This window comes from Eleutherodactylus coqui, chromosome 6, assembly GCF_035609145.1.
Source record: "Eleutherodactylus coqui strain aEleCoq1 chromosome 6, aEleCoq1.hap1, whole genome shotgun sequence".
Taxonomy (NCBI): domain Eukaryota; kingdom Metazoa; phylum Chordata; class Amphibia; order Anura; family Eleutherodactylidae; genus Eleutherodactylus; species Eleutherodactylus coqui.
The window spans coordinates 242,082,986-242,199,091 of record NC_089842.1 but is presented as its reverse complement, the minus strand read 5'-3'; the positions used below and the strand labels follow the sequence as shown (position 1 = coordinate 242,199,091).

The following is a 116,106-nucleotide window of genomic DNA, read 5'->3' as shown; positions in this document are numbered from 1 at the left end:
AAACAAATCTTAGCACGCTGCATTTCAGTGCGGATTCCATGCGGACGGCTCCATAGAAGTCAATGGCTGCAGACTATTTGCAGTCCATCCGCAAATACAATTGCGGATACACTGCAGATTAAAAGATTACAATCAGTTAGGTAGGGGGGGGGGGGGGGGGGTTGCAGTAAATTTACGCGGAAGAATCAATACATCCGCCATCTCCTGCAAATTGTTTCTGTAGGTCTCCCATTGCTTAAATCCAAATGCGGAAACTTAACTTATCCAAGCAAACAGAAGACATTGTGACATTTGTACTTACCAGATCCACAAAAACCAATAGCTTTGCTTCTAATTATGGTGGAGCGTTCATCTTGGGCTTATTTTAAAGCTGATGACGCACACCTCTTATGATTATCCATTTCAAGGTCACATGATATAAACTTTGACTTTGTTTTGTGGCGAGCTGCAGTTTACAAACAAGCCCTCAGCTTGGTCAATGGAAAAATAAAAAAGGGATGGATTTTTGAAAAATGGAAATAAAAATCCCCTAAAATCATTGTGTCCTTAAGTAGCAAACTAGACTGCCTCCTTAAAGGGGTATTCCTATCTTGCCTTTTCGTAGCTGAGAAGGGAAACCGCTGCTATAGTTAGTCACTCGGCCGGAGCCTACGGAAACAGTCAAGCACTTCACCCCAGCGCTGCTGCCGTAGCTCATATTCACTTCCAAAACAGTTCCGGAAGCGGTGCTGGGCTGAAGCGTTCGGCGGTTTCTGATACGTAGTTGGAAACGGGGCTGGGTTTTCCCATCTTGGCCATGAAAACCCCAAATGGGAATACCCCTTTCAGGCTGGGTTTATTGACAACCTTGCTGCAGGGCTCCACCGACAACCAGCATACCTCTTTGGTCTATAACACATATAATGTTGGTAATGTAAGGGCAACGTAGTATGTTAGGCTGAAGGGAGACAATGTCCATCTGGTTCAGTCTGTTTCCACCCCCACCCCCCCCTTGTTGATCCAGAGGAAGGCAAAAAAAAAAACAATGAGGCAGACGCCAAATAGCCCCCTTCGGGGGGAAGAAATTCCTCCCCGACTCCATAATGGCAGTCAGAATAATCCCTGGATCAACCTCTCCTTTTTGGAGCTTGTGGCTGTAAATCTCACAGAATTCTCAGGCTTTCGAAATAAGGAATTTTAGTCGCCCCGAGTCGCTGCGAATTGTGATTTGTACTTGTAAATATGTTATGGAAGTCGTTGACTCCATGTAGAGCGACATTCTTTGTAAAGGAAGATATCACTACCGCCCATGGACTTTGGCCAAGGGTCCAACTCTGCCTGCTATAAGAGGGTTAAAAATATCTCCTAGTTCATTTATTGTTTTTGTCTGCGGGAAAGTTTATACGCTGGGACTTGTAGTGCTGCAGTTAGAGCTTATTCCTAAACATCACTCTTAATCCTTACAGCAATGTGCTTTTATTTAAAGGGGTATCCCATGTCTCAGAATCGTTTCACAGTCACTCTGTCCTTCCTGGTAACTGCTGACCGGGACATGTGACTTGCTGCAGCCAATCACTGGCTATAGAAGGTCCCTGCTGTGACCAGTGATTGGCTGCTGCAGTCACATGTCCTAGTCAGCAGTAACCATGGTTGTAAAGCTGTCAGTCGCCGGCAGGCAGCCGATGAGTGAGGACGTGTAAGTGACAAAATGACAGAAAAACGTAAACAACGCTGCGGCATTAAATCCTGAGTAAAGCTTAGTGATTCCCAAGTGGAAACGATCCGCAAGATTCAAAAGGCCTTTGGGGATGAAGTAATGGGCACCACGCAGATCAAGGAGTGGTCCAACCGCTGCAGAGATGGACGCACATCAGTGGAGTCAGGCTCCCCCTCTCCGGGGGACTTCTGGTTTTCCCCCAAGCTGACAATACCCTGAAATGAACCAGATTTCAGTCCAGAGACGACATCATGCAGAATGCGAGGGCCCAGCAACACCTCATCGCGAGAGGCATTCCAGCACTGCTTCCGGCAGAAGCCTTGGGAGAAGAATGTGGCTGCCCGAGGGGACGAAAGGAGATCAGTGGAAGATCGTTGGATCTGAATGCAAATATTTTTTATGAATTAAGGTCGGATACTTTTTTGAACATCCCTCGTAATACAATAGGCCCAAGGAAAAGGCTGGGGTGCCAGCCAAGGCGCTGAGGCCTCTTCATCCAGGAGGGGTGCCGGTAGGCAGAACCCTACAGATCTGAAACTGATGACTCAAGTCCCTTTTATGATTTTGTGAGCAGAGAGAAGCAAGGTGTAGCGGGTAGTTAATGGTGACTTAATGAGTCATTTACATGTTTCAAGCTATAACTTGTCAATCAAATAGCTTAAAATGTGTAAGAGTGCCTTTACCTCTCTCTGGAGTTGGTGGAGGCCCTAGAGTTAGTTGAGAGAGGGGCCCTGATAAGTTAGAGGTTGGCTGAGACTTTTACTATTGATGAGCTATCCTCAGGATAGGTCATCAATAGCTGATCGTCGGGGGGTCTATTGCTCAGAATCCCCACTGATCAGCTGTTCCCCGGGCCCGTGGTCAGTGTAGACGGCGCTGGAAGCGGAGAGCGCTGTCAGCATTGCAGTGACCCAGTTTGGTACTACAGGCACCGCTACTATGGAGTTCAATACCAAGCCGGGCCACTGCAATCCCGACAGCGCTGTCTGCCTCCAGCACTGTCTACACTGACAGCAGGACTGAGGATCAGCCGATCGACAGCGATCCCGACCAGTGGACCCTCTCTGATCATCTATTGATGTCCTGTCCTGAGTTGGACAAAGCCTTTAAAGGGCCCCATTAACACCTTTAATTTGGCCTTGTACATTACAGGCGTATCATGATCAGTGCTTGTGTCCATTTAGGTGATTTCGGGCTCAGAGCGATGAAGACTGGAAGTTTCTGAATATTCAACCCACTAGACGATATCTGGCTCCTTGAAGATGGTTATCTCTGTATGGAATGACTCTTCTTGATGAGAGTCTCTTATGTAAAGAATGTAAGAGCCTCTTAGTATGAAGCTGGCAGACATGTTGATTTCTTCGTTTGGCCTTGTGTGACCCGATAGATCCTCAAAACAGTTAAAACGAGAAAAACACAATATCGCAAAATTCTACATATTTCAGTATGAATAACGTGGACCCTTTATTAGTGGACAGGTAACCCTGATTTTGAGGTTGTGATGGCATAAGAATACTTGGGTCTCCACTGCTCCATTGGAGACCCAACAGCCACAACTACTGGACAACCAGCATTACCAATATGGACCTGCAGTTGCCCGTCCGAGGCCACATTCACCCCCGCGTTCAGCTTCTGGGATAGTTTCCGTTGTTCAGTAGCTCCGTTATAGGAACGGGACAAAGAAAATACCAGAATCGCCGGATACAAGCCGCATCGGACAGACCTCATTCGCTATAATGGAGTCTGTCCAGCTTCTGGCATGCCAAGCGGCATTTTCTTGGCCAACAGTATGCTGCGCTACTTCACCGGTGAGTCTGTGCTGGAGGATTCGTCGGCGGGTTCTTCAGGAATAACCCTCCATAGCATGGAATGGAAGAATGATTCTTCATTCACATGAGTGGAAACCAATTGCCGTTTCCAGTCGCTGCTGAAAAAATCGCAGTATGCTCCATTTTTCTGCACTTTCCTCACAAACGGAAACCATCCGACCCGCCGCCCATCCGCAATTCACATTACGGACGAGCCACGAATTCTGCTAGAAAAGGAGGAATTAAAAATATATATATCTGTACTGTGCATGACTGACAGCGAGCCGTGCGGACCATCCGCAGCGCTGAAAGAAGAAAAAGAAGGCCGGTACGCACGGACGCCGCTGGTGCCAGGGCTGGATTCTGCATGCGTCATGCGGCTGCCGGGTGCATGCGGCCGAAGAGTTAACGGTAGAGCTTAATGCTACACGGTGCATTCCTGTTGGGTTGAATAATAAGCATGAGGCTTCATTCATACGAATTTATATATACGGCTATGTAGCCATGCTTTCACGCCCGGCTGATATACACGACCATCTTAGGGAGTGGATTTGAATGCATCCGTTCACACGGGCGAATTTGCGTCGTGTAAAAACGCTGGACCGCAAAAAATAGAACATACACAACCGAAATCAGCGGGCACTTTTGCGCTTGTCCAGAAAAGATAGTTCTGGTTCTATCTTTCAACCAATATACACCGGCGGCTCCCATAGACTCCTATGGGAGTTGGAGAAATAGGGAGGGGCAGGGAGTTTAGCAGATTATAGGCACCTGTATGTAGGCTTTTGAAGTCATTCTGACGATTTATGCCGAGCGAGGGATTTCCGGGCTGCGACTTTTTTTCTCGCTAATACTTCGCACCCGGCCTTGTGAATGGACGAGCAAACTATAATTATGCTCAGGACTTGATCGCGTGATTTCTTCATTCACGCGTATTAACGCCGCGGCTGGGCGCTCATAACTCGTCTGAAGGAGGCCCGATAGGAACAGGTAGTGGCATTAGGCTTCGCCATGCCCCCTCCAATGTAGGCATGCAATTACCAAGCTTCTCGCAGGCTCTGCGGATGGTAGACATCTTGTTGAATGCTGAACAACCTCTTTAAATGGATGCTACACTCTGAACAAACTTGTGTTTATGTGATAGCACTTTATTTACCTAATATGCTGTATTTGTGTTCAAAAATCCCTCTAAAAGACTGAACACTAGGGGTCTCCCTCCCTTCCAATTTGCTTGCCATGGCCTGAAGTCCATCTCATGTAATTACAGGAAGTGTGGGGGTGGGGTTGGCTCATTCTGCACCTAGAAGTCTATGGAGAAGGTGACAATCACAAAAGCTCACGCCGATGATACTGCCACTAATGGTGTTTGCTGTGTCACAGCTACTGCAATCACAACTACTCTGCTTAATACTGCTGTACAATGTTCTCCATGATGCTATTACTTATAAAGGGGTGCTACAAGGAGATAGATAAGAAGTACAGTGTATGGAGACATCATAGAAGCAGTCTGCACCCTCCAGCTCACAGATAGAGAAGAGATCCTGCTCTCCTATGTGTGTAGTGTATGGAGACATCATAGCAGCAGTCTAGACCCACCAGCTCAGAGATAGAGAAGACATCCCGCTCTCCTATGTGTGCACTGTATGGAGACATCATAGCAGCAGTCTACACCCACCAGCTCAGAGATAGAGAAGAGATCCTGCTCTCCTATGTGTGCACTGTATGGGGACATCATAGCAGCAGTCTACACCCACCAGCTCAGAGAGAGAGAAGAGATCCTGCTCTCCTATGTGTGCAGTGTATGGGGACATCATAGCAGCAGTCTACACCCACTGGATCAGAGACAGAGAAGAGATCCTGTTATGTGTGTGCAGTATATGGATATATCATAGCAGCAGTCTACACCCTCCAGCTCACAGATAGAGAAGAGATCCTGCTCTCCTATGTGTGTAGTGTATGGAGACATCATAGCAGCAGTCTAGACCCACCAGCTCAGAGATAGAGAAGACATCCCGCTCTCCTATGTGTGCAGTGTATGGAGACATCATAGCAGCAGTCTACACCCACCAGCTCAGAGATAGAGAAGAGTTCCTGCTCCCCTATGTGTGCACTGTATGGGGACATCATAGCAGCAGTCTACACCCACCAGCTCAGAGATAGAGAAGAGATCCTGCTCTCCTATGTGTACAGTGTATGGAGACATCATAGCAGCAGTCTACACCCACCAGCTCAGAGATAGAGAAGAGATCCTGCTCTCCTATGTGTGCAGTGTATGGAGACATCATAGCAGCAGTCTACACCCACCAGCTCAGAGACAGAGAAGAGATCCTGCTCTCCTATGTGTACAGTGTATGGAGACATCATAGCAGCAGTCTACACCCACCAGCTCAGAGATAGAGAAGAGATCCTGCTCTCCTGTGTGTACAGTGTATGGAGACATCATAGCAGCAGTCTACACCCATCAGCTCAGAGATAGAGAAGAGATCCTGCTTTCCTACGTGTACAGTGACATTGTATTACAAGTTGGCACCCAGAGATATAGCAGAGATCCTGCTCTCCTACTTGTGTAGAGCGTGTGAGACTACTTAGCAGCAGTATCCACCCAAAAGCTCAGAGAGAAAGATTGATCCTGCTATCCTAGATGTGAAGTGTATGAAGATATCCGAGCAGCAGTCTACACCCACCAGCTCAGAGATGGAAAAGAGATCCTGCTCCCTTTTGTGTGCACTGTATGGTGACATCATAGCAGCAGTCTACACCCACCAGCTCACAGATAGAGAAGAGATCCTGCTCTCCTATGTGTACAGTGTATAGAGACATCATAGCAGCAGTCTACACCCACCAGCTCAGAGAGAAGAGATCCTGCTCTCCTATGTGTACAGTGTATAGAGACATCATAGCAGCAGTCTACACCCACCAGCTCAGAGATAGAGAAGAGATCCTCTCTTCTATGTGTGCAGTGTATGGAGACCTCATAGTAGCAGTCTACACCCACCAGCCCTGCGAAGACTAAGAATTACAGATGGGTGAAAGCTGCAACGGCACAGCCATCAGATACTGCCAAGATGGAGGAACTGATAAAGCAGCTGGCACAAATGAACGTGCAGCAACAGCAAACGTTGGCGACCCAGCAAAAGATCCATGAGGAGGCCATGAGAGCTCAGGCCGAGACTAATGCTCTCCTGGCGCAAAGTGTGCAGAGGTCGTCTAGTTCGCTCTCCACCACCCGTACCGCGGTACAGACGGCCTTACAAAAGATGACGGCCACCGATGACATCGAGGCCTATCTCGCGGTCTTTGAGAGAGTGGCCGAGAGGGAGAAGTTACCGGCGCCTCAGTGGGCTGAGGTAGTAGCGCCTTTCCTGACGGGAGAACCCCAAAAGGCCTACTTTGACCTCGGTGAGCAGGATGCCAAGGACTATAATAAGCTCAAAGGTGAGATCCTGGCACGCTTGGGCGTGGACACCCATGTGCGGGCCCGACGCGTACACGCCTGGACTTTCACGGACGACCTACCAGCTCGCTCCCAGATGTACGACCTGTTCCACCTGGTGAGAAAGTGGCTGCAGCCGGAGGAGTCGTCCCCGGCAGAGATCATACAGAAAGTGGTTCTGGATAAGTTTATACGCTCGTTGCCCCCCGCAATCCAGCGCTGGGTGGGACAAGGAGGTCCCCAGGACGTGGACCAACTCGTGAGCCTCGTCGAGAGGTATAAAGCCACGGAGGACTTACTGCAAGCCGTGCCTCCTGGACGTTCCAACCCCGGAAACAGCAAGTCGGCCGGAGCCCCTGGTAAGATTGTTCCATATGTAAGGGGTGTCAAAAGTGTCCCAAGGGGAGGCGGCTCAGAGGGGGATCGTTTGGGGCAGAGGAGGAGCCCCAAATGGACATTCAGGTCCCGGGTAGAACCCCAAGGAGACCGGGCCTCCATACGATGTTGGCGCTGTTATGAGCCCGGGCATCTTGCTGCCAACTGTCCACTTACCGTGGAACCAATGGACTGTGACTCTGCCTGGCGGAGGTCGATGTTCGCACGGCCAGTGTGTTCTGCAGAGACTGCGTCAGAGACTGATCGACCGTTATGTCACCTAAAGGTGAATGACTTTGCAGTGACAGCTCTGCTGGACTCAGGGAGCTTGGTTACGCTGGTGCACTCCAGCCTGGTCGATCCCACAACCTTCACCAGCCGTCGCATGGGGGTTGTTTGTGTGCATGGGGACAGCAAGGAGTATCCTATTGCCCTTGTACGACTTGATACTCCGTGTGGACTTGCCACCCATGAGGTGGGCGCCGTCAAATCCTTAATGCACACCGTGATCCTCGGGAGAGACTTTCCCCTATTTTGGGACTTGTGGCGACACCGAGGGTCGTCTGCGAATAAGGTTCATGATAATGCAAATGTGTATGATGTGTGTCCAGAACCGTTTGACCCTGAGGGTACGGTTCCGGCAGTAGGGGTGACCCAAGAGGATGGGGATAACTTTCCCTTAACAGTACTAGCGGGTGAGACAGAGGTACAGGACGAAGTGGTTGCTATGCCTGACTTAGAGGTCTCACGTGCCAATTTCGGAACTGAGCAGCTCCGAGACCCCACCTTAGTAAAAGCCAGGGTAAATGTTAAAGTGATAAATGGGGAGCCTCAATTCCCAGGGGCTGATACTGTGTTTCCACACCTGGCAGTCAACCAAGAATTGTTGTATCAGGTTGACAAGGTCCGTGGGGAGGTTGTGGAACAGCTGGTGGTACCTCAGTCCTATCGTAGGATGGTCTTAGACCTGGCGCACCAGCATGTGCTGGGAGGTCATCTCGGGAGCGAAAAGACTAAGGAACGCATCCTTCAGCGTTTTTTCTGGCTGGGGTACATGGTGATGTAAAACGTTACTGTGAGTCGTGCCCGGAGTGTCAAATAGCAGCTCCTATGCCCCATTACCGGAGCCCCTTAGTGCCCTTGCCCATCATAGAGGTGCCGTTTGAGCGGATCGCTATGGACCTAGTTGGGACCTTGGTAAAGTCTGCCCGGGGTCACCAACATATATTAGTGGTTGTAGACTATGCCACCCGTTACCCCGAAGCCGTTCCTTTATGCAATACGTCATCCAAGGGTATTGCAAAGGAACTACTTCACACGTTCTCCCGCACGTGCATACCAAAAGAGATCCTGACGGACCAAGGAACCCCCTTTATGTCAAAGGTCATGAAGGAATTGTGTAAGCTGCTGAATATTAAGCACTTACGGACCTCTGTGTACCACCCACAGACGGATGGTCTGGTTGAGAGATTTAATAAGACCCTAAAAAGCATGCTAAAAAGGTAGTCAATAAGGATGGGAAGGACTGGGACTGTCTGCTGCCATATTTAATGTTCTCAATCCGTGAAGTCCCACAATCCTCCACTGGGTTCTCTCCCTTTGAATTAGTTTATGGTAGACATCCCCGGGGGCTCCTTGATGTAGCTAAGGAGACCTGGGAGCACGAGTCCACCCCCTACAGGAGTGTTATTGAACACATCTCCCTCATGCAAGATCGAATTGCGGCGGTCATGCCCATTGTTAGAGAACATTTACAGCAGGCTCAAGAAACCCAAAGCCGGGTATATAACCGGTCCGCCAAGGTGAGAACCTTCAACCCTGGGGATCGGGTACTAGTGTTGGTGCCCACCCTAGAAAGTAAATTCCTAGCAAAATGGCAAGGGCCCTATGAAATAATTGAGAAAGTCGGAGAGGTAAATTATAAGGTATACCAGCCAGGTAGGCGGAAACCGGAAAAGTTGTACCATGTAAACCTAATTAAGCCATGGAAGGACAGAGAAGCCCTGACTGCAGTGAGCACCCCCCCCATGGTGCGGTCCCAGAGGTGTGTGTATCAGGGTCCCTGTCCAAATCCCAACAACAAGAGTCGAGGGAATTTATACGATGTAATTCAGATGTGTTCTCTGATATACCAGGGCGTACTGGTGTCATAAAACACGACATTATAACTGAACCAGGGGTAAAGGTTCAGTTGAAACCGTACAGGGTTCCAGAAGCCCGCAGACGAGCCATCTCAGAGGAGGTCAAGAAAATGCTAGACCTTGGAATAATTGAGGAGTCGAAAAGCGAATGGTCCAGCTCTATCGTGCTGATACCAAAACCTGATGGCTCTCTGCGCTTCTGTAACGACTTCCGGAAGCTAAATGACGTGTCAAAATTTGACGCATACCCAATGCCGAGAGTGGACGAGTTAATTGAGAGACTGGGTCATGCCAGGTACTTTTCCACTCTCGACCTTACTAAAGGCTACTGGCAGGTTCCCCTTACAGAGAGCGCGAAAGAAAAGACTGCGTTTGCCACACCAGAAGGGTTGTTTCAGTACATCTGCCTACCCTTCGGTTTGCATGGAGCTCCAGCAACCTTCCAAAGATTGATGGATGTCATACTCAAACCCCATCGGCAATATGCGTCAGCATATTTAGATGATATCATCATCTTTAGCGAAGACTGGGACAGCCATGTACCCAAGGTACAGGCAGTACTGAACTCCCTTAGAAAAGCAGGGCTCACAGCAAACCCAAAGAAGTGCGCCATAGGCCTCGAAGAAGCACGATACCTGGGGTATATAATAGGTAGGGGTATTATAAAACCCCAGGTCAATAAAGTTGAAGCCATTCAGGACTGGCCACAACCCACTACTAAAAAGCAGGTGAGAGCCTTTTTAGGCATTGTAGGGTACTATAGGCGGTTCGTGCAGAACTTTGCTAGCATAGCAGCACCCCTAACAGACTTGACCAAGAACAGTAAGTCAGTCATGGTCAAGTGGAACCCTGACGCAGAAAAGGCGTTCCAAGAGTTAAAACGGGCCCTCTGTAGACGTCCAGTGTTGGTCACACCCAATTTTAAAAGAGAATTTATTGTCCAAACAGACGCGTCCGACGTTGGACTGGGAGCAGTTCTGTCCCAAGAAGTAGAGGGAGAGGAACATCCCGTAATTTATCTGAGCAGGAAGCTCACGCCACCGGAAAAAAATTACAGTATCGTTGAGCGAGAGTGCCTAGCCATCAAGTGGGCCCTGGAATCCCTAAAATACTACCTGCTAGGTCGGCACTTCAGGCTGATCACAGACCACTCTCCCTTAACCTGGATGTCACAGGCAAAAGAAAGAAATGCCAGAGTCACTAGATGGTTCCTGACCCTTCAAAACTTTAGTTTTTCGGTAGAGCACAGGGCCGGAAAGCTACAGGGCAATGCCGATGCCTTATCAAGGACGCATTGCATGACGGCAAAAGGTGTCCGACCACACAGGCTCGAACAGTGGGGGAGGGTATGTGAGACGGTGACCGGCAAGGTGCTGGAGGGCAGGTATGTGTCGCCTAGGATGCTCTCCTATGCTGCCTTGGGGAGCGCTTGGGCAGATACGTGCCACCGAGCAGCCTGGGCTCGGTGGAGGAAGCCGGCAGTATAGTGTTAGTAGCATTAAGCTACTAACACGTTGTAGTAAGTGGCTCCAAGCCGCATAATCCGGGCTGGCTTTTCCTGGAGTGACCAAAGTGAAGGGTGGGATGGTCACTCCCACGTACCAGGTGGGGCTGGTACCAGGCCTTATAAAGCCTGGGCCTACAGGGCCTAGAGGAAGAGCTGAGACCTTTGCAGGTCTGAGAGTCCTGGCTGGCTGTGTGCAGGAGCCATTTGTTTACCAGTACGTAGACAGGGACGCTCCATGTATAGTAAGTGCTCGGACGAGCAGGATTTCCTTTATGTTTGCCTGATGTAAAGGCCTGTATTTTGCTTTGTTGGCTTAGAAATAAACCCAGGCAACGCCTGGACTAAAGACTTTATCCTATGTGTCACTGTCTCTGACTGCTTATGCCCAGGTTGCAACCGATCCTAAACACTAATCCCTCACAATGGGTATGCAATTTCAGTCTGTGAAAAATGCAGCATTTTCGCTGTGTGTATATACACGTATTTGGTGTGTAAGCATATTCAATGCATCTTTTCAGGGGCACCAAAAAAACTCAACAAACCACAATTAATGTCACGATTTTTTAATCACTACCAACATGCGTAAAAATGCAGTGAATACTCATACAACTGCATATCTGCTGCATTGTTACCTGATCCTATAGACTTTAATGGGCAATTTCAGTCTGTGATACAGACCCAAATGGGACATGCTGGGATTTATTTATGTGTGTCTGAATATCCCGCTGCAAATCAATGGGGTTTATGCTGTCCGTTTTATACTCTTAATACGGACTGAAAATACACCCATGTGAGTGAGCCCGGTCCATTTACACGGGACGACTGTCGGGCAAGTGTCCTCCTTCATGTTACACCCACGGCAGTTTATTCTGGAAGTCGAAAAAATAACCTATAACAAACACAGATATCAATCTTTATTAGTAGCAAGCATGAAATATATTTGTATCCCTCACAATATCTTAAGGCCCATTTAGACACAACGATTATCGCTCAAAAGATGTCTTTAGAGCAAGAATAGTTCTGTCATTTACAGCGCAAGGTGATCGCTCAAACGTTGAGGGATCACCTTGCACTCTTAGCGGAGGATGCAGAAGACAAGCGGGGCTGCTTGTCTTCTGCATCATCCAGCTGTTACCCGCTCGGAGTGCCCGGCTGTTATACAGAGGATGCAGAAGACACCACCACTATGAAGTGTATGGCGCTATACCTGGTATGCAGGGAAGAGGATGCAGGACTTACCTGACCACTGCAGCTTCTTCAAAAAGCTGATCAGTGAGGGTCCAGGATGAGGGACCCCCTATTAATCACATATTGATGACCTATCCTGAGGACAACTCATCAACTCATCAACTCAACACATCTGAGGCCTGGAAAACCCCTTTACACAAACAAGAAAATTATTCTGGTATTCGCCTCAATGTTATAGGCACAACTACATAGTGTAGGGTCTAAGCACCCCCACCCCACACTTCATTACCTGGCTCCACTTTGAAACTGAAATGGGAACTATCTGAAGTGTTGTGTCTAGATGATTGTCTTCAAGATTTCAGCAAGTAGGAAGCTTCTCTCTTATTCTTGGCATTGATGTAGAGTTTCAGGATAGATAAGGTAGAAGAAGGTTCTTCAAGCTCGCCAACCTTTCCAACATATAAAAAAGCGGGTTTAGCTTCTGAGGACATGAACAGTACCAACCTCTGTCAGCCACCACTCACATTGAGCAGGTAGGTCGGTCTTCACATCTATCTTCCAGATTAGCAACATATGAATTCCCTCCATTCTTCTGTTTCCATATCAATGTCCTACCTGATTTTTTGCAAAAAATGCTCCTTTGCTTTGTTCCTTGTGTGGCATTATACCTGATGATGCTAATTTTTGCTTCCTTTACGTGTTTGTGCACATGATTTACTCTTCCCCGTATAGATGTGTTTGTACATTTTTGACTGTAGAAAGCCATGCACTTCCGTGCGGTCCACCTTCTGGGCCTGGTGGCCATCATGATGCCTGTTGACTGCAGTCCCGACCCCAGTCTTGACAGCCACTGGTACCTCTGGGCTAAGACACATGAGAAAATGTACAACAACAAAGTAGGTCTTGTCTTATTTAATCTCAACTTGAAAAGATGGCGGTATTTCTGGCTGTGATGCCAACCTTGTGGCAAATGTTTCAGGTAGATGAGCTGAGAAGGCGTGTTATCTGGGAGGACAATCTGAAGTTCATCATGGTCCACAACCTGGAACACTCGTTAGGTCTTCACTCCTATGAGCTTGGGATGAACCATCTTGGAGACATGGTAAGAGTATTAGAGGAATGTGGAGTATAGAGGAGTACTGTTGAGCCTAGAACAAAGAATAGGACCTTCATAGGTGGATACAAGCTGCACATGAAATTATGATGACACTTAACTAGTTCATTATAGATGATTGCATCCCTGTGTTGCTCTGTACGTTGAAGATAAACATTGGCATGTAGTGGGGGCAATACACCAATGATCAGCCCTATTTCCATCCTTCAGTGCTACCTTCTGTGAGGATTTATCAAGCACTTTAAAAAAACTTTGCCCAATTTGTCTTACAGACTAGTGAGGAGGTGTTGGCGGCAATGACTGGGCTCAGACATGTAGATATTTCCATGTCTAATGACACAGACTTGTCAGAGAATGTATTAAAGTCAAAGGTACCCGAGTCCATAGACTGGAGGAAACAGAACTGTGTGACAGATGTGAAAGATCAGGTATGTACAGGTTATATTCTCCATGGTTATGACCACTAGGTTAACTTAAATCCCGAGCTTTAGGAACTGTGGCACATTGATACAAGTTGGCTCACCTATAATTGGGACACTTTCGGGCTTTAAAAAAGTTATACATTGACACTTGGGTTCCCCAGATAGGGAGACTTGGGTTCTCAGATAAGTGACCTACAAATACTTGGGTTCTAAGGTTTATAAAGCACAGACACTTGGATTCCCAGATCAGTGACGCACAGATGCTGAGATTCCCAGATAGGTATACTTGGGTTCCCAGGTAAGTGATCCACAAATACTTCAGTTCCCAGATCAGTGATGCACAAATACTTGGGTTCTCAGATCAGTGATGCACAGTTGCTGGAATTCCAAGATTGGTGAAGCACACACATTTGTGTTCTCAGATCAGTGATGCACAGACACTTGGGTTTCCAGATAGAGACACTTGGGTTCCTAAATAAGTGACTCCCAGATACTTGGGTTCCCAGGTTTATGAAGCACAGACACTTTGGTTCCCAGATCAGTATCACACCAAACCGTGTTTTCCAGAACATGTCCTACTGCTTCTGTATTGAGGATTGTAATTCTATCTTTGGTTGTCTTCTATCTTCAGTCCAACACAACGACAGCATTGACTTTCCCGTTTGTTGACTTGTGGCCACTTTACTTGACCTGTGTTCTTCTATCCCAGGGTATGTGCAGTTGTAGTTGGGCTTTCAGCAGTGTGGGCTCCCTGGAGTGCCAGTTGAAAATACGAAGTGGTAAGTTGGTTTCCCTGAGTGCCCAGAACCTGGTGGACTGCTCAAGCTCGTATGGGAACAGCGGATGTGCTGGAGGCTTCCTTGTGGCAGCGTACAGATACATCATCGACAATGGCATAGAATCAGATAGTACCTACCCGTATGAAGGACAGGTAATCCAAAGATGGAGTAGTGACGTCATCAGTGATGCTCAGAATGATACGACTTACTACTGTATAATCTTATTACTAGGATCAGACGTGCCACTTCAGTGCCACAAAGAAGGCTACGAGTGTTACCAGCTACAAGCAAGTGCCATTCGGAGATGAGAATGAGATGAAACAAGTCGTGAGCAAAGTGGGTCCTGTGTCTGCTGCCATTGATGCCAGCCGCAGATCTTTTTACCTATACAAAAAAGGTATCCAATTCCCACTATACATATGTGTGACCCATTATGAATATGGCTAAGACCCCCAAACCGGCGGCTGAGGGCATGCGGTAAACCACCGAGTGTAAGCTTGGGCCAGAGACTCCTCTGAACACAGTTTTTGTGCTTAGTGTGGTCTTGTTTTGGCAAATAGACTACAGACAAGACAGAGCTCATGAGGATCTACCTGTCCATCATGCCCCACAAACTCATGTCCCGAGGCTTGCTGCTTAACCCCTTCCTACAGAGGCCCTTTCTGGGTCTTTTTTTCTCAATTTTTTTCTCCTAACTTTCAAAAAAGTCATAACTTTTTTCCATTTTTCGGTGACATCGCTACTTCAGGGACTGCTTTTTGCGGGACGAGTTGTATTTTTCAAAGGTACAATTTAATGTACCATATATTGTGTTGGAAGACTAACAAACTTGTAAGTGGGGCAAAATGGAAGAAAAAGTGTGAAAATGAACCATTTTTGGGGTGTTTTGACCTTACAGCATTCACAGTGCAGTAAAAATGACGTAATCATTATTATAGTATTCATCATTATACCATTATGGTGTTTTCGAATTTATATAGTTTTTTTTATGTAGTACTGCTTAAAAAAAATTAAATACTTGAAAAAAATTGCTTTCTGTCACCAATTTTTGACCCCTCTAAATGTATTGTTCTATTATGTATAACGTTATTATTTTCCCGTTGGCGCAGCTGAGTGCGGCTCATTTTGTTTGTTTTTTATTCAGTTTTACATTCACTTTGTGGGATTAATAAGGTGATATTTTAGTACATCGGACTTTTGCAGCTGCTACACCATTTTTACTGGGAAAAGGAAAGTTTTTATGCTTTTTTTCTAATAATTAAAAAAATCTTAAACTATTTTTTAAACCATAATTTTTATAGTCTGCATAGAGGACTTGAACTTGCGATCATTGAATTGCTTATAAAGTATAATGCAGTACCATAGTATTGCATTATATTGAATGTTTACTAGCATTCTACTAAGACGTGCCTTAGACACGTCTTAATAGGCAATCAGCCATGGCAGCCCTGGAGGCCTTCAGAATGCCCCCGGCTGCCTTTACACCTGGAAGGCATCTCATGACCTCATTACAGGGCGACTGTTCTAGACATCTCAGTCCCAATCAGGACTTTTACATGCCGCTGTCAGTGTTTAAGGGGTTAACAGCTGTGATCGGAGGTATCTCTGGCTATTGCGGGTGCCTGTCAGTTGTCCATGATGGCTGATACCAGCCACATATGGAAGAGCGCAAGCCCGCTCCATATATGCCATATACTATGGACGTCTATATACGAGACTGCACAGGGCATATGTAGTTAGGACACATTCAGGTGGCTGTAAGGGGCCTTTCACGTAGGTAAATTTTACCACAAGTCACAGTATATTCCGCTACCGAGCCCACTTTTGTACTGTACATGTATGGAAGGGCTTAAAGGGATTTTTTTTTACAGAAAGTGCACCTCTCTAGTCTACAGGCATTCTCTGGTATTGCAGGTACCCAACAAGGATGAGCTGCAACAGCAGACCTAACGTTAGAGTGACCGGAAGGTATGTCTTGTACACCTACCTCTAATTTGTATAACAGCCCTCCCCTCTATTACTAGGTGTGTACTACGACCCACTATGCTCCAGCTCGCAGCCAAACCATGCCGTACTTGTCGTTGGATATGGCGCTGAAGATGGAGTAGAGTATTGGCTTGTTAAAAACAGGTAACAGTCGTATTTGTTGGGTTGATCTACCCTGTTTCCCTGAAAATAAGACATAGCAGGATTTTCCAGAATTTTTGAGGATGCAAAATTATTTTTCAGGCTTTTTGAGGATGCTTGAAATATAAGCCCTACTCCAAAATTAAGCCCTGCTAACAGTTAATTAAAAAAGTCAATTTAAATAGTGTCCAGGCAGCTACACATGTAAAAAAGTTAAACCTGTTTGAACAAAACCTAATATAAGACACTGTCTTATTTTCGGGGAAACACGGTATATCTTACTGTATGATACACGGTGGCCGCGGAATACTATCCTGGCACCACACTCGTATGAAAGCTGTCTGATAGAAAACCCTTTTTGTTGCCCATACCAATAAATCAGAGCACTGGGCTAATTTTCTGTGGCCCACCCTGTACTACAGAATCAATAATCGGGTCTTCAAGGGCCTATAGAAAGGATGGCCTAAGTCAACACGGTGACTTGTAGGGTGATGGTAGCTTCTCGTAAATGTAAGTCACTATAGAAGGATCTCTGTAGGCATCATCATTCTTTTATGCCCTGAAGTCGTCTACTGAGAGGGCCGGTGGGTGGAATAAGGATCACCGCGGGGGCCTATAGAGGGCCTTGAGTAGCAGCAATAATGCCGTTCTTTTCCTTCCAGCTGGGGCCCATCATTCGGAGATGAAGGCTACGTAAAAATGGCAAGAAACCATTACAACCACTGTGGGATTGCAAACTACGGCTCCTATCCAGTTGTCTGAAGAAATCTCCTCCTAATCTTGATTTTTTTAAAGGGGTTATATTATCTGCTCCTCCAATCTGCTGGTTCGGGGTCCTGGTTTTCAACATGCAGGACGGCCATCGCAGTCTTCCAACTTTTTTAAGCAACCCTCCAGGCCTGGAGAAACAAAGATGGCCGAACTGCTTCTCTGACTACCTGATGCACACCGTAGTCTAAGACACTACATGCTGCTCTGACTGGCCGGCACCGCTCACATGGGCAGCACTGGCCAATCAAAGCAGGGGTAGTGTCTTAGACTAATGATGTATGCTAATATACAGAGTGCATCCTGTAGTCAGAGGCTGACCATCTTTGTTTCTCCAGGACTGGAAGGTCGCTTTAATGAGTCGGAAGACTGCGGCGGCCATCCTGCATGTTGGTGGAGGGGCGGATGCACAGATGTTGTGAATGAGCGCAGGTCACTATGGCGCCCCTTAATTCCATTGTACACGCAGCCGCTTTTCTTTGCTGGTTCACATTTTTACTTGTCTTTTCCGACTTTTAGGATCTGTTAAATTTGTTATTTTGGGAGCCACTCCCTCACACGGGCGTACGTGTCCCATATATTACAAGTACAGGCGTATTTGCTGTACGTGAAAAAAACCCAGGCGTCACAAAATTCTGTTGGGGAACTGGAGGGGGGGGGGGGGAAGGTTTATTACGTGTGGTTGTTCTTCTCTGCTGTCCCTCCGATCTGCCGATCCTTTTTTTGGCCATTCAAGATGGCCGACACGATTTTAAGACTACATAATCCCCACAATGCATTGTCAGTTCTAGACTGACTAATTCACTCTACCTGCTCTATGATTGGAAAGAGCTGTTCATGTGATCACTTCCAGCCAATCAGAGAGCAGAGTACAGTTGGCATTAGGTAGTTAATAATTGCTGCAGCCATCTTGGACGGCTGGAAACAAGGCCCAAAATTGGCAGATTAGAGGGGTGGCAGAGAAGAACAACTGCAGCTATTGTACCCCTTTCCCGTCCTGTCCTGAAATCGGAGGGTTGATTTAATGAAATCTGTAAACATTCTTCAACTTCAGTGAAAAAGTGCGCATATTTACTCTTATTGTAAACCACAATAAAATATGAAATAAAACGAAGAGTTAATCCTGATTCCGTGAACATTTATTGTTATATTAACGGGTACAAATACTGCACGGAGTCTTCAGCTCCACCTGGTGGTCATCACTGGTGCTGCAATATTCTTTACTATCTGGAATCTTAAGAGCTCATTCACATTGGCGTGAGCGTATTTCGGTCCATGGATACATTGCGTATTCATGGACTGATAAATGCCTATTTACTGCATCGTATTTCGCCCCTTCTGCGTATTTACACGTGCAAAAAATATCCAGAAGGGCCCATTATTTTAGTGCGCAAAAACGCAGTGAGTACGCTGGTTCCCTACGTATTTGCACTGGCCCATTCACTTTTACATAATACGCAGCAGAACCGGCCATGCTGCGTATTTATTCACCCGACCAGAAATCTGGAAAATATGCAGATATGAAATAACCCTTTGAAACCAATAGGTTCTATTAAACTGCGTAATTATGCCGCGCAAATTCGCCCATGTGAGCAGTTTGGTATCATCCCTACCTGTAAGGCTGGGTTCACACAGGGCGTATTCCCGGCGGAAATCCCGCGGTTTGGCCGCAGCAAAAAACGCGAGATCTCCGCCGGGAGAACCGCCGCGGAAAAACCCACGGCGGCTTTGAAGCGGCCCGACTGCTCGCTTATCCACTGCGGACGGCGCCCCCATAGAGGAGAGCGCCGCCGCGGCGGAAAGAAAAGATAAATAGACATGCTGCATATTCCAGCCTGACTTACCGCAGCGGATTGGCCGTCCCGTGTGGACGAGATTTCTGAGAAATCTCGTCCACATGGCTGGCTAATCCCGAGATTAGCGGCTGCGGGCGGATTTGCCGCGGCTAAATTCCGCACGGAATTTCCACGGCAAAGCCTTTCAGTTGCATAAAAAAATAAGCAACATTCTCTATTTTCTGCATATTTGAGCAGCGCAAAAGACCACTGAAATCAATGGGCTTGCAAATGTGCCGCGAATATGCAAAAAACCTGCATATTCGCCGGAGCATATGGGCACAAAATCAATCAGATTTTGTGTCTATATATTTGCGCATGGAAAGCCGACCCCGCCGTGCCTGAAATACGTGGATGGCAGCGCATTTTGGCCGTGCGAACACGCAGCATGTCTGCAAAGCCAATTTGTGCTTGCACCCATGTGAGCCGCGGCCTAAAGCTGCGTTATAGTTCATTGGGATTATTTTCAGTGTTCCAAACATTTTTTTTAATGGCTTGGTATGCAGAAGAGAGAATAATCTGCAGATGTCGCCACGCCAAAATGACGTGTCTGTAGAATGGAGTAGCTTTAGTAAGAGCTCTGCTGCGTCAGATGCCAGTTCAGAGCTGCCTGTCTCTACTATTGACGGTCTTCGGGATGGATCATCAGGAGTTCATCTGCTTGTGGTTCCTACCACAGACAAGACTAGTGCAATGACCACTGCCTGCACCAGACAGCGCCCAATGCCAGATGTGTCTGAGAATCCAAGGCGTAACTTACACCCCCTAATGGGCTCGTAGGCTGCAGTCAGCCGTGTCACTTCACGCATCTTTTCAAAAAGCGGCGCGATGTCACAGCCGGATGTTCAGTGTATGATGATACGTAAGTTTAGCATTCCATCTGTTCTCTATGAAGGAAGTGTTGTTACGGGTTATAGTAATGTCTCCTTGTATAACACCACATACAGTGGATGTAATAAGTCCTCACACCTCTGGTTCAATGCCAGGTTTTTGCCATGTTAAAGAATCCGACAAAGGTGAATAAATCTGCATGCCCTAAAACTTAGACTTTGTTGATGAATAATACCTTTGACGGTATTATTGTATCTTGTCACCACCATGAAGAATGGGTGGAGACAAAATGAACGCCCCCAAGCGATGCCCACGATGTTATTGGCTGGCCTGGAGAATAGGTGGGCATTATCTCCCCTCCAGCCTCGTGTCTCTCTGGCGCTGTGCCTTGTGCCCTGTAACCGGCTTGTGCACTGTGTATGCCTGCGCACCTGTTCCCCGCTGACAGCTGTCTGTGCCGCTGTCCCATCTGTGCTCTCGCTGACAGGTGTATATGGCTGCGCTCCCGCCCCACGGCGATGCCGGAGATGCTGTCTGCCTCCATGCCAACCTTGTGTCCGGTGATGCCGTCCCCCAATGCCAACTGTGTCTGGCTGCGCTCCTGTCCAGGAGCCGTGCGGCCGTGTCATTGCCAGAGCCACATCCAGGGGCTGTCCTTGCACTAGCAAGAGCTGGAGTGGACTGCTGGAGCAGCTTCCAGGAGCCGTCCGCATCCAGGAAGAGGAGCTGCGGCAGCGGTCTTTCTGGAGCCGCTTTCAAGAGCTGGCCGGCCAGGAGCTGCAACGCTCGCAGCAGCAGTGCCTGCGCCGGTTCCAGGAGCTGCCCGTCCAGGAGCAGCCGCAGGGGCCCTGCCGGAGGCACTTCCAGGAGCTTGCCAGGCTACCGGCGTGGGGGGAGTGCTGGAGAACACAGGAGGGCACGTCTGTGGGAAGTCCACAGTGCAGAAGCCGGTTACAGGGCACAAGACACAGCGTCGGAGGGCTGAGTGACAGGAGGCTAGAGGTGAGATAATGCCCACCTATTCTCCAAGCCAGCCAATAACATTATGGGCGTCGCTTGGGGTTGTTCATCTTTTCTCCATTCATTCTTCATGGTGGTGACAAGATACAATAACACCCCCTTTGACTTAGACCCCGACCCAAAAAGACTGAATGCGGTCTACCAGCATGGCACATCTTGACTTGTCGATCTTTGCCCACTCTTCCTTGCAAAAGCGCCCCAAATCTGTCAGACTGGACGGCATCTTGTAAGTAGCGCCCTCTTAAGGTCACCCACAGATCTTCAATGGGATTCAGGTCTGGGCTCTGGCTGGGCCATCCAAAATCTCTGCTCTTCGTCTGGTTTTGCCATTCTCTTGGTGATTTGCACTGGACAGTGGTAATACTGATGGTCTTCCCAGCATTCTTTGCAGGGGTCTTATGAAAACTCACACGAGAACCCCTTTTTTTATTGCGTGTCCGGCATCAGGAACCCATGGAGATTCATGGTTATCGGGAAGAGAGGCTTCAGGTAGCCTCACAGTTCCCCTTCAGCGCCCACTGCTGATGAAAAGTAGTATAACATGTTGGCTATTCAAATGAATGTCCGTCTGTATAATACATGGAGGGGCCATGAAAAGCATCATGTAAGTGCAATATATATAACCCTCCATGATACTGATGACATCACACATACGATAAGCAGTAAGTACTTGTATCCGGGGAGCGATGACATCACACATACAATAAGCAGTAAGTACTTGTATCTGGGGAGCGATGACATCACACATACGATAAGCAGTAAGTACTTGTATCCGGGGAGCGATGACATCACATTCCAAATGTTCCATAGACCGAGTCTGTAGCAACAGCACCGCACGAGACTGATAAATCGAGTGCGCACATTTCCAGGTCGTACTTGCTCCCTATTAGTAGCTGACGGTGAAGATGAATGTTAAAAGGGGTCGTATTAAGATTTTAAGTTATCCCCTATCCACAGTGAATGATAATTGTTCGGGCTAAGTGCGAGCCAACAAAAAACGGGAATCGTTCGCTTTTCGTCTGTCATTCATTTTCTGCAGGCATAACAATCATCGTTGGCTCATTCACTTATCGCGCTCGCTCAGTCCTTCTCATTCACTTATGTAAGGGATGAACGGTTCCAACAACGCAGTTCCCTGCCTAAACAGTCTGCACGAGTGCGAAGGAGGTAGAGATGGCGTCACTCACTCGTTCAAACGAGAATCAGCTCATCTGTAAGGACCCTAAGGTAGTGCCGGTCACGCCGATTACAGTGATATGTCTGCGGTGTGGATCTGTGCAGTAGTTTGGGAGAAACTTGTATTTTATTAGGAGCAGACAGACACAGAACTAGTCATGGATATTCACAAGCTGCAGCCTAGCCACGCCCACCCTGCCTCCCAACCAATGATTGTCAGCTCCCTCGCTGTATGCACAGTAATAGGCAGATAGATGTCAATCATTGGCTGGAGGGTTGGGTGGGTGTGGCTAGCCTGCAGCTCATGAATACCCAAGACTACTTTTAGTAGTCCTCTATGCATGTGCAGCTACTAATAAAATAAAAGGCATACATATCAGTGTAGTCAGTAAGGCACTACCGTATGCCGCTCTCAGAGAGGGGTGTAAAAAGATGGTGACCGTCTTATAAAGCTATAACTTTCCTAAGTAAATTCAATAAGGGTTTGGAGGGGCTACAGAGATAATCCTGGGGAGTAGGAGACTTCAGACATGACTGGTGTGTGATGAAGGAGCTGTAGATTCTTCATATACCTCATGATTGTCTTCTCTTACCGCCCTTCACAGACTACTTCTAGGTCTACCTTGGGCTGAGGCCCACAACAATGGTAAAGGACAAGCAGCCAGCTGTGGGGTCCTTACATGGTGCCGAAAGTGTCCTGTTTCCTCTTTTTCCCATCACCTCTCCCAGACGCATCTCGGACCAGGGGCCTACAGTGGCCATATGCAACTGTCCTTAGGCTGTCTTCACATTTGCGTGAAAATCGTGCGATGTTTGCTTTTCCTTTAATCGCATCACAACGCACGGACTTGTGATTTTCGTGTGATGCGTTTTTAACATTAGAGACTCCTATTGTCTATCTCGTGGAAAAATCGTAAGCAGCAATGCAAGAAAAAGCATCGCCGACGCTCAGACATCGCATGAGCACATGTGTGATTTTGCCGCAATATTCTCGCGGCGATATCACGACTGCCAGTGCGAAGGAGCCCTCATTCTTACGTCTTTCACTTATCGAACTGGACTAAAACTGAAAGCAATGGCTTGTAATAGTGCCAGCTGAGAAGTGTAGCTGAACACCAAGGGAAACGGACAGGAGTGGTGAGGAGAGCGCTGCATCAGAAGAGTGTCCCCCACCCCTTCCCCCGGGGATCGTCAAATCAGATCACTTGGACTGAAGACACCTAGTAACGGGAAGGAAAAGTGCCTCCTAGAAGGACATGTGAGATTGTGTTTAACAGAGATAAGTCAGAAAGAAGTGTTGTGTCTGAACTGTCATCTTGCTGTATTCTTGGAAAATCAAGGTTGGATTCTGTGACTAAAGAAAACTGTGTACCACCGGTTTTGAAACTTTGTGTGTGGGCTCTATTATTTGCCGACGAGTATCTATCTATGGGGAAAGAGGTACTGGCGTCACGTGATAACACTGTGGAGATTTATTGCCACCATCTACTTTTTGCCTGCTCTATCTTCGTACCTGTACATCACCGAGCTAGGCCCTTGCTGTCATTGCCAGGGGGAGATCATAGAGCCACCTGTGACAACCATCTGGAGAACATCCCCATGGTCTCCTCCGCAATGGCACGGCTCAAGCTCTAATGCCACACTTGTTGCCCCAAAGGGGTCTGGTGCCAGTTGGCACATCAACACCAAGAGGGCTCAGAGCAGAACCACCAACTAATGAGTCAACAGCCAATAACTCCACAGACTATAGTCAGACTCTGTCCATGTCTTCATAACCGGGGTTCCCAGAGCCTTCTCAGATCCTTCCCCAAACACCGTAGCCACAAAATCCTCACCAACTCCAAACCCCGCCATGGCCAAACACAACCATCCCTAAGTTCTGTACAGACGGATTGAGCTTCCTCTAAGCCATCTAACATGCCTATTTTATTCAGCATGGTCACCGTTTTTCTTGCAGCGTTAATCATGCAGCATAAATGACATGATACTTTTTTCTCTTCTGGCCAGTACCATTACGACAATACCAAAATAAGTTTCCACTTTTGCACAATAAAACCCCAAGTTGCGCTGCGATGCGATAAAACAAAAACTTCATAGGGAATATGCGCGATAAAAAACACTAAACGCAGAAAACTAGGGCATGCAGCGATCTACAGATCTCGTAACATCACAGGTGGGAATAAAACTGTAGGAAGGCATGGGGGTCATCATTTTGTATTCTCACTCGCTGTATCCCTGTGGTAACACTGCTATGTAGCGCCGCTGATCTCTGTTTATATGCCAGACTGTTTACTGTACATAATTCTGCTCCATCTGTACATTTACACAGAGGACGCAATTGTTCAGGATTAGTTCCTATCCTTTGTAATGCCCCCCCCCCCCCACATCCTGTCATTGTCAGCTGACAGATCAGCATTTGATTTTTCCATAATGGAAAACAGATGTTACAAGTCAGCCAGTGTCGGGTAATGTGCTGGTTCCATACTCATGTCCTGTGGTCGCTGACTTTGGCTTAATCTTCCCATTACTGACTTGAAGCATTTTCCCTATACTCAAAATCTCTCCGGCAAATATAAAGAACGCTGGGTGACAACTTACCTGCCATTGCCCACCCCGTAGAAGTTGTCAGTAAACTTTTCGAGACTCCTGAAAGACATTAGTATTACCTCCCAACTTTTTACAAATGAAAAGGGCAATGATTGCAGCATACCATGGCAATATATATATATTTACTTTAGGCAATGCCCCATTCACACTAAGCCACAACATTTGTATCAGCTCATAGTAATAGTGCCCATTAGTATGCCTCTTACAGTAATGCTGTCCTTCAATGACCCCCTCACTGTAATACTGTCCTAAGTGCCCTTCTCACAGTAATACTTTCCCTCTCACTGTAATAGTGCCCTTCAGTGACCCTCTCACAGTAATACTGTCCTTATTGTCCCTCTCACACTGCCCCTCTGTGACCCACATATAGTTAGCGTGTCCCTAAGTGACCCCTCACAGTAATAGTGCCCCTTAGTGTTCTTCATACAGTTTTAGTGCATCTTCTCTACTCTCTCAGTAATAGTGCCCATCGGTGATCCCCTCTCAGTCATACTGCCCTAAATGACCCTCTTATAGTAATGCTCATGGAAATAGTGCCCCTTAGTGTCCCTCTTATAGTAATAGTGCCCCTCAGTGATGTCCTCACAGTAATAGTGTCAAAGTGACCATCACACAGTAATACTGTCCTTAACGTCCTTCCCACAGTGGCCCTCAGTGACCCTCTCAAATTGATAGTGCTCCTTAGTCACCCTCTCAAAGTTATAGTGCCCCTCATTGACCCCCTCACAGTAACAATGCCACCTTAATTGACCCTCTCACAGTATCAGTGCTTCTTAGTGTCCCTTGTTGTATTAATAATAATATAAATGTGTTTCTTAAAGCGGCCCATGCAAATGTATGTAAATATATATTCATATATCCACCGTCATAGTAAATAGCAGGCAGTGAAATGGTTAACTGGTTCATTCTTATGCTGGTATCCTGAAATACACTCCTACACAAGTTCTCAAGACAACAAGGTCCTGAGATGTGTTTCTCATGAGAAAGACCTGCGATGCCCACCCCTGAAAAGAGGGGGGGGCTGCTCCTTATCTCCTCCCTTGGATTCCTTAGTCCAGGCATAGTCTATTGATAGTCTAGTCTAGTTGCGTTTCCTAGAAATTGCGTGTTCACATAGCAACATACACCTGGGGCGTAAACATATGTTAATCATCAGCATGAGTTGTTATGATGTTGGGAGGGGTATGCATGTAATTGGTGCGTCATATTCAGTATAACTGTATTGTACTTCCTTACAATAAACCAGAAGGGTATGGGGGCTCACGGGGAGTAACCGTGAGTTCAAATACATATATTCATGCATAAAGCTTCTCATTATAACCAATCTGGAGCAAACCAGTGAAATCTTCTGGAATATGATTTAGTCCCATAACACCCTTGTTCATTAATAGAGCTCCTTAGTGCCCTTCTTACAGTAAGGGTGCCCATCGGTGACCCCTTCACAGTAATAGTGCCCCTTAGCAACCCTCTTACAATAGTAGTTACCATCGGTGACCCCCTCACAGTAATAGTGTCCCATTCACAGTAATAGTGCCTTTCAGTGATTCTCTCACAGTAATAGTGCCCCTTATTGATCCCTTCACAGTAATAGTGCCCTGCCCATGGTAATACTATCCTCACCCCCTCAGTAATAATGCCCCATATGGCTCCCTTAGTAATAATACCCATGCATACTCTCCCTCAGTAATAATGCCCCCTTCGATGTGCACGGCTTAGCGGGGCATCGGCCGTTGGGGAGAAAGTATCGGGGGAAACAAGATGGATGTCAATGGTGGCTCCGTGGTTTCTCTCACCCCGTAAATGGCTGAATTAGACCTAGCTCGGTTGCACACAGTGGCAAGGTTAAATCAATAACGAGTTTGTTCGTGGATGAAGTGTCACGTGACACCAGTACCTTTGAGAGGTGAACTCTGATTTACAATGAAGAAATAATTGAGGCGAGTCAATGGGGGTTGGTGGTAAACCGAAGGTACACAGTTTACTCAACACTGAGGAAAACAAACGAGTAGTTACAATTCACAGTTCGCAGACTTTGGATAACACAATTATGTTCACAGGTATTCCAAGAGTAAGAATAGCACATTTCATTATCTACAACGCTCTCTCTCTTTCAAATTATCAAGGATGAACCCGCCAGTCTACGTTATCTGGGGTTTCTCTAAAAGGTTGCGTTGTGAAACTAGGGAGCGACTAAGACCGGACCGCCTATACTTTCACTGACTTAGAGTTTCCCAGGTACAAGTCACACTCACTGTTGTGAAGACTGAAATCTGGTCTTTTCCTCCATCCTGTGCTGATTCCGGTTGCTGTTTTCCTCCCATTCCACACTCCGGTGGCGTTGCTACAGACTGCAGCGGTGTGCCGCACCTCCACACTCATTCACCTCCTGACGACCACCACTTCTCCCGTCTAACTCCTTCTTCACTTCCTGTGTCACTTCCACACTTTCTCACTCATTTCCTGCTACCCTACTCACTTTCCTGGGTTTGCTTCGATTCCTCCTCCACAATCAATCAATAAAGTATGAGCAAGCAGCCAATCCGAAGCAAGCTGTTGTCGGGCAGTATAGCTTTAAACCTGGGAATTAGGGGAAAGACAAGGTTTCTCTCCCATACAATACCCTCTATGTCTCCGCAGGACCTCATAGACAGGTATTAAGGACTTATGACTATCCTGTAGTACCCTCCATGTAGTATCCTGTATCTACTGCCTCCCGGGATTCCGTCATTTTAGGCAGGAGATTTTGCCCATATATAACAGGCGTTCCCCGCAGTAGCCCCAATGTGAAGGCATACAACATGTAGTACAGGATACAGTTATAGTATATAGTAATACCAGATACTGTGTCTTTCAAATGCGGTCAGCAACAAAGCAGCACCAATACAATCGTTCTAGTCAGATAGCAGAACCCATAGATTAGACTCAAAGCCAGTGCTGTATTAGGTCCCCTTTACATGGAATGGCCTGTTGGGCGCTGATGCCCAACAAGCCGTACTAGCAATAATCGTTCCTGTTCTTTTACAGGATCGCTCCGGCCACCCACCTCCATTCATAGCAAACAGGCGGTCGCTCATAGATGAAGAACTGCCTGTTTACACGGCCGATCCGTCGTTCAGTTTTCTGTACGCAGAAACTGAACAACAAACGAGAAAAGAACACATTCTCATTCATCGTTCAGTCGGGGCGCGCATTTATACTGAAAGATAATCGTTCAGATTCCCACTGGATGCAGAAATCTGAATGATTTAACGGCCCGTATAAAAGGACCCTTACACAGATCACCCATTAATTTGAATAGACATTGTGTAATGCTTAATTTCTCCTGCGGAGGCGCTGTAGGAAAACTGAACACTTACTAACAGGTTTCCCCACAGATTACTGGGGTTCCCAGCAGGGAACATGTTGAGATCAGCTAATTCTTAAAGGACCCCTCTAAAAAATGGAGATTATCCAAAGCAGAGAACCTCTTTTTTTAAGGAACGTTTATTTAGCCAGAATAATTAAACAAAGAGAGGCAGCTGGCACCGCCGGTGCCCATGTCGGTGGTACATCACAGTGCATAAATACAGAAACAGAACAGCCATCATTACTTATGTATGTGTGTATATTCCCCCTGACACATAGTAGTTGGCTATAAAACTTTATTTTAACTTTATCAACTTTTGCTAATTAAAAAAACTGGAAAAAAAGAGGGACTTTTAAGTTCGGAGACCAAATGCAACAGGAAGAAAAAGAACCAAAGAAAAAAGGGAAACAACAAGAACACACCTCCCCCCCCCCCACCACCACTGCTACCGCCCCACCACCACCGCTACAGCCACCGCCACCACCACCACCTTCCCTTATAGCTTCCCCCAACAACATAACACAACTCTTAAAAGGAAAGCTTTTTCTTAAAAGACCGGTCAAGCGGGTGTCCTCTGACTTATTCCCCCTTAATACCTAGACAGGCGCTCCCATTGCCGTCGCAAGGCAGTTCACCCAGTCCCCCCAAATCTTGTCTAATTTCTCCAGTCATCCCCTGGCCATGTACGTTAGGTTGTACGTTGGCATTGTAGAATTTACCACCTGGACCCATGCATTCCTGCTCGGCCTCCCAGGGTGTTTCCAGTTTAGTAAAATTACTTTTTTAGCATAAAAAAGCAGTAATTTATATAATATGCGAGTTGCCGCTGGTAGGTCTCCAACAAGCCGCAGAGAACCTCTCTAACTCTATGTCTATGCAGTAGATTTGAAGCTCTCTATCAGAAAAATGGCGCTCCGGCCGCTATATAGATATATTAAGAAATGAAAGCTCAGGAAATTTGGGCCATACATCCATTATACAGTTTACTATCCCAATTCTAGCTTTCATTAGTTAGTACCCTAGCCCCAGCGTCTAATGAGCGGCTGCCAATCCTCCGCTCTCTAGTCTACAGTGGTCTATGGTACAATTCCTTAGTGTCTAAAGCCCTATTTACACGCAAAGATGGTCGCTCAAAATTCGATCAAATGATAGGACGATTGACAGTTTGAGCGATCATTTTGCATTAACTACTAATGGGCACTAATGCCCATTAGCTTACTAGCTTCATTTGCATGTAAATGAGCCTCCCGTCGCTGTATGCGGATAACAGCGGGTGGTCTGTTATCTGCATACAGCCCCTTTGTTCTGCCCCGGGACTGCAGCTGAATACAATATTATCAGTGCTCCCGTGGAGAATCACAGCCTGCGGTCCCTGCCACCAGATGCTTGGTGGAACGATGGATTTTAAACTCAACTTAAAATCATCGTTTGGCCAAAAAGCTAATGATGTTAGCATTTACACGCAACAATTTTCACTCAAAAGACATAGTTTGAGTGAATTTGGAGCGATTATCGTCCCGTGTAAATGGGGCTTTATGCTTTTATTACCCCAGTCCTATAATAATTAGCATTTCATGCTAGAAGAGACGGTGTCTCATTAGGCTGAGTCAGCAAACTTGAGTTCTCCTGTATCAATGTTTTCCACTAAAACTTCCCCATACAGGACTATATAAAAGGCTGGACAGCAGGCACAAATAGTCCTCGAGCCTGAAAGCAAGCCATCCAACAAGACGTCCAAAGCGTAAGTAACAATAATGACTCACCCGAGGCTGTTCATATCTGTATTGTAGTTTTACATTTATAATGGAAGCCACTGGCGTAACTATAGGGGATGCGGGGGCACACGGGCTCAGGAGCCTTAGGGGGCCCCCATCAGGCCTCTCTTCTCCATATAGGAAGCCTAAAGTGTTATAGTTGGGGACCCTGCTACAGGTATTGCATTGGGGCCCAGAAGCTTCAAGTCACACCTTTGATAGAAGCCGTAACACTGTGATGGGTCCGTCACACAACGTACACCAGGGGCGCCCAACAACGGCACTGCCAATAATGATCTTTATTTATATAGCACAAATATATTCAGAGAGTACATGAACGGACAGAATGAGATACTCTATACGGTATTGAACTAATAATAAGAGTGAGGGTAGGACACCCCCATCATGAGGCGACCAGAGTCTGCTGCCTCAGGCGGCAGTCTACAGGACATCACAGGTGGCTGCGCTAGGGTTCACACCCGGCTGGTGATTGTCTTCAGCATCCAGCTGTTCCCCCATGGAGTGCCCAGCTGTTATACAGCCGAGCGCTCCGAGCGGGGTATGGAGAACGCAGCTGGACCGCTCTGCTCCTCATACCAGCCTGTCATCAGGGAGCGGGATGAAACAATGTATCAGCTGTACCCGCTGTGAATCCCTGATAAGGCTCATCAGCACGCTGAAAGACAACGATGAGCGACGGCTTAACGAAACCTGCAGGATGTCAGCGCAGCCAGACACAATGATTATCGCTCAAACTCATTGTGTCTAAAAGGAGCCACTCTGACTACTGGGACTACTAACAGTCACTATTATTAGTGGGGCCATTAAGGGAGTCTCTGTTACTATTGGGGCTAATAGTGGGGGCACTATTATTGCTTGGGTCACTAACAGGACCACTATAACTAAACAGGCAATTATGGGAGTCACTACTGGTGGCATTATTACTACTTGGACCACTAACCGAGTCATTATTATCCCTGCATCCATTAAAGGCGTCACTAGTACTATTGGAGTCAGTAACGGGGGCACTATTACTATTGGAGCCAGTAACGGGGGCACTATTACTATTGGAGCCAGTAATGGGGGCACTATTACTATTGGAGCCAGTAATGGGGGCACTATTACTATTGGAGTCAGTAACGGGGGCACTATTACTATTGGAGTCAGTAACGGGGGCACTATTACTATTGGAGTCAGTAACGGGGGCACTATTACTATTGGAGCCAGTAACGGGGGCACTATTACTATTGGAGTCAGTAACGGGGGCACTATTACTATTGGAGCCAGTAACGGGGGCACTATTACTATTGGAGTCAGTAACGGGGGCACTATTACTATTGGAGTCAGTAACGGGGGCACTATTACTATTGGAGTCAGTAACGGGGGCACTATTACTATTGGAGCCAGTAACGGGGGCACTATTACTATTGGAGCCAGTAACGGGGGCACTATTACTATTGGAGTCAGTAACGGGGGCACTATTACTATTGGAGTCAGTAACGGGGGCACTATTACTATTGGAGCCAGTAACGGGGGCACTATTACTCTGTCGCTCCCGACACGTCTCAATGGTTCATATGTGTTGGTTATCTTGTATATTGGTGTTTTCAATGCTTATATAATGACACCTTTGACAGCCTCCGACGTAGATGTGAACAGAGCCTTCCACACTTGGATTCCCCCTTATATGTTATTATTGCTTCCTTCAGCTCCCGCAATGTTCTGGTTGGGTCTTCTAGCTGTGGTGCTGCCATTAGTGAGGTCCAGTCTTTATGGAGATGAGATCCTGGACTCAGAGTGGGAGCTGTGGAAGAAGACCCACAGCAAGCAGTATAATGGACAGGTAAGTGCCCCTCTGTGCTGCCATGTAGGGTGAGGTTCTGCAGGTCTGAGAGGAGATGCGGGAGGACCGCTGCCAGACTGCTCACCCATTCTCAGCAGATTTTGATGCAGAATTTCAGGCAGGTTTTAACCCTTTCCAATCCACTGTCTGACGTCTCAAGACATTCTGATTTAAGGCTGTACAGCTTCGATGTCAGAAGACGTCCGGCAGGGTATTCTTACTGTAAATTACTGGCCGCTCTGTTATTAGGGGCCTCTCCAGCATGTCCCATACTGCAGTACTGGCTCTAGCCAGCAGATGGCGCCATTGTTTATTGGCAGAAAGAGAAAGCACCCTAGGAAACCCTGAATCCAAAATTGGATTGCAAAGGATTAAACCCATTTCAATTCCGCATCAAATTCCGCAGGCATCTTGTAAATTTTGGGCCGTATGAAAGGTTCCATATATGTGGATTTCTGCAGCATTTGAGTGAAGTTCTGGAAGCCTCGTTCAGATAAATCGGATGGTTGTAGAAATTTCTGTAAGAAATCCGCCACATGTGAATCTACACATTCAAGATGGCTGCAGCAATTTTCTAACTATCTACTGCACACTGCTCTTTGATTGGCCAGTACTTGTCACGTGAGTCCCTCTGGCCAATCAGGTATAGTGTATTAGTAATCTAACACTACCAATGCACAGTAGCCAGTAGGTAGTCTAAAAATTGTGTCATCTTGGAAGGCCAATAATGGAACCCGTAACTGGGGGATAGGAAAGATGGCAGAGAAGAACAAGTGCAGTTATTGTACACCGCCCCCTCCAGTCTAGGGACAGAATTGTTTTCATGAATCCAGAGGGTCACTTTAAGGGGTTGTCCAGAATTAGAAAATATGGCTGCTTCCTTCTACAAACTAGGACACCCCTGTCCACACACAGTATCACATGGCAGTCGTATTCGCTTTAATGGCTGCAATTTCAGGTAAAACTCGTGGACAGGTGTCGCACTATTTCTGGAAGAAAGCCGCCATGTTTTACGAATTCTGGACAATCCCTTTAACCACAGTTTTCTCTTTTCTTATTGCTCAAGTTGGGGATCCCTTCTCCAAGTTGGCTGATGTGATGAATACTTTAAAGGAGTTTTCCAGGCAGCAAGTGCTGTCAGTGCCGGAGTACAGCGGGGTTGAAGGGGAAGGCCGGCTGCACATGGGAATATTTGCACTGCGGAATCCGAAATGGGCATCCGCTTCCGGATTCCACAGCAAATACCCCTCATAGCATGCACACGAGCGGAAACCAATTGCAATTTTCCGCGAGCGGCATTTTCTATGTTCAAGCGGATTCTGCGCGGACAGCTTACATTGTAGTCATTGGAAGCTGTCTGACCCACGGCTCTTCCCCAATTGACATTGCAGAAAGGTTGCAGATTCCACATCATCGCATAGCGACAACGTAGGAAAAATCGGTACTGTGCAGGTCCGATGGCTCGCCGCACAGACCATTCGCAGTACAGAAAACGAGGAAGAATGACAGGTACACGGGGTCACCAGCCGGCACAGGGACAGATTCCGCTGCGGGTTCCCACATGCATAACCCGACCCGGTCATGTGCAGTCGGCCAAAGCCGTTGCTCTGACCTCTGTGTAGTAGCTGGCACTCGTAATTGCAAGCGCAGTTCTCCTTGATCTCAATGAGATCTGTGCTTGCAATTACAAGCGCCGGCCACTACACAGGGGTCGGAGCAGTGGCTTCCGCTCCGACCCTGGTGTATCCCAGCACTGGCAGCCTGGAAAACCCCTTTAAAGGGAACGTGTTAATGCACCTCTGTAAGTCCTATTCTGAAATGCTGCAGCTGTCACTCTAAATGATGCAGGCGGGGAGACGCCGGAGCGGTGCTCACCCCAAAACGCAGAGCTCCATTTGTACAGCGTCTTCAAACTATGTTCATTGTGAAACACAGCAGCATTTCAGAATGAGACATGGCTCAGGAACGCTAATTTCTCTCCTTAGGGAGACACCTAGAAGGTGAGTGAGGAGACTTATAAGGCCATTCATGCTCCTCTGGGTAATATGCAAATCAGGGAGATGGAACACTACCTCTGCAGCGCCATCTATTGGAATGCAGTGTTCCTGCAAGTCAATGTTAGACTCTTTATACAAGCTTTATAACAATGGCTGGGAATTGAAAGCCAAACCAAAATACCATACCAATGAGACATAATACATGGCAGACCATACTGGGTTCATGTTTGCCGGGGTTTGGGCAGCATGAACCTGGCAACGGGTCTCTGGTAATGCTAGATACCACCCTGCTGCCAGATTGCTCGGCCTGCACTTTCTTCACCAACTTTCTTGTGTGTTTATTCCTGTCTTCAGCTGGATGAGATTAGGAGGCGTCACATCTGGGGAAAAAATGTGAAGTTCATCAGCAACCACAACAAAGAGTATTCTGAGGGGAAGCACACGTATGATCTGGCCATGAACCATCTGGGAGACATGGTGAGAGACGTCATGTGACTCCATGTACGGCATCAGCATTTAGTCATCCTTTCAGATAACCATGTTGAGAATAGAACCCAAGGTACAGAACATGCAGCATTTATTGTACCATGTATGGATATGAACAGGTATAAAAATATTATTCATGGGGTACTCTAACCCCTTAAGGAGGCGGTCTAGTTTGGTACTTAAACAGGTTGTACAGTTGCCACCTGGGACCCTTAGTGATCAGCTGTTCGCCAGGCTGGTGTGCTTTGTGCACAGAGCTAATTTCTGCAGGAAGCAGACAGCTACATTCTCATTGCAGTGGCCAGGCTTGGTATTACAGGAAAAGTTCCCATTTACTTCAATGGGAACTTTGCCTGCAATACCCAGCCTGGCCACTGCAATGAGAATGGAGCTGTCCGCTTCCTGCAGAAATCAGCTCAGTACACAAGAGCTTTGGTCTGGTGAACAGCTAATCAGCGAGGATCACGGGAAACAGATCTTTGCTGACTAAAAGTGCTTTTAGACCCCAATGAATCTGCCTGTCTAAACAGGCTGCACGAGCGTAGACGACCTAGTGAGAAGATCACCAGCTCGTTCGCGCATGTGAACAAGATTGGAGCCTTGCTGATGGTCTATTCCACATGTAGGCTATCAATACTAAACAACTGGACAATCCCTATAAGTACATAAAAAGTTGGGGGATTTTCATTTCCACTCTTCCAAAGCTGTAACTGTTTTCTTTTCTCATGGACATTGTATGAGGGCTCGTTTATGTGAGGTGAGGGATAGTTTTTATTGGTACTATTTTTATTCATTGGGGGACTTCATACAGACCACAATCAACATAGATTGCTGCATAGAGGAGGTAATAGCACAGATCGGTGCTCTCGGTGATTCTTGTTGCAGCGTTATGCTGGCTGTCAGTCACAGCTGGCTTCCACTGAGGATGGCATGAACGTAGATAGATATGAGATAGATAGATATGAGATAGATAGATAGATAGATAGATAGATAGATAGATAGATAGATAGATAGATAGATAGATAGATAGATAGATAGATAGATAGATAGATATGAGATAGATAGGAGATAGATAGATATGAGATAGATAGATAGATAGATAGATAGATAGATAGATAGATAGATAGATAGATATGAGATAGATAGATAATTAGATAGATATGAGATAGATAGATAGGAGATAGATAGATAGATAGATAGGAGATAGATAGATAGATAGATAGATAGATAGATAGATAGATAGATAGATAGATAGGAGATAGATAGATATATGATAGATAGATAGATAGGAGATAGATAGATAGATAGATAGATATGAGATAGATAGATAGGAGATAGATAGATAGATAGATAGATAGATAGATAGATAGATAGATATGAGATAGATAGATAGATAGATAACAGATAGATAGTAGATAGATAGTAGATAGATAACAGATAGATAGGAGATAGATAGATAGATAGATAGATAGATAGGAGATAGATAGATATAGATAGATAGATAGATAGGAGATAGATAGATAGTTAGATAGATAGATAGATAGATAGATAGATAGATAGATAGATAGATGGATAGATAGATAGGAGATAGATAGATATGGGATAGACAGGAGATAGATAGACAGGAGATAGATAGACAGGAGATAGAGAGATAGATAGACAGGAGATAGATAGATAGGAGATAGATAGATAGGAGATAGATAGGAGATAGATAGATAGATATGAGATAGATAGATATGAGATAGATAACAGATAGATAGATAGATAGATAGATAGATAGATAGATAACAGATAGATAGGAGATAGATAGATAACAGATAGATAGGAGATAGATAGATAGATAGATAACAGATAGATAGATGACAGATAGATAGATAGATAGATAGATAGATAGATAGATAGATAGATAGATAGATAGGAGATAGATAGATAGATAGATAGATAGATAGGAGATAGTTAGATAGATAGATAGATATGAGATAGATAGAGAGATAGATAGGAGATAGATAGATAGACAGATAGGAGATAGATAGATAGGAGATAGATAGATAAACAGATAGATAGATAGGAGATAGATAGAGAGATAGATAGATAGGAGATAGATAGATAGATAGATAGATAGATATGGGATAGATAGATAGATAGATAGGAGATAGATAGATAACAGATAGATAGATAGATAGATAGATAGATAGATAGATAGATAGATAGATAGGAGATAGATAGATATGGGATAGACAGGAGATAGATAGACAGGAGATAGATAGACAGGAGATAGAGAGATAGATAGACAGGAGATAGATAGATAGGAGATAGATAGATAGGAGATAGATAGGAGATAGATAGATAGATATGAGATAGATAGATAGATATGAGATAGATAACAGATAGATAGATAGATAGATAGATAGATAGATAGATAGATAACAGATAGATAGGAGATAGATAGATAACAGATAGATAGGAGATAGATAGATAGATAGATAACAGATAGATAGATGACAGATAGATAGATAGATAGATAGATAGGAGATAGTTAGATAGATAGATAGATAGATATGAGATAGATAGATAGATAGGAGATAGATAGATAGACAGATAGGAGATAGATAGATAAACAGATAGATAGATAGGAGATAGATAGAGAGATAGATAGATAGGAGATAGATAGATAGATAGATAGATAGATAGATAGATAGATAGATAGATATGGGATAGATAGATAGATAGATAGATAGATAGGAGATAGATAGATAGGAGATAGATAGATAGATAGATAGATAGATAGATAGATAGATAGATAGGAGATAGATAGATAGATAGGAGATAGATAGATAGGAGATAGATAGATAGATATGAGATAGATAGATAGATAGATAGATAGATAGATAGATAGATAGATAGATAGATAGATAGGAGATAGATAGATAGATAGATAGATATGAGATAGATATGAGATAGATAGAGAGATAGATAGATAGATAGATAGATAGATAGATAGATAGATATGAGATAGATAGATAGATAGATAGATAGATAGATAGATAGATAGATAGATAGGAGATAGATAGATAGATAGATAGATATGAGATAGATATGAGATAGATAGAGAGATAGATAGATAGATAGATAGATAGATAGATAGATAGATAGATAGATAGATAGATAGATAGATATGACATAGATAGATAGATAGAATCTGAACCTTTTTATATTTAATCTATATAATTCTGTTTCAATGATAGACCAGTGAAGAGATTGTTCACACGATGACTGGATTAAGGGTTCCGTCCAATCGTCATTCTAATCACACGTATGAAGCGGACTGGAAAGCCCGAATCCCAAAGTACATAGACTACAGGAAGAAGGGTTATGTGACCCCAGTACAAAATCAGGTAAAAATGTCATCAGTGCATCCAATTACATTATATGTAGTACAACGCAGAGATTGTTATCTTTTCATCTAAAGAAGGAGAACTGGAATAAATGCCACCAGGTTCCTTTTAGATGGGATCTCCTAATTTTAAGGGGTGCTCCCATTCCAGAAAAACATGGCTGAGATGGACATACAGATCAGCTGTACATGGGCACCAAAGGCCAAGATCACAAGAACAGCCAAAGTGGATTTTCTGTGCTGTTTCTGTATCTGCTATAGAAGTGACTGCAGTTAATGAGCAGCACAGCGAGCTCCACTGTTTCCGTATTTTCTGAGATGCAGAATCCGTGGGGCTCGCTATGTTACCCTGTTTACACCACTCCTATTTACTTCCATGGGAGTCTACAGAAAAAGTGTGGTTGAGCAGGAGGAAGGGAGACAAGGCCATCAGGGCAAATTCAGGAGACAAGTGCAATACCAGAAGTGAGACTTGTATATATATATATATATATATATATATATATATATATATATATATATATATATACACACATACCACAGTGTTTCAGAATAAACCACCAGTGGGTTTGGGCAGTCTAATTATCTTTATTATCATTATTATTGATTGTTTCTAATTTTGTGTTTAAATAAATAATGTACGCTTTGGTTACTCCATCTATTGCATCTTGTCCCGAATCCTGCGTTGCTACCCCTCTTTGCCCAACATTGGACATGAGCTCCTTGGATACACCATTGTATAATATCCCAGTCACTTGGCTAGAGTCCGACTCTCTCAGGTCACTTTTTGCCCCCTGCAGCAGGCTAGCTAACTATATTCACCCCTTCCTTTGGTGTGCACACTCGGGGTCACTTATGAGGCTGGCCTCACTTACGGATTCATTGTGTGGAAGCTGCCACTACTACTGACCCAGACAATACTGGAGTGTGGGCTGGAGTTAGGAGTGCTACTCTGTGCCATTCTCGGCGGGCAACTGGCGATCCCGCTCCTCCATAAACCAAGGCAGCACCTTCCTCAGTCCCCTCAGGCCATCTCTCTGTTGTCCCGAAGCACCTTCTTCTCATCAATGGCAGCTTCCTTTTCTCGAATTCTGCACCTATTCTGCCTCTTACATACCTAATAAATGGCATTTTATGTTATCCCCTCAACCAATCAATATAAGTCCAGGAAGCATGCTCAGCCTTGCTGCGCCCCCATCTTCCATATTACTTACATCCACTGTATTCTTTTTCCTGCAGGGTGCTTGTGGATCCTGCTGGGCTTTCAGTTCAGTAGGAGCGCTTGAGGGTCAACTCATGAAGAAGACAGGAAAGCTGGTGTCTCTCAGCCCTCAGAACCTGGTGGACTGTGATACAGACAACTACGGTTGTCAGGGAGGATACATGACCAATGCATTTGGCTACGTGAGGGATAATCATGGCATAGACTCCGATGCTATCTATCCATACATTGGTCAGGTGAGCTCGAAGATCCAGTCAACGGCTTCACTAAGGGTAGATATTCTCCAAACATGTGCAGAGGAAAAGTGGAGCTTTTTGTAAGAGCAACTAATCGGATTTCTTTGTGCATGCCATTCTGTGTGCCAAGAACAAGACTCTTGATTTGGCTACTGGAACCAATCTGATAATATGCCATCTGATGCCTTTAGGTGACCAAATCAAGTGCCTGCCGTTCTTGTTGCACGTAATAGCAAGTAAGAAGCTGTAAAATTCCTTTGAGAACAATGGCGGTGTCAATGAGTTTAACGAGTTTTACTTCTACCAGGATGAAGGCTGCCTGTACAACCCTTCGGGAAGAGCCGCGGACTGCAAGGGCTTCAAAGAGATACCCACAGGAGACGAGAAGGCCCTGAAACGGGCGGTGGCCCAGGTTGGTCCTGTGGCAGTCAGTATCGATGCCAGTCTTGCCTCCTTCCACTTCTACAGTAAAGGTAAGAAGGATCGACATAAGTAGGTAACGATGTTGACATCTATCTATCTAATATCTATCTATCTCATATCTATCTATCTATCTATCTATCTCATATCTATCTATCTATCTATCTATCTATCTCATATCTATCTATCTATCTCATATCTATCTATCTATCTCATATCTATCTATCTATCTATCTATCTATCTATCTATCTATCTATCTATCTATCTATCTACCTACCTATCAGGCAGGTAGGAACTATTAGGGGTTGATCCAGGGAACAGTCTGATTGCCATTAGGGAGTCGGGAAGGAATTTTTCCCCCAAAAGGGCTAATTGGCTTCTGGCCTTGGGGTTTTTTGCCTTCCTCTGGATCAACACAGTAGGATAGACAGGCTGGACTAGATGGACAATGTCTTCATTCGGCCTTACATACTATGTTACTATGTATCTATCTATCTATCTATCTATTTATCTATCTATCTATCTATCTATCTATTTAACTCCTATCTATCTATCTCCTATCTATCTGTCTCATATCTATCTATCTCTCTATCTATCTATCCATCTATCTATCTCACATCTATCTATTTATCTATCTATCTATCTATCTATCTATCTCATATCTATCTGTCTCCTATCTATCTATCTATCTATCTATCTATCTATCTATCTATCTATCTATCTAGCTCCTATCTATCTAGCTCCTATCTATCTGTCTCATATCTATCTATCTCTCTATCTATCTATCTATCTATCTATCTATCTCCTATCTATCTCATATCTATCTCTCTATCTATCTATCTCATATCTATGTATCTATCTATCTCCTATCTATCTATCTATCTATCTATCTATCTATCTATCTATCTATCTCCTATCTATCTCCTATCTATCTATCTATCTATCTATCTATCTATCTATCTCATATCTATCTATCTATCTATCTTCTATCTATCTCCTATCTATCTATCTATCTATCTATCTATCTTCTATCTATCTATGTATCTATCTATGTCCTATCTATCTCCTATCTATCTCCTATCTATCTCCTATCTATCTATCTATCTATCTATCTATCTATCTATCTATCTATCTATCTCATATCTATCTCTCTATCTATCTATCTCATATCTATGTATCTATCTATCTCCTATCTATCTATCTATCTATCTATCTATCTCCTATCTATCTCCTATCTATCTATCTATCTATCTATCTATCTATCTATCTATCTATCTATCTATCTATCTATCTATCTATCTCATATCTATCTATCTATCTATCTATCTATCTTCTATCTATCTATGTATCTATCTATCTCCTATCTATCTCCTATCTATCTATCTATCTATCTATCTATCTCATATCTATCTATCTATCTATCTATCTATCTATCTATCTATCTATCTATCTATCTCCTATCTATCTATCTATCTATCTATCTATCCATCTATCTATCTCCTATCTTTCTATCTCCTATCTATCTATCTATCTATCTATCTATCTATCTATCTATCTATCTCATATCTATCTATCTAAGCGCTGCAGAATAAGTTGGCGCTATACAAATAAAGATTATTATTATTATTATTATCTATCTAATTTCAGAGCAAGAAGGAGATTGCTACTAATGTTGGCTGATAGTAATAGTCAATGACGGCGGAAAGTCTTATCAATCAATTATCGATGGATAGATTAGAGCCTGAGATCTTACTACCTGTAACGATATACAGTATATACTTTATATTTGTATTATTTCTTAGGAGTCTATTATGATGCTAACTGTGACCCTGAAGGCATTAACCATGCTGTCCTGGCTGTCGGTTATGGAAACATAAAGGGCACAAAGCACTGGATTATCAAAAACAGGTACGTAATAGTCTTCTCATGGAATGAATATTACAAAGATGTTATTGTAAAGTAGTAGAATCTGCAAATAGCAATTCTAGAAGCCCCTACACTTTAATTCCAAGACCAGATATAGCGTTGTAATGTTAGTACTGTATGATATCTCCCAATGATCATTAATAGGAACTACTGCACTTTAAAGTGTATTTTCCATATTACAGCATGGCTACCTCTACATCAGTTTGTCAATTAAGCTTATAACATATATTTTTCATGCAGAGCTGCACTCACTATTCTGCTGGTGGAGTCACTGTGTACATACATTTCGTATCCTGTACTGATCCTGAGTTACATCCTGTATTATACTCCAGAGCTGCACTCACTATTCTGCTGGTGGAGTTACTGTGTACATACATTACTTATCCTGTACTGCTCCTGAGTTACATCCTGTATTATACTCCAGAGCTGCACTCACTATTCTGCTGCCGGAGTCACTGTTTACATACATTACTTATCCTGTACTGCTCCTGAGTTACATCCTGTATTATACTCCAGAGCTGCACTCACTATTCTGCTGGTGGAGTCACTGTGTACATACATTACTTATCCTGTACTGCTCCTGAGTTACATCCTGTATTATACTCCAGAGCTGCACTCACTATTCTGCTGGTGGAGTCATTGTGTACATACATTACTTATCCTGTACTGACCCTGAGTTACATCCTGTATTATACTGCAGAGCTGCACTCACTATTCTGCTGGTGGGGTCACTGCGTACATACATTACTTATCATGTACTGATCCTGAGTTTCGTCCTGTATTATACTCCAGAGCTGCACTCACTATTCTGCTGATGGGGTCACTGCGTACATACATTACTTATCATGTACTGATCCTGAGTTACATCCTGTATTATACTCCAGAGCTGCACTCACTATTCTGCTGGTGGAGTCACTGTGTACATACATTACTTATCCTGTACTGCTCCTGAGTTACATCCTGTATTATACTCCAGAGCTGCACTCACTATTCTGCTGGTGGAGTCACTGTGTACATACATTACTTATCCTGTACTGATCCTGAGTTACATCCTGTATTATACTCCAGAGCTGCACTCACTATTCTGCTGGTGGAGTCACTGTGTACATACATTACTTATCCTGTACTGATCCTGAGTTACATCCTGTATTATACCCCAGAGCTGCACTCACTATTCTGCTGGTGGAGTCACTGTGTACATGCATTACTTATCCTGTACTGCTCCTGAGTTACATCCTGTATTATACTCCAGAGCTGCACTCGCTATCCTGCTGGTGGAGTCACTGTGTACATACATTACTTATCCTGTACTGCTCCTGAGTTACATCCTGTATTATACTCCAGAGCTGCACTCACTATTCTGCTGGTGGAGTCACTGTGTACATACATTACTTATCCTGTACTGCTCCTGAGTTACATCCTGTATTATACTCCAGAGCTGCACTCACTATTCTGCTGGTGGAGTCACTGTGTACATACATTACTTATCCTGTACTGATCCTGAGTTACATCCTGTATTATAGTTCGGAGCTGCACTCACTCTTCTGCTAAATCTCAATTGAAACAGTTGGCAAGCTTGTTGACAGACACAGCCCTAATAGCAAAGGTTTCTTAGGGAATTGCTGATGTACTAATGTCTAATATACAAGAAAGGGTTCAATTAAGGAATATATAGCGCTGTGCAAAGGATTTAAGCAGGTGTGAAAAAATGCTGTAGAGTAAGAATGCTTCACAAATAGAAGTGTTACTAGTTTATTTTGTCAATTAACAAAATGCAAAGTGACTTAGAAATGTAAATCCCATCAATATTTGGTATGACTACCCTTTACCTTCACAACAGCATCAGTTCTTCTAGGTACAGCATGCTTCACTGCTGCCTGCAGACACTCATTATTGTACTGCTCTCCACCATGCTTCACTGCTGCCTGCAGACACTCATTATTGTACTGCTCTCCACCATGCTTCACTGCTGCCTGCAGACACTCATTATTGTACTGCTCTCCACCATGCTTCACTGCTGCCTGCAGACACTCATTATTGTACTGCTCTCCACCATGCTTCACTGCTGCCTGCAGACACTCATTATTGTACTGCTCTCCATCATGCTTCACTGCTGCCTGCAGACACTCATTATTGTACTGCTCTCCACCATGCTTCACTGCTGCCTGCAGACACTCATTATTGTACTGCTCTCCACCATGCTTCACTGCTGCCTGCAGACACATTATTGTACTGCTCTCCACTATGCTTCACTGCTGCCTGCAGACACTCGTTATTGTACTGCTCTCCACCATGCTTCACTGCTGACGGGAGACACTCATTATTGTACTGCTCTCCACCATGCTTCACTGCTGCCTGCAGACACATTATTGTACTGCTCTCCACCATGCTTCACTGCTGCCTGCAGCACTCATTATTGTACCACTCTCCACCATGCTTCACTGCTGCCTGCAGACACTCGTTATTGTACTGCTCTCCACCATGCTTCACTGCTGACGGCAGACACTCAGTATTGTGCTGCCCTCCACCTTGCTTCACTGCTGCCTGCAGCACTCATTATTGTACTGCTCTCCACCATGCTTCACTGCTGCCTGCAGACACTCATTATTGTACTGCTCTCCACCATGCTTCACTGCTGCCTGCAGACACTCATTATTGTACCGCTCTCCACTTTGCTTCATTGCTGCCTGCAGACACTCATTATTGTACCGCTCTCCACCATGCTTCACCGCTGCCTGTAGACACTCATTATTGTCCTGATTTCCAGCCTTTCAGAGAACAAACTACCTTCTGTTGCAGCCAAATATTTCACATCTTGACTCCAGATCACCTGCTGTAATTTTTCTGCACTCTCGTTCCTATGTTTTTGTGCATAGTTCAGTCACTTGACCTTGTTTCTACATGGAAGGTCTGGCTTTTTGGATGCAATTCTTCCATGAAGACTATTTCTGGTCAGACTTCTCCAAACAGTAGATAGGTGGACCTGGGTCCCACCTGTTTCTGCTAGTTTTGAGCTGATGGCACTGCCGGACCTCTTCCAATTTCCATGGGAGGTAAGCATGATGGGTCTTTCTTCAGCTGCACTAAGTTTCCTTGACTCACCACGTTTCTTTTTGCTTCTTCTAAAGAGCTTGAACCTCACATCTTGTAACCCCGCTCTGCTTTTGTAAATCTGTGCATGGGAGACACTTTGATGATGCAGTATAACTACTTTGTGCCTTGTTGCTGTGCTAATGGCTATGGTGTATGACCTGTAACTTGAAACTGTCTTCCAGAACTTCACCTTTGTAGTAGAGTTGGGCTGTTCTTCAATCAGTTTTAAAGGGGTTTTTCATGAAAAATACTATTGATGACCTATCCTCAGGATAGGTCATGAATAGTTGATTGGGTGGGGTCCGTCGCTCAGGACTCTAACTGATCAGCTGAGCGAGCGCATGCTGTCAGTGCCACAAATACACAGAGGTCAGAGCGGAAGTCTTCATACCGATCTCTGTGTAGTGGCCGGTGCATGTAACTGCAGGCACAACTCTCATTGAAATCAACGTGTGCCGTGCCTGCAGTTACAAGCACTGGCCACTACACAAAGGTCAGCGCAGAGACTTCCGCTCTGACCTCTGTATTTGCAGCGCTGACAGTATAAAACCGTTCAGCTGATCGGTAGGGGTCCCAAGTGACAGACCCCACCCAATGAACTATTGATGACCTATCCTGAGGAAAAGTCATCAATAGCATTCTCCCTAGAAAAACCTTTAACCCTCCTACACAGCTGTTTCTGTCCCAAGCCTCCTACACAGCTGTTTCTGTCCCAAGCCTCCTACACAGCTGTTTCTGTCCCAAGCCTCCTACACAGCTGTTTCTGTCCCAAGCCTCCTACACAGCTGTTTCTGTCCCAAGCCTCCTACACAGCTGTTTCTGTTTCAGTTAATGACTGTTTCAACCTACATATGAAAATGATGATCATTATCTTCTGTTTGGTGTAATTGGTTAATCACACACCTGACTATAATCCTACAAAATCCCTGACTTTGTACAAGTGTCCCTAGAAGAACTGATGCTGTTGTAAAGGTGACGGGCGTCGCACCAAATACTGATGGGGTTTTTATATTTCTCTTTTGTTTAGTTACTTCTATTTCTGAAATCCTTCTTACTTTGCAGCAACTTTTCCACTCCTGCCAAAAACTTTTGCACAGTATTGTATGTATTCAGTGATGGGGCAGCCATCATGGTCTTAGGTTGTCCCTCTTGCAGCATTGCCCAGTTTTGAGATACTGTCTGACTGTCATGGCCACATCACATAGTATAAGAATGTAATGGAGGTACTTCTATTTCTGAGACTACCATAGTATGCATCATGGAGATTCATGCAGCATTGTCATCACGCTCATCTGTATTCATGTGACAAAGTGATGGCATTGATCTTTTTTCTTCTAGTTGGGGAGAACAATGGGGCAGGAAAGGCTACATCCTTATGGCCCGAGAAAAGAACAACGCCTGTGGCATCGCCAACCTCGCCAGCTTCCCAATGATGTGACAGCTCAGCCATACAATACAGGATACTTACCTCTCTGTCATGTATCAGTAACCATGTCCTACGCCGATCTTATAAACTATGTTCAATCCATGTATCCAGTCTACTGTTGTACTCATAAAATAGGGGTTATGGGATTGTGCGTCACAGACGTCAGACGGATAATTGAAAATTAGGTTTGTTTCACATTTCGTTTTATGAAACCGGCGCTCTGAGCTTTTTACAGTATAATTCACTGCAGGGATGGAAGCTTTGTGAGTCAGAGGCTAAAGAGGTCTCCATCTCACATGTTCTCCCCTCTGGTGCCACCTGGGTTCTGTCCAGAGCCACCTTTACATTAGCTGCAATCTCCTTAAAAAAAGATAAAGGGGAGTTAAAAAACAAACAAAAATATTATTCTCACCTCAACTTTTTTACTCCTTGTCGGTCTGATTGTCATCCCTCCAGACCCCACCGGTCTCCACTCATCTCCCTGCAGCGGGTCACGGCTTATTGAAATAAATGAGCCAGTGATTGGCCGTGGTGGTCATACGCTTGGAAAGCACATGACCGGCTGTCAGGACTGAGGTGTGTGGATCCAGCAGGGTCCCGAAGAACGATAATAAGAATGCAGAAGGAGTACAGAAAGTGAGGTGGATAGAATGTCTTTTTTTTTTACATTCTTTCATATTTATGTAAAGACGGGTTTTAGGCAAGCATTACTAAGTACATATATTGAGTGGGGCCATGCAGGGGGCACTATTACTCGATGAGACCAGAAAAGGGGCACTCCTATTCATTGGGGCCATGTAGGTGACACCATTACTCAATGGGACCAGAAAGGGGGCACTCTCACTAATTGGTCAATGCAGCTGGCACTATTACTCACTGAGACTAGAAAGGGGGCACTCCTACTCAGTGGAGACATGCAGGGAGCATGTCACTCACTGTGACCAAGGGGACACTGCTGCTCAGTGTGACCATGCAGGTGGCACTATTACTCAGCGGGGCCATGCAAAGGGCAATTTCACTCACTGGGGCCATATAAGTGACACTGCTGCTCGGTGGAGCCATGCAGGGGGCACTGTTACTCAGCGGGGCTGTGCATGTGATACTTTGACTCAGTGAGACTATGCAGGGGGGACTGCTACTCAATGGGGTCATGCAGGGGGCATTATTATTCAGTGGGGCCATGCAGGGGGCACTATTATTCAGTGGGGCCATGCAGGGGTCATTATTATTCAGTGGGGCCATGCAGGGGTCATTATTATTCAGTGGGGCCATGCAGGGGGCATTATTATTCAGTGGAGGCATAAAGGGGGCATTATTACTCACTGTTGCCATAATGTGGGCACAAAAGGAGATTACTATAACTGTATAGGGCACCATAGGTGGGTTTATTACTAACTGGGGCACTATAAATTAGGAGATTGTATAGAGGTGTGGAAAACGGATATCGAGCAAATGGTACCCCTTGTCAGAGTCATGATGTTTCAGATTCTGTAACTGAACACTAAACATTTTCTGGAGCTGAAAAAAAATCACAAGACAATAAAGACAAACTACATGTAATCCTATCTGCATCCTGGAAATGTATGTTAAGAAGTATCTGAACATCCTTTAATTAAAGGGGTTTTCCGGGACTACGATATATTGATGATGCATCCTCAGGATAGGTCATCACTATCTGATTGGAGAGGGTCTGCCTTTTGGGATCTCCATTGATCAAATGTATGAAGAGACCACAGAATTAAGGATAGATCATCAATATTGGATCCTTAAAAAATCTTTTAATGCAGTTTCTTAAAATCCTCCTTGCCCCCAAAAATATAAAATCTGGGCCCCTCCACAAATATGCTATTTCAAAGCACACAGGGTTCAACTACACCAAGTGATGCAGTATATGTGGTGGAGGGTCAGGGCAAGCAGCAATCAGGCAAACTGTAGTGAAGGAACAAGCAAAGGTCAGTACAGAGGAAGTTGGGAAAGCTGGGTATACATGCACGAGTCATAACCAGGAGATAATCAGAACTAATATCACCTACACAGAACCTAACGTAATCTATTGCTCAGGCTCACTACAGTGAGGGAAGATGCCTTAAATAACCCAGAAAGTACTGAAAAGCTGGGTGCACAGGCAGGCTCCTTAAGAGACGAGCCACATGTGTAAGGGAGCTACCCTGTTGGACTGTGAAGAAAATGCACAGATTTGTTATAGCTCACAAATGTATAAAGACGAAGGTAAAACTTGATGCTCCAGTGGCATCTAGTAACCAAGTGGTGTAATAACATTCTGGATCATATTACTGATTGGAAGTCTTCAGGTCACCTGACAGAGAATGGGTAGAACAGTTGTTATGGAGCGCACGCCGAGAGTACTGGTAATGGAGTTGGTTTTGGAGCAGCTCAGGAGGAGTGAGGATGGGTCCCCCATGCCTACCCCACTGTTAGTAGGAGACAGCTACCAGAGAAGAAGCTGCTGAGAGTGGAGAAGCAATGCTCAGTAAGAGAACTTAGAACAGCGAGAGAGAACGGGTCGGTGCTGCTAGAAAGAGTAGAGGAGTGGCACCACACATCACTTCCAGGAATCTGCAAACACCAGAGCTGGTTATGCAGCAGAGGAACTTAAACTACAAGTGTAAGAAGAGACTCTTGGGTAGAACTGTACTTCACACACTTAAAACTAACCACGAAACCATAACTTCCAAATTGTCGACCTCCTCCATTTCTGAGCTTGGACTTGCTATTGGCTTCGTTTGTCCTGCCCTGTACTTGCGAGGACTTCCGTGCAGGATACCTGAACTACTAAGACAGGCTATACCATCCAACTCTAAATATTGAGGGGACTCGGATTTGTCCAGATTGCTGTTCATGATACAAATGGACTGATCAGGGAAAGCTCATATTGTCCTGATCGAGCAGTGATAACGAGTTTTGAGAACCTAGTCAGTCCTTAAAACATGTAGCACTACAAAAATTCTACATTTCCAGCATAATTTATCCATTTAATTTGAGCTTCGTCATCTGAACTTTAAGGATCCAAGGTGCTGAAAGTTCTCAACTTTTTGACTTCCTTATGTGGAGCTGAAGGACCTTGGTGGAGTAACATCTGTTCCCCAATTTCACCCCACTTTGTGTTGTCAGTAATGTTGAGTTGCATCTCATTTTGACTTTTCGGACTCTACTCCCTAATGGGGCCATTATACAAACTCTAAAGTCCTCCTTACTACTGATAGCCTAACATGACCCTGAAGTATTAGTAAGCCACGCCATAATATCATTCCCGGATGATACATGCAACTTTTTGAATAACTTCCTCTTTCAATGGGGATGTTCATCAAGTCAATCCTGGAATTATGGTGGGATGGAAAACTCCCACTCCTTTCAGTAGTTTGTCACATTGCATGGGTTGGTTGTGTAATATTTTTGGTCTGGGCACACGGTGCGCATTCATTTCATGCCTTATGGGCATCCAAAAATAAACTTCATTTGCATAGGAAGAGGAAATGGCAACTTGATAGTTCCCTGTTTGTGGACCTGATTACATTTTATATTTCAGACATCAATCTCTTCATGAAAATATGTATATATGTAAACACAAAGCCGTCACACACTGGGTGAACTGAACCTAAAAATTGCCCACCGCCTTGCCCAGCTGTATTGAGGCATCAGAGCTCATTTTGGTTAAAGTGGTTATCCCACCAAAAACATTTATCACCTATCTACAGCATAAGTGATAAATGTTTGGTCGCTGGGGGTCCAACCTGCTGGGACCTCCAGGGATCATGAGAATAGCGGGTCCTCTTTAACCACTTCTCACCCTATAATATACATGTACATCAAGGTAGGAAAGGGGTTCCTGCAAAATGCTGTACATTTATAGCATGTAGATGGCATGGGCTCAGGAACTGAGCTGTGACTGACAGCCAGGGTCCAACTGCAAACAGCAGGGATCAGAGAAAACACCGATCCCTGCTGTTAAGCCCCTCATGCTGTGAATATTGATTGCCGTATGTACGGAGTTAAGTGAGGGTGGGAGCTCCTCTGTGACATCATCAGCCCTCCGCCATGTAATGGCTAAGGACCAGTGAATCACCATGGAAATGACATGCAGAGAAAACAAAACCTGACACAAGGACCGAATACAAAGACCACACAGGCCTACACACATATGAAAACACATGCTTTTTGTGGACGTAACGCAGACTTTTTTAACCCAAGTGTGCACCAACCCTAAATAGCGGTAAAAAGTCATCCCAAAATGGTACCAATAAAAACTACAGCTTATCACGCCCTCACACAGCCCCACCCATGGAAAAATAGGAGATCTGGGTCTATGAATTCAGTGCTGCCAAAAACACATTAATTTCCCAAAAAAGGGTTTTTATTGTCAAAAAAAATATATATTTTTGGTATCATCATTAAAAAAATTAATAAAAGTTATACATTATATGTATCCCACACAATGGTATCAATAAAAACTACAACTCACCGCGCAGGGAACAAGCCCTCATATGGCTTTTGAAAAGTGGAAGTGAAAATCCCCCAAATAGTCCTGTTATTAAATAGACTCTGTCACCATCTTTTGCAGTCCTCACTGAGGGCACCATAAAGTAGTGTCCGTCTGCAGTCTGATCTGTGCAGTAGTTGTGGAGAAACTTGCATTTTCTTAGCAGCAGACAGATACAGAACTAGTCCTGCATATTCATGAGCTGCAGCCTAGCCACGCCCACCCCACCCTCCAGCCAATGATTGGCGGCTATCTCTCTATGCACAGTAATAAGCAGGGAGCTGTCAATCATTGGCTGGAGGGCGGGATGGGTGTAGCTTGCCTGCAGTTCATGAATATCCAGGACTAATTTTAGTAATCCTCTATGCATTTGCTGCTATTGATATAAGGCAAGTTTCTCCAAAACTCCTGCACAGATCACACAGCAGACAAATCAGTGTGACAGGCACTACCTTGTGCTGCTCTCAGGGAGGGGAGCAAAAAGATAGTGGCAGAGTCTATTTAAGTACCAAACGAAGCCTGGTCCTCAAGGGGTTAAATGTGAAAATAATTCTTCACTGATCTACCGCCTTCCAACTTCTTTGCACGCTGATCTATTAGGACATAGCAATGGTAAGTGATTCCAGTTTAGCAATAATGTCTAACTGAGTTCTGGGTAATCCAAAAAATTATCACATGGCTGCTGATTTGTTATCCCCCATGCTTTACACTACAACATAGATTGTTCATATTCTGCTATGCATAAGAACTAACTCCCCACCAAGTCAGTATATATGCGCATATCACATATCATATCACACCTATCCTGAAACAACTGGAAACCTTCTGGATTGTGTTACACTTTTGATGTTTTCGGCAAATCTCCCCCCTCCTTCCTTTATCATGTGGTTTATTACATGTCTGTTCCGTGTCTTCCGCCTCTCGTTACTGTAATATCTGTTCTCTCCAGCTGCCCAGAATTCCCCACTGAACTTCCTGGAAGGGATCAGCCCATATAACAGTGCAGCAGCGGATACAGCGAGGCAGAAGAGGGAACCTTCTCATCTCCAGGTAGGACTTTACTATCTTCTCCCTCCTTGTGCAGCTGATCAGGAGCTGAGCTGTCCCATCCCTCAGCATCCTATATATATATATATGCGAGCGCTGCTGCCACCACCATTAGGCTGCCCCCTGATGGCAGCAGCAAAACAAGTAACCATAAGGGTCCCATAGCTAAACTTGGAATATGTCTCCACCGGCTAGCTTTTCTGTCTTTTCCTTGACTCCGGTGCATCCGATGTTCCATAGCTTCTCCCGTGCAAACACTGGGTGCATCGCGCATCCTACGAGCCGCTACATGTAGGGGGTTGTATGATGAGGCATGTGTATGTACCATTACATTATTGCGCACACGTGGGTAATGCAGGAGTGAGATCCTCGCGGGGGTGCGCTTCTTAAGTGTAGGGGCGCATGTGTATGTAGGGAGGAAGGAGGGAGGTGGAAGGACTGCTAATCATGGGGACACAGTTAAGTCCTGGCGGACCGACTAATGTAAAGGGGGCGTGGATGATCACGACGTATGTTTTTTACTCCGTTATTCTAGTTGCCCCAACTAGTAATTGTGCCCCCCTTAGTGGCCCCAATAATAATAGTGCCCCCAGTAGTAATAGGGACCCCTGTTAGTGAACACGGTAGTAATAGTGCCCCCCATTAACAGGCCTCAGCAGTAATAGTCTACCCATTTAGCTGCCCCGGTAGTAATAGCGTCCCCTTCAGTGACCCCCAGTAGTAAGTCACCCCCAAAGTGTAATCACCGGCCTGGACACAGCCAGCGCTTTCAATGAACTAATATTCCATTCTGGATGGCACCCGCTGGACTCCATCCTTATCCTCCCTGGCGTTTCCTTACCGGACACAGCCTGCTCACACGGGGCCTGGACTCCCCCGGCTTCTGCGTTCGTAAACTTACCGTACAGAGCGCAAAAGTTGGGGGAAGAGTTAAGGGCTCTGTGTGAACAGCATCGCCTGAGATGCAAACACCAGGGGGCAGTCCAGGGTCCTTTGTGAGTTCAGCAGGCGGTGCTAGAGTGAAACCTCAGTTAGTCCCGGCGCACTCGTCCGTAAGCGTAAAACGTTGTGTGATTCCCGCAGTGATTTACCGCTGTGGAGCCGGTGGTGACCGGGCCTATCGCCGTGTGTGGTAGCCAAACTGTATTGTGTGCAGCCCACGTTTGTTTTTTTTGTTTAAATTTCCCGCTATGTTGCTTCACAACGACACGTTTACACGCCGCCCATATGCAATGTAATTGTGTATGGGCGGCATTGATTACGCGCCTATAGAGAACAATGGGCTCCCTCGCGTGTAATATGTTGCAAATTAGATCATGCAATTCCTACTTGCAAATGTGAGTGAACTGCGTATGGAAATGTATTTGATTGCCTGCGAATTACTGCTTATCACCCCAGATTACCTGCTTATCACCCCAGATTACCTGCTTATCACCCACGTATTACCTGCGTATTACCCCAGATTACCTGCTTATCACCCGCGTATTACCTGCGTATTACCCATGCACATAGATTTCATTTTCCACTCATGACACTGGAATTGGCAGCCATGGTGGCACAGATAAACCAGCATGTAGAAGAGGCGATCGGCGCATTCTACCGCCATTGCGCCTTCTCGTTTTTATTTGTGTGTGGATGAAACACTCCATGAATACCAAAGTAATATGAGCGTAAAACCACGAATACGCCCCAAAACCGCAGAGAATACCGTAAGCTTTCACTGGCCAATCCTGCATACTCCCGTGAGAACGAGCCCGCGGGCTGGATGTGACGCAGGCGGTACTATTACCGAGCCGGCAGACCTTCGTGCTTCTCTGCATTGTGGTGTCTACGGCGGTACAAAAATGAGCAGCAACACTTTCACTTCCTCAGAATGTTTTCTCAGGAACCGAAGAATTGCTGCTCATTTTGCACGGCGTTGGGAACCACAATAAAGAGACACGAGGATCTGCGGACGCGCTAATTATATATCCTGGACTTTAATACTTGTTTCCCAGTACAATCCTGTGGGGCACATAAGGGTCTAGTGCTGCCCCCTATCTGCAGTAGTTGGGTTTATGACATACAGCGCCGGCGTCAGCTATTTACCAGCGGGCAATAGCCGCAATCGGCCGTTCGCGGCTATGAATTCTGACAGCGGCATTTGAAGCCCCCGAACGCTGTTCGGGGGTCCCGTACGGCCCCCGCGTGGTGAGATCGGGGGAGCTGTGCAGGTGTTATGGCTGACTAAGGCCTTCTGAAAGGCCCCATGGCTACCTTGAGAGATTACCTATCAAGCCATCCCCGTGGGGTGGCTTGATAGGCTGCCTGTCAAATAGCAGTATGACGTAATGCTATAGCATTACGTCATACTACAGGAGCGATCAAAGTATCGCATATTGTAGTCCCCCAGGGGGGCTTAAAAGAAAAGTGAAAATAAGAGCAATAAAGTTTTTTTAATTGTAAAAAAAAAAAGTAAGAAAAGTTTAAATCACCCCCCTTTTTGCCATATCTATAATTTAAAAAGTCTAAATAATAAGATAAAAATACATATTTGGTATCGCCGCGTCCATAAATGTCCGATCTATGAAAGTAGTGCATTATTTACCGCGCACGGTGAACGTCGTCCGAAAAAAAAAATAAAGAACGCCAGAAATGCACTTTTTCAGTCATCCTGTCTCCCAGAAAAAACGCAATAAAAAGCGATCAAAAAGTCGTACGTATTCCAAATTAGTACTAACGGAAACTACAGGACATCCCGCAAAAAACTAGCCATCGCCGAACTACGTCGATGGAAAAATAAAAATGTTATCGCGCGCACAAAATGACCGCAGAAAATAACGGAAAAAAATTAAATGTCTTTGAAAAAAAAAAAAAGAGTAGCATAGTAAAAAAACTCTACAAGTTTGGTATCGCGGTAATCGTACCGACCCGTAGAGTAAAGTGATCATGTCGCTTTTGTTGAAGTTTGTGCGCTGTAGAAACAAGACGCACTGAAAGATGGCGGAATGTCGTTTTTTTTTTCATTTTACTCCACTTAGAAAGTTTTTCAGTACATTATAAGGTAGATTAAATAGCACCAATGAAACTACAACTCGTCCCGCAAAAAACAACAAGCCCTCATACAGCGACGGCGATGGATAAATAAAGGAGTTACGATTTTTTTAAGGGGGGAGGAAAAAACGAAAATAGGAAAAAGAAAAGGGCCGCATCATGAAGGGGTTAAACAACTAAATTTGACTTAAGAGATGTTGGCTTAGCACTCCATAGGAGGGCACATAGTACTTGAGTGTTGCAGAACATAAAGTGGTGTTTGCCGTTTCCATGTCTTTCACACTGTAATGTCATACGCCATAACCATCAGAACACGACGGAACATCTGGGAGCATTGCCTCGGTCCGGGCTGCAGCAATGTACCAAACACTGCACTATGTACACTACACCTTATAACCCTATAGGGCAGTGATGGCGAACCTAAGAGACCGAGTGCCCAAACTGCAACCCAAAACCCACTTATTTATGCCAACACGTCAAGGTGCGGGGCTTATCACCACGTATGATTTCACCCCTGTAGTTCTAAAAAGGACAGGGCCGCTTCAAAATAGATAGGGAGCAGATTTTGACTGCTTTTTGGATCCGGAAATGCTGCAGAATGTCCTCAGCGGGGATTACTGGGGAAAATTCTGCAGCATTTCCAAAAAAGCAGTCAAAATCTGCACCCTGTTTATTTTGAAACAGCCCTGCCCATTTCTGCCACATGTAAATACACCCCAGTGGTAAAGTGACCCCCCTCCCTCCAGCGGCCCCAGCAGTAATACTGACCCCCACTAGCGGCCCTAGCAGTAATAGTGACCCCACCCCTAGCGGCCCCGGCAGTAATAGGGACCTCCACCCCCCAGCGGCCCCAATGGTAATGGTGACACCACACAGCAGTCCCCAGTAGTAATGCTGACGGTACTGGTGTATCTTGACGCCACCAGGAAGTACCCCACTGGTGCCCCCTGTAAGTGATTGGCTGCAGAGCTGGATGGGCTGGAAGTCCTGGCAGCCCACTAAGCCTTAGATTCAAGGTCCTTCCCCGCCGGCTGGTCAGAAGGCGTTCATACAATGGCCCCCACTGCAGGCAGACAGCCCAAGCACCGTGGAGGACACTCAGCAACAGGGAGCCAGTATAATAGTGACACGCCACAGAGCGGCCCCAGTAGTAATAGTGACACCCCACAGAGCGGCCCCCAGTAGTAATAGTGACATCCCACAGCGGCCCCCAGTATAATAGTGACATCCCACAGTGGCCCCCAGTATAATAGTGACATCCCATAGCGGCCCCCAGTATAATACTGACATCCCACAGCGGCCCCCAGTATAATAGTGACATCCCACAGCGGCCCCCAGTATAATAGTGACACCCCACAGCGACCCCCAGTATAATAGTGACATCCCACAGCGGCCCCCAGTATAATAGTGACACCCACAGCGGCCCCCAGTATAATAGTGACATCCCACAGCGACCCCCAGTATAATAGTGACATCCCACAACGGCCCCCAGTATAATAGTGACATCCCACAGCGGCCCCCAGTATAATAGTGACATCCCACAGCGGCCCGCAGTATAATAGTGACCCCCACAGCGCCCCCAGTATAATAGTGACATCCCACAGCGACCCCCAGTATAATAGTGACATCCCACAACGGCCCCCAGTATAATAGTGACACCCCACAGCGACCCCTAGTACAATAGTGACATCCCACAGCGGCCCCCAGTATAATAGTGACACCTCACAGAGCAGCCCCAAGTAGTAATAGTGACACCTCACAGCGGCCCCACATATAATAGTGACACAATACAGCGGCCCCCCGTATAATAGTAACACCCCACAAAGCGGCACCAGTGGTAATAGTGACACCTTACAGAGCAGCCCCAGTAGTAATAGTGACACCCCACAGCGGCCCCAAGTAGTAATAATGACATCCCACAGCGGCCCCCAGTAGTAATAGCGACATCCCATAGCGGCCCCCAGTAGTAATAATGACATCCCACAGCGGCCCCCAGTAGTAATAATGTCGTCCCACAGCAGCCCCACGTATAATAGTGACACCCCACAGCGGCCCCCGTATAATTGTAACACCCCACAGAGTGGCCCCAGTGGTAATAGTGACACCCCATAGAGCGGCCTGAGTACTAATAGTGACACCCCACAGTGGCCTCCAGTAGTAATAGTGACACCCCACAGCGGCCCCCCATATAATAGTGACACGCCACAGCGGCCTCCAGTGTAATAGTGACACCCCACAGCGGCCCCCAGTGTAATAGTGACATCCCACAGCGGCCCCCAGTATAATAGTGACATCCCACAGCGGCCCCTAGTATAATAGTGACACCCCACAGCGGCCCCCCATATAATAGTGACACGCCACAGCGGCCTCCAGTGTAATAGTGACACCCCACAGTGGCCCCCAGTATAATAGTGACACCCCACAGCGGCCCCCAGTATAATAATAATAATCCTTATTTGTATAGCGCCAATATATTCCGCAGCGCTTACATAGACAGGGGGTACAGAAAGACAAAAGTACAAACATTACAGAACCACGGTTACATAGTAATCAGTTGATGGAAACAGTAGGGGTGCGGGTCCTGCTCCAACGAGCTTACATACTACGAATAGTGGGGTGATACAGAAGGTAAAGGGGCTGGAGATGTGCACGGTATGGCGGGGTGGAGAGTGAGGGATGCTATACACATAGACAATGGTCAGACATTTGGCCGTGTGACGGCAGAAACAGTATGACTGCAGGAGCGGTTTATGATGGCTAGCAGGGATTGCAGTCAGTAGGTCAGGGAGCATGTTATCAGGCACAGAGGGGTTTGTTTAGGGAATGTGGTATGCCTCCCTGAAGAGGTACGATTTTAGAGCACGCCTGAAGTTCTGCGAGTCCTGGATTGCTCGGGTAGCCTTTGGTAGTGCGTTCCAGAGGACCGGTGCTGCTCTGGAGAAGTCTTGGAGGCGGGAGTGAGAAGTTCGAATTAAAGGGGCGCTCAGTCTGGTTTCGTTAGCAGAGCGGAGAGCCCGGGCTGGGTGATGGATTGAGATGAGGGAGGCGATATAGGGGGGCGCTGCGCTGTGGATGAGGGATACAATATAAGGGGCGCTGCACTGTGGATGAGGGATACAATATAGGGGGGCGCTGTGCTGTGGATGAGGGATACAATATAGGGGGGCGCTGCACTGTGGAGGGCTTTGTGGATGAAGGTAGTAAGTTTAAATTGAATTCTGTATGTAACGGGCAGCCAGTGCAGTGACCGGCACAGGGCAGAGGCGTCCGTGTAGCGGCTGGACAGGAAGATGAGCCTGGCTGCCGCATTCAGGATGGATTGGAGAGGGTAGAGTCTGCTGCAGGGGAGGCCGATCAGCAACGAGTTGCAATAGTTGAGCCGGGAGTGGATGAGGGCAACAGTAAGCGTTTTTAGCGCGTCCATGGTGAGAAAAGAGCGGATTCTTGCGATGTTCTTGAGGTGCGGCTGACATGTTCGGGCCAGAGATTGGATGTAGGTAAAAGAGAGATCAAAGTCAAATGTGACCCCAAGGCAGCGGGCGTGCTGGGAGTTATGGTGGCGCCACACACTGAGATGGAGATGTCAGGAGGAGGTCGGTTAGTGGAGGGCGGAAATACCAGCAGGTCAGTTTTAGAGAGGTTTAGTTTTAGGTAGAGAGGACATGGTGTCAGAGACAGCAGACAGTCGGTGATGTTTTGGAGTAAAGGTGCAGAGATGTCACGGGCAGAGGTGTATAGCTGGGTGTCATCAGCATACAGGGGGTATTGGAGGCCAAATCTCCTGATGGTTTGTCCAATAGGGGCTGTGTAGATAGAGAAAAGAAGGGGGCCGAGGACAGAGCCCTGGGGGACCCCAACAGCAAGGGGAAGAGGAGGGGAGGTAGAGCCAGCAAAGGAGACACTGAAAGACCGGTCAGATAGGTAAGAGGAGAACCAGGAGAGGGCAGTGTCCTTTAGGCCCATGGAGCAAAGCATACTAAGGTGCAGTTTGTGGTGAGCTGTGTCAAATGCTGCGGAGAGGTCGAGGAGGATCAGTAGGGAGTAATTGCCCCTCGATTTGGCTGTCAGTAGGTCATTGGATACCCTTGTAGGGCAGTTTCTGTCGAGTGTTGGGGTCGGAAGCCAGACTGTAGGGGGTCTAGGAGAGAGTGCTCTGATAGGTAGCTTACAAGTCGGGAGTAAACTAGGCGTTCTAGTAGTTTGGAGATGAAGAGGAGATTAGACATGGGTCCATAGTTGGCAGCATCAATTGCATCAAGAGTTGGCTACTTTAGCAGTGGGGATATGATGGCGTGTTTGAAAGAAGAGGGAAAGATGCCAGAGGTCAGAGAGAGGTTGAATATAGTGGTGAGATGAGAGATGACCACTGGGGAGAAGGAACGGAGGAGGTGTGAGGGGAGGGGGTCGCTAGGTCAGGTGGTGGAGCGAGCAGAGGAGAGCAATTTGGCGGCTTCTTCCTCTGTCGTTGGTCTGAGTACAGACAGTGAGCAGGAGCTAGATGCAGTGCTGACAAGACTAGGGTCAGGGCTAGTCTGGGATTGGGAAGTTATTTTTTGAAGTAAGCAGCCAACTCTTCGGCACTGAGATCCATTACAGGGGGCTACGGTTTAGGGCTGAGAAGGGAGTGAAAAGTGTAAATGTATGTTCTGGGTTACTAAGGGGGTTAATTATTAAGCCAAGTTGTAGAAAGACAGTTGAAACTTTGAGTATATGGTTGAGTTCCAACAAGAGTTGCCTGGTGACATTTTTTTACTGTTGGCAAGATACACATTGTTTGTGTGTATAGCCACATTTGGGTGTGACAATACCAACAGGACCGGTAGGGTGAACCGTCACGAGTCTTGTATGCAGGAATTTCCTTATGCTAAAAGCTTTGGAAGAATAAGAAAGGGCTCAGATGCGCCCCTAGTGTGATAACAGTACTGTAGGTCAGGATGAGAAAGGCAGGAAATTTCTGCTTTGGTAACTTGCATTCTGAGAAATGTCCGCACCATACAGTAATAGTATATAGGAGAGATCAACTGATCCCGAGTCACATCCTGTATTAAATCGGTCCGTGCAAAACCCCGCACATTTCTGTGTAGCATCAGAGCCATAGATGCCGCTCGGACGGGCTGCAAACATAAAGAAAAAGTTTTTGGGGATCAAACTAACTTTTGCAACAGGGCCAATGAGCTTTCCGCTACGCCAGAGTCATGTCATGTTTTCGCTCACGTCAGCCAGGAGAGCGGAGGAACTGAAGCCTGATCTTCATTTTTGCTCTTACTAGGAATTTAGAGGCGTTTTTTTTTTTACTTTTTTTTGCATTTGTATAAGTATAACCAGCTGTGGACAACCCACAAGAGCAGCGCTCCTCGTGACTCCTGATTCATAGAGAACGTCTGCAGATCTTCTCACTTCTCTCTGCAACTGAAAGCGCTCTGCTGCAGAGCAAAGGTCTCTGAACTACCATTTCCTTGTGCGGGTCATTCAGTGCGACTATTAGGGCTGGCATCATAAATGCATCTGCTTTCTTTGCGCCAGCCAAGAAAGTGCCCAGGAGATTAAGCTAACCAGACAAACAACTTCTGTGCTGGGAGGTAAGATGCAGTTTAATCGCTTTTATAGGTGTGCGTTATTTTATGGTGGGGGAGGGGGATGAAGGAGATATGGAAGAAAAGATGGCGGTGCTGTAAGTGTAGAGACTGTAATAAGTACATCACCTTTCGATGTTGACCGGTTTTGAATATCAGTCCTCTTGATACTTAGGTCAAGAGAAAATTACGGTATATTATTACTCCTTTTAGGCATTTGTGGTAGCTGACAGATAGGGGATATGCAATATTCCAGATGGTTATAGAAAAATACATAAAATTACCTTTAGGGCTTATACACGAGGCAAAGTTGTGTGCATGGAGACTGTATGACAGTGCTCAACCTCCGTGTGCTGCTGCACAGGCTCCTTCAGGTATCATCTTTATGTCATTGCCTGCACGGGCCATTCAGCTCAACGGAGCCGTAGGTAAAGGCTCAGGGGCCCGAGTGCAAAAACTCAGCATTGAGACCTTCACACAACTTTCCTCTGTATTGTTTGGTCTCTTTAGAAGCCCATTGATGCAACACTAGTAGATGGGGGCATTGGCCCAGTACATGCTTTCCTGACCCCTCCATAATGTCATACATGTAATGTCTTGGCTTGATGCACTGTGCAAAATGTCCTGTCATTCTGTTATATGTATTGCACAGCTGCAGCGTGTGATGGGTTAAGTGTCCGCAATGCATGGAGACTGTAAATGTATCAATTCTACCCTGTCACGTGGTATGAGAGAGGTTATAAAAGTGAGTGTTTGATGGCGTGAAGAGGGGTCTATTTTCTAGAGCTGGTAGAAAACACAAAGGGACATGGGGGCACCTTCAGCCCTCATGTGTTGAAGATGGAAGAAGAGGAGAGGTTTCACGAGTGCGAGAATCTGCATGGTGTGAGACGGTGACCGGCAAGGTGCTGGAGGGCAGGTATATATCGCCTAGGATGCTCTCCTATTCTGCCTTGGGGAGCGCCTGGGCAGATGCATGCCACCGAGCAGCCTGGGCTCGGTGAAGGAAGCCGGCAGTATAGTGTTAGTAGCATTAAGCCACTAACACGCTGTAGTATGTAAGCAGCTCCAAGCCGCATAATCCGGGCCGGCTTTTCCTGGGGTGACCAAAGTGAAGGGTGGGATGGTCACTCCCACGTACCAGGTGGGGCTGGTACCAGGCCATATAAAGCCTGGGCCTACAAGGCCAGGGGAAGAGCTGAGACCTTTGCAGGTCTGAGAGTCCTGGCTGGCTGTGTGCAGGAGCTATTTGGTTACCAGTGTGTAGACAGGGACGCTACATGTATAGTAAGTGCTCAGACGAGCAGGATTTACGTTATGTTTGCCTGATGTAAAGGCCTGTATTTTGCTTTTGTTTGCTTGGAAATAAAACCAGGCAAAGCCTGGACTAAAGACTTTATCCCATGTGTCACTGTCTCTGACTGCTTGTGCCCAGGTTGCTACCGATCCTAAACACTAATCCCTCACAATGGATAGTAAGTGAGCTCCAGAGAGAGTGAGCAGAGAGCCAGTCTGTCAAGGCCTAGTGCAGAGGTACACGATTGTCTGTTTTGCACATTCCCGCGTCCCTAAGTCTGGGACTGCTGGTGGAGCTACTTGTCCAACTGAGAGTCTGTGGAGTGACCCTACCCCTATTCTCCTCTGGAGTGTTCCCCTTCCAGGAGCGGTGCCTGACCGATAACGCGAACTGCATTACCGCTGTCTTCCTGAGTTTCCTCCCTGACCTCAAATCTTCTGTCTTACCTGCACTAGTGTGCCTTGTATTGCTGAAGTTCCCAGTAAAGTTATTTCCAGGCCCTGACCGTTCCCGGGGACCTGAGGTACTTAAACTGTCTGTGGCTCATTTATTTTCCCCTCCAATGGTCATGCCGGGGGGTACCGGAACGGTGGCGTCACTCGTGACAAATCTTTCTACACCTGTTAGGCCCTCTGCACACGGGCGGAAATTCTGCGGTGGGATTTCCCGCAGAATTTCCGCCCCTGCCCACCTGCATAGGATTGCATTACAAAATGCAATCCTATGCAGACAGCCGTGATTTGCCCATGTTAAAATACACACGGAAAACAAATCGCGGCATGTTCTATTTCTGTGCGGGTCTCGCAAAAATGTCACTCCCAGCGCCCTGGCTCTGCTCTGCGCATGCGCCAGCTGGCCGGCAGCCGGCACATCACAGAGCCGGAGCCACGGGAGAAGGTGAGAGACGCACTGGTCCCTGCAGGGGAGCGGGTCGGATCCTGCTGGGAGATTTCTCGCAGGGGATCCAACCCGGCCATCTGCAGGCGGCCTTACCCTGCTTATTGGGCATCCCCATGTCAGGGGTGTCCGGGAAAGGCCCAGCGCTGCCCTGGCTATGTGTGTCCCTCTAGGAAGGAGCCTAGTAAGTGCCGCCATGACAAGCCAGCATCTTGCCCTCCCAGCTCCTCAGTGTATGTCATGTGTCCCGGGTTAGCCTATGGGAAGCTGCACTAGAACCTTAAAAGATTAGGCAGAGGCTAAATGTAGGAGGCTACAATGCAAAATCTGTAACATGGTCCCCCAACCATCTATGCGCTATTTATAATTCTGGTATTCTCTTATATGATAGAGGGGTGTTTGGGCCCCCTAAGGCTCCAGGGCCCGGTAGTGACTGCTACCCCTGCATCCCCTATAGCTATGCCCCTGCAGCCTACTACAGAGCTGCCATGCTAGGTGAGAGCACGTACGGGTATCATGGGCCTTAATCCCCTTTGTGTTAAAGTTATTTTTTTGTGTTTGACGAGCAGTCGGGCAAATGTGCAAGGCTGGCTCCAGTTTTTGCGGGCCTTTGGACAACAGAGTCTTGGTGGGCCTCTTTGCAATGTGCCACAAAGCATGCATCAGTAAATCTGTAGCAGCGCATACAGTGACCTTATAATGGTAGATAACAGTTCTACACAGGCACTTTGCAGATCATATAAGTGATTACAGTACCATTATATCCAGTGACCACGCGTGATGTTCTCTCTGACTGGAGTTGTTCCTCTTTTTTTCTGTTTCTGGCCCAGACCACCATGACAACTTCTCCAAGCCACAACTTGTCTCTGCAGAATTTGACACACAGACATTTTTGACTCCTTGCTTTCCCAACACCCTTCCTATGTTATATACCCCTTCTATAGTACTCAAGATAGTAATAATGCCACCTGTCATACCCCACACAGTACGTGCTACTTATAGTGACCCACACATAGTATACATGCCCCCAATTAGCAATAATGCTTTCTTTATGACCCCACTCATTAGTAAATGGGGACCAAATGGCTGATATTACTAATACCCCCCTTTAGAAATTTTGGACTGATGCTGGTTCAGAAAAAGTTTTTGGTGCTACTTTTGCTCCGCCACTATCTACCATTTGTCCTTCAGAATTACAAGAAGATACTATAATATCACAGACCTCCAAATGTGCGCGACCAAAAGATCTAAATCATGTCTTATCTGAGCACTCTATGATGGTATTGTATACGGCATTATTATCTTGACACTATATGACGGTATTATGTCTCTCTGCAGCATAATGATCCTCTACCTCGTGCTCTTGGTTCTTCCATTGGCGAGCGCTGGCCAGCTCTGGGATGACGCATTGGACTCAGAATGGGAGCAATGGAAAAGAACGTATCAGAGGCAATACAATGGAAAGGTAACAACTTATATGAAAGGCTCGGCATAAAGATATAACAAGGAGAACGGTGGCCTCCCATGCAGCGCCTCTCTGCTCTGGAGGGGCTTCCTGAGCAGAATGACCCCCACATATGACATCCATAAGCCATAATAGGGTTGTCCTGATGGGAGTATTATCTGGGTACTGCATATTATTGAAGCACTATATGGTGGTATTATCTTGGCAGTATATGACGGTACTATGTGGGCTATAATTACGAGAAAAGCTGTTTAAAAATGACATAAATGACAAGTGGTCGTCCCAGTAGCTGTTACTATACAATTTGCGAAAGTTGTCTTACCATTCGGAAACTTCTTGATGTGTTAATCAGTTCCATCTATTGTTTACAGATTGATGAGGTCATGAGGCGCTTAATCTGGGAGAAGAACTACAAGTTAATCATCCACCACAACTTGGAGTATTCTCAGGGGCTACACACCTACGAGCTGGCTATGAACCAATTGGGAGATATGGTAGGTTGCCGCCAAGAGCTTACGTAAGGGAGGTGTGGAGATGACGTCTCATGATGTTTCCTAAATAGTCTCTATGCAGATCAAGTGAGTGAAGACCCAAAGGATGCCTGTCACGGCTTGTCAGTCGCGACAGCATGGTGGCATGGTGGCCTCGATGCAGGCCAAAACCTGTCGCCTGGTTAGGCAGGTAAAGGGTTAATGCAGTATGTGCAGAGACTGCTGGTTGTTGTCTCATGATGCTGCATGGTGCATACTGACTATTAGTCATTTCTGGGGGAAGGTTGGGGGTGTGGTTCTCTAATTGCTCTGCCAGTCCTCAGGTGTGGAGAGCTATATAGTCTCACCTCTCTTTACTCAACACTGCTTATTCAGTTCCCTAGAGCAGTGGTCCCCAACCTTTTTGGCACCAGGGACCGGCTTCAAGCAAGACCATTTTTACAAGGCCCGGCAGGGTTGGGCGGGACATGGGCGGGTCTTTAGTTATATGGGGCGGGGTTATGAAGGGGGTTGGAGTTTAGTGCATACTTATTTAATTATGACATTTAGAATGTCCTGGCAGTACACACATAGGGCAGTGTAATATATCCCCCTCCCCCCTGGCCTGGCAGCACACACATAGGGCAGTATATAGTCTATCCCCCCGAGCACACACATAGGGCAGCATATAATTTATCTCCCCCCCCCCCCAGCACACACATAGGGCATCATATAATTTATCTCCCCCCCCCCCAGCACACACATAGGACATCATATAATTTATCCCCCCCCCCCACCCCAAGCACACACATAGGGCAGCATATAATTTATCTCCCCTCCCCCCCAAGCACACACATAGGGCAGCATATAATTTATCTCCCTCCCCCAGTAATGGACCCCCCCAGTAATAAGCAGCCCTCCCAGTAATACGCACCCCCCCAGTAATACGCACCCCCCCAGTATTACGCAGCCCCCCCCAGTAATAAGCAGCCCCCCCAGTAGTAAGCAGCCCCCCAGTAATAAGCAGCCCCCCCCGTAACAGGCAGCCCCCACCCCTTAGTAATAGGCAGTCCCCCCCAGTAATTAGCAGCCCCCCCCCACTAATAAGCAGCCCCCCCCAGTAGTAAGCAGCTCCCCCAGAAATAAACAGACCCCCCTAGTAATAAGCACCCCCCAACCCATATACTTACCTCCTCCCTGCTGTCAGCGTCGCTCTTTCTCTGCTTGCCCTGACGTTAGTGTGCAGCCCGACACACTTCCTCCCCGAGTCCTCTCCTGCGAAACTAATGAGCAGGGGACTCGGGGAGGATGATCCTGGCGGCACACTGACGTCAGTGTGCGCCGGGATCAGCGCGATTACCATCGCTTCAGTGGTGAGCGGCATCGGCACGCCGCGGACCACATAACACGAGTCAGCGGGCCTTGTGTTTAGAAGAAAAGTTCCCGGCGGTGCCGCGGACCGGCGCTAAGCACATAACGGCCCGACCCCGGTCCGCGGACCAGTGGTTGGGGACCCCTGCCCTAGAGTAAAGGCTAGAGTTTCGTGTTCCTCTAGGCTGGGTGAATTGCAACGTATACAGATAAGTGCTGTTGTTTGCTATCAGTTGTATTTTGGTTTCCCTTATTGTTCTTGCTTGTTGGAGTCAGTTCATCTCTCCAGGGGTTTTCTTTAGGGACAATCAGGGCCCAGGAAGAAGACAGTGGGGCCACCTCTATCGAGGCGATGACTCCTCTTTAGGCAGGGACCCGTCGCCTCCCTGATAGGTTAGGGCCAGGCTTCCTTCCCCCCTAGAGTGGTGCTACTGATCTGCATAGTGTGGTGTTTTCTTGATTTCCCACAGTGTGTATGATATTCTGCGCCGTGCTGAGCGTGGGGCTCTTGTGCCACACGGCCTTTACACACTGGCTTTCAGACTCCTGCAGTAGTGTGAACGTCACCCTGTGTCCGTGCTGAGCGTGGTGCTCATGTGCCGCATGGACACATTGCACATATTCTTACTTCTACTATGGCTAGTTGGATATCAGAGGAATCTTTCCACCAGTAACATATAACACACAAGGCTGATTGGTGACAACTCACTTTTTAGGTCAATTGGGGACAGCTCTCCTCCACGTCTCGGCTCGACTCACTGCCTTCCACTTCCCTGCAGATTTTGGTGCTGATCCACACCAAAATCTGCCACTGAATGGAGAGCAGAGTATCAAAATCTGCACAAAACATGATTTTGGTTCGGATTTCACCCCAACATTTGAAGAGACAAAGTAAACGCTGTACAAACCCAAAAAGCTCTCCTAAGGGTATGTTCACATACTGTAAAAAATGTATCAAAATCTGCGTCCTTCTGACACTACATGTGAACATACCCTGTGGGCGCATTCGCATGCAGTGGACTTGGTGCAAATTTTACTGAGGACCCACAGAAGATTCCACACCTTCAACTGAAGTGGTGAAGTTTGCTGTGGATTTGCGTCAAAATCCACACTTAATGCTGTGAAGTTTCGTGCAGATCTCTGCTACGTAAAATCCACTCTGAATCCACGATATGTGAACAGTCTCTCGCGGATTAAAGGCAGGGCATATGGGTGAGGACTTGCTTCTTATGTTCACACACCATGGTTTGAAGCGGATAGTAAATCGATGTCACAAAAGTGAATTATTGACTTGAACTGAAATCCACAACGTAGTCGATACTACGATACCGCTGACTCTTGTGTGGCCTGCTATCTGGGGACTGATTTTGCCTTTTGAAGGGGCTTATGATAGACGCATAATTCTTCTATCATTGTGTGCTAGACTCCTAACAAGTGCAAATAAGGAAAAAAACAAGCCAAAATCCATACACAGACAGCTGTTTCGGGGTTCTTGTCCCTCATCAGTATGCAGTTTTCAATTCTCAATCATTGTGGCATAGACCTGTATAAAGAGGCGGACACTGATTTGCAGGAATGCTGCCATCCAATAGGTGGCGCTGCAGAGATACTGTTCCATCTTCCTTATTTACATATATTTCCCAGAGGAGCATGCATGGCCTTATAAGTCTCCTCACTCACCTCTTAGGTGCTGATACCCCTCCCAACACACTCCTAATAAGTTACATCAGCTATGATGCTACCATTCAGTCACGGTCAGCCAGACTTCAGATGATTGCATAGACCCTGCACTCTCCTTCCGTTTCTCTCATTGGTTCCTTCTGTTAGTTTCGCATTGAAGTCAATGCCAAGTCTGATGTATGGTCACCGTGGAGTAACACCTATACCATTCATTCAAAGTTTCATTACCTTTTAGACAAGTGAAGAAGTCGCAAGGACAATGACAGGTCTGAAGGTTCCACCCCGAAATAGAGCCAGGAACATGACCGCCGATGATGATGAGGATGGGATGCACACTCTCCCCGACTCCGTTGACTATAGGAAAAAAGGTTATGTTACACCAGTCAGGAACCAGGTAGGACAACAAGGCCCCTTAGGCCATCAGTTTAGCACTCTCTGAACAACCTTCAATAAAATGCTTTATCATATATTTAGTATTTTATCATTGCTTCCTCTTCAGGGTTCCTGTGGGTCGTGTTGGGCTTTTAGCTCCGTGGGGGCTTTAGAGGGGCAACTCAAGAAAAAGACTAAAAAGCTGGTTGTCCTCAGCCCCCAGAACCTTGTAGATTGTGTCTCGAAGAATGATGGATGTGGTGGAGGTTACATGACCAACGCCTTTGAGTATGTGCAAGATAATAAAGGCATTGACTCAGAGGCGGCCTATCCTTATATTGGGGAGGTAAGTACAGCTGGTGAACATAGTTTGTCTGTACAGGGTGGTCATTATTATATCCGTTTTTGGGGTAGGTGAGTAACATTACAGCTCTCACAGGGGTTGTCACTCAGCTTTCCAAAGCCATTGAAGACAAATTTGCATACTTAAGGAGTATGTCCACCAGTGTACAGCCGATTATATAGATATTATAGAGTTACATTCTGTATTATACTCCAGAGCTGCACTCACTGTTTCACATGCTTGCTATCCTCACCACAATAACCCAAACAGTAGTGCACTGCATGCTACATCTCGCCTCCTTTATCTAAACAGGTATGGGTCGAAATGTGCCCTACCATTTGTCCATCAGACACGTTTGACCCACCCAGCATGTAGGCCTGGGGATGTACACCAGGAAAGACTAGAAGCAATGGGATGAAACTGAAAGGGAGGAGACACAGATTAGATTTTAGACAGTGAGGGGGATCAATGGGTGGAACAGGTTGCCACGGGAGGTGGGGAGTTCTCCTTCAATGGAAATGTTCAAACAAAGGCTGGACAAATATCTGTCTGGGATGATTTAGTGAATCCTGCACTGAGCGGGGGGTCGGACCCGATGACCCCGGAGGACATAATGACCTTGGAGGTCCCTTCCAACTCTACCATTCTAGCATTTATCGGACTTCTCCAAAGATAAGGGGGTATTCCGGCACTGCAGCTACTAACCTATCCCGAGGACAGGTCATCAGTAGTTGATTGACAGGACCCGCTGATTGGGATCCCCATCGATCTGCTAATCGCTGGTCAGCACTGAAAGTGTAATAGACGGCTTCACTCCAGCTGAAATCAATGGAAGCGCGCAGCCTCCTATTACACTGGACGTTCGACTCTGACCATATTGAGGAGCCAGAAGTGTAACAGGAGGCATCGTTCCCATTGATTTCAGCTGGAGTGACGCGGTATATTAACCTTCTCCCCTGACTGCAGGCAGAACAATCATCTGATCAGTGGGGATCCCAAGTGGTGGTTCCCATTTATCAACTACTGATGAGCTATTCTGAGGATGGGTCATTAGTAGTTAAAATCCTGGAACAGCTCTTAACTTTTTCATTCCCCCTACAAACATCAAATAAGTCTAAATCTATACATAATAAGTAAACCGAATTACGGCGCTTTCCTTTAAAGGGGTTGTATAGGATTAAAAAGAAACATGGCTGCTTTCTTGCCTAAGCGATGCCACATTTGTATACGGGTTGTATCTGGTTTTTTATCTTGGCTTCAATGAAGTAAATAGGGATGAGCTGCAATACCACGCACAACCCGTGGACACTAGTGGCGCTGTTTTTGGAAGATAGTTATTTTTTATGGTCCTGTACAGTCCCATTAAGTATTGTTTTCCGTTCTCCTGCATCACTTACTTTCAGATCTCCTGCTCGTCACTTCCTGTGTATTTTCCGCACAATCAGGGTTTGGTGCTGCCAGACTCGTGCCGGCCCATTTAATACACGACTGCCATGTTGGCCTGGTGGGCCTCACGATGAAAATGTGAAATTGTGTACTTCTATTTTTATTATGTTTGAGCTTTTTGTATTTTGCATCGTAGGATCAGTCCTGTAACTACAGCACTGCGGGCAAAGCCGCCAAATGTAAGTCTTACAAGGAAGTGCAGCAAGGAAGCGAGAAGGAGCTGAAGAAGGCAGTGGGCACTGTCGGGCCCGTGTCTGTAGGCATCGATGCCTCCCTTTCAACTTTTCAATTTTACAGTAAAGGTATGACTCCTTAGAATCTGATGTGCAGATGTACCTAGTATGGACTGTATAGTGCAATGCTACCTGGGAAAAAAGGTATGCAAAGTAGCTCTCTTTGAGAAAGAAGTCCTAGAAGGGCGTAGGGAGTCTTATAGGCCATGCAATGCTTCCTGGGGAAAAGCTATGCAAATCACTGATGGACTAATCCTCCACAGCGCCACCTATTGGAATGATGGCTACTCTATGGGTCAACTTTTACCAGCCCCTGTAACATGATTGGAGATGTAAAGCAGAGTACTCACCTACAGACAGCTGCCTTGAGGTTATTGACCCTCATCACCACACAGCATGGTTTTGAGAGGCCAATAGCATGAGTCTGGGGTAGATAATGTTTCTCCTTGTGGAGAGTACCATGAGGGTATAGGGAGTCTTATAGGCTGTGCAATGCTTCCTGGGATAAAGCCATGCAAATGAGTGACAGAATAATCTTCCACAGCGCCACCTATTGGAAGATAACTACCTTTTGACTCAATATCCAACGTTTTAAAAGGCCTTGCAACATAACTAGGGATGGAGGACAAATCGGAGTACCCATGTACAGTCAGTACTTTGGGGGTTCTTGCCCCTCATCCGTGTACAGTAGGATTCTGGTTGGGAGCCTTGCTTGGCCTCTAAGACTACTTACACCCTCCTGCTGCTCTCACCTGTGCTGCTCTCCACAAGGAGAACTGTTACCTCTCCAGACTCACCTTGAAGGGCTCTAACATAGCCAACCGGAACCCTACTGTGCACCGATGAGGGGAAAGAAGATCCCCCAAATAGCTCGATGTATAGGGGGATTCTGGTTTGGCTTATATCGCTAGTCATGTTATAAGGCCTGTTAAAAAGTCCTAAAGGTCCTCAGCCTCCCATGGATTGCTTCCTATTAAAACCATACTGTCTAAAGTTTGCAATACATTGTACATGCGATCAAACAATCGCCAGTTCTAGCCCCCTACTGGGACGAAAAGAAAATAGCCAAAAATAAGATCAGTACAGATGTTTTTAATTATTAGTAAAGTTAAAAAAAATATTTTCCTAGGTGTTGCATCGATTAATTTTTTTTTAAAATTAACATAATTGGTACCGCCGTGTCTGTAAAAGGCTAACTTACTAAACCATCACATTATTGCCCCACGAACACCATCAGAAAAATGCCAGAGTTGGACTTTATTGGTCAAAGAAAAAAAGTGAAGAAAAAGTGATCAAAAAGTCGTTTGTATCCCAAAATGGAACCAATAGAAACTACAGCTTGCCCCGTATATAACGAGCTCCACACCGTCCCATTGATGGAAAAACAAAAGCTATGGATGGTAAAAGTTGCCGAATGAAAACAATTTTTTTTTTACAAAAAGGTATTTTATTTTTTTAAGACGTACAGAAAACAATATAAATTTGGTAAAGCTGTAATCGCACTGACCGACAGACTAAAGAGAATGTATCGTTTGTACTGCACAATAAACACAGTTAAGAACCCCACCCCCCAAAAGGGGCAAAATTGTGTTTTTCTCTTTGACATAATAATATAGCTGAAAAAAGACCTCTGTCCATGTTGATCCAGAGAAACGCAAAAAACCCCAATGAGGTAGAAGCCAATTTTCCTCATTTAAGGGAAAAAATTCCTTATACTCTCTCAGTGAGTTCTCCATCACCAGATCCTCAGGCAGAGAGTTCCACAGTGTCACTGCTCTTACAGTAAAGAACCCCCTATCTCATGTAGAAACCTTCTTTCCTCTATATGTAGAGAGCGCCCCCTTGTTACAGTCCTGGATATAATAGATGATGGGAGAGATCTCTGTACTGACCCCTGATATATTATACATAGTTATTAGAGCGCCCCCTTGTTACAGTCCTGAGTATAATAGATGATGGGAGAGATCTCTGTACTGACCCCTGATATATCTATACATAGTTATTGGAGCACCCCCTTGTTACAGTGCTGGGTATAATAGATGATGGGAGAGATCTCTGTACTGACCCCTGATATATCTATACATAGTTATTAGAGCACCCTCTTGTTACAGTCCTAGGTATAATAGATGATGGGAGAGATCTCTGTACTGACCCCTGATATATCTATACACAGTTATTAGAGCACCCCCTTGTTACAGTCCTGGGTATAATAGATGATGGGAGAGATCTCTGTACTGACCCCTGATATATTATACATAGTTATTAGAGCGCCCCCTTGTTACAGTCCTGGGTATAATAGATGATGGGAGAGATCTCTGTACTGACCCCTAATATATTATACATAGTTATTAGAGCGCCCCCTTGTTACAGTCCTGGTATAATAGATGATGGGAGAGATCTCTGTACTGACCCCTAATATATTATACATAGTTATTAGAGCGCCCCCTTGTTACAGTCCTGGGTATAATAGATGATGGGAGAGATCTCTGTACTGACCTCTGATATATCTATACATAGCTATTAGAGCGCCCCCTTGTTACAGTCCTGGGTATAATAGATGATGGGAGAGATCTCTGTACTGACCCCTGATATATCTATACATAGTTATTAGAGCACCCCCTTGTTACAGTCCTGGGTATAATAGATGATGGGAGAGATCTCTGTACTGACCCCTGATATATTATACATAGTTATTAGAGCGCCCCCTTGTTACAGTCCTGGGTATAATAGATGATGGGAGAGATCTCTGTACTGACCCCTAATATATTATACATAGTTATTAGAGCGCCCCCTTGTTACAGTCCTGGTATAATAGATGATGGGAGAGATCTCTGTACTGACCCCTAATATATTATACATAGTTATTAGAGCGCCCCCTTGTTACAGTCCTGGGTATAATAGATGATGGGAGAGATCTCTGTACTGACCCCTAATATATTATACATAGTTATTAGAGCGCCCCCTTGTTACAGTCCTGGGTATAATAGATGATGGGAGAGATCTCTGTACTGACCCCTAATATATTATACATAGTTATTAGAGCGCCCCCTTGTTACAGTCCTGGTATAATAGATGATGGGAGAGATCTCTGTACTGACCCCTAATATATTATACATAGTTATTAGAGCGCCCCCTTGTTACAGTCCTGGGTATAATAGATGATGGGAGAGATCTCTGTACTGACCCCTAATATATTATACATAGTTATTAGAGCGCCCCCTTGTTACAGTCCTGGTATAATAGATGATGGGAGAGATCTCTGTACTGACCCCTAATATATTATACATAGTTATTAGAGCGCCCCCTTGTTACAGTCCTGGGTATAATAGGTGATGGGAGAGATCTCTGTACTGACCTCTGATATATCTATACATAGCTATTAGAGCGCCCCCTTGTTACAGTCCTGGGTATAATAGATGATGGGAGAGATCTCTGTACTGACCCCTGATATATCTATACATAGTTATTAGAGTGCACCCTTGTTACAGTCCTGGTATAATAGATGATGGGAGAGATCTCTGTACCGACCTCTGATATATTATACATAGTTATTAGAGCGCCCCCTTGTTACAGTCCTGGGTATAAATAGATGATGGAGAGATCTCTGTACTGACCCCTGATATATCTATACATAGTTATTAGAGCGCCCCCTTGTTACATTCCTGGGTATAATAGATGATAGGAGAGATCTCTGTACCGACCCCTGATATATCTGTACATAGTTATTAGAGCGCCCCCTTGTTACAGTCCTGGATATAATAGATGATGGGAGAGATCTGTGTACTGACCCCTGATATATTATGCATAGTTATTAGAGCGCCCCCTTGTTACAGCCCTGGGTATTATAGATGATGAGAGAGATCTTTGTACTGACCCTGATATATCTATACATAGTTATTAGAGCGCCCCTTGTTACAGTCCTGAGTATAATAGATAATAGGAGACATCTCTGTACTGACCCCTGATATCTCTATACATAGTTATTAGAGCGCCCCCTTGGTACAGTGCTGGGTATAATAGATGATGGGAGAGATCTCTGTACTGACCCCTGATATATCTATACATAGTTATTAGAGCGCCCCCTTGTTACAGTCCTGGGTATAATAGATGATGGGAGGGATCTCTGTGCTGACCCCTGATATATTATACATAGTTATTAGAGCGCCCCCTTGTTACAGTCCTGGGTATAATAGATGATGGGAGAGATCTCTGTACTGACCCCTGATATATCTATACATAGTTATTAGAGTGCCCCCTTCTTACAGTCCTGGGTATAATAGATGATGGGAGAGATCTCTGTACTGACCCCTGATATATTATACATAGTTATTAGAGCGCCCCCTTGTTACAGTCCTGGGTATAATTGATGATGGGAGAGATCTCTGTATTGTCTCCTGATATATCTATACATAGTTATTAGAGCGCCCCCTTGTTACAGTCCTGGGTATAATAGATGATGGGAGAGATCTCTGTACTGACCCCTGATATATCTATACATAGTTATTAGAGCGCCCCCTTGTTACAGTCCTGGGTATAAATACATGATGGGAGAGATCTCTGTACTGACCCCTGATATACTATACACAGTTATTAGAGCGCCCCCTTGTTACAGTCCTGGGTATAATAGATGGTGGGAGAGATCTCTGTACTGACCCCTGATATATCTATACATAGTTATTAGAGCGCCCCTCAGCTGTCTTTTTTCTAAAGAAATAATCCCAATTTTGATAACTTCTCTGGGTCTTGTAGTCCGCCTATTCCATTTATTACTTTAGTTGCTGCCTCAAGCTCTGATGTCATCCCACAAACAACAATCCTTCGTGTAGATGAGTCCCTGGAAAGAAAAGAAAGTTACTAATTTGAAAGTGGGGAAGAAAATGCGAAAATGAAAAACAGCTGTGCTGTGAAGGGGTTAAAAACAGAAGTAGACAGAAATGAATGAATTTTTCCCATAAAGCATTGGAATTTCCATCTTCCTGACATTCTTCTCTCTTCTTACATCCAGGGGTTTACTATGATGAAAACTGCAATACAGAAGATATAAACCACGCCGTCCTCGCCGTCGGCTATGGAGCACAGAAGAAAGTCAAATACTGGATCGTAAAGAACAGGTAAAGAAGTCAGCGCTCTGGCAGAGCATGCTGGGACATGGAGCTCTACGTGTAATGTGAAAGACACTTTATATAAAGTAATTAACCCTTTAGTGACGGCAATTAGTCTTTTCACGGCGGTCAGTAACAGACCTTCTTCTGCTCTATGAACCTTGCAGCTGTGTAGTAGGAGCTCAGCTGTGTAATGACAGCTGGGCTCCTGCTCTAATGGCTGAGATCGGAGCTAACTCCTATCCTGCCTGTTTAACCCCTTAAATGCTGCAGTCAATGCTGACCCCTGCATCTCGATGAACCAATCACAGCCATCGCATTGGTTCATTGAGCTCTACATTGATTTGTTGTCGAGCACTGCTGAGTCAATCGGAGCCATCGCTTCCTGGAGGTGGGATTTATGAATCCCGTAACCAGAAAGTGATTTTCTGTAGGTGAATGAGGACTGCAGGACCCAGACAGCTGCATGAGGACCCGGACCTAGCCTGCTAGGTAAGTATGCCTTTTTTATATATGTAATGCAGCTAGGGCTTATTTTTGCATAGGGTTTATTTTCAGGGTAGGGCTTATATTTCAAGCCCCCCCCCAAAAAAAACCAGAAAATCAGGGAAGTGCTTATTTTCATGGTTGTTCTTATTTTTGGGGAAGCTGGGTATGACAGTCAAAGGCCCAAGGGCCCTTTTACATGCGATGGCCTGTTGGACGCAGATGCCCGATAGGTCATCCCAGCAATGATCGTTACTGTGCTCTTACGTAGGAACGAGCATCGTTCAGTGAATGAAGGCAGAGTGAACCACTGATCGTCCTGACCTGCCCACCTACATTCACAATAGGCAGGCAGTCGTTCATGCCTGTTTACGCATCATTCCGTTTTCTGCACGCACGAACAATGGCCTCTAAGTCTAGCATTGCAGTGTGTTTTATGAACAACTGAAATAACTGAGGTTCGAGTCCCTTAGCAGGACTGCAGTAAAATGTGAAAAAAAGTTCAAAAACATTCATGGGAAAATACAAAATGTCACAGCTCTTGGAATGCGGCGACTAAAAGCAAATCTAAAGAAAGTGTTCTTATTGTGCAAAAGTAGTCCACATACAAAACTATATACATCTTGTCCCGCAAACAACAAGCGCTCTTACGGCTATATCCACATAAAGGTAAAGACGTTGTGGCTTTGGGAATGCAAAAATGAGAAAAAACATCTAAGCTGCTGGCTACCTGCAGCACCACTATGGAGTCTGAAAGAGACTGCCACCTACAGAGCTAAGCTTATGGACTTAAAGTAGTTGACCCGCTGAGTCCGGGGATGTAGGTTTTATACTTGCCTTCCCCAGCATTTCCCTAGTGTCAGAGCTCTGAGCGGTGCGCTAAGTAGTCTTCTCATTCTAGACTTATACCCGGCGGACTACTTAGCCCATCACTCATTGCACTGCAGTGGCCAGTTTTAGCTCTGACACCAGGGGAATGTATAATTCTTACATCCTCGGACTCAGCAGGTCACCTTAGATTAGTTTACATGGCTCACAGTAGCTGACTGCTTCCCTTTAAGGTGCAGACTGGTGTAGCATTGAGTTCAATATACAACCAGTATGCATTTAGCTCCCCCAAGTGGTGACTGCAGGAAGCTAGAATCTTATCATTTATGTCTATGCAGGGGATCTGGAACTCTGCAACATAAAAATAGTGTTACATGTTTGGAAAATGGCTGTAGATTTATATTTCCATCTTCTTAAGGGGCACGGCAAAATAATTTCTTTGCTCTATAGAGGATGTAGACAATGTGATTATATAGCTGATTGTGTTATATGTGTTATCTTTACAGCTGGGGTGAAACCTGGGGCAATAAAGGCTACATCCTGATGGCCAGAGATAGAAACAATACTTGTGGCATTGCCAACCTTGCCAGCTACCCCCTCATGTGACCTGTACTGGAAGCAGATGACATTCGAGGGACAACCCATCCTGCAGTCCTTCCAGTATGAACCCTGTCGAGAGTTTACAGATCTGATTGCTTTTCACTTAAGGGACAAATGTGCACAAATTTCTAATCTTGTCCACAATGAAAACGTTTTATATTGGGTTTCGTGAGCAATCGGTAATATTTGTTGGTAAATGGCGTGGGGACAAGTATAAAGGTCCATTGTTATATTACCAATGGGCATCTGTTGCATGGCCAGGGTGATACCTCCTTGATCTTGTAGTGTAGATCTGACTTTATGGAGAACTTGAGGAACCCACAGGAACATCCCACTACAATTCGTGTAAGACTTATCAGTGCCCTTGGCGGCAGTTGCCACCAACCTCTTTCACTTGCCTTAAGTTCAGTCTTCTTGAACCCTACTGAAATTGTGCCTATACTTAAATTCCTCTACTCATATGGTCCAACATTCCCCCAAAAAAGGTTCCTACAGGTTCAGTGGATATGCCCATAATAACGAGCTGGTCATCCTATAGTAAACTGTATAACATTTCAAGAAATTCCGTGTATTGATGGTATTTTAATACGTGTGTCATGGTGGTATATTAGATCAAGGTTGGACCCTCCAACCATAGAGGACTTTTCCAAGGGCACAAGTCCTCAGATCTCCCATGTGTCCATAGTAAGGTTCTAACAGAAAGCTCCATCGCTGTATACTTTCCCCCAAATTAGTTGACCACGTGTCTGATGAAGCCAGGTTCTTTGTAACAACCGGTCTTGAACCAAACACAAGATTAATCATGTACGCCACGGTCGGATGAATGGATGAGCATGTGCAAGGCTGGAGGACATTTAGTCTAGGAAACTTCCAGGTTAGACATCCAACTCCGTCCAGACATAAAGGGTCCTGTAACTGATCATAGTGGAGTGATGGTATATGTGTGCTCAACAGCAGAATGGTGATGTCTGTATTCCAGGGCCTGGAGAAGGGTGGAGCAGACCCACCAATATGACCTATCTGACATATGGTCGCAAACCCCATAAGATAATGAAAACTGGACCGCCTACCTCTGAGAATATATCACTCATTGTCATTGGCTCCTGTACCATGGATATACATAATGTCACATGACTCTTACACCACGTAAGGTTCCACCTCAGAAAATCAAAATTTAGATTGCTACCGAATGTGAACACTGAATACCCCAAAGCCTTCACGTGACTAGATGTATTATAATATACGGCCAGAGTCTGGTACTCTGTGATTTGTATCCTGTTTTTCCTAATGAAAGTCTCTGAATATTTCCTGTATTTTAGAATGTGATTTTTTTTCTATTTTTTACTGATTAATAAAAAAAACTTTTTGAAAAAATTCCTGGATTTCTGGGATTATTTCAGAATGTGACACACATCCAGGTGAATAGGATTTGTGAGTAGAATAATGGTACTGTAGCGGTTCAGGCACTATGGTGGAGCCTCGGGTGGAGCAGCCGCAGATCTGTTGAGTAGTTAGGTAAGGGCCAGGAGTCAGCAATGGGAAGTCTCTGTTTGCAGTACAATGGATGAGGCGGGTAACGTAGTCAGATGGAAAGCCAGGAGTCGGTATCAGGAGGTCTTGTCGCAATAGCAAAGAAGCATGAGCTTATCAATACTGTGGAGCAGAATAATCATACAATGCAGGAGTGTCAGGGCCAGGCTTTTATAGGAAGTGCAATCAAGACAGACGAGGGTTTAGGACCAGGAGGCAGGAACTAGGTAACTGAGATTGGAAAACATGACTGAAAGGCATGCAAGGGAACTGCACAGGCTGGATAGCTCAGTAGTGAGGCCCTCTGGCTAGAGTGCAAGAGGACCTGAGTTCAAGTCTTGACAGGTGCTGTCTGGGTGGATTCTCTTAAATTATACTTCTTTAAATATGGATGACCTGTCTTTAGAATGGGCCATCAATATCACTTCTCGCTGATCAGCTGTTTGAAGGAGCCACAACATTCAGGTAAGCACTGTGGCCTCCCACTACTTTATATATGTATGTTCACGATTCGCTTTGGTTTTACTGGATATTATGACCTGTCTTGTGTATGTTTTCCCCAATTTGTACAGCGCTGTGGAATATGGTGGTGCTACATAAATGAAAATTATTATTACTGAGGGGGAACATACAGGGGCAGTACTGTTAGGGACATTAGTTCTGTGAGAGGGTCACTTTTAGGCCTCATGTCCACAGGGAAAATCAGGCGCGCTACGGATTCTCCATGGAGAATCCGTAGCGGGTCCCTCCTGCCCCGCGGACATGAGGGCTGAAAATAAGAATAAACTCACCTGCTACGGGCAATGCGTGTCTTCCCTTCTTCGCGGCAGGATCTTCTTTCTTCGGCCCGGCAGATGTGCTCGGCACGCCCTCAGCATGGCGGGCACATCCGCCGGGCCGAAGAAAGAAGATCCTGCCGCGAAGGAAGGAAGATCTGCATCGCCCGGAGCAGGTGAGTTTAATTCAGGCGCAGGTCTCCTGCGGATCCGGTAGGCTTCCATAGGCTTCAATAGAAGCCTGCGGGAGCCGTCCCCGCGGGAGACCCGCGCCTAAATGGAGCATGTCCATTTTTTTATGCTCCAGAATTTTTAAATTCACTTTTATTGACCATCTGCGGGTATTTATCTACCCGCGGGTGGTCAATGCATTCCTATGGGCACGTGGATCCGCGTGCGGGTGACCCGCTGCGGATTTTAATTCTTCTTTCCCCCGTGGACATGAGGCCTTACTGTGAGGGGGGAGTCACTAAGGAGCGCTATTACTGTAAGGGGATAGAAACAACATGGCTTAGTGTAAAAGGGGTAGGCCTAACATTTTTTTAAAATTATGCTGCATGCTACACGTGCTGCAAGAGTTTTCCCCTTTCTCATTGCTCAAAAGTTGGGAGCTGTGTGAGGGCATATATGAGCTGTAGGGTGAGAACACCGGCTGACTGAGCAATATTTGGAGATTTCTGTGCTGTAAGTCACAGCTGGTAACCAGAGTATGGCGGAGATATACGAGACTGGTTGACTGGCATACATACATGAGCGATGCCAAGTACAACCTGGGTGCTCCCTACTACTGTCTTAGCTATCTTTCACCTCTTGGAGGGATTTGGTGGAGGCCACACTGCAACTAAACTGAGATTAGTGATTGGGTGACAGAGTAGATAGCCGTGTCCCTGCCATAATGGTGGTAAGCTATTCAAAATATTAAACTTACCATGCAGATGCCACCTATCAAACTCTGAAGATCCTCGGAACGGGTCACATGTTCCATTTGTATACTGTAGATACAACTTTAAAGTAGGCACCAATGACAGAAGTCTTGAGTCTTTCCCCCAGTGCCCCGGTGATTGCCACAGTCGACTGCAACCACATGGTCAAAAACATCCCCGTTAGATGATTAATTCACCCAGCTGCCACCCTCATTGTGCCCCAGATGTTTGCAGAAGTTAGTAATGGCCCCGGTAGACACCCATGTGATATATATACTTTATTAAATCAGCCTTAAATGATGACGTAACACTTAGATACAGGATTGCACATCGTTTTAATCATCCGTCGCTGCAAAAACATTTTTTAGCATTGGTAGAACAAACTGGAATCTAGACAGATGTGTATGCGTGGGTATAATGCATCAGTGTCTTCAGACATGGCTACTAATATTCTACATGACGGGAACACACTACAGTTTTAATAGGGCCTCAATTATCAAAATTCTCAAAGCAATCAATCAGAACTAAACTTTCAGTCCCTTACCTGGGCCATGAGAGCTGAACTGTGATTGGTTGCTAATGAGGCTCCCTACTTTCTCTATTGGTAATGAACATGCTGATGCTTTTGAGGTAGAAGTCAAATGAAGAACGGAGTCGTCCTCAATGATCAAAGTTACCTGAAAAAAGTGTCTGACAACCAATATGGCCACCATTTCAATTGTCCCATAAGTAGTCACTCAAGTTTTCCAAGCCATTCACAGCTAAGGAATGAGTTCCAGCACAGCTAGACAGATTTTGAGAAACTTGGGCGTCATCCGGCTCTGCGACCACTTTTTTTTTCTTGTTCCAAGGATAAAACATGACTCAGATTTAGAAACTGCCTTGATTAAAAGATATCCTTTTTTGTGTATACAGCTCCTGTGCAGACCTGTATGTCTCCATGGTCACAGACTACAACTGAACTCTAACCATTGAGACGCATAGGTCTGTACAGGAGCCGTATACAAAACGGCAGGAGATTTTTAATCAAAACTATTCATAAATATACTTTTTTCCCAATTTTTGATGCATTTGAGTGCTAAAGGCTGGACTTGCCCTTTAAGTGGGTATGCTTATGTTATGGCACAACATACAATACAAGTTGGTATAATCAATTGTTCAACCTGGTAAAACATTAAAAAGCACCACCGCCGGGTCAGTAGTTCTACATTCAGCGTTCTGGGATGCAGAAAAGGGAAAATAGTGCATCTGTTTTATCTGTTATGTTTGCACATTGGTTGGAATTTCTCTTCAAAGGACCTTAGATTACTGAAAGCAGATTAATGTACCCTATCATACCACCCTCGATGGTGGAGCTTATGCTAATTTGCATAAAAGGAACTCTCCTAGTCAGAAAAGAACAAGGCTTAAAGGGGCAATAACTTTTCAGACAACTTCTGCTCATCTACTAGCTTCTCTTATATACTTAAATTATGTAAATCATGTTTGAAGTGGCTGCCACTAGGGGTCTCCCTTCCAGTTTTTCTGCAATTCACCCTGGTTGTTAGGTACAGAGCTTATTATTAACAAGGACACAGGAACATTTCCATAGCAACAGGGGGATGAGCTATCTTTACAGGCAGCTTCCCTGAACTCAGAGGCTGCAGGCTAACAGATCTGCAAACACTGTGATCATGATCTCTACAATCTCTGCATCTTCTGGGGTAGGGCGTGTCTGTGTGTACACACATTATATTAGCTTTACTCACCATTTGACCATAATACCTGAATTGTTCTGGGAGAGCAAAGGGGCTAGCATTCAAATACTGACACCCCCCCCCCCCCCAACCACACCCTCTGCTGATTGGACCATAGACTGTGCAATGCAGCAACAGAAAATGGGGAAGATCACCTGAAAATCAGAATTCATAGACATGAAACAGAGTGCAAACAGCAGCAGAGCCTAAGGTATTTTAGAAAACTTGGTAAAATCTCCGGTAAACTTTAAAACATCTCAGGATTTAGAATTGAAATATTGGGGGGGGGGGGCAGTACTGACATTCATTGCACAGATCACATGTATCATAGCAATTAGCCACCACTACATAGGATCCAAATCCCCTCTTCTTTATTTGCACATGAGTCCGACCAAGGCAGAAGCAATATGATACAACGCGTGTTCATGAAGCCTCGGCCCCTCGTGTGGCTTCAGTAGCTACATTTCACATTTCAGGGTAGGAGGGATAACTTGCAATGCCACACATATTCCCCCGGTTCCTTGCCATGAAGACATAGCCGCCAGCTCCGTAGCGCTCTCCCCAGCTGGAAAATAGAAAGAAAAATAGGAAATGGGCACTCAGGTTATTAATGATAATCAAGGTCATTTCCCTTTCTAGAATTTCTGTCCATATTAATTTTCTACCATAGGATCGCAGCTCCTCTTCCTTCCCCTCTCACAGCAGGAGTCTCATACAGCCAGTGAGATCCTGTGCATGGCTAAATTAAGGTCTCCTTATTCGGGATGACTGTGGGGTGCACAAGCGTCCCCCCATTGAATTCTATGGGGACCAGAAACATAGAGTGTGCCAAAAAAAGGAAGTGAGAGCGGAGCTATTGAAATCAAAGGGTTCTATTCTCTAATTTGGGCAAAAACGCACGCAAATCTAGCCATGTGAATCCCCCCTAAGGGCTCACACCCACTTTCGTTTTTTTAACGCTGCGATATTGTTGCGTTTTTTTAACGCGATTGTGAATGGGACTTTCTAATGTTAAAAACGCATCTCATAGAAAATCCCATTGACAGCGACAGCGCGTGAAAAAAATGCGCAAGAAAAACGCAAGTGTGCAGGACCTGTTAAGGGACCTTTAGAATGGTTCCACATGGGCGTATTTGTGTTTATGTATCTGTGTGCATAAACGTTACGCCTGCAGTACGCAGAGAATAGAACTTATTGATGTCAATCGATTCAGACACATTTTCCGATTTTGTGTGCGTGCAAAAAAAATAGAACATGCTCGATCTTTGTGCACCAAGGCTAAATAGTCTTTTAAGGCGTGAATGTGTTCTGTGCGCAAATTTACATACCCTGCATGCGCACGAAGTATAGTAAAATGTGCAGACTCGTTCTGTAGTGCGTGCCAAAACGCATCCGCCAATGTGAAAGAGCCCTAAGGTTGGGTTCCGTGCAGAATTTCTGTGTGGACAATCCACCCGCGGCTCCTAGTCACAGGATTAGCCAGCCATGTGGATCTCGTCCACATGGGGTGGCCAATTCATCGCGACCAAGCTGGGCGGAACTGTGGCTGCGGCGCGGAATTGACAGCCGCAGTAGGTCAATTTTTTATTTCCTTTCTATGGGGAGAGAAAGCCGCAACGGAACGGCTCTAAAACCCGCGGCATTTTGAAGCTGCGGCTTTCCGGGAGAAATCTCGCAGCTTTTCGGTGCGGCTAAACTGCGAGATTTCCACGGGATTTCCGTCCTATGGGCACCCAGCCTTATACACATATATAATCCAGACCTCACCTGTTTTTTATAAGCCAGTAGTCTTTCCCGTTATCGTTTCCATAGCCGACTGCAAGAACTCCATGGTTGACCTCTTGAGTGCAGGAGGCATCATCATAGACGCCTGCAGAAGACATGTTGTTTAACAAGGGTTTCCGGCAGTAACGTGTTGGAGACAGTCTGATGTCTAATACCGAGAGTCCCACAGACTACATAAAATGTCTCAAGACGGACATCCTTGGAGTTTTTGAACATATAGGGAAATACAAGACATACAAAACTGCATCCATACAGAGACAGCCCAATGGGCAAGGACACCGACTAGGACACCGACTAGGACATCGACTAGGACAACGACTAGGACATCGACTAGGACAACGACTAGGACACCGACTACGACACCGACTAGGACACCGACTAGGACACCGACTACGACAACGACTAGGACAACGACTAGGACAACGACTAGGACAACGACTAGGACACCGACTAGGACACCGACTAGGACACCGACTAGGACACCGACTAGGACAACGACTACGACACCGACTGGGACATCGACTGGGATACCGACTGGGACACCGACTAGGACACCGACTAGGACACCGACTAGGACACCGACTAGGACACCGACTACGACACCGACTACGACACCGACTGGGACACCGACTGGGACAACGACTAGGACACCGACTACGACACCGACTACGACACCGACTACGACACCGACTACGACACCGACTACGACACCGACTAGGACACCGACTATTTTCTTTGTACAGTGAATCTCACTCAGTATATAAAATTATTGCATCTTCGTGACAAGTCCGACCAAACCTCCAAACTCACAATGGTCAACCACAAGGAAAACATGAAACAAATGGGCATCCAGTCCATTACGTCTCCAGCCGCTTACCGCTTTTATATAAATAAAATGAGGCATGCCTGGCATCAATTGCAACAGACACCGGCCCAACGTTGGCTATGGTTTGCTTCAGATTGTCCTCAGTGCCCGGAACCACCTCGTGGTACTTGACACATGTGGCCGCTCGGGTGGACGGGTTATAGTTGCATTTTTCATCCTAAAAGAGATTCATAAGTAATTACATTTCAATTAGACGCTCACATCCATCACAGCTCAGTAAAGGGGTTTTCAAGCTTTTGGCTCCGATGGCCTATCCTCAGCATGAAGAGAATGAAGCTGAGCTGCAGTACCGGAAACGGCCACACGGATCAGAGAGGCGTCGTGTCAAGTACTGCATTATAGTGTGGTGAGCCCATCGTTCTGCTGATTGCTAAGGATACCCACTGATGTCAGAATGATAATGTGACCTGGAAAAAGCCCCGAAGCGTACGTCCTCACGGAACGGCGTTGGTGCGAATATTCTGCAGAGAAAAATCTGCACCAAATAGTACGGATTGTGCCCAAAAATCTTCAGTGCAAAATATCTGCGGATTATGGTGAGGAACAGTGCAACAATCTGCTACGTGTGATGCACCCTTAGGCCCCCCTCACACCGGCGCTTTGTGCTGCGAATAGCGCGGCGCTTCCAGCACTGCGCTAATTGCAGTATAACAAGCCCATGCGATCGCAGCGTTTTTCAGCAGCACGCTTTTCGACAGATGCCTGCTCTATTTTTGGGCATTTACCGCTCCTCATTAATATTGAGGAGTGGCAGAAGCCAGCGTCGGCCGAAAACTAAAGTAAAATGCGTCAACGCCTGTATGGGTGAGCTCTGAGGCCGGCTTCACACAGGCGTAAGCATATTTGTGCGATGGGGTTTGGAACACATTTGTGCACATGCATGCTCCGCGGTTAAAAGTCACGCATGCATGCTCTCATTGATTTCAATGGGCAATTAAGTTTAACCCTTTGCAATCCAATTTTGGATTCAGGGTTTCCTAGGGGGCTTTCTCTCTCTGCCATTATACAATGGCGCCATCTGCTGGCTAGAGCCAGTACTGCAGTATGGGACATGCTGGAGAGGACCCTGACAATAGAGCGGCCAGTAATATACAGTAAGAATACCCTGCCGGACGAAAAAAATACGCTTGTGTGAGCGAACCCTTTGTTGGTGCAGATTTTCCACTGTGAAAAAAACACGTGTAAATCCAGACGTAAAACTGCATCAAACTCCCCAGAATTGTAACGCAGATCCGCCGCAGACTTCACCCCACCAATCGAAGGTCCGGAATTATACACATTGGAAATTCCATACTGGCATCTACTTACCTTGGCGTGATACGGGTACGAAGTGTCGGAATCGATACCATTGTTATCTATAACATACTGGAATGCTTCGGTCATAAACCCGCCATCACACCCTTTATTCCCGTACTTGGTAGAACAATCTACTAGATTCTGAGGACTGAGGGAAACCAGATTTCCAGTCTTCAGCTTCATCTGTCCCTCCAAGGCACCGACGGCACTGAATGCCCAGCAGGACCCACAGGTACCCTGGAAGGAGGCAAAACATGGGTGTCATTTTCTATGCAAGATGGTAATATGATGTAATAGTGATATCTCCAGGGCCGTCTTTGGGGTGTGCGACCTGCGCTGTCTCAGTGTGCCCATTAGATGCCGAAGAAGGTGCCACAGATGGGCCTGCATGTGTAAGGAGGGAGCCCAGGTTTGAGTTTGTGTTGTATTGAGGTTCCTGTAGTTATGTAATCTGGATGGTAGAAGGGTGACCTCTACTGGCCGTCATACATTACTGCAGTTTGTGTATTTCTCTATGGAGTGTTGTATGCAAGGTCAGGTGGTGATCTGGAGGACTCGAGATCACAGAGAGCTGCAGGTGGAAGGGCAACTCCATTGGTACTAAGCCTTAAGAGAGACTGCAGTGCTGGGAGAGAGAGCTGCCAAAGGAGTGAGGAGTCAGCTGGAGAGCCGTGTGAGGTGTGTCCTGGGGAATCTGTGGCTGTTAGAGAGGGACAGCGGCACAAAAAAGGAGGCAGACGGTGTTTGAGGCGGTCAGCTCCATAACAACTCCAGAACCAACATCACTGATAGAACAAAACTGCAGGGACTAGAGCTAGAGAGACCGCTACAAAGGAGTCACATCACTCTGCAGCTCTGCACATCCGGGGTTCCCCAACAGACGTCCATGGCCTTGTCACCTAGATTATGGTACTGAACATGCTGGAGATATGTAAGTGAGGTTGGCCCTCAGGAAATGGCCCCATGTGTGCACATGGGTAGTGACTGAAATGCAGATCGGACAACAACTGCGGGCAGCCGCCTTCTGAAGGCCCCCAGAGCTGCTATTGCAGATTGCCTATCTGCCTGTAGAATGCCTCTCAGAACGTGGTAATATTTAACTATAGTATTGCATTATATTCTGTGAACAAACAAATGATCACAAGTTCAAGTCCCCTATGGGGACTAAAAAATATAAAATGGGTTTTTAAAAGTTTTATTAATTATTAGAAAAAAATAAAAAGTACTAAAACAAACAAAAAAAAAACATTTCCAGGATTTATAATAAAAAAAAAACAAAAACAAAAAACACATTTGGTATCACTGTGTCCGTAAAAATCAGATCTATGTAATACATTATTTAGCCCGTACAGTGAACATCATCAGAAAAAGACAATTTCAGAATTCTGGTCAGCTCCGAGCTGCTGTAGGCTTTTCACCTGGAACATGGAGATGCCGCCAGATAAAACAAAGAGTGCACAAGCTTCTTATTACAGTTGTCGCTGGTCGATGGACGCGCAGTTGTATGAGACGCAGGTCTAAGTTAAGATGCCCCAATATCCGTACCTGGTTTTTGACCTCGGTGACGCATCCTTTTTCCCTCCAGTCCACAGAATCCGGCAGGTTAGAAGTTTTGCTAATGTTCCACGTGTTACTCAGATAGCTCTTCCTGTCATCACGAGGAGGTAATACTAAGCCAGTTAGCTGGGCTGCTACCTCCTCACTGGTCTAAGGAAAGAAAAGAAGGTCACACTGCTGTCGATGCTCCAACTGGGCATTAGTTTGTAGAATACCGTATTTGCTGTATCACCATATTGTATAATATATGAACTGTGGGCAAAAACGTTGTGATATTAGGTAAAAATGGCCAAGTGGCCACGTTTAGGCATCTGGGGCCTGTGCCACGCTTCTGGATGTGAACGCCATTGAATATGGCCCCTCGTACTCAGCTGCAGGCTTCCCTTAAGAGGAGGAGGTTGTTGTGTGGCCATTTTTTATGAGTCCCTGAACTCTGATGTTATTCAGTCTCCCTTTTTCATTTACAATATGGCAGTATTATTTATTACTGCTCACTGATATTCAATTATTAGTCACTAACTGTATGGCAGTATTTTTTATTCACTATATGGCGCATTAGTCAGTTACTGTATGGTGGTAGTTAGTTACTTTATGGCGGCATTATTCAATTACTGTATAGTGGTATTATTCCTTTAGTATATGGTGGTATCATTCGAATATGGGATAGTAGTATTATTCAATTACTATATGGCAATATTATTCAATTACCATATGGTCTTATTATCCAATTACTATATTCAACTACTGTATGAGGATATTATTCAATTACTACATTAAATTACAATATGGCGGTATTATTCAATTACTGTATGATTATACTAGTCAATTACTGTATTGCAATAATATGCAATTCCTGTATGGTCATATTATTCAGTCACTATATTTAATTACTGTATGGTGGTGTTCTTCATTTACTATATGGCAATATTACTCAATTTTTGTACGGTTGTATTATTTAGTTACAGTATATTGGTACTATTTATTTACTACATGGCGGTATTATTCAATTATTGGATGGTCATATCATTCAACCACGATATATGTCGGTATCATTCAATTACTGTAAGGTGTTGTTGCTCAATTACTATATGGCGGTATAATTCAAATACCGTATGATGCTATTCTTCAAGCACTGTGTGGTTGTCTTGTTACTTCACTATTACTGAGTCACTGACTGTATGGGGGTATTCTTCAGTCACCATGTTGTGATTTTATTTGGTCACTATATGACAATATTACTAATTCATGTATTAGCGGTATTATTTGGTCAAACAGTATTATTTGTGCACTCTACACTTTATGCTCATTTGAGTATCTCACTATTCATTAAATTAAATATTCACAGAGCCTTACTTTATGAGCGGCCTCACGTGAGCGTATGCGCAATTACACATGCTGCAGCGCAACACATTTACACCATGAACGAAGCACTTTTGTGTGCGCATTTTACTGTACTTTTTGCGCATGTTTACATGGGCGCAGTGCCCCCCCCCCCCCCCCCCACTTAACACCCTCCCAACCCCGCTGTGATTTAAAAGACTATTCAGCCTAATTAGTTCCAGATGTGATCCTGCTTCCTCTGCCTGGTAAATAGTCCATCAGCAGGGACCTGCGGGTCCTCGGCCCCGGCCGGTCACGTAATGTCATGTTATGGTTTACACCTACCATATCTGCAAGGTGGTTCATGCCAACGGTGTAGGAGTGAACCCCCAGCTCATGCTCAAGGTTGTGTAACGTGACGAACTTCAGGTTCTTTTCCCATATCATTCGCCTTGTGAGATCTTCTTTCTGTATAAAAACAGACAATTTGAAGTTTTGTTTTATATTTATTACAAAATTTTCCAAAAACATCTTCCAGTCACAGGAGGTATAAGAAAAGACGGGGCAAAGGAGCAGAGGGGGGATATACGAGAAAGTGGTGCTTGCGGAATCTGTTGTTTCCATCCCAATGGGGAAGATAAAACAATGCATCTGCAGCGCCACCTATTGGAAAGCAGCATTCCTGCAAGTCAATGTCAGACCTGGCTTGGCTGAGTGAGAGGCCTATGGACGTAGGTCAGAAAGGGTATCGTTTCTCCCTACGGAGACCACCTAGAAGGTGCAAGGAGACTTATAAGGCCTTGCATGCTCTTCATTGGGAAATATGCAAATGTGAGATGGAACAATGCCTCTACAGCGCCACCTACTGGAAGCAGCATTCCTGCAAGTCAATGTCAGACTTTTAACAAGACTTGTAACAAGTCAAGAGTCTTTTCCAGAAGGAAGAGGTAACCATGTACGGACAGCTTTTTGGGGTATTTACCCCCCATCAGTGTGTAGTAGGCTGCTAGCTTGGGTGGGTGATGGGGGCAAATACCCCAAAGCAGGCTGTCTGTACATGGTTACCCTTTCAAGGGTTAAAGGGGTTGTCCAGACCAGACAAGCGACTGCTCATGTTGGCACTGTAATGCATATGATGATGGAGACAATGATATGACCCGTCTACGCCATTCTTACCTCATGCTGATATTTTTTGCTATATGTAAATTTCCATAGTTTCCAGTGGTTATCCAGTTCAGGGTCAATGAAGGCATTTACAGACGCAGCTACAAAGGCTGCCAGCAAGACGCACGTCAAGGACTTCATCCTGTCAAGGAAAAATGACATTGGCAGAATATGAATAATTCACCGGGAAAGGAACAGGACAGGAAAACATCTGACAACCAGGAAAATCCAAGATAAGAAACTCTGTTTTTTGAACTGAGCTGCAATACCAGACACAACCTATGGACAAGAGCGGCGCTGTTTCTAAGGGAAAGAAAAACGTTCTTTTCTAACTTTATGGAACCCATTTGTATAATGAGGCAACCCCAACAATTCGCTGGTAGAGTATCTGTGGGTTCAGCTTCATGTCATAGGTGGCAGAGCCAAACCCAACCAGAGCGAGAGCTGCTGATTCATTTCTTAAAAGGGTTTTCTGAGTTCTAGAAAAAAGTTTACAGTGGGCAGGAAATAGTTAAAGATAACACAGTAAGTCCTACTCACTCCTGTCTGTGTTTACCTGGCTGCAACGGTGAGGTTTCTTATAGACCAATGGCCACTGCAGACAATCACTGGCTGAAACCGTGGGTTAGACCAGTGAATGGCTACAGTGGCCCTAACAACCAATCAGGTTGAATCAGCGAACCCAAACAACCAATCAGGTTGAATCAGCGAACCCAAACAACCAATCAGGTTGAATCAGCGAACCCAAACAACCAATCAGGTTGCTGGAATTGTGAATCGGAACCAATGAGGTTGCTGGAATCGCTCTATTGTACTGAGCTGGAGAGTAAAAGGCTAATATGTGGTCCCCCACTGCTGCTAAGAAAACACAGACAGTGGTGAGGACTGGCGTGGTGGCACTGGATTGGCAAGGGGTCAGGGTGGTAATAATGGCTTTTTTTTTTTCGTTCACACTTTTAAAAAATCCTAACTCTTTATTTTCCCTCGCCGTCGCTGTATGGGGGTTGTTTTTTGCGGGTCGAGTTGTTTTTTTTAATAGTACTATTTAATGTTCCAAATAATGTGCTGAAAAACTTTGAAAAATTCTAAGTGGAGTAAAATGGGGAAAAAAAAGACTTTTTATTCACTTTTTATTACATTTTTCCCTTCAGACGGGGTGAACAGCAAAGCGAAGCGCAATTCTGACGTTGTGTATTTTTGTTTCTGATGACATTCACCGTGTGCGATAAATAATTCTTACTTTGGATCAGACTGTTACGGGCGCAGCGATACCAAATATGTTTTTGTTTTTTAATTTATTATATATATATGAGAAAAAGTTTTTCATTTTAAAAAAAACAACTTTTATTACTTTTAATTTTTTTTTTTTAAATAAATGATACAATTTTTTAAAACTGAATTTTACTTTTTTTTTACTCCCCATAGCAGCCCTGGGGTCTTTTTAGAAGGCCCCCGGCTGCCATGGCAATCGAACGGCACTCTGCAATCTCATATCGGGGAGGAGGGGCATTCGGGACCCCCAAACTCTGAAAAGGGCATTTAAATGCTGCTGACAGAATTGACCATGGCATTTAAAGGGTTAATAGCCACGATCATCTTGAACACTGATCGCGGCTCTTGCAGGCGGGTGTCAGCAGTGAGAAACAGCCACAACCCGCATAGTATGGAGCAGGATTGACTCCTGGTCCCCCTCTATACAAACTCCGAACCTATATGATGTAACTGTACATCCTGCAGCATTAAGGAGTTAAGGGGGTGCCTGAGTGCTTTACTACTGATGAGCTATCCTCAGGAGAGGTCATCCATAATTGATCAGTGGGGGTCCGCCACTTGTGATCCCTGCTGATCCACTGTTTGCCAGACCCGCCGTCAGTGTGGACAGCACTGGAAGCAGATAGTGCTGTCAACATTACAGTGACCTGGGTTGGTATTGCATGGTAGTCAATGTGAGCTGTGCCTGCAATGCTATCTGCTTCCAGCATTGCCCACATTGACAGCCGGTCCAGGGATCAGCAGATTGTCAGGGACCCCAAGTGGCGGACCCCCTCTGCACGATTACTCACGACTTATTCTGAACATAGGTCAGCCATAGTAAACGTCCTGGACAACCCCTTTAACCATTTCCTGGTCTCCGTACATTTTTATTCTAGAAGTCGGAAAACTGCTGTAATATATCCTCATGCTGATCTGGTCTCTGCTTTTCCTGTTATGCAGTGGCCAGAAGTCTATATTTTGGCCCCTCCATAATGGTCATGTCTTTTGTAGATGCTCTGTGCAAACTGTCTAGTCTCTTGTTATGTGTATGGCATAGCTACAGCAAGTGAGAGGTTAATTTTGAGACTGGGAGATGCCTGCAAATGTATCAATATTTGTCTAGTCATATGATCTATTTTGTTTATAAGTGTGAGTGATAGAGAGTGTGGAGTCTGTTGCCCATCATCTTCTGGGTTCCTGAGTCTTCAGAGTTCCAGCCACATGGGGGTACCTTCAACCCTCATGTGGTGAAGTGATGGAAGGAGGGGAGCAGTTTCTGAGGGTGGAAGAGAGAGATTGAGGTTTCCTGTCCACAGGTCATGATCCGCGGGCGATTTATCACGCTCTGTAAAGCTTTCCATAGGGTTACTATGGAAAGCGCAGCGCCTGCGTCCATGAGCAGAGAATCATAGCGATTCTCCACTCGAGGGATTTAAATCGCGGCATGCTGCGATTGCCGCAGTGAACCTATCTATCAGATAGGCTCACCTCGGACACCTGACAGCGCTCCCTCCCCCTCCCCTCAGTAGCGATATTCCGCCCCAGCAATGGACAGGGGGCCTGAGAGTGAGCGTGTCCAAAAAAGGCCTAGATCACCGCGCAGAGATACTGTACTATGTGAGTGTCTATGGAGTGATCCTACCCTTATCCTGCTCTGGAGAGTTCTGTCAGATAACTGAGACTGCAGGACTGGTGTCATCCTGTGTTTCTTTCCTGACCTCAAATATGCTGATTTCCATGCACAGCCGTCTTTTGCAATTTGTGCCTACAAGTAAAGTTTTGCCAGGCCTTGACCTTTAATACTGGTACTTTAATACTGTCTGGGGCGCCTTTATTTATTTACCTCTGAGGGTCATTCCGGTGGATAACGGAACGGTGGCGTCACCCGTGACAACCCTTTCTCCTGTTCGTATGTTTATTGGCCATTCCTCTCCTAGGGGTATCCAGAAGAGGCCCAGCGCTGCTCTGGCCGAGGCTGCTCGTGTCCCTCCGGCAGAGAGCCTGGCAAGTGCCACCGTGACAAGTGACCACTCTACCCTCCCAGCCCCTCAACCTGTGCCCTGTGGCCCGAGTCACTCTACGGGACGCTGCAGTTACACAGTACCAAATCCCCTGCATAGACATAGTCCGATATGTGAAGGGTTTCTAGGGATGGTTAGTGGGTAGTAACAATATATGTTAGGTAAGATGTAGCAGCGGACGACACATTCACTTCCTGCACGTTGCTCAACAATCCTGAGAAAAGCAGAAGTATGACATCAGGAGGCGGCATTATTAGTACATGTAAACAAGCAATGCTTATGAAAAGTAATGCAGACGATCTACAGGGGGCCCATAATCAGACTGGGTTTTGCTCCCTAGAGACTTTTTCTTCCTCTTCAGGCCCTTTAAATGACCCTTGGGACAACTTTCTGCTGTCTTGTTAGGTAACAGCGGCATGTGGCCAATGGTGGCAGAACTTGCTGCTGCTATGGGGCCAGGGGCGTAACTATAGATGGTGCAGGGGATCCGGTTGCCCCCGGGCCCAGGAGCCTTAGGGGGCCCATAAGGCCTCTCTTCTCCATATAGGGAACCCAGTACTATGAATAAAGCATTATAGTAGGGGGCTGTGTTACAAGTTTTGCATCGGGGCCTGGGAGCTTCAAGTTACGCCTCTGGCCAGGGGCCATATGGGCCTATCCCGCATGATGCCTGGCCAAGCCCCCCTAACTCATAGGACTAGTGAATGACGCACAACTCTATACAGCATGTAGCCTGCCTGCTCTCCCGGTCTCATGTTCTCAATATGGAACAGTAATGCGTCTGGCAGTACTGCGATTTGGAGAGGTTGCTGCTGGCCAGAGAGGGAATACACAGAGTGAGCATAATTAATTGGTGGGGCCACAGAGGGAACAATATTAATTTTTGGTACTACAGAGTGAGCATAATTAATTTGTGGGGCCACAGAGGAGGTGCTATTAATTTGTGCACAAAACAATAAACTTTTGGGGCTACAGAAGGCAGAATATTCATTTCTGGGGCCACAGAGAGGAGCTCTATTAATGTGTGGGGGCGGGGATGGCTAAACTCAAAGTTCTGTCATGGGACTGCCCCATGAATTTCCTGTATGCCCCTTTTTGCTAACATTGCCGTTCCGCGGGAGCGGAACCCCGGCTCCCTGCCACCTGCCCAAACAGCACCATAACTTAAAATAATGATTAATTCCTACCTGGAAAAGTGACTTTTAAGCTTTCCCCATAAAACAAGCTAATTCTGAGTGGTCCAGTAGATGGGAAGACCGGAATTAAAGATTGTTAATCATAGTGCCCTCCCATGGGAGCACGGGGCATCTCACCACAGAAGGTTCTTTTTAAATGCCTCTTCCTTCTGAGGGGTAACTTGTAGCTTCTGGGTCCTAATGCAAAATCTGTAAAAGGGCCCCATCTCCCATGGGCCCCTTATAATCCGGGTGTCTCTATTGGTCACTTCCTGTTGTTTGGCTTTGTCCTAAGAGCCAAACAGGGCAAAAAATGGAGGCACCAGATCCGGCACATGTCAGGCCGAAGCGGCACAGATGGACCCCGTCAACCATAATGGGGTCTGTCCGGTCTCTGCCCGATATTGTCCTAGATAAACTAATGCACCCGATTTTGTTAGGATTTCATGGCGGATCTGCGGCGCAGACTGCGAATGGAGCCTGTAAATAGGCTCTTACGTGACAGAGGGGTCTTTGGGTCGTCCCTAAACAGCGGGGCCCAGGAGCAACTGCAACCTCTGCATCCCCTATAGTCGGGCCTCTGCACCCATGGCCATGTCTGAGAGGGGTGTAGCGTGAGGAGAACATCTGCGGCGCAGCTTACTGCACCCCGCTGACCTTTATACCTGGTGAGGGTACAAGCCGGGACTATTATCTACAGGACAGGCCTCTGAGCTCTAAAAAGAGGAAAATGAAAGCAGCTGATTGCACAAAGATGATTTCCTATATAATGTTCCTTCCTATATTTGCAACTATGTAAAATTTTGTGCTGCTTATCACAAATATTGCTTAACCCCTTCCTACCCTGCGGCACAATAATAATCGGTCAGATTGTAAGGCACAGCCGTTGCAGTTTATTGGATCTATCACCCGGTTTACCTATCTGGTTTGCACGTGGTGCGAACCTACGGTCTGTAACCACAGCGGGGGGCACAGGCCTAACATAGGTAACTGGATACCTGAGCAGGAACCAACCTGACATACTTATTGTCAGCACCCATTCCCCCCTAGAAGTTGTGGGATGGATGAAGCTTTCTCTGTGATTGTAACATTGCTATAAGTAAGTGATTCCAATATCAGAGCAAAAGCATCATTTATTGTAGAGAGGCTCTAATACCCTGTTGTACCGCCTCTAGCTTAGATACAAGGTGTGATACGGTCAGGCATGGAGGCTCTAGTACCCTGTTGTACCGCCTCTAGCTTAGATACAAGGTGTGATACGGGTGGGCATGGAGGCTCTAATACCCTGTTGTACCACCTCTAGCTTAGATACAAGATGTGATACGGGTGGGCATGGAGGCTCTAGTACCCTGTTGTACCAGGTCTCGCTTAGATACAAGGTGTGATACGGGTGGGCATGGAGGCTCTAGTACCCTGTTGTACTACCTCTAGCTTAGATACAAGATGTGATACGGGTGGGCATGGAGGCTCTAGTACCCTGTTGTACCACCTCTAGCTTGGATACAAGATGTGATACGGGTGGGCATGGAGGCTCTAGTACCTTGTTGTACTACCGCTAGCTTAGATACAAGATGTGATACAAGTGGGCATGGAGGCTCTAGTACCCTGTTGTACCACCTCTAGCTTAGATACAAGATGTGATACGGGTGGGCATGGAGGGTCTAGTACCCTGTTGTACTGCCTCTAGCTTGGATACAAGATGTGATACAGACAGGCATCGAGGCTCTAGTACCCTGTTGTACCGCCTCTAGCTTGGATACAAGATGTGATATGGGGGGCATGGAGGCTCTAGTACCCTGTTGTACCCCCTTTAGCTTGGATACAAGATGTGATACGGGCAGGCATGGAGGCTCTAATACCCTGTTGTACCACCTCTAGCTTGGATACAAGATGTGATACGAGGGGCATGGAGGCTCTAATACCCTGTTGTACCACCTCTAGTTTGGATACAAGATGTGATACGGGCAGGCATGGAGGCTCTAATACCCTGTTGTACCGCCTCTAGCTTGGATACAAGATGTGATACGGGCAGGCATGGAGGCTCTAATACCCTGTTGTACCGCCTCTAGCTTGGATACAAGATGTGATACGGGGGGCATGGAGGCTCTAGTACCCTAGTGTACCACCTCTAGCTTGGATACAAGATGTGATACAGGCAGGCATGGAGGCTCTAGTACCCTGTTGTACCGCCTCTAGCTTGGATACAAGATGTGATACAGGCAGGCATGGAGGCTCTAGTACCCTGTTGTGCCACCTCTAGTTTGGATACAAGAAGTTCCTAGGACCACCCATAATCACACCTCCATACTTTTAAAGTAATCTCATATCCATCCATTGCAGATACTTCATGGAAACATTTCTAGAACATCTTAGAACTACCAATGTGTGAAATAAAGGAATAATTTGGGGAATTCCACATCTTTTCGGACTTCCTGTAAAGATGCATTTAGATGGAATGATAATTGTTCAGACTAAACGCAGCCAACGACTCAAAGACAAATGGGAATCATTGGCTTCTCACTCATCGTTTAGTTTCTGCAGGACCAAAAACCTTCATTAACTCATTCCCTTCTGGCTCAGTGTTGTACCTGGGAATGTGAAGCACTGAACGAGAAGTGAACGGTTCCCAACTATAGCCTGTCTATCCAGGCTTCACCAGCGCGAACGAACCGAAGATGACGTCACCAGCTTGTTCGCTCGGGCAGTTCTCATTCAGTGTCAAAGGAGCATAAGTCATCCCAACAAATAACATTACATACAGTCCCTCCCGAGCCTGGAATGGCTGATAACAGAGAACAACAGATTGTATTTAATTGCATAGGAAAAGCGGATTAGATTGATTTGAGGTGTTCCCTAAGTTTTGGGGTTCATACAGCAGATGTATGTCCTGCAGTCTGAACTTACCTTGAAGATCTGAGCCGCCGTTTTCACCTGCGGTTAGTAAAAGACGTAATTCGGAGATGTAGGGGGACCCAGAGAGAGGACTCGTCGCTGACTTACGTTTATAACTCTTGTGCTAAGAGAACAAGGAAGAGGAAGGCTAGCTGATTTTCACTTTCATTATGTCATCGGCCTCTTCTCCAATGGCTATTTCATTTCTGTTATTCCCCTTCTTGTATTTCCACGCCCTCTCAGAAGTGGCAGCTTGGATCAGAAAGGACAAACATCTGACACCGAGTTACGGATGAGAAAACGCAGAAGCTCTCCTCGCGGGATATTGTAGAAGATAAAATAAAAAAATGAAACAATGTTGCAAATGTTAAAACTTTCCTCCCATTCTGTGTATGCAGCTCCCATGCAGATTTATTTGTCCCCTTGGTTATATATACAGTGTGTAGTCTGCATCTGCAGTGAGGTGGTACTCTGCTCTTCCCACCGTACCCTCTTGCTAAGCTTGGGATTTCTTCCCTGTGCTGCAGTCCTGGTGTGGACCCTCCATTCTAGTGATAATGGTTCATGCGGGTCTCATTAACATATAAAGGTATTATATTACCTGTCATCTTCCTCACTTGTGTCTGATGCCTGCAGCTTGGGTGGAGACCTCTTTCCTTTCCCTATACTTGATGCAGGAAGGTAAGTGATATCCTCCATTCTACTTCTATACACTATGTTGACAGAAGTATTGGCCCCCCCACTGATCCTGTCAGGTGATGTGTGAGCATTAGGTATAAAGGAGAGGATTACACAGAAGATCCCAGTTCAGAAACCATCAGATGCCCACAGGTGTAGAGCTGACAATGGGGTCTGGTGGAGGGATGTCACCAGGTGTAGAGCTGACAACGGGGGTCTGGTGGTGAGATGTCACCAGGTGTAGAGCTGACAACGGGGGTCTGGTGGTGGGATGTCACCAGGTGTAGAGCTGACAACGGGGTCTGGTGGGGGGATGTCACCAGGTGTAGAGCTGACAACGGGGTCTGGTGGGGGGATGTCACCAGGTGTAGAGCTGACAACGGGGGTCTGGTGGGGGGATGTCACCAGGTGTAGAGCTGACAACGGGGGTCTGGTGGGGGGATGTCACCAGGTGTAGAGCTGACAACGGGGGTCTGGTGGGGGGATGTCACCAGGTGTAGAGCTGACAATAGGGTCTGGTGGTGGGATGTCACCAGGTGTAGAGCTGACAACGGGGGTCTGGTGGTGGGATGTCACCAGGTGTAGAGCTGACAACGGGGGTCTGGTGGTGGGATGTCACCAGGTGTAGAGCTGACAACGGGGGTCTGGTGGTGGGATGTCATCAGGTGTAGAGCTGACAACGGGGGTCTGGTGGTGGGATGTCACCAGGTGTAGAGCTGACAACGGCGGTTTGGCGATGGGATGTCACCAGGTGTAGAGCTGACAATGGTGTCCAGCGGGGGGGATGTCACCAGGTGTAGAGCCGACAACGGGGTCTGGTGGTGGGATGTCACCAGGTGTAGAGCTGACTACAGGTTCTGGTGGGGGGATGTCACCAGGTGTAGAGCTGACTATGAGGTCTGGTGGGGGGGATTTCACCAGGTGTAGAGCTGACAACGGGGTCTGGTGGTGGGATGTCACCAGGTGTAGAGCTGACTACGGGGTCTGGTGGGGAGAGGTTACCAGGTGTAGAGCTGACTACGGGGTCTGGTGGGGAGAGGTTACCAGGTGTAGAGCTGACTACGGGGTCTGGTGGGGGGATGTCACCAGGTGTAGAGCTGACTACGGGGTCTGGTGGGGGGATGTCACCAGGTGTAGAGCTGACAATGGTGTCCGGTGGGGGGATGTCACCAGGTGTAGAGCCGACAACGGGGTCTGGTGGGGGGATGTCACCAGGTGTAGAGCTGACTACGGGGTCTGGTGGGGGGATGCCACCAGGTGTAGAGCTGACAATGGGGTCTGTTCCTGGGATGTCACCGGAACATCGCAGCTTCTGGACATTCCAGAGTCCACTGTTGGCCACATTATAGGAGATGGAGACCATCCACTGTGTGCGGTGCTGCCACATTCAGAGAGACCTCGTAAACTGTCAAAATGTGGACAACACAGCCTAGTGCGAGCTGTGAAGACATCACACACATCATCTGCCCTCGCTCAGGAGGTCTCACAGGCCACAGGAACATCCATTAGTACCATAACCCTCCATAGGGAACGGCATACGAAGGGACGAGCGGCTGCACACAACATCACAGCAGCGCCTGCATTGGGGCTTGGAGCAACAGACTGTGAGTGGAAGCAAGTGTTGTGGACAGATGAATCACAGGACGCCATCTTCCGATAGGATGGTCACACTTGGGTGTGGCGGTTGCCGGGACAGTGGTTTCTACGTGACTGAATCATCCACCCTCACAGCAATGGGTACAGTGAAATTGCAGACAATGTGGCATCATATACCCTGCGGCAATACTCTGTACAGCTCCGTGTCTACCAACATAACCGAGCAGCATGTCATACGGCATGCAGGGTTCAGGTTTGGTTTGAGAAGAACTTTTGCAGACTTCATTTGCCTCCCAAAGTCCGGATCTCAATCTCATTGAGCATCTTTGGGATGACCTAGAATGTTGTATCGGTGTACACCCAACATGCTCATCATCCCCCGCATCACTCTCTTTAAGGAATGGAGGCCAATCCCTCCATTTACGGGACTTTGGTGGAAAGCGACCTAGTAGGGTAACTGCAGTCATTGAGGCCAAAGCCGGCCAACACCAGACTGGGACTGAAAATGTGAACAAAACCCAATTTCATCACCTTCTATGTGTGGTTCAGTTCTCTTGTCAACACAGTGTAGATGGGTGACTGTCCAGGTAACAACCCTCTCTTCCATTGAACACTATATAATAGACACCATCTTTGGAGAAAATACTTCCATCGCTCATAACATTAAGACCACCTGGCTTATATTGTGCAGGTCCTTCTCATGCTCTCAAATCAGCTGGGACCTGTTGAGGCTCGGCCTCCACAAGAAAGCTGAAGGTGTCCTGTGGTATATAGCAGAAGACATTTGCAGCAGATCCTGTGGATCGGATTTGGTTTTCCAGTGCGGCCTCCATGGATCGGATTTGGTTTTCCAACACATCCCACAGATGCTCCATCAGACTAAGATGCATCGAGTTTGGAGAACAAGTCATTATATTGATCTTTGTCTCATTCCTGACACTTCTTGAGGTCGGGCACATTCTCCTGCTGATAGAGGCCGCTGCCATGAGGGGATACCTGTCTGTATGATGTTAGGTAGGTGGTACGTGTCACAGCCCCATGATGCCAGGACACAAGTACCCAACACAACATTGCCCATCACACAGCCTCTGCTGGCTTGTCTTCTTCCCATAGTGTATCCTGGTGCCATCTCTTCCCCAGGTAAGTGATGCAGCCGGCCGTCTACATGATGGAAAATGTGATTCATCAGACCAGGCCGCCTTCTTCCGTTGCTACATTTTCCAGCTCTGATGCTCATGTGCCCATTGTAGGTACTGTCGGTGGTGTATATGGTCAGTATGGGCCCTCTGACCAGTCCGCGGCTACACAGTCCCATACACGGCAAACTCTGATATCCTGTGTGCTCTACAAATAAGGGAGATGGAGCAATACCGCTGCAGCGCCACCTACTGAAAGGCAGTATTCAGTATTTGTCCTTGCTTGGACTACTTTTGATAGGTTCTGACCACTACATTCTAAGAAAACCCCACAAGACCGGCCATTTCTGACCCAGGCGTTTAGCCATGGCAATCTGACCCTTGTCACATTCACTCAGTATGCTTACCACTTTGCCCATTTTTCCTGCTCCCAACACTTCTGATTTAATAACTGACTGATCACTTTCTGCATAATATATTTCCCACCCCACAAGTGCCATTGTCACAAGATAGTCAGTGTTAGTCACTTCTCCCATCAGTGGTTTTAATGTTATAGCTGACTGGTGTATACAGGATGTATGACACTATTTACAGGGAGATATATATATATATATTTCCTGAGGCACCGTGAGCATGGACCAAATATGGACGTTAATCACAGCCATCATCTTCCCACTTGCAACATATGGCTGTGAGACGCGGACCTTAAGTATAGCGTATAGAAGGAAGATTGATGCTTTCCAGCTGTGGTGTTAGAGAAAACGTCTACGAATCCCCTGGACAGCTGGGGTCACCAACAAAGCTGTCCTGGACCATACCAACTCAGAGGTGTCCTTGGAAGCCAAGATCACCAGACAGAGATGTCCTAAAAAAGAACATTGTTTACATCATCAGTGATTTCAATTGAAAAATTGGTGCAGAAGAAGAAACACCAATTAGTAGGGAAATTGGGCTTAGGACAATGGAATGATGCCGGTGACCGACTCTGCCAAGAAAACCGATTAGCAATTATGACCACATTTTTGCACAACCAAATTGTCACCTGAACGTCACCACCAACAAATCTATTACATCTCGAGCCCCCAGAAAAGTGGAACAGTTCAGTTCTAGCAGCAAAAATGGTCCCGGGCACAAATTTTGGTTCTGACCACCAACTGCTTGTTGCCAAACTCAAACTACGTTTAGGCAATCGCAGAAGAACAGCAGCAGCATTAACGCTTAACACTAAGTGCCTCCCGCTTATGCAGTAAAGGAAAAAAAAGGGTTTCGAATTGCTTAATGGCTTACAAAAAGAGCCGGCCGAACTATGGGAGGAAATTCAAAGCATCACAAATCGAAAGAGCAAACAAAAATATATCATGGAAAACAAAATCAACAACAACCAGCCTAACAGCAGACGCCATTCAAATTGCCGAAATGCATCAAGAAGCAAAAGCTACTGGACACAAGGACAATTTCCAGTGGCTACAAGGCCCATTTTGAGCGCGGTGAGAAACGACAAAGACCGGTCTTGGAACGCACACGGCATGGAATTGAAAGAAGCAGATAAAAAAAGGCCACACCAGAGCGCCCTTCACTTAAAAAGGCTCATGCTCCTTTTGCATCGTGCAATGCAACCTCACTTTTTGATCAAAAAGACAAGAAATTACCCGAACCGCAACAAATGAAGTATAGATGGCGGGAATATACAAAAAAACTGTACACAAAGAATCGCGGAACCCATCAGCTGAAAACGGGAGAAGAACTAACAGAATTAGAACCCGATCTCCTGGAGGATGGAGTTGAGTGGGCACTGAATCCGCTACCAAAGTGGAAAGCCCCTGGAATTGATTGCATATCTGCTGAGCTGCTCAAGCCCCTGCCAGTCCAGAGGCTAATAGCACAAAAAAGGCGACTCGAGAGAATGCACATACTACCGCATGATAGTCCTAATATCACATGCAAGCAAAATCATACTGGATGGTAAGGGGGTGCGGGGTGGGGGGGATAGGAACTCCCCGAATCACAAGCTAGTTTTCGCAAAGGAAGAGAAATCATGGAACTGGCCCGATGGATCATGGAAATGGCCCAGTAATTCGAGAAGGAAGCACATTATCGATTACAGGAAAACCTTCGAGCGCATTGAACACGACAAGCTATTACCATGCCTGAAACAAATGGGAGTCTCGGGACATCGGAGGCAACTCATACAGGCCAGGACCCCCAACAGTGACACAGATAGGGCAAGGCGTACGCAAAAGCTGCATCTTATCCCCCGCATTGTTCAACCTGTATGCAGAGGCCATCTTGAGGCAATGCAATTTAGACTAATCCAACATCGGAGTCCAAAATCGGTGGAAGAAAGATCAACAATCTCAGATATGCAGATAACCTCATCAGAAGATCTTGAACAACTGATACTAAAAGTTAAAGGAGGAAGTGAAAAAGCTGGCCGATACTTGGATATCAAGAAAAGTAAGAGCGTGACTACAGCTGGTAATGATGCAGGAAAAATCTGAATCAGCAATGAAGAAGCGGTTCATGGCTTCATCTTCCTCGGATCGAAAATTGACCGCATTGGGGAATCAGGACTCAAAATAATATATCGTAATAGGTCGCAACGCAGTGTTAAGTGTGGCCAAGATCTGGAAAAACAAAATGCCGAGAGTCGACACAATCATCTTCCTAATCACAACTTATGACTGCGAAAATGGGACACTGAAGAAAATGGAACGGAGGAAGACTGATGCCTTCAAACTTCGGTGCTGGAGGAAACTCCTATGAATTCCTTGGGTTTGTGCTGCAGCTGCCTTCTTCACATCCCACCAAAAAGACTTTCTATGGGGTTTAAGTCAGGTGACTCCAGAGTCTTCCAGGACTATTTCTGAAACCAAGCCTTTGTGGACTTTGATGTCTGGTTGGAAGGTCCAATCATGTCCAAGCTTCAGCTTCCTCAAAGAAGACATGACGTTTCCTCCAAGGATTTACTGATGCTCCACTGAATCCATCTTGTCCTTCCAATGCTACAGGTTTCCAGAGAAAGCAAAGCGGCCCCAGAGCATCACTGAGCCCCACATCTGCCACCAGAATTCTGCTTTCCTGCTCTGTTCGGAAAGCAGGAAATCGGACGCCCCGTGGCTGAACAGCTCGGTTTCTGGATGGAACTGAACAGAGCCAGATGGACCTCATTGACTATAATGGAGTCTGTTCGCTTTCCGACCCAGCTCTTGGACAGAAGAAGCACTGCATTTCTCTCCAGCATTTTGAGTGGAATCTGTGATGGAACCTACGATCGGACGTTCCGACGCAGATGTGAAACCGGCCTAAATTGTTCTTGTTTGATTGTTCTTGGTTTTTTTGCAAACACCTAAAAGTTTTTGACAAATAAACCTAATTTGCAATGGGAGGGGGGAGGGGGGTGAATTGTTATTGTTTGCGCCTGTAGGTTAGTCGGAAGTGGTCAGGGCAGCATGGTGCCCAAATACAGTTGCCTACATAAGAATAACCCTCGTCTACCAGCATAGAGGGACCCAATAACAGCTATCCAATTTCAATACTGATTTGTCACGATGGTCAGACGCCTCGGTTGCAGGTCACTTATTGATCCCCCACCCATTGTAAGCGAGCCAACGCCATGTAGGCTAAAGAACTCCCGGAACGGGAGACTCATCGTTATGACTTAGCACTTCTTATTTTATAGGATATGAAACTGCAGACCAGCACAAGTTCCTTAGCGGGACACAAGGTTATGACTGCCGATGGCAGAAGCTCACATGATGTGTTTGTGCAATGCACTTGTATGTTTCCTAATCATAGGCTGTAAATAACTTGTGGTCGCCATATAATACGGCCATCTATTAACCCCAGCAGTCACACTAAGATTGGAAAACCAGGCCTAAAATGTCACGTTTTTACATTGAAGATTGTATGTCTCATGAGAATTCAGTCATCTTGGGTGGATTTTAACCCCTTACAGATTTTTTTTTTTCAGCACTGTTTTTGGGATTTATTTCCAGCCTTCACCATGCAGTATTATATCGTTACCTTTAATCTACAGGTCATTACGATTATGACACCACAACATTTATAGAGGTTTTATTATACAGGTGTAATACACGAGGTGTAAAGGTCAGCACAACAACCTGCAGCCCTGCAGGTGATCAGGGGACGCAAACTCCCACGCGGGTGCAGAGATCACAGAAGAGATATGTAAAAATATCGCTGCAAAGCCAGAGTCAGGACGGCTTATGGAAACACGGATTGGTTCAGAATCGAGAAAGGCGGACGGCGAGGCTGCATCCTATCACCAGTGCTTCTCAATCTGTACGCAAAAACCATCAGGAGGCGATGCAAGCTGGACCAATCAGAAATTGGAGTCAAATCGGTGGCAGAAATGTCAACAACCTCCGATATGCGGATGCCACCACCCTGCTGGCGGAAAGTGGGAGGGACCCGGAATACCTTATCCAATGGGTGCAAAAGGAAAGTGAATGCATGAGGCTGTACCTCAACAGCAAGAAGACGAAAGTCATGACCGCGGTAGGCAACGGTGCAGCGAACATCAACAACGAAGAAGGCGAGTCGGGCCAAGATTTCATTTTCCTTGGATCCAAAAATCGATTGCAACGGGCAATCTGGACCCGAGATCAAGAGACTGAGTACGCTTGGTGGGAATACAATGCAAGGAATGGAAAAGATCTGGAAAAGCAAGGATATTAGCATCACAAGAAAAACCAGACTGGCCGATGCAATCGTCTTTCCCATAACGACTGATGGCTGCGAAAGATGGACGCTCAGGAAAACAGGCAGGAGGAGAATTGATGGGTTTGAGCTCCGGTGCTGGAGGAGAATGCTGCGGATACCGGACCGCCATGACAGCGAACAAGGTAGTGTTAGATCACGGCAAACCGAGAATATCACTAGAGGGCAAAATCATCAAACAGCGGCTCCCTTGTTTTGGGCACGTGATGCGCGCTAACTGACTGGAAACAGGACTGATGCTCGGCACGGTCAATAGAAAGAGAAGACCAGGACGACAAAGAACAAGATGGCTGGATACAATCAAGGCCACCAACAGGGCAATGAAAGAAGCGGCCAAAGACAGGAATGTGTGGAGAACATTGGTCTATAGAGCAACCGAGGGTCGGACGCGACTGAAGGGATCATCATCAGAATTAATCCATTTAAAGGGGTTGTCTCGCGGCAGCAAGTGGGGTTATACACTTCTGTATGGCCATATTAATGCACTTTGTAATATACATCGTGCATTAAATATGAGCCATACAGAAGTTATTCACTTACCTTCTCCGTTGCTGGCGTCCTCGTCTCCATGGCTCCGTCTAATTCTGATGTCTTCTGGCGTTTTTAGACGCGCTTGCGCAGAAGGGTCTTCTGGCTTCTCTTCGGTCCGGCACGAGCGGCGTTCTGGCTCCGCCCCCTTCTACGCGTCATCGCGTAGCTCTGCCCCATGTGCCGATTCCAGCCAATCAGGAGGCTGGAATCGGCAATGCACCGCACAGAGCCCATGGTGCACCATGGGAGAAAACCGCAGTGCATCATTGGGAAAGGACCGGCGGCCATCTTAGGCAGAAGATTTTTTAAAGTCCTTATTTCATCGAATCGGTGAGTAGCGAGCGGATTTAAAAACGCTTTAAATTGCTATTTTATGACGGGGGGGTGACAGGGGGAATGGGGTAGGGTAAAATTTTGATGTTTGCCGCGAGACAACCCCTTTAAATCATCCCAGATACATGAAGTCCAACGTTTCGGCAAGACGTTAAATAAAGCAGCGATGTTATTCTGGATCTCCTGGGTCCCTCGGCGCTCGCTGGGGGTTAATAGGTTTTACCACTTTTGTAAAAACTTAACTTTTTTTTTAACAAACAGATATTTTGTGTGTCAGCGCATCCCACGACCTCAAGAGGGTTTCTACTTCCGTCAACGGAGCTGGACATGGGCTTGGTTTTTGCTAAGTGCCTTGTAGTTTTATTGTTACCATTGTGAAGCTTCAACCTAATTACTTGTTATTCCTCTCTTGTAGAAGCAACATGAACAGAAAATGGCCGTTTAAGCATTCTGTTTAGACAGCATTTACTGTAATGTAAAGTAAGGGAGCGAGTTATGGATGTGGCCATACAGACTAGGTGGAGTTTGTTTTAGTTCTCTTTTTCCCCCCCAGAGTATTCTGGGGGGGAGGGAAGGACCCACCATAACACACCCTTTTTCCTCTACCAAACAGAGCATCACCCCCCCCCCCCCGACATACCAAACAGAGCATCACCCCCCCCCCCTTGACATACTAAACAGAGCATCACCCCCCCCCCGACATACCAAACAGAGCATCACCCCCCCCCGACATACCAAACAGAGCATCACCCCCCCTCCCCCCCGACATACCAAACAGAGCATCACCCCCCCACCCCTCCCCCCGACATACCAAACAGAGCATCACCCCTCCCCCCGACATACCAAACAGAGCATCACCCCCCCCCCCGACATACCAAACAGAGCATCCCCCCCCCCGACATACCAAACAGAGCATCCCCCCCCCCGACATACCAAACAGAGCATCCCCCCCCCCGACATACCAAACAGAGCACCCCCCCCCCGACATACCGAACAGAGCATCCCCCCCCCCCAACATACCGAACAGAGCATCACCCCCCCAACATACCGAACAGAGCATCACCCCCCCCGACATACCGAACAGAGCATCACCCCCCCCCCCCCCCGACATACCAAACAGTGCATCCCCCCCCCCCAACATACCGAACAGAGCATCACCCCCCCCCCCCCGACATACCAAACAGAGCATCACCCCCCCCGCCGACATACCAGACAGAGCATCCCCCCCCCCCCCCCCCCCAACATACCGAACAGAGCATCACCCCCCCCATATTGGACGGAGCGTCACTAGAAATGTAGCACAGATGATACAGAAAAGGGTTTATTAGGAATATTCCACCGCTCAGATTCTACAAGTCTGACATTTCCTTCAGTGTGTAACGGCGGCAACAAATGTATCAAGAGACGCCGTCCAAACTGGAACCAGACGTCCAACGGGGCCACACTGCGGCCCTCTAACAGCCAGGCCAGGGGTCCGTCCGGGATTTCCGGCTCAGGAATGCTATTTTTCTTGCCATCTCGGAGTTATAGATCCGCTTACACGTCTCGTACTTCACCTTCCGCCTCTTGTCACACGGCGCCTCAAAGTAGCGCCTGCACTTCACGTCGTTGACTATTCCCTCCGCAGTCAGGATCCTGGGGAGACAAAGCGGCGTGGTCACCACCTGCAGCAAGAAACGTGGCGCCGAGCCGGACCACCAGGGCAGCTGCGCATTATACAGTTGTGTGCTCCAGCTGCTGCAGAACCTCAAAACACACGTACCTCGGCTGCTGCAGAACCTCCCCATCCCCTCCGCTCCAGTGCTCCTGGTTTGGAGGTTCACAATCCCCGCCTCCAGGAAGCGCTGGCTGTGATTGGTTGTTGAGCGCCACGGCTGAGCCAATCACTGCAGCGCTTGATGAACCAATCACAGCCATTCAATGCACATCTGTACCAGAATCCTCCGCGCAAAATATATTCCAGACTTGAGTGCGAATCGGCTGCAAAATCCGCAACGTGGAAAAGTGGCCTAACGGTAGCGGAAAACTCCGCCTCCAACAACCGTCTGTCTTCGGTTTTTGGCGCAGATCCACAATCGGATTTAGTCTACATGTGGAATTCCGATGCGGAAATGACCTTTCCCGATTCGCAAGTCTGCATGCGGATTCCTCCCATCGGGCTACATCTGCGCAAAACCCACGGCGGTGAGGCGCGGTGTCCAGGGGGGGGCGGGGGGGGGAGATCCGCGGCAACCTTACTGTGTGAGCATAGCCAGTACTTCTCACAGCTGGGAGTTTGCTACAACCGTACCCAGGCTATACCGTGCGCTGAGCCCGGCCCGGACCCCAGAGGGGCGCTCTACCTCCACTGACACACTGTAACAAACCGCTGCTGCTTTTAGGTCACGCAGGATTGTGGAAACTGGATACAACTGTGACAAAACCTCAGCTGCGAGAAAACGAAACATCAAAGACTGCAGAAGGTTTCATTATATAGCAGTTAAAGGCGCGCGACGATGACTCGGACAATCCCTTTAAGCTGTATGTACTTTAACCCCTTCCTGCCTCATTAAATACTTGGACATCACGGGAGGGAAGCTGTTAGCGTGAAATGGCGTACACGGATGGCGTGTAGGAGACACGGGAGCCGAACCTGCACCATCCACAGCGGGAGCCGGCTATAACGGACGGCGAGGTTCCAGCTGCAACAGCGGGGATCGGAGAAATCCAGTGCCTGCCATTAACCTCTTACATGCCGCGACCAGAAGCAGGGAGCTCCCGTTGTGATGTCAGCGGCCCTCCACCATACAATGGCGGAGGGCTGATAGGTTGCCGCGGCTCGTGGTTACACAGATGAGAGATTATAATACACTGCAGTATAGAAGTACAGCAGTGTATTATAGGAGGTACCAGCATGCACCCCGCCGCGGGATATCCCGTCCCCGCGGTCACCTGTTCAGGGTCTTATACGCGGCGTCCACGTTCCGCTCCTGCACCATCACCGTGCGGGCGATAAACTTCAGATGGCTCGCCATCTCCGGCCCCTGCGAGAGACAAAACCAGTATGATTACTAGGAGGCACACATTAACAGAACTACAAGTCCCAGCATGCCCTGCCAGCCCACGGGCCACTGCTTAGCATACAATAACAAGTCATGCTGGGGCTTCTAGTTCTACAGGCACTACAGTCACATAAGTGGTCACTGGTGTCCCCGCTGCGGGTTACAGCGGTGTCCGTCCTGCACTGCGGCAGCAGAGCATGCTGGGAGATGTAGTTCCCCAAAGTACAAGTCACATTACCGGCGGTCTCCTTCACAGGGTGGGCGCTAGAATGGAGTTGCTCCTGGTAGGTATGATGTCACTGGATGGGCGTGGCCTCCGGGGTTACAAGTCCTATGCATACACGTGACTGCGGAGGGAAGACGGTACATGGGGCTGCAGGGGGGTGGAGCCCTGAGTGTGCGGGCAGCAGGACTGGAACGGCGCTTAGCGCCAGCAGCTCCATTGAGACATGCGTATATCGGCAGGGTTTTCACGCCCCACCGATAATGCTGCCCCTCTCTGCAGGGGGCGGGGCGGGTGCAATTTAGCTCCGCCCCGTCCCGCCTCTCTCTTTGCAAACAGTAGGGAGGGGGCTGGAGCTCAGTGCACTGCTCCCGCCCCCTCTCCACTGTTTGCTATGAGAGGGGCGGGACGGGGCGTCTGAATAAGCCCTTAAATCTTATTGGCTCTGAGGAGGTGCAGGTCACCTGACCAGAGGGGGAGGAGGGAGAGACAGACTGTATCCAACCTACTAGGATGCGATACAGCACACAGAATCCCACATAATAGGAGTAGATACAGCAGAGTATATAGCAGGATTAGATACAGCAGGTGGTATCCCACATAACAGAAGTAGATACAGCAGCTCAGCAGAGTATATAGCAGGATTAGATACAGCAGGCGGTATCCCACATAATAGGAGTAGATACAGCAGAGTATATAGCAGGATTAGATACAGCAGGCGGTATCCCACATAGTAGGAGTAGATACAGCAGCTCAGCAGAGTATATAGCAGGATTAGATACAGCAGGCGGTATCCCACATAATAGGAGTAGATACAGCAGCAGAGTATATAGCAGGATTGGATACAGCAGGCGGTATCCCACATAATAGGAGTAGATACAGCAGCTCAGCAGAGTATATAGCAGGATTAGATACAGCAGGCGGTATCCCACATAATAGTAGATACAGCAGCTCAGCAGAGTATATAGCAGGATTAGATACAGCAGGCGGTATCCCACATAATAGGAGTAGATACAGCAGCTCGGCAGAGTATATAGCAGGATTAGATACAGCAGGCGGTATCCCACATAATAGGAGGAGATACAGCAGAGTATATAGCAGGATTAGATACAGCAGGCGGTATCCCACATAATAGGAGTAGATACAGCAGCTCAGCAGAGTATATAGCAGGATTAGATACAGCAGGCGGTATCCCACATAATAGGAGTAGATATAGCAGCTCAGCAGAGTATATAGCAGGATTAGATACAGCAGGCGGTATCCCACATAATAGGAGGAGATATAGCAGCTCAGCAGAGTATATAGCAGGATTAGATACAGCAGAGTATATAGCAGGATTAGATACAGCAGGCGGTATCCCACATAGCAGAATATTGTGTGACTGAGTTGATCCTTCTCAGTGAAATCCTACAATGTCTCCTCTCTCTGATGTGACCTACTGGGGATATAACGGGGTTAGATGGGGTTCCCCAATCATTGTATTCTTTATGTTACAGAGCGCCCCATGTTTATGGAATGGGGTGTAATAAGAGCTGTGCATTATATACATGATCATCACCAGCGTGATACGCAGCGAGCCCCAACGCTGATAACTGCATGTCACCATCACCCACTACATGGGAGACCCCCGGGGACGCCAACACGGAGAAGGACTGGGGGGGGGGGGGGGTTATAACTGGAAGCTGAACTGGAGCAGCAGAAAAAACATGTCTGCCCGGAAATCAGCGATATGTTCACATTATTTCGGTAAACGAATGGTTCTTAAGTTATTGAGCGGAAGCATTGATTGTCACCCGGGTGACCCCGATGATACGGGCAGCGCAGCTTCATCACCCGAGTGGGAACTCCACAAAACCAAACTTTTCTCTAAATTAAAGTTATTTTCCTTTATATTTTACAGTAAGCTAACAGAACAAATAAACTCATCTTACACACAAAAATCGGGTTGTCAGGAGTAAGGGATTAACGTGTGATCGCTGGCGGTCCGATATTAGCGCCCCCTGTATACCCCATGTGACTGGAGCCGCAGCGCACACGTGTGACTACCGTTACATTGATTCCCAGGGTGATGGAGGGAGAGCGATGCGCTCATCAATCCTCTATGTACTCATTAGTGTTGTAATGTGGAGCTCCTAGGAATAGCGCCATCCATAGGCCGCCTGCTTCCTTCGTAGAGTCACCAGATATACAGCGATGCAGAAACCGATCTGTCCTCTGATGGAAATCTCTTCTAGATCAGAGTCTTTGTCCTCGGAAGATGCAAGAAGAGAGGAAGGGCCCTTCTGCACGGAACGATAATCGCTCACATTCTGGCCGGATCGCGGGAATCTGAGTGATAGTCGTCCAGCGTAAATGTCGGCAGCGACTGATAATTCGCTCATCGTTCATTTACTGCAGGCATAAAGATCAAATGACGGTCGGCCCATGTGAACAGGCAGATGTTCACCTATGAGTGATGTCCTGTTCACTGTGAATGCAGGCGGGCGGCCGGCAGCGATCTCCATCCCGCTCCGCCTCCATTCACGGAGCGATTATTGCTGGGAGGCCATAGATGTAGCCATAGAGCAAGGAGGCAGGGCACACACTGGCATCAGGTAGGACACTCCCACCATATGTGAAGAGTGCCCACCTCCGCAGAGCACCTCCCACATAGGGGGGAGATCTGTTTATACATGTTATGTCGTTCCTCCGGCGTTCTGTACCACCGGGTCAAGATCTTCAAGTTAAGCTCCTGCAGCCTACAGGCGGCTGCTAACTTTTTGATAGGAAAAAGGACTTTTGCCAAAGTTCCATGGAAAAGCTTCTACCTATTTCCCTCTCCCAAACATCTCCATAACCCGTCCGGGCGTCCCCCCTCCCCCGGGTCAGCGGCATTCTATAGATCACTGAAATGGCACACCTAGGTGATTCCAAGGCCAAACACAGAACTTCAAATGGAGAGAGGGGTCTATTGAGGTTCTCCACGGGTGTCAGGGAGCTGGATCAAATGGAATGTAACAAAGGTGCATTCTGCAGGTCGCAGTCACGCTCGGGGTCCAGACAGGTTACTAAAGGCTTATACACAAGTCTAACATAGGTATAAATATTTTATTGTAAAAGCTACAACTACATCATTTTTCCGTCATGAACACAACAAGTTTGGAGTTGCTCCTTCCATCTGGGGACGGTCGGTGACTGTCGGTCGGGGTGCTGATGAAGGGTCCTGAAGCGTGGTAACTCTCAGAGCCCTGCTTGCATATTGCGGTGGTGGTCTTGAGGGAGGCAGGGCCCTGCTTGCATATTGGGGTGGTGGTCTTGAGGGAGGCAGGGCCCTGCTTGCTTATTGTGGTGGTGGGCTTGAGATGGTATTTTTGGTGGCTTCTCTGATTCTCAGCTGTCTATTTGAGCTGTAAAAGAGAAGAACAAGGCTGTGAGATGCCATCTGGGACAACGGCTTTGTGTGTGCGGTGTTGTGGGATGTGTACTTCACCGCTTACCTTGGCTGAGAAGGTATAAGTAGAGAGGACCCCGAACATCATACTTGATGGCATCTTTAAGGAATTCTGTAAGGTACAAAAATAGAGAAAATGCTGAGGGCTGCCGAACATCAGAAGTCACCGAGAGGAGCCCGGTCCCAAGGGACTATCACAGGAGTGTCTATAACATACAAGTGTCCAACCCCGGAGCTCCAGCCATTAATGGGGCTGAAGAGGGGGCAGATGTCATTACAGTGAAGACATCAGCGGCCCCCACATTACTCACCGACATGCCTGACTACGGCCTTCTTGTCCATTGCGTTGGTAAGGTGGTGTTGTGCCTGGAGTAGCAAGATCTTCTTGATCTTGTGGTCATTATGTACCTAAAGGAGATACATATAGATAAGATGGTCATCGACTGGATTAAAGGGGATCTCCTCAATATCCCTGCTCAGTTTCTAATATACACTGTATTATATCTCTGTCCAGCAGGGTATTTACTCACAAGGGGCCGATACTTACCAGATAGCCGTAGATGGATTCCCGGTCACTGAAGTCTGGAGATTCCTCCGGATGGAAAAATCTCTGAATGCTCGGTCCTTTTATGAAGGATAGGCAGCGCCGCAGAGATGAAGTACTGGCCTGGTGAGGAGAGAAAACGCAGGTTTATACTAATATCCCTAATGGAGGTATATGGCCAACATCAAATGGAAATGGTGTCCTTGGCATCCAACCAGATATGGACTAATTGGATGGCATCGGTGACACCGCTGTGTATCCCCTGCACCCAGAGGCGTAACTTGAAGCTTCTGGGCCCGATACAAAAACTATACCGGGCCCCCAAGTATAATGTTTTATACATAGTACTGGGCTCTCTATATGGAGAAGAGAGGCCTTATGGGCCCCCTAAGGCTCCTGGGCCCGGGTGCAACCGCATTCCCTGCACCCCCTATAGTTACGCTCCTGCCTGCACCCTGTAGTGTTCTATACTCACTGCTGCCATCTCCAGGTTGAGGCTATTTAGTTTCAGGAGCAAAGTTGGAATAATGCTCCTAACTTCATTGGTAAACTGTCCAAATACTGGGAGGCGGCAGGTCTCTGTCAGGCATGTCAATAGATGAATGGCCGCAATCTGGACTTGTTCTTCTGGCTGGAAATCAAGTAAGAGTCCAGGTTATAGTGATAATAGTAGTATATAAGGCACACTACATATAGAGCTGTTATATAACTCACATAGTCCATATGTTCCCGGCATACGTTTATAAATCGTCTGATTTTGGACAGTTTCAGGCATCTGATGATGGTGGTCAGTGCCCTCAGTGCCACCATGATGACCTTGGGGCTGCTGGTGTTGGATAGTTTGAGCTCCAGGTGGGAAATAATCTTATTTTTGCAGCTCTTCACCTGCAATAACACGTAGGATACAATGTCATATACCACAGACCAGTTCTCTCTGATGGTAATGCCATAGTAGGACGTTCTACTTACCGGTCCTTGGGCTCCGATGACTGCATTACTCAGTCCCTCTATGGCGATCCTGCACAACTGGTCATCGTCCTCTTTTGTGATGTGCAGCAGATGTTTGATGGCGCGCTCTTGGTCCTTCTGCTTCATGATTTTAGGATGTTTCAAAGCCTACATGAATGAGACAGTGGTCAGTGACCCCAATGATATGTTATTATAGATGTTCTACCTGACCCCAAGTACACATCGAACAGACATATAGAAGTGAGAACCAGAAAGTCATTGGTTGTGCAGGAGTTGTGTTGTGTAAGGCTGGGGCAGAAGTAAGGCTGAAGAACATGTTACCCTGTTCATGCCCCTAAATAGACTTTGTCATCACCATTTTAGGGAGTAGCAGTTTGGTGCCACGACCCTCTGATCCCTCCCTCATACTCATAGACTTTGGTGTCACCATCTCACCTCACTGAAGAAGATCAATGCTGTCATTCTGGTCTTTGTGGTGGCATTCTTCAGGGCATTAAGCAGAAACCGCAGGAAATCCTTGGTTATTTTCCTGCCAGAAACCAAAGATCTGCAAAACGTAAAAAAGTTATAAAATAGATAAGTTGTAATTAACATGCAACCTTCCCTTGATGCTGGTTACAGCTTAAGACTCTCCTCAGGCATTGGCTATTGGATAGATTACATGCTCAGAGGAGGGATGTTCCAGAGGAAGCCCCTCCTCTGAGGATCCTGTAGTAACATTATGCTGATCACACATTTGATGTTTGATTATGGGTAATATATTCCTGACCCCGAGGAGATATCCCAGCATTCCCATTCCCAATATAATTTACGGTATCACAGTCTAATACGGGTTGGATTTCCATAGAGCAGTGAGATTGATGACCAACCCTTCACGTTGGGGAGGGTCAGAACTTACGTTACAAATGCGCTGATCTCAATCCGTTGTTTCTCTTCATCTTCCGGCTTACTCATCTCCCGTAGAGTTTGCTCACTTTATTTAAATCAAGAAGAAAGAATTAAAATCACAATGACCTCTGACCTGTGACAACCAGAAGTGAAGGAAGTAATGGCCTTCCGGAGATACGGAAACATCTTGTTAGAGAGGAATTTCTGCACACTGTGGAGTTATGGAGGCTGATGGGTTCTTTTCTCTGATAATGGGGGACAAGCCTCAGTCTATTTCTTACCTGTATTTCTCTAGCAGCTCGATGTGAGGAAAGGAGGGTAAGTCAGGATCTTGCTTATGTGGGTGATCTTGTATGTTATTCATCCCAATTAGCTCAACTTGTGATGGTTCAGGAGCAGTAAATGGTTCCAGGGCAGCTTTCGTGGAGTCTTGAAGCTGTTGTGATGATACAAATGTTAGACTATCATTAATATATTGGAAAATCCATTCTTACGCAGATCTATGACTGCAGCCTGGGACATAAGACATGATACACTATTATAAGTTTAGCGCACCCAAGGTCACATACTGATGCATCCATCTACCTATGTATCCCCATAACACTGATCTACCACCTCTTCATCCATCCAACTCTTCCTCCACTAGCAATTGTCCATCCAAGAACTAAACCCTGGGATTGGAGGTGTTGCTCTAGAAGAGTCTGACAGTTGAGTATTTTTGTATATGTCTTTTAAGTGATCTGGTGGAAAATGCCCCATATGTAACATATCAATCCTATAAAAATGGGTCCGGAGGAGCTCTTCTTACCTGCACATGGACATCGGGGAGCCAGCTGGAAATGTTGGCCTTGATGTTGCTCATGATGGTCATAAGTTGCAGATGATACTGCTCGTTGTTCTCCATGTATATTTGAATGTTGTTGGAGAGACGTCTTATAGCTGTAGAGAAAAAACACATATAAGTAAGGGT

The 116,106-nt window shown here is 46.3% G+C and overlaps 5 protein-coding genes across 10 annotated transcripts; 3 read left to right on the top strand and 2 right to left on the bottom strand.

Annotated features, from left to right (window-relative positions):
• The first annotated feature begins 2,866 nt into the window (after positions 1-2,866).
• On the top strand, positions 2,867-17,458 carry LOC136631661 (cathepsin S-like). 3 transcript variants are annotated; one of them, XM_066605949.1, is made up of 8 exons: positions 2,867-3,014; positions 12,907-13,048; positions 13,132-13,250; positions 13,535-13,690; positions 14,394-14,615; positions 14,695-14,860; positions 16,488-16,593; positions 17,253-17,458. In XM_066605949.1, exons 1-8 carry the CDS (start codon positions 2,991-2,993, stop codon positions 17,350-17,352), a joined length of 1,035 nt encoding a protein of 344 aa, XP_066462046.1. In that variant the 5' UTR covers positions 2,867-2,990; the 3' UTR covers positions 17,353-17,458. The 3 variants fall into 3 exon arrangements, with proteins under 3 accessions (XP_066462046.1, XP_066462048.1, XP_066462047.1); XM_066605950.1 differs by lacking the exon at positions 2,867-3,014 and adding an exon at positions 12,413-12,681; XM_066605951.1 differs by lacking the exon at positions 17,253-17,458 and having other exon boundaries at positions 16,352-16,518.
• Positions 17,459-29,886: 12,428 nt separating this feature from the next.
• Positions 29,887-46,045, top strand: CTSK (cathepsin K). Of its 2 annotated transcripts, none has more exons than XM_066605948.1 (8): positions 29,887-29,914; positions 31,637-31,770; positions 34,122-34,244; positions 37,499-37,648; positions 38,887-39,105; positions 39,413-39,578; positions 41,329-41,434; positions 45,884-46,045. In XM_066605948.1, the coding sequence occupies exons 2-8, from the start codon at positions 31,645-31,647 to the stop codon at positions 45,981-45,983; spliced, it is 990 nt and encodes a 329-aa protein (XP_066462045.1). In that variant the 5' UTR covers positions 29,887-29,914; positions 31,637-31,644; the 3' UTR covers positions 45,984-46,045. The 2 variants fall into 2 exon arrangements, with proteins under 2 accessions (XP_066462045.1, XP_066462044.1); XM_066605947.1 differs by having other exon boundaries at positions 38,887-39,141.
• Positions 46,046-51,416: 5,371 nt separating this feature from the next.
• On the top strand, positions 51,417-78,086 carry LOC136633449 (cathepsin K-like). 2 transcript variants are annotated; one of them, XM_066609196.1, is made up of 8 exons: positions 51,417-51,519; positions 63,655-63,781; positions 64,153-64,275; positions 67,538-67,696; positions 67,802-68,020; positions 69,600-69,765; positions 74,702-74,807; positions 76,619-78,086. In XM_066609196.1, the coding sequence occupies exons 2-8, from the start codon at positions 63,659-63,661 to the stop codon at positions 76,716-76,718; spliced, it is 996 nt and encodes a 331-aa protein (XP_066465293.1). In that variant the 5' UTR covers positions 51,417-51,519; positions 63,655-63,658; the 3' UTR covers positions 76,719-78,086. The 2 variants fall into 2 exon arrangements, with proteins under 2 accessions (XP_066465293.1, XP_066465292.1); XM_066609195.1 differs by lacking the exon at positions 51,417-51,519 and adding an exon at positions 59,885-60,128.
• Positions 78,087-80,257: 2,171 nt separating this feature from the next.
• On the bottom strand, positions 80,258-97,180 carry LOC136633448 (cathepsin S-like). The gene is made up of 8 exons (XM_066609194.1): positions 97,040-97,180; positions 89,698-89,827; positions 88,867-88,989; positions 87,190-87,351; positions 85,657-85,881; positions 84,340-84,505; positions 83,445-83,547; positions 80,258-82,242 (listed from the first exon to the last, which is right to left on the bottom strand). Exons 2-8 carry the CDS (start codon positions 89,824-89,826, stop codon positions 82,143-82,145), a joined length of 1,008 nt encoding a protein of 335 aa, XP_066465291.1. The 5' UTR covers position 89,827; positions 97,040-97,180; the 3' UTR covers positions 80,258-82,142.
• A 10,166-nt stretch (positions 97,181-107,346) lies between these two features.
• MRPS21 (mitochondrial ribosomal protein S21) lies at positions 107,347-109,509 on the bottom strand. 2 transcript variants are annotated; one of them, XM_066609191.1, is made up of 3 exons: positions 109,321-109,509; positions 108,973-109,064; positions 107,347-107,676 (listed from the first exon to the last, which is right to left on the bottom strand). In XM_066609191.1, the coding sequence occupies exons 2-3, from the start codon at positions 109,053-109,055 to the stop codon at positions 107,496-107,498; spliced, it is 264 nt and encodes an 87-aa protein (XP_066465288.1). In that variant the 5' UTR covers positions 109,056-109,064; positions 109,321-109,509; the 3' UTR covers positions 107,347-107,495. The 2 variants fall into 2 exon arrangements, with proteins under 2 accessions (XP_066465288.1, XP_066465289.1); XM_066609192.1 differs by lacking the exon at positions 109,321-109,509 and adding an exon at positions 109,225-109,248.
• Positions 109,510-116,106: the final 6,597 nt, after the last annotated feature.

Excerpts from the sequence above, each read along its gene's own strand:
- LOC136631661 (XM_066605949.1), top strand. The coding sequence starts at position 2,991 with ATGAGAGTCTCTTATGTAAAGAAT. Across the intron at positions 14,616-14,694 it reads CCTACCCGTATGAAGGACAG|GATCAGACGTGCCACTTCAG; the intron begins GTAATCCAAAGA and ends TCTTATTACTAG. Across the intron at positions 14,861-16,487 it reads TTTTTACCTATACAAAAAAG|GTGTGTACTACGACCCACTA; the intron begins GTATCCAATTCC and ends CTCTATTACTAG.
- LOC136633449 (XM_066609196.1), top strand. The coding sequence starts at position 63,659 with ATGATCCTCTACCTCGTGCTCTTGGTTCTTCCATTGGCGAGCGCTGGC. Across the intron at positions 68,021-69,599 it reads CCTATCCTTATATTGGGGAG|GATCAGTCCTGTAACTACAG; the intron begins GTAAGTACAGCT and ends TTTGCATCGTAG. Across the intron at positions 74,808-76,618 it reads TACTGGATCGTAAAGAACAG|CTGGGGTGAAACCTGGGGCA; the intron begins GTAAAGAAGTCA and ends TTATCTTTACAG.
- LOC136633448 (XM_066609194.1), bottom strand. The coding sequence starts at position 89,826 with ATGAAGTCCTTGACGTGCGTCTTGCTGGCAGCCTTTGTAGCTGCGTCT. Across the intron at positions 87,352-88,866 it reads TGAACCACCTTGCAGATATG|ACCAGTGAGGAGGTAGCAGC; the intron begins GTAGGTGTAAAC and ends TTCTTTCCTTAG. Across the intron at positions 83,548-84,339 it reads ATTTTATTTATATAAAAGCG|GCGTCTATGATGATGCCTCC; the intron begins GTAAGCGGCTGG and ends TGTCTTCTGCAG.
- MRPS21 (XM_066609191.1), bottom strand. The coding sequence starts at position 109,055 with ATGGCGAGCCATCTGAAGTTTATCGCCCGCACGGTGATGGTGCAGGAG. Across the intron at positions 107,677-108,972 it reads GCGTATAAGACCCTGAACAG|GATCCTGACTGCGGAGGGAA; the intron begins GTGACCGCGGGG and ends TTGTCTCCCCAG.
- CTSK (XM_066605947.1), top strand. The coding sequence starts at position 31,645 with ATGTTCTGGTTGGGTCTTCTAGCTGTGGTGCTGCCATTAGTGAGGTCC. Across the intron at positions 34,245-37,498 it reads TGAACCATCTGGGAGACATG|ACCAGTGAAGAGATTGTTCA; the intron begins GTGAGAGACGTC and ends TTTCAATGATAG. Across the intron at positions 39,142-39,412 it reads AGTCAACGGCTTCACTAAGG|GATGAAGGCTGCCTGTACAA; the intron begins GTAGATATTCTC and ends TACTTCTACCAG.